The 121,896-nt window shown below is 38.4% G+C and overlaps 1 protein-coding gene across 1 annotated transcript; it reads left to right on the top strand.

Annotated features, from left to right (window-relative positions):
• The first annotated feature begins 1,231 nt into the window (after positions 1–1,231).
• ENTHD1 (ENTH domain containing 1) lies at positions 1,232–109,026 on the top strand. Its single transcript, XM_068561872.1, has 6 exons — positions 1,232–1,580; positions 18,432–18,674; positions 41,906–42,024; positions 60,966–61,089; positions 95,997–96,392; positions 108,422–109,026. The coding sequence occupies exons 1-6, from the start codon at positions 1,232–1,234 to the stop codon at positions 109,024–109,026; spliced, it is 1,836 nt and encodes a 611-aa protein (XP_068417973.1).
• Positions 109,027–121,896: the final 12,870 nt, after the last annotated feature.

Raw genomic sequence — 121,896 nt, 5'->3', positions numbered from 1 at the left:
AAAATTAGAAAATTGTAAAAACACACAAGTTCTCTTTTTCTTCCTAAGGTTGATGATAGTCTCTTTTGGAGAAATCTTAATTAAACAGATAGATTTGCTATCTTGTTTATTTGAGGATGTGTTGGACTTTTACCAAAGAAGATTACTTATCCCCTTCTCTGATTTTTTAAAAAAGAAGTGATAGTTTATTTAGGATGCTTCTGAAAATTTATGTCTTCCTTAAATACGTACACAGAAATTAATCAAGCCTGAGCTAGGAATTGAGAAGGTCAAGGAAGAGAAACAAAACTAAAAATAACAAACACATTTGTTATGGATTTTAACATCTTTCTTTTGTATGTGTGCAGTGTCTCTAGTAAAATCTGATGATAGATTGTTGAGGCTTCAGTGGGTCTGGATGCTCGTCAGGGCATCTTTTTCTAAAGCTGAGTAAAGAAAGTAATTTAACCTTTTCCTTAAACTTACCAGCCTTACGAGGACTGAAATATTGGTTTAGGGTGCCATGAGTTAGCTGTGGAGTCCACTAAGGACAATTAGTTGTCTTAATAGTTGATGACCCTCCCCTCTTTTAGATTAACAAGAAAACAGACCACATTTCGATCTGATTCTAATGACTTGTAGGTTCTAAAAAGGATACAACCATAGGGTCAGCTGATGATTCTAAGACTCAGTTTTCACTTAATTACTCTCAGGACATAACATTTTTATACATGACAACAAATCTTAAGCAAGAGATGTCACAGTGCAAGTTCCATTTTCTTATAGTAACTTGTCCACTGTCCATGTAATGCTTTATAATAATTTTATTTCTGGCCAAAGAGGTTCAGTGATACTTTCAATGGAAACTTTTAGGTCTAGAAAGACCACCTATATTTCTTTAAATAACATAGGCCAATCCCTTGTGGGAGGTTTTCCCATATCAATCCTAGGAACATGTATATGGTACCCTCAATTCTGGCTGATGTAAGTGAGGCACTGATTTGGAAACTAAAGCTAGCTTTTTCAGACTGAATTGATCTTCTATAGACATTTAAAAAAATATTTAACTTGCATATTTTTTGTGCCTTCCTTTGCAGGAAATTGATACCTTGTCAAGGTGGAGATTAATCATTTGTATTTGGGAGCAGCAGACCTGGGGACCAACTACCTCTCAAAGGTTTTATAAACCAATCACATAAACTCCTAGTCCATTGCTCTCAACCCCCATCTTACCTTCAAATTTGTCTTACCTATGGCATTCAGGAGGCAAGTGAAAAACTTTGTGAAAAATTACTCAGATGCAGAAATAAAAGTCAGGGAAGCAACTTCTAATGACCCTTGGGGTCCTTCTACTTCTCTGATGTTAGATATCAGTGACCTGACTTTCAACACAGTTTCTCTCTCAGAGATTATGAGTATGTTATGGCAGAGACTCAACGACCATGGGAAGAACTGGCGCCATGTGTATAAATCCCTTACCCTAATGGATTATCTCATCAAGAATGGATCAAAGAAAGTTATTCAGCATTGCAGAGAGGGGTTCCGTAACCTTCAAACACTAAAAGATTTTCAACACATAGATGAAGCTGGAAAAGATCAAGGTACCAGTTGAAGAAGTTTATACATTGTGCCAGTAAAGATTAAGAGTTTGGGAGGGGATCATTTTAAAGCTGGAGCTGGGGGAAAGTTGTTCTTAAATGTACTAGCTGCCTTTTCTCTGGGACAGTTATGGTTTTCAGTTTAATCCTTTGTGTTGACTCTTGAGTGCCTTAGAGAACAATATTTTCTTTTCCAAAAGGATGTGTGAAACTAACACACTTAGGTATCTGATAAAATGATGTCTCATAGACGATGACCATATAAGAGAGATCGTATGGTATTCGTCTTTCTCTGTCTGACTTATTTCACTTAGCATAATGCCCTCAAGGTCCATCCATGTTGTTGCACAAGGCAAGATTTCATTCTTTTGGACCTTGAGGGCATTATGCAAAGTGAAATAAGTCAGGCAGAGAAAGGCAAATACTGTATGATTTCTCTTATATGTGGAGTTAAAAAAAAAAAAGCTCATAGAACAGATTAGTCGTTGCCACAGGTGGAGGTTTGGGCGGGGAGAAATGGGTGAACTGATTTTGTTTTTGTTTTAGTCTAAATAAATTGAATTTAAAAATAAAGTGAAAAAATAAATAAAACAAATACACCAAAAAAGTTAAAAAGTTGGACTTGAGTTCCTACTTAATTTAAATATGACAAAATAGTAGTGAATAATTTTCCATGAACAAACTTAATGATTGAAGTCAAGGAACTATGTCCTTGGAGTTAATATGTTATTTTGGGGAGCTAATCCAACCTTTTACCCCCAGTACCATTTTGTAAAGATCAGTATATCATACTGAGATATATATCTCTTTTATAAGTTAAAAGCTTCGGAGTCTGTCATCAAATAGTGTTGTCATTCAACCTGGGGTTGAATCCGGACTCTGCTACTGCCTAGCTATGTATCCTCAGGCAATTTACTAGATTACTTGAGGCCTCAGTTTAGCTCTCTGTAAATTGGGATAATAACAGTATCTGTCTCATAGGATGGTTGTGTGGAGTACAAATATGTTTGCCCATTTTTCCCCAAAAGATGTCAGCTCCATGAGGGCAGGGACTTTGTCTACCTTGCCTGTTGCTGGGTCTTGGAAGGAGAGAAGCCATCGACATTTGTTGAGTGAGAGAATAAATGAAAGACAGAGAGTGAATATACAAAGTGGTCCAATTTTGTTTAAAAAATTATGTTTATGTATATAAGAGTTCACCAAGTGGTACTGGTAGGATTAGAGATGATTTTTATTTTGTTTTATATAAATTTGTATATTTTAAAACACATTTTATAATTAGACCAAATAAAACCAACGTGGCAATGTGAAAAAAAAAGAACAAAATGAATAAAATAGGAGGCATGGTAATTTGATATAATAATGTCACTGTAATTATAATTAGACTGGAATTTAGTTATAAATGTAAGAAAGTGTTTCCAAAGACTATGGAATCTTCAAAAACTATGAAGGAAGTAGTTTTATGAATATGGAAATTTAGGTCATAAAGTAATTTTGTCGGGGGTGGAAGAGGAGAAGTAGGGAAAGGCTGTACAGGATACTGAACTGAGATGATTCAGTAGTGCCTGATATTCTGCAATGGTAAAAGAATCAGCACTTCCTCCCCATCTAATGTAAAATTATAATTTGTTAAAGTGAATAGTCTTATGAATCATGAGAAGAGGCTAAAATTCAGTGCAATCTCTGTGTTAAGTATACATTTTAAAAATAGTCTTTTTTAGAGCAGTTTTAGGTTTACAGAAAAATTATGCAGAAAGTACAGAGTTCCTACATACCCTTCCCCACCCACACATGGTTTCTCCTGTTAACATCTTGCATTAGTGTGGTACATTTGTTACAATTAAACCAGTATTGATACATTATTATTAACTAAAGTCCTTAGTTTACACAAAGGGTTCACGCTTTGTGTTCTGCAGGTCTATGGGTCTTGAAAAATGCAGTGTCCTGTGTCTACCATTCCAGTATCATGCAGAACAGTTTCACTGCCTTGAAAGTGCCCTGTGCCCCACCTATCCATCCTTTCTCCCCTGCCCTGAACCCTTGGCAACCACTGATCTTTTTATTGTTTTTATAGTTTCGCCTTTTCCAGACTGTTATATAGTTGGAATCATTCTGTACATAGCTTTTTCAGAACGGTTTCTTTCATTTAGCAATATGCATTTAAGATTCTTTCATAAGATTCGTTTTACAGCTCGAGAGCTCATTTCTTCTTTTTTTTTCCTTCACTTAAAAAAAAAAAAAGCTTTATTGAGATGTAATTCATATATCATACAGTTCACCCATTTAAAGTGCACAATCCTATGGGTTTTGGTGTATTATTAATTTAAAAATTATGATAAAATAAATATAACATAAAATTTGCCATTTTAAGTGTACAGTTCAGTCACATTCATTACATTCACGCTGTGGCACAACCATTACCACTATTTATTTCCAAAACTTTTTCATCACCCCAAACAGGAGCTCTGTAACCATCAAGCAGTAACTCCATGGCTTGATCTAATCTACTTCCTGTCTCTATAAATTTGCCTGTTCTGGGTACCAGATATAAGTGGCATCATGTAGTATTTGTCCTTTTGTATCTGACTTATTTAACTTACCATAAAGTCCTCTAGGTTCAGCCATGTTAGAGGATGTATCAGACCTTCATTCTTTTTATAGCTGAATAACATTCCTTTGTATGTACTTACAGCATTTTATCTATTCATCTGTTGATGGGTTCTTGGGTTGGTTTCACCTTTTGGCTATTGTGAATAATGCTGCAGTGAACATTAGTGTACAAGTATCAGTCTGAGTCCCTGCTTTCAATTTCTTTGGGGGTATACTTAGGAGTGGAATTGCTGGGCCATATGTTAAGTCAATGTTTAGCATTTTGAGGAACCACTAAACTGTTTTCCTTAACAGTTGCACCATTTTACGTTCCCACCAGCAGTGTAGGAGGATCGCTCTTTCTCCACATCCTTGCTAATCCTGTTATTGTCCATCTTTTTTTTTTTATTGTAGCCATTTTACTATATGTGAAGTAGTATCTTATTCTGGTTTTGATTTATGGTTCCCTGCAGACTAATTATGTTGAGCATCTTTTCATGACCTTGTTTGGCCATTTATATGTCTTCTTTGGAGAAATGTCTATTCAAATCCTTTGTCTGTTTTTAACTGTTTTGGTTTATTTTTTTAATTTTAAAGTTCTTTATATATTCTGGATACAAGACCCTTATCAGATAGGTGATTTGCAGTTATCTTCTCCCATTCTATATAGGTTGTCTTTTTACTTTCTTGATTAAATTTTGAAGACGTCCATTTTATCTGTTTTTCCTTTGGTTGCTTGTGCTTTAGGTGTCATATGTAAGAACTCATTGCCTAGTCTAAAGTCACAAGGATTTACACCTAAGTTTTCTTCTAAGAGTTTTGTAGTTTTAGCTATTACATTTATCTTGGGTCCATTTTGAATTAATTTTTACATATGGTGTAAGGTAGAGGTCCAACCTCATTCTTTTGCATGCAGGTATCCAGTTGTTCCCTACTATTTGTTGAAAAATCTGTTCTTTCCCCATTGAATTATATTGGCACCTTTACAGAAATCAACCATAGATATATGGGCTTATTTCTGTACTCTTAATTTGTTCCATTGATGTATATGTCTAGTCTTATGCCTGTGCCACACTATTTTTATTATTGTAGCTTTGTAGTAAGTTTTGAAATAGAGGAAAGTGACTTTATTTGCAACTTCAGCTTTGTTCTTTTTCAATATTGTTTTGGCTGTTCTGGGTGCCTTGCATTTCCGTATCAAGTTTAGCATCAGCTTATCAATTTCTGCAAAAAAGGCAGCTAGAATTTTTTCGAGATTGCATTGAATCTGTAGATCAATCTCAGGAATATTGCCATCTAAATAATATTATTTCCTCAAATCCGTGAACATAAGAAATCTTTCCTTTTATTTAGGTCTTCTTTCATAAGTGTTTTGTAGTATTCACTGTACAAGTTTTATACTTCTTTTGTTAAATTTATTCCTAAGTTTTTTTTCTTTTTTTGGTACTACTATAAATGAAATTGTTTTCTTAATTTCATTTTCATAGTTTTCATTGCTGATGTATAGAAATTCAACTGGTCATCTGATTTTTATATATTGATCTTGTATTCTACTACTTTGCTGTAATATTTTCTGTAATAATTATTAGCCGTAATAGTTTTGTTTGTTTGTTTAGATTCCTTTGGATTTCCTACATACAAGATTATGTCATCTGCAAATAGAGATACTTTTACTTCTTCCTTTCCAATCTGGATGAATATTATTTCTTTCTCTTGCTTAATTGTCCTGGCTAAAACCTCCTGTACAATGTTGAATAGAAGTGGTTAGAACAGACATCCTTGTCTTGTTCCTGATCTTAAGAACCTTCAGTCTTTCACCATTGAGTATAATGTTAGGGATGGGTTTTTCATAGATACCTTTTATCAGGTTCACAAAGTTCTCTCCTATTCCTGGTTTTCTGAGTGCCTTTATCACGATAGGGTGCTGACTTTTTGTCAGATGCCTTTTCTGCATCTGTTGATGTTATGTGTTTTTCCCCATTTATTCTATTACTTGGTGTATTACATTGATCTTCATAGGTGAACCAACCTTTCATTCTTAGCATATATCCCACTTGGCCATGGTGTATATCCTCTCTTTTTTTATGTGTTTATTTTAGGTCAGGTTTGAGGCTTAATGATGAAATTGGAGAATATCTTCTTGGGTTTTGAGCATGCTACGCTTCTTAATCCAGAAATTGTAAAGACACCAACTTCCGTTAGGGTTAAATTTATTATTAAAATTAAAATTAAATACTAATTAAAATTTTCCATGCCCAAGAGTTAGGTTTTAAAAAGGCATAATTTTTTGGATAATAGTGAATGAAGTATAATCATTTTTGTACTTTACAGAACAGGTATTTTATCACTGTACTGAGCAGAGCACTATGATAATTTCTTTTTAAGTAGAAAGAAAGGGTCAGCCCCTGCTTTAAAGAGTTTATGAGCTATTTTGAGCATTAGAATAGATAAGCATGCAATTATAAATATACAGAAAAACCTATTTATTCATTTATACCTTTCATATGTACAGGTATGGTATATATGGGTATGTTTGAATACACTATCATAAAGGTCTTTCAGACTCCCTAATGGTTGAGCTTAGGATTAAAGAAGTACAACTATGCTGTGTTGGACTTTATAAATACTCTTGATGATTTGTTAGCATCAAGAGAGGAAAAAAAAAAAAGCAAGTTAGAACTGAATTGTCAACAGAAGCATAGTACAGTTGACCTTTGAACAATTTCGGGATTAGGGGTACTGACACCGCCCCCTCCCCCACAACGCACAGTGGAAAATCTTCATATAGCTTTACAGTCCACAGCTCCACATCCTTGGAGTCACCCAGGCACAGATTGTGTAGTACCATAGTACATATTTATTGAAAAAATCCACATATAAGTGAACCCGTGCAGTTCAAACCCATGTTGTTCAAGGGTCAACTGTATATTCATTTGTTGATTATGGAAGGTATATTAGTTATTGATTGATAACATTGGTGCACACTGTTAATTTAATAAATATTAATTAACGAAAAATGATTCCATTGGGGAAAATATTACTCATTTTATTTTTATCTTTTATACACTTCTCTTTTTATGTTTGTTCCCTAATGAGTGTAACATATTAGAATAGTAGCTCTTGACATAATTTAATTTATACATAAATAAATGTATATATATATTTGGGGGTGGATGCATGCACAAAAATTTGTTACTGATGGTGTGTGCAGTTGAAATAGTTCAAAACCACTGGTTCTCAGGGCTTCCCTTGTGGCGCAGTGGTTAAGAATCCGCCTGCCAATGCAGGGGGCATGGGTTCAATCCCTGGTTTGGGAAGATCCCACATGTTGCGGAGCAGCTAATCCTGTGTGCCACAACTACTGAGCCTGTGCTCTAGAGCCTGTGCTCCTCAACAAGAGAAGCCACCGCTATGAGAAGCCTGCACAGCACAAAGAGTAGCCCCCGCTCACCGCAACTAGAGAAAGCCCACGCACAGCAATGAAGACCCAAAGCAGCCAAAAAATAAATTAATTAAATTAAATTTTTAAAAATTGTATTAAAAAAAAACCCCATTGGTTCTCGTGATAGAGTCAAGACTCTTAGTGTATTCCCAATCTACCTTTCTACTCTTATTTCCTTAGTCTTCAATCTGGCACATTGCATCACCAAGCATTCTTAATATATTATTTGCTTATACATCTCTGTGCTTGTATTTAAGATGTTTCTTCTTCACTGTAATATTCTTTCCTTGCTATCTGCTTTTTGAACTCCTATTTAGTCTTCAAATCCTAGCTCAGAGGCCTTTTCCTTTGTACCCCCAACTCTCTTCTTTTCTTCACTGGGCAGAATTAATTGCTGCAACACTTTATTCATAATATCAGAGTGGTATTTTTTACAGTGTATCTTATCTACTATATATATCTCTCCTTAGCTAAATTCTGAGGGTATATACCATATGTTAATCATCTTTTTACCATCAGGCCTTGGCACATAATAGATAATCAGTAAATTTTTACTAAATGGAAGTCATAAAAATAATAAGAGACTTGAAGAAAGGAATGTGATCATTGAAAAACTACTCAGTAAGAATGATTTTGTTCAAAGAAGAAAAAAAGCAGAGAGTGAAGTCTGTAATGGGAAATTAATCAAAGAGAAATTGTAGTGATCCAAGTAATCTACAGCTGGATCCTACCCTAGAAACAGGTTATCAAGAAGAGATACAGAAAAGATAAAAGTAGAAAATATTATAGAAAAAGTCTTTTTTCTGCATTGGTCTTTACACTTGCTGTTCCCTTTGCCTGGAGTCCCCAGATACCTGCAGTGCTTTCTGCATCCTCCGGATCTCTGCTCAAAAAGTCATCTTATTAGTGCGGCCTTCTAGATGTACCTTATTTATAAAAAAGCAACCCCACCTGTTCTTTGTACTGATATGCCCTAGCCACCTTCTCTGTTTTCTTTCTCTTCATAGTATTTCTTATCTGACGTAGGGTATGATTTATCTTATTATTTGTTTATTGTCTATCTCCTCCTACCAGAAACTAAGTTTCATGAGGGCAGGAACATTTTATGTCTGCTTCCTCCATGCTCCATCTCCAACATTATAACAGTGCCTATCATATAGAACATGGTCAGTAATTAATAATAGTGATACTACAGGGGAAAAAATTCAGAAAACAAGTCATAGTAGTTGGGAAACAGGAGAAATTTATTTTCAAATAGTACATTAGTTAACATTTTCAAATAATGTTCTCAATATGTTTTTCTTCAACTTCCAGACAACTTTTCAGGTGAAGTAAATTCAAAGCAATGAATCTAATTGTTAATCTCAAAAAATTTACAATAAATACATGATTTTCCCTATGTTTTCAGACTTTTGGGACACTGTATTATACTTATTGTAGTGTTTTTTAAAAATTAATTAATTAATTTATTTATTTATTTATTTATTTATTTATGGCTGTGTTGGGTCTTCGTTTCTGTGCGAGGGCTTTCTCTAGTTGTGGCAAGCGGGGGCCACTCTTCATGGCGGTGCACGGGCCTCTCACTATCGTGGCCAATCTTGTTGCAGAGCACAGGCTCCAGACGCGCAGGCTCAGTAATTGTGGCTCACGGGCCCAGTCGCTCCGCAGCATGTGGGATCTTCCCAGACTAGGGCTCGAACCCGTGTCCCCTGCATTAGCAGGCAGATTCTCAACCACTGTGCCACCAGGGAAGCCCTGTAGTTTTTTTTAAGGTTAACAGTTGGACACATTACTTTATATTTCGAGATATTTCACCTGAAATACTGGAGGTATATTTTGAGGTAAAGTTCTTTCTTTCCTGTATGGTATCTAGTTGTTTGAGCATTTTTAGATTTTAATAATAGAGCATTTCCATGTATGGTATCTCATTTGATCCTTACATCATCTTATGAGGAACGTAGGATATGTCTTATCTTTCTTACAGAGATGATGAGTTAACACTCAGATTAAGTTTTTTAGGTAAGGTTGCACAGCTAATTAATGGCTGAACATGATTAAAACATATATATCCTAATACTGTTTAGTTCTATTCTATTATTATGCTACACAGCCTCTCTTAATTTTTAAGGAGTTCTTAAAAATATCCTAACAAAGTTTCATTGAACTACCAGAATGAAGTTAATTAAAATTGTCTGAAAAATACCTGGTTGAATGTTTCATACTACTAAACAATTTATTTAAACAAATTATAGTATTCTTTTTATAAAACCAATTCAGATTCTCAGAAATGCATATTTATAACTTTATGTACTGTTTTATTCTCAGTTAGGTAAGTCATGAAATTGCGGTTAATTTCACTTAAATGGGCTATTTTACAATTATATAAAGTAAATATATATTATACACATATATTTAAACTAAAGGTAGATTTTTAAAAGGTGCATTTTAAAAAACAAATTTTCAGTGTTAAAAAGTTACGTTAAGCTATTTTACTAGAAGTAGCATGCCTTGATGACATTACTGCCATTTTAGTTTTCTGCTGTCATTATCAGTCATCTAATTTAGGAAATTAGATAGTTCACATTTATGTTGATGGCTGATTTTGTATAGGCTGCTTCTCTATGTGTCTTCCAGGACACGAGGATGAACCCTTACCATTCACCTACCCATTTGCTCACTGAAGTCGTAATGTCTTGGAGTAAGAACGAAGCCTTTTAAGCCATAGTTAAGAAATTAAAATGTGAAACGTAAATTTTCTGTAATATGTAATACATTTGTTTATATTTACACTAGCTTATAAATGATTAAAATCAACTTCTTTTGAGAGGGAGTTTGTTTTTTGAGTTCAGGTACTCTTAGAAGGAGAGAAAAACTCAGGTATTTAGGCTTAAAGAAAGAGGAAGCCTGGGCAAGTAGGAGAAAAAAGGAATGATAGGGATTTTCTTTTCAAGGCGACTGGAATAAATTGAAGAGAGACAAGATACCCGGAAAGAGAAAGTTCAAGAAAAAGAAAACATTTCAATGTAAAAAAATTATTTTAGATCTTGGTTAGCTGTGTTAAGGCTCTAAAAGTCAAAAAACTAAAATTTGGAGGTATTAATTCTCTTACAGAAGGGACTGGATGTGGGGAGTGGGAAGCAACAGTTCCTAAGCAGTGTGATGTAGTGACTGAGCACTGTGGAAAAAGCTCTAGCTTCAAAGGGCACAGACTTAATCTTTTTCTACAGCTGTCAGACAGCAGTAGTCAGAATTCTCTAACCATTGAACTCACCTGCTAGATGTTGGTGGCTTGACTAATTAATGCAATGTAGGTGTACTGATCTATTGAGAGGTGGGTTACTTAACACAATGCTGCTGAGTTCATTTATAGCTTCCGTGAGCAAATGTGATTTCCTATAACAAACATTTTTATAATCATGATGAACAAATGAATTTCATTTAACAACCATACTATAGACTTTGGGGTCATCATAAGCCTGTTCTGTTATTGTTAAAAGTTATATTACTGGGCTTCCCTGGTGGCGCAGTGGTTGAGAGTCTGCCTGCCAATGCAGGGGACACGGGTTCGGGCCCTGGTCTGGGACGATCCCGCATGCCGTGGAGCAACTGGGCCCGTGAGCCACAATTACTGAGCCTGCGCGTCTGGAGCCTGTGCTCTGCAACAAGAGAGGCCACGATAGTGAGAGGCCCGCGCACCACGATGAGGAGTGGCCCCCGCTTGCCACAGCTGGAGAGGGCCTTCGCGCAGAAACAAAGACCCAATACAGCCATAAATAAATTAAAAAAAAAAAAAAAAAGTTATATTACTGTGAGTTTAAACAAAACCTTTATACCTAGTTGAATATTTTGGATCGTCTTTTGCTCCTTTTCAACAAATCCAGTCATACTGATAATCATAGTAGCAAGAAGCAAATCATGAATTTATATAAAGTTAACTGTTCCCATCCAGCCAGTCTTCCCACAGTGCTCTTTGTTTATTGTACTCATATGGACAGCAGACTGTAAACACAGAAGGGCCAGTAACCAGGTTAGGACTTCAGTGCTGTGTCAGCAGAATCATTCTCTTCTCAGGTTCTCATCAAATAAAATAGCTTGCATTTGTATACTAAAGTCAGTCAAAGAAATTAAAGTCTATATTTTGTTATTTTTATAGAGCCAAGCTCTATTTTCTAGTTTATCAACTTTATGACTTTGGGAAAGTTTCTTAGCCACCCTGAACTTTCTTTTCTCATCTGTAAAATGGACTTCATAAACTCTGAGGGTGGTTGTGAGGATTAGAGATAATGTCTGAAAGTCAGGCACGTAGTAAGTCATAAGTCAATGTTAGCTAAAAATATTAGCCATTGACATATTTTTACTTTTATTATTTCCTGCAGCATATATTCACGTTCAAGTAAAGCTTCATGCAAAATGCACCAGAAATGCTTTCCCACTGCCTGAGGAGTTCACCCATCCGTAGCACCTTGTCCACATGTCCGTGGTAGCACGCATGGCTCTGCTGTAATGACTTATTTTACCTCAGTCCCTTCACTGGACTGTGGACATTTGGAGGGCTGAGATTACTTTAGTTGTATCTCTGTTTCTTCACCTAGTTTGTGAAGGTGTCGAATAAATATTTGCTGACTGAGTGGCCAGTGGGCTCTTGTAGGCCCAAAGAAGGGATTGGTAGCTTTGAGTTTCTCTTTATCTTAAATGTTCTTCTGGTTTTCTGCAGTGTTTCTAGGTATAGTTTTATTTTTATTTTTATTTATCGTGCTCGGTGTTTGGAGATCATTTTTGACGTGAGGATTCTATGGCTTTTCTGTAAAATTCCCAGCTCTTTCTGAATATTGCTTTTTTTGTGTGTGTGATTACTGTATTCTTCTTCTTTTGAAACTTCTTCTGAGTGACTATTGGGGTCTTGCAATCTGTCCATTATGACTTTTAGTTAATCTTTTTAATCTTGTTGCCTCTCTGTGCTGTATTTTGGAAAAATTCCTTAGTACTATTCTTTGATTACCAATTCTCTCTTCAACTGTTAGATTTTGGAGTTTACCTTGGATATTGAGGGTTTTTTCTTTTTAATCCCAGTGACTATAGCTTTCATTTCTAGGATTTTAAGTTGGCTCTTTTCATATCTATCTGTTGTTTCATTTCTGCCTATTTTTGTTTTGTTTCATAATTTCATACTTCTTGTGAATGTGATTCCTGTGTTAATCTTTATTTAGTATTTATTTAAGGTCTGTCTTAATACTTATTTAAAATCTTTATTATTAGATTTTTAAATCTTACAATTATATAGAATATTGATTTATAGAAGATCCTATAGAATCCTATAGAACATTGATTTCTTTTGGAGTGAATTTATGTTTTAATTGCTGCATTAATTGGCCATCTTAAGATTTTTAAAAATCTATTTTGGAATTTTAGTTTTCAGGCTTATTTTGGGTGAGAGGTTCTTCCCCAGCTAACCATGTTCACTTTTCCATTTATGCTGATTTTTCAGTTTCCACCTCCAGTACAGTGTTATAAAGGTAGCTCAGGGGTCATGCCCTGTGATGATATGAGGGTGCCACAGATTCAGTTGCTGAGCCAGGGGGTGGCTTAGTTGAGTTCCAGGCCTTAGGGCTGCATTGTGTCCTTCTATTCCCACAGCTACAAATATGTTACAGCCCAGGAAGCAATTAGTGGCTGGTTTTTTTTTTTTTCCCTTTTCCTTTTTCTTGTCTTTCCAGCCTTCTCTCACAAGCATGGATACCCCCTAACATCAAAGAGTGAGACCACCTCTGGTTCCCTAACACCTGAGGGGCTGAACTCCTGGCCGCCAGATCAAGAGCCCAGCAGCCCTGTGGCTTGAGCCCTGTTCAGTGCTTTTTCATTTCTCCGATATTTCTGGTTCTTGGAGGTTTTTATCTTGTTTTTCAGAACTGGTGATGTCTATTATTGCTGTGCATTTGGAACAGAGCAGAAGGGTACTTTGAAGCATGAACTTACTGTGCCAACTTGACTGAAGGTTTTTTATGAAAATAAGTTGATCAGCTATACTGTTTGGGATACTTCTCCTCTTCCTCCGCGCTCCACCCCATCCCCACCCCTGAAGGCACTATGGAGGGTAGATCAGAAAGGAGACTGCAGATAAATAAATGATTTAGAACATCACAGGCCTGAACTAAGGGAAATGGAGAGGAAAGCATGGAATTAGAAGATGGTTAGTAGGTGCAGTCAACAGACATGGATTACTGAGTCTGGGGAGGTGAATGTTCATATTTCTGGCTTAGAATGGAAGTAGTACTCACTGAGAAAGGAATATAGGAAGAAGAGCAGATCTTGGCAGGTCAGTGGGTCAGGAACGGAGAGAGGAGTATTATGATGTTTTATAACAAGAAGCCCAATGTGTGATTTTTGGTTTTAAGTCTGGTATGTGTCTTTCTTGCTGATGCATCTCAGTGCCCAGTATCTTTGAATTTACCATATTTCCAAATCTCGTTACATGACATTCAGTTGTGAATTTATATAGACTCCTCCCCTGCATTTAGGAAATTTTTCCTCAGCATATTATTTAACAAATGTTTCTTAAGTATCTCTTAAGTGAACAAGTACAGTTCTGGCATTTGTGGATGTTATACTCTAATGGAGGAAAAAGACATTTATCACATAGGCAGTTACAAACTGTGGAAGCACTCTGAAAGACAAGTGTAGGTGCTATGAGAGTGTGTGAAAGCAGGGCCTGACCATTGAGGCCCTGATGTACATGTAGGGCGAGGCGGAAGAGGGGTTGTTATCTCTCAGTAGAAGGCTTTCCTGAAGAAGTGGAATCTGGGCTGTACCCTCTGCCAGGTGCTCTCTGCCTGTATGTCTGCACAGCTGGCTTTTTCTTGCTATTTAAGACTCAGCTGATACGTTACTTCCTCAGTAAGACTTTCCTTGACTGCACCCTGAATTGATGTTTGCATGCCCCTCTGCTTTATTTCCTTTAGAGCATTAATTTTTATTTGAAATTATCTTCATTAGGGACCTTGTCTCTTTTTTCCTCACCTGTGCCCCCACTACTTAGAACGCTTCCTGAAACTTAAGTGTTCAGGAAATGATTAAATGACTGCAAAAGTTAACATCCTTGGGAACTGGTCTGTTGCATAGTTGATCTAGTGATTTGTATGTCCTTGTCCTTTCAGTTTGGGAGGATTGCTCAAATTGGCTTTTTCCTCATTCATTTTTCTATCTTGTTGATCCTCCCCTCACTCCATTGTGTCTTTCTAATGGGGGTTGCCAATGGTAGCATCCCACCCTCTGGCCACGGTGATGAGTATATGACTTTCAAGCTGGGCCACTCAGTGTCATTCTCCTGGATGTTTCAGATTTGAATGAATGAAGAGGAAGACTTCTCAGGTGGCAGCGTGTAAGGTGTGAATCTGGAGCTGTCGGTGGTAATATCCACATCCAGATTGAAGAAGTCGGCCTGCGAAAGGAGAAAATAAAGGCATTACACAGGGGCAAGCAGAGGTGGGAGGCGGAGGGTCCTGGTAGTTTTCCAGTCTCTGCTTCACTTGTATCTGAGGCCCAGTTGCAGCCCCTGGTTTTCCCACGGCCAGTTCAAATTGAGTTTCTGTCACTTACAACCAAAACATTCCCAATTAAACAGTATATAGCTTTATTTTTATTTTAACCTTCACCTGAACCAACAAGCTTTTCATCTTGATGTGTTTTACATAGTGTCTTTGGATATTGATCTCTTACATAGTTTAATTTCTTATTTCAGAGAATCTTTCTCCCTCCCTCCCTCTCCTCTCTTTGTCTGTCTCCCTCTCCTTGCCTCCTTTTCTCCCTCTCCCCCTTCCCAGTTCCCTTCCATAGCCCCCCTTTTTTCAAACACAAAGCAGTTGTTGCCTAAGTTTATTCTATTTTCCCTTCCCTAGCCCCCCTTTTTTCAAACACAAAGCAGTTGTTGCCTAAGTTTATTCTATTTTCTAGTATTTAGTACTATTCTCTTTTAGTACTATGTAGTGTTTCTTTTTTGAAACATATTGGTAACAAGTAAGTAGATGCCATCTTATTGCTATTGTTATTATATATGTCATCCTTGTTATTATTTATCTCAAGCAGGTTTATTGGGCTCTTGGATTTTTTTCACTTTCAACTTTGACGCTTTAAAACATCCAGGTTCCCGCTCTGCAGCATCTCGAGGGTGGGGGGAGGTAGCTAGGGCAGTGGGCAGCTTTGAATGGGAAGTTCACTTCTGGGTGATTTCTTCTCTGTTTTCTGTAAACTCCTGTGGCCCCACCGTCCTGATGCTGCAGGGAGGAGCCCTCCATTATTGACTGGCATTCTGCTTGACGTACCTGCTCGTCCCTTTGAACTACTGCAGCTGTCCTCAAATTCCACCAATCCATGCATACTCCAAGTAGAATATTCCACATCTGTCCCATAATTTCTAGTTGTAACCTTTTCTAATTAGGAGTGTTATAAGAAATTATTTCAGGCCAAGCAGCTTTCTCAGGCAGCTAAGTTATAAATTGTCAATTAGTATTTTTCATCTATCTGGCTCCATTTGTATTATGTCAAGGAGAAAACTGAGACTTTTTTGGTCATTTGCTCCTTTATTGATTCATTCACTCAGTAAATGTTTACTGAGCATTTACTATGTGCCAATCACTCTTCTAGACACTAAAGAGTCTCTGTCCTCATGGAGCTGTATTCTAGGCGAGAAAACAATAAGGAAGTAAACAGATAACTATATAAAACAGTGTTAGGTAGTGATCAATGCCAAGTTGAAGAGTAAAACAGGGTAAGGGAATAGAGAGTGATGGGGGTGGGGCTATTTTAGAGAAGATGGGCAGAAGGAAAGCTTCTCTGAGGAGGTGACCTGTGAGTAGACACCTGAATGAATCAGGGGTCTAGTCATGCCAAGAGTCCCTTGCAGAAGCAACGGCCAGCACACAGCTCTAAGGAGGTAAAGAGTGTGGTGAGACTGCAGAATAAGGTGGCCAAGGTGGCTGGAGTAGAGGGAGCGAGGGGGAAAGTGGAAGGAGATGAGTTCATGAAGCGAAGAATGGGAAGGCAAGTCCCCCGACCAAATCAAGCTATGTTAATTATCCGGGAGAAGGTAGTATCTGGTGTGTTGTCCCCAAAGACCGGTAGTCACAGCAGGCTTCTATCGTGCAACAGAGTGGTAACCCAAAACACGTGGGATTTTTTGGTTATTGACTGCAAGCCAATCATAGGAAATTAACAGTGCTGAGAATGGTGTGGTTTAAAGCAGTTATCAAAGAAGTTTGGAAGGAAGAAATGGCTAAGAAGTGAGATTAGATAAAATAATCTTGGAAAACATGGCAACTTGAGCAAAGGTTTTTGACATTGTCCATATCAATCTTAATGAAACGACTGGCGCTTAGAGAACATTGGTGGCCCCTGGCATCTAAATATACCCTGAATTTGACTATTTCTCATTACTTCCACTACTGGTAAATTATAGCTGGAAATATTAACACTTTAATTCATCACACTTGGAGCCCAAAATGAGCATAGTAGTGAATCTTTAGGGACTTTCAGTTTACTTCTGGAAGACATGAGATGTTAATATGAGTTGGTCCCAAGATGTGGAGAGGTGTTTCCTTTATCATTTCTTACAGGAGATGGTTGAGAATAGTACTAGTAATACTATATATTTGAATGAGTATAATTTTATATCTGTGAATTAACCTGAACAGATATGCTTATACAGTTTTCAGATAGGAAACTCAGGCTTAGACAGACCACCTAACTGGCTCAGAGTCACTCCGATGGTTAAGGCCAGCAGCATTGTTGGAATTCTGGTCTTAGACTGTCCTCTGGCACTCTATTAATGGCATCACGTTATTTTGATAGGATGTTATGTCAGAGACAAGCCAATTGCCTTCCCTTCTCTTGTCCTACCCTAATTGTATCCCTAAGTTATACACAATGTTGATTGTGTATGTACACAATGTTGTGGGTACACCTGCCCACCCACCATCCATCCATCCATCCATCCATCATCCATCCATCATCCATCCATCATCCATCCATCATCCATCCATCCATCATCCATCCATCATCCATCCATCCATCATCCATCCATCATCCATCCATCATCCATCCATCATCCATCCATCCATCATCCATCCATCCATCCATCCATCCATCCATCATCCATCCATCCATCCATCATCCATCCATCCATCCATCCATCCATCATCCATCCATCCATCCATCCATCATCCATCCATCATCCATCCATCATCCATCCATCATCCATCCATCCATCCATCCATCATCCATCCATCCATCCATCCATCCATCATCCATCCATCATCCATCCATCATCCATCCATCATCCATCCATCCACCCGTCTCTGTATTTCTCTATCTGCTTCTCTCTTCTATATACATATATAATGGTTTATTTTCCCCTATGCTTTACAAATTTGGGTCATGCTATGCATATTACTGTAAATCTTTAGCCATATGTTGTGGTCATACATCTAGGTCAGTACATCTAGATCTGATTCATTCCTCTGTATGCCTGTATTGTTTGATTTATTGAAGACTATGTATTGCTTTCAAAAGGAAAATCCAATACCATATTTAAGGTGAAAAATGTAATGCCAATGTATGATATGATTTCATCATATGTTTATTTACTTCTTAAAGCATAAGAAAAGGAGTACAGTTATTGACAATTCTAATGAAACTTAAATTTCCCTCTACATTTGCTAGAGGTTTATTTGCTTTGCTTACATTTTCATTTTTTCCTAATTTTCCTTAGAATAAAACTTAATTGTAGCCTTAATTAATATTTTCTTTTCTAACCCAATTAATGTATTTTCCAGGTTATTATATCCGGGAAAAGTCTAAGCAAGTTATAATGTTGCTGACGGATGAACTGTTGCTGCATAGAGAGAGGGAAGTAGCGTGTCGGACTAGACGGCGTACCTCCTACTCTATGACATTTCCTAAGAGGTTACCTGGTACAGGTAACTCACGAACAGCATGTGCTTCTGCTCCCACACCAGAAATTCCTGCTTCAGAGAAGAAGCGTGAGCGTCTTAAGGTTGCAAGACTACATAATAAAAGTGCGTATAATGGACATTGGCCTAAAGTGCAATAGGTATCATTTAAGAACAACTAAAACATATAAAACATTGGGTTTTAGTACTGAAGTATTAATGCTGTATTAGTACTACTATTACTATATTAGACATTATACTATAGAGAACAATGATGAAAGATACTATTCAGTAGAAAATTTTATGACTGTTTTCTGAATGTGGTTATCTGGGATTCAAATAAAATGATTTTGAGCTTTAAAGGTATTAAACTAGTGACTACCCTATTTGGCATCGTGATTCAGTTTTAAGATGTTGATCATAACTGGAGAGTGAAGAACAGTTTTCTGAGACTAGGGGTCTGGGTGTGTGTGCATTTGCACTATTTGATCCTCCAAATGAAGGAACTGACATTTTAAAAAATGTGCCTCAAAATTCTGAAAGTGCTCTAAAACTCTTCTAGGACAATACCCTGTGTTATGTAACCCTTTCCTTTGCCTAAAACTTTAAATCTGGACTACTGAACCTAAAAAAGAAGGCACTTATTTATAATGTTATAATAGAAATCAGCAGGAAAACGCAGTTATCTTTTCTACTGAATTTGCTAAAACATAAAGGAAAGTCATTTTGCTCTAACTTCTCTAGTACAAACCCTGTTATTGTGTGTAAAGAATGGACAGTTTGAGGAAGCAAAAACATTAATGAAATGCGACTTACGTAACTGTCCCTTGAAAGGAACTACACTTTGTGCCGTAAGTGAGGGGCATAGTAGGAGTAACATAGAGTTAAAAGCATTTTCAGAGGCCTGCCTCCCAGCTTTATCATGTAATTCTATTGAGCAAGATCTTGAAAGAGAGATATTCCAAGTGTCGGTTAAATATTGAAATTTAAAAATGTTAATAGTAATTCCCACACAAACCCATCCTGCTAAAAATCATTAAAGTACTACTCTAAGTCAGGAGTTCTCAAATGTTCACTCAATTTGTACTTGTGTGGACTGGGGCAGTCGAAAGATAGTAAAAGAGGTGGGCGTTGTAATTACAATAATAAATACGAACCAAATGCTTCTGAAAGTCGTGGAACCTCTTTCTTTAGGGTACCCAGTCCTTTGAAATAAATCTCAAAAGAGACAGACACATTCTGAAATTTTCTCATAGAAGCCTTAAATTCAAACTGATACTAGAAAAAAGTAACAGAGTAAAATAACCAGTTATGACTCCTCTAGAGTTTCTTCACCCCTTTTCCTACTTCTCTGTTACCTTTCTTGTTCTTCCTTCCTCCATTTCTTTTCCTCTTCTTTTCTTTCATTATAAACATATTTATTAAATTTATAATTTGAAATTTGGATATCTAGCAGAAATTTGGAGCTATAGCAGTGAGTAAAACAAAGTCCCTTTCATCATGGAGCAAATATTCTAGTGACAGAGATGGATATTAAACACACATAAACAAAATAGATATAAAATATTATGTCAGATAGTGTCAAGTCCTATAAAGAAAAGGAAAGCAGTGACAGGACAGAGAGTGACAGAGATGCTTTATTTTAGGTCAGGTAGGGAGGGAAGGCCTTTTGGAGGAGGCAGATATTTAAACAGAGACTTGTATGAAGTGAGGGAACAATCCAGGTATATCTGGGGTGTTCTGGCAGAGGGAACAGCAGGTGCAGACGCTCTGAAACGGGAGCAAGCTTGGCTCACTTCACTGTAAGCTTAGGAAATGAGTCCCTAAATTGCTACAGAAGTAGCTCAACTCTGAGCCATTCTTATGATTCATATAAGAAAATCTAGCTTGTTGCTTTATAGTCACTGCTTTTAAAAAGCCCAAAATGGTATTTCCCAGCTTGATAACAGCTTCTTATTCACTAGGCTGAGCTCTGAATATCTTTTGACTATTTTTTAAAAAAATCAATCTACTTTCAAATGAAGAAGTTTTGCTACAATTAATTTTTTTTCCTACCACAAACATGTACTGAGTACCTACTTACTATATGCCAGACACTGTTCTAGGCCTGGTAAGCAAACTGGGTGTATTTCTGCTCTCACAGAGGTTATATCTAGTGATGGGCTTTCAGTCTGTTTCAAAAACCAGTGTTCAGAAAGAGTTTTGGTGAGTGACAGCATCGTTGAAGTGCATCTGTAGTAAGATTTAAAGTGAGTAGTGAATGTTTGGATATAAAACTGTAGTAAGTTTGTTAAAAATCTGTTACATTATTTTAAAATTTCATTTATCCATTACTGTGTATAGTACACATACATAGTAGACATATAGATGTGCGTGTTTGTGTTCAAAAAAGAGAAATTAGAGTAAGTAAGCTTGGCAGTACCAACCATATCCATGTAGGCATTTGAGTCTGAAACTGTATTTTAAAAGAAGAAAGAAAACTGACAGTTTGGTTGGGTGGGGGGAAAATAAGAAAATTTACTAGGGGGGCATTATTAATGGGTTAGGAGAAGTAGCAAATGAAAATTTGGAGGTGGGTAGATCACTTAAAATTAGGTGCACCCACAAGTGACAGTATTAGGCCACAAAATTGGTAGTGGTGTAAACATAATAGGAATTTCGCTCTTCTAAAATAATCCAGAACTAGGTATTCTAGGATTGATATGGCTCTCCATGATGTTAGGGCTCTTTCTGTCTTGTTGCTCCACCAAACTCAGGATGTAACTTCCACTTTATGATCCAAGATGGCTGCTTGACTCCAGCCATCACATCTGCCTTCTAGCCAATAGGAAGGAGGAGGGGTTGAAAATATGAATGCCCCTTCCCTTTAAGGACATTTTTGGAAGTTGCCCGTGACATTTTGGCTCACATGCTACTGTTTAGCACTTAGTTACACGGACGCTCCTAGCTTTAAGAGAGGCTGAGAAATGTAGTCTTTATACGAACCGACATGTGCCCAGATGAAAGAAAATCTATTGTTAAGGAAGAAGGAGAGAATAAATATAGGAGACAACAAATAGTCCCTATCATAGTGGGAAAGAATACAAGAAATGAATTAATCGTGGTAATACATGGTTGTCAGATTAAAAGGCATAGAGAATATAAATTTTAATATGTAGAAAAATGTGGGCAGATAGTTGAGAGTACTCAGCACAGTTTATAAAGGACATAATGAACAGTATTTGGAAATTTCAATTTGATATGACTTGCAACTAGGATCCATTGTAGGCCTTGGAGAACAGAAGGGATGTTTAGCTTAGTCACAGAACTTAGCTTTCTTATTACTGAAAACAGCTGTTGGTGGGAGATAATTCTTACTGCTTTGTGTAGACATGAAGGAGATACAGATTGGAGGGAAGCTTTATAAGAGACAGTTATTTCAATCCAGGCATCCAGGACCTGATCTAGGGTTATGGAAATGAGGGAAAGGTAATGTTTAAAGACAATATAGAAAGGAAGTGGGTAGGTAGATGATGTATTGGAGAAGAAAGGGAGAAATTGAAAATGACTCTAACATTTGAGTTAGAGAAAATGGAGGCAAGTGATGGTATCATACAGGTAAATTTCCATCAGAAGGAATTTAAAGACTCCTCTAAATAATTTAGTTATAATGAAATGGAAAATTGAATGCATTGCTAGAAATCTGATACCCTGGCTTTAGGATCCAGAGCTGAAACAGCTGTGCCTCACTTCTTTGTGGTGAATTAGCAAGGGAAAAAAAGGTACTTTAGAGAAGGTGTTATACGCACATCACTGCTTCTACTTCTTTTTACCTGTTCCTGGATGTTTCCCCCATGTTAATTAATTCTGGTAGATAGCTTGGGTAGTTTTTGTTTAAATGATTTTGTTGTTCGAAGGAAGAGATGAGCTGAAGGATAATTGCAGCTTGACTGGTAAGGCAGAAAGCTATATAAAGCACAGTGGTAACTCAGCTTCTCTGAGCTGTAAGCATCAGAGTTAGGTCCTTTCCTTAGAGGTAATAATTATAAAAACTATCACCAGAGACATTGCTTACAACTAGACCAGCAAAGCATGACCTCTGTGGATCATCCAATCTTCCATAAAGAGCTCTTTACTGGCATTATTCTTTGCAATGGAACTTTACCTGTACTAGAGAAGGATTACTCTGGCCTATGGTAAATGTAATAACATTCTACATCATGGAACTATTTCCCTAAAAATGGTATATGATTCCTGTTGGACCAAAAGTTAAACTTCAAAGTAGTTGTCATACTTTTTTTAAAATTTTTCACTGATTTTAATATCATATTAGTTGGAAAAGATACCTCACAGAGAGCAACATACACAATAAACACATGGGAGAGGTTCAATAATGATATGAGATAGAAACCTGTATTTCAGTTAGTCTCTTTAATATTACTGATTGAGGGACAGGGCTGACCTCTTTTCATATTCGCTTAGCTTTCCCTTATTTTGAACCCCATGATGTGGCTGATCAACAGCTTCTGCTGTGGCTAGAAGTGTAGACTCTGCCATTTTCTTGTTCACTGGTGTCGCATTTTGGCATTATTTTCAGTCCGGCATCATTTCACTATGTGAATCTCTAAACCACTTGTCCATCGGTGAAGATTATTTCAGCTAAAACTAGATCATATAATCCATAATGTCCTTTAATCAAGCACATGTATATGATCCTCCATCTTAAAACAAAACCTTCTCTTGACCCCATATTCCCCTCCAATTATTACCCCATTTCTCTGTGCCCCTTTACAACTCTGCTGTGCTCAATTTCTCTTCTTCTGTTCTTTCTTGAACCCAGTCAGGCTTGAGTTCTTACCATTCTACCAAAATAACATTTGTCAAGATCACCATCTTACTGGAGAAGTATCACACAGCTGCTAATCAGTTGTCATACTTTTATAAGCAAAACACCAATGTTGATATTACTTCCCACAGTGAACTTTGTACTTAGAGAGTTGATGTAGAGTCATACTTGGTTGCCTTATCACATACAGTCTCAATGGCAGGGCTTATGGTACAAATGGTGGTTGCTACTAAAACATTTACACTGGTGAATGTTCAAGCAGTGATTTTTTTAAATTTAAAAACAAATGTATAAAAAAGAAAATAATAATAACTTATACCCCTACCCACCCTAAACCAACTGCTGTTAACATCTTAGAATATTTGCTTCTAGTCTGCTTATTTTTCTTCTTTTGTTTTTGTTTCAGAAAAATCCCTCTATTCTTATAAAAAAAAATACAGGCCCATTGTAAAGAATTAATCACTTCCAATCCCGTCACTCAGAAATAGCCATAATTAATATCAGATGAACATAAATTCTAGGCATCTTTCTATCCATCCATACATATATGTATAAAGATGAATAACTAGAAAGAAATTGTTTTTATAAAAATGGAATTGTACTAGATGCTAAGTTTCACTAAAATATTTCAGGGCTACTTCTGGCAATAACACTTACTAGGAGCTCCAAGAAACTCATTTATTGCACAACAATCAAAGACTAGAAATGATACACTGAGACATTTCTGGCCTCACCAGAGGTATGGGAAGTCCCTAAGGAGCTCTCCTTCTAAAATTTTAAATTAATTAATTAAATTAAATAAATGAAATAAGAACAGGACATGTGAGCTCAGGTGAAAGTGACTTGGAGCTGGTGCCTGTGGGACACTGCAGGTGACTGTAGAGGTTGAGTTGCTTAAGGGCAGTTATTAGTAGTTAAGAAAATGAATTTTGGGCTTGCCTTTAGCATTGGGAAGGAAAGCATGGGATTACTGTGCTGAACCCAGACCCTCAAGAGGGGGCTGAATTGATTCTAGGTAGTTCTCTCTGCAAGAAGAAAACCTGTTCAATTCACAAGTTAGGTCCATAGGATTCCCACCAATTAAAGTCAGGCAATGAGCTCCCAATCTGTTTCACCAAACACAGGAGAAAGTAATTAGCAAAGAACATATCTAGTCCCCCACAGACTGTAGATATTATAAAGGTTGAATACATACTGTAGAAGAACTATGTATTTAAATATTTAAATAAATAAAGGATGTAATCACAGTGTTGATAATGGGGGAGGCTATGCATGTGTGGAGCAGGAAGTATATGGGAAATCTCTGTACCTCCCTCTCAATTTTATTCTAAACCTAAAAGTGTTCTAAAAAATAAAATCTTTAAAAAAGACATATACAAAAGCACAACTGTCAAAACCAGGCTTGCACTTTTCTAAATTAATCCAGTTATTCAAATGTCAGTTATGTCTCTCACAGCCTGGGTCCTTGGGCTGAACTAAACTCTTAAGAATTAAAACTGTTTTACTTCAAAAAAAAAAAAAGATTATTAGGAATGAATGTATGAATTTGAAAAATGGGTACTTACAGAAATGAGAAATACCATCGAGATAAAAAACTTAATTTAGTGAACTAGAGGATATATCCAATGTAAATAGAAAATATGAAAGCAATGTTTAGACATAGAGGATACATCTACAGAGGAAAGACAATTACCATGCCAGTAAAAGTAAACTCTTCTCATCCGTTACAATGGAGGCCAAATGACAGTGATACAATATATTCACAGTGCAGAGAGAAAATAACAGCCTATATTTGTGTACTCAGCAAAATTGTCATTCAAGGCTGAGGGTGAAATAGTCATTCTCAGATAAGTACAAAAACTGGGAGTTTACCACCATGAGACCTATAATTAAAGGATATACTTCAAGGAGAAGGAAAATTTTTCCAGAAGAATGGTTGGAGATGTAAGGGAGTGTGATTAACAAATAGTCAACATGTATATAAAATAAAATAAACACTTTCTGTGTAAAATAATGTCTAACTTTCGAGTTTAAAAAAAAGACAACTAAAATAGTGGATAACCATGGGAGTGGGTCTACAGAATTATAGTATTCTAAGTTCCTTGTATTTTTTGAGAGATAGATAAGAATATTATTTGACTCTAAACATTTAAAGGTAAATGTGCATGATAAACTTTCAAGGGTAAATGCTAAAAGAAGAGAAGTAGAGTATATAAATTCCAAAGTAGCAAGAAAAAAATGGAATGAAAAATACTTTTTTAATTTTATAAAGGGTAAGAAGCATAGATAAAGTGGGGCAAATGGAAATAAAAAAGTAAAATGGTAGAAATTAGTCCAAATATATTAATAATCACAACAAATATCAGTGGGTTAAATTCATCTGTTAAAAGGCAGAGATTATCAAATTGGGGAAAAATAAACCCAGATATATATATGCTGCAAGCATAAGTTCACATAAAGGTTGAAAGCAAATGGGTGGAAAAAGATAAAACAAGCATTATACTAAGGAAACTAGTATAGCTACATTAATATCAGACAAAGTAGAATTTAAAGCCAAGAACATTATTAACGAGAATGATAAAAGGTTTAATTCCCCAGGAAGACATAACATTTCTAAATGTGAATATAACCAATAAAATAACTTCAAAGTATATAAAGCAAAAATTGGTAGGACTACAGGAAGAAATGGAAACATCTACCATTATAGTAGATGATTTCAAAATCTCTCTCTCAATTATTGATAGGTCAAGTAAAAAAACATTTTTTAAAGTATGGATTTTATAATTGATTATATGTTATAAAGAAAGTCTTAACATTTCAAAGAATCTGTATCACACAGAGCACTTTTTCTAGCAAAAATGCAATTTAGTTTGAGTATTAAAAATGTAAATAAAAAATTTCCATACGTTTGAATGTGGAGGTATTCTATTTAGAATCAGGTAGAAGAAAAAGTTCCCATTCTCCTTCTATTCAGTTTTATACTAGAGGTTCTAGCCATGACAATAAAACAAGTAAGTGAAATTTAAAACATAAGTATTGAAATGGAAGAAATAAATTTATTTGCAGATGAAAAGATTTTCATATAGAAAACTTGAAAAGATCTACAGACATATTAGAAATAATAAGAGAGTTTTAGCAAAATGGCTGGCTGTAAGATCAAAATAAATTGTTTATTGAAATACTCAAAAATATTAAGTATCAGTTGTCTCCAAATTGCATAAATTTAGTGGAGGGTTTCTCAAGCTTGGTACTATTGACATTTTAAGTCAGATAATTCTTTGATGTGGGGACTGTCCTGTGCAGTGTAGGATGTTCAGCATTATCTCTGGCCTCTACCCACTATGCTATTAGCACACATCCCTTCCTTTTGTGAGAACCAGAAGTGTCTGCAGACATTGTCAAATGTCCCCTGGGGGCCAAAATTGCCCCCAGTTGAGAATCACTGATTCAGTGCATTTACAGACGAAGTCCCAAAGGATTTAAAAATTGAATTTGATCAGCTGATTCCAAAAATTTATCTGAAAGGATCAGAAGCTCAAGCATATCCAAAATGTTCCTGAAGAAGAATAAGGTGGAGGGCTTGCCTTTCTAGATAACAAGAATAAAGCAACAGTAATCATGGTAGTGTGGTATTGATGCAGGGATGGGTGCATGGCCAATGCAACAAACTATAGAGCCCTGAAAACAGACCTGGGCAACTATGTTATCTTAGTGTATGACAGAAGTGGCGTTTCACATTGGTGGGGAAAGGATGAACTGCTTAATAAATAATACCAGGGAAATTATTTATCCATATTGAAAAAAATGAAATTAGGTCTCTACCTCATATCATCCACAAAAACAAATCCTGGAGGAATTAAGAACTTAAAAGTGAGAAAACAAAACTTCAAAATGTTAGAAGAAAATATAGGAGAATATCTTTTTCACATTGGGATAGGGAAGAATTTCTTAAACATAACCAAAAACAAGCAAACTATTTTTAAAAAAGTATTTATAACTTTGACTATTGTGGTAGGCAGAATTCTGTGAATAAACCCCAATGACCCTCACCTTTATATAATGCCTTCCCCTTTGAATGTGAGCATAACCTGTGAATTATGATGAATTATCACTCCCATGATTATGTTACATTATATGTCAAAAAGCGGGTATCCGGATGGACTTAATGTAATCACATGAACCCTTTAAAAGCAGAGTTTTCTCTAGCTGGTGTTAGAAGAAGAAGTCAGAGAGATTCCAAGAGTGAGAAGGATTTGATGCACCCTTACTGGCTGGAAGATGTAGTGATAAGGAATGTAAATGGTTTCTAGAAGCTGAGAGTGATCCCTGGTTGCCACCCAGCAAGGAAATGGGAACCTCAGTCCTACAACCATGAGAAACTGAATTCTGCCAACCACCTGAATGCTCCTGGAAGTGTTTTCTTCCCCTGAGTCTCCAGATGAAAGTCCAGCTTAGCTGACACATTGATTTTGGCCTTGTGAGACTCAAAGCAGAGAACCCAGTCAAGCCTGCCTGGGCTTCTGACCTACAGAACTGTGACATAATAAATAGGTGTTGTTTTGAGCCACTAAGTTTGTGGTAATTTTTGGCAGCAATAGAAAACTAATAAAACTATATTAAATTTAAGAATTTTCTCCTCATCAAAAAACACCATATAAAAAAGTGAAAAAGATAGTCACAAACTAGGAGAAAATTTTCTGACACATATAACTGACAAGGATTAATTTCCAGAATATATAAAGAATTCCTATAAAACAAGAACAGCCCATTTGAAAAATAGGAAGGAGATATGGAAACCATTTCCTAAAAGAGAGGAGGAGATATGTAAGGCCAGGAAACATTTTTTTTAATGCTTAACCCTGTGATGTTATATAGTAGCAACAAACAATTATAAAATGAAATATATGAAAACACACAATTTACAATAATTTCAAAAACCATCTAATGCCATATTGTGAGGAATTTCCTTCTGTTCCTTGTGCTATATTTTCTTCTACATTTGGCATCTTTTTTTTTTTTTTTTTGGCATACCATCTCTCGCTCTCTTCCTCCTCGTCTCTTTTCTTTTTTTCTACTGGAATATATTTGTTTAGTTGCCAGGTCATTTCTTTACATCTTGCTGATGCTCAGGCAGCTCTGACTGGACACTGCTTTGAAAGCAATAGAGAATCCTGGTTAAGCACTCAGGTTCTGGAGCCATACTGCCTGTATTGGAATCCAGATTCAGATTGTGTGGATTGTATGACCTTGGACATGCTACTTAAAACCTCATGCTGCAATTTCATCTTCTGTAAAATGGGGATAATACAGCTCCTATTACAGAGTTCTTGTATGAAGTAAATGGGTTAATAGAGGTACTGTATAGCACAATAGACTTTGGTGGTTATTTGCTCAGATGTGATTTCTTGACTCTTTGTACCATATCTGATCCACCAAGTTGCGGTTTGTGAGCTACTTATTTTATCCACTTTTCTGGAGCAAAGAGGAATGGGGGACTTCATTAGGCCATATGCAATCTTCTTTAGAATACAGGACTTCCGAGTCTTTTGTACAAGATCCTGCTCATTCTATCAAGTTGGGAAATATGCCCCATTCCCATCAGGTGGGGAGATACCCTCAGCTTCAGATCCTTCACCCAATTCAATGTGAAACTATGGCTTTCACTTTCATTTAAGTGTCAGCATCTTTATTTATTAACTCTGTTACACCTATTATTTTTTTCTTTGGCTGTTTCCCCCTCTTTTCAGTCATAAAGAGGGAAAATAGCATTGTCCATTCAGTTCCCTTTTTTCCAGATATGAGAATATTGATGAGAAATCTCAGAATCTCGTCAACTCATCGGTATCACCTTTGGGAGAGAGGGGATGTCCTAGACTTGGTTTCTTTTCTTGGCCACCAGTTATTTATTTTTTTCTTTTAAAATTACCTTTAGGTACATCTGTTTCCATGTCAGATTGCTGTTGTAAATTTTTTGGATTAGCTTTTTTTTTTTCTTTTTTCATCTTTATTGGAGTATAATTTCTTTACAATGTTTACAGTTCAACAAAGTGAATCAGTTATATGTATACATATATCCCAATATCCCCTCCCTCCCACCCTCCCTATCCCACTGAGGGTAGTTGTACATGAAGACTCTTAAAAAGAGGGCAAAATCCCTTGATAAAGCAGTTTTGATGGTTTCTAATATATTTTTTTAATAGATCTTTATTGGAGTATAATTGCTTCACAATACTGTGTTAGTTTCTGTTGCACAACAAAGCAAATCAGCCATATGCATACACATGTCCCTATGTCCCCTCCCTCTTGAGCCTCCCTCTCATCCTCCCTATCCCACCCCTCTAGGTCATCTCAAAGCACCAAGCTGATCTCCCTGTGCTATGCAGCTGATTCCTCCAACTCCATTTTTCTCTCTCAACATTGCTTTGGCTATTCAGGGTCTTTTGTGTTTCCATACGAATTGTAAAATTTTTTGTTCTAATTCTGTGAAGAATGCCATTGGTAGCTTGATAGGGATTGCACTGAATCTGTAGATTGCTTTGGGTAGTATAGTCATTTTCACAATATTAATTCTTCCAGCCCAAGAACATGGTATATTTCTCCATCTGTTTATGTCATTTTTTATTTCTTTCATCAGTGTTTTATAGTTTTCTGAGTACAAGTCTTTCACCTCCTTAGGCAGGTTTATTCCTAGGTATTTTATTCTTTTTGTTGCAATGGTAAATGGGAGTGTTTCCTTAATTTCTCTTTCTGATTTTTTGTTGTTGGTGTATAGGAATGCCAGAGATTTCTGTGCATTAATTTTGTATCCTGCAACCTTACCAAATTCATTGATTAGTTCTAGTAGTTTTCTGGTGGCATCTTTAGGATTTTCTATGTATAGTATCATGTCATTGGCAAACAGTGACAGTTTTACTTCTTTTCCAATTTGTAGTCCTTTTATTTCTTTTCCTTCTCTGATTGCTGTGGCTAGGACTTCCAAACTATGTTGAATAAGAGTGGCGAGAGTGGACATCGTTGTATTGTTTCTGATCTTAGTGGAAATGCTTTCAGTTTTTCACCATTGAGTATGATGCTTGCTGTGGGTTTGTCATATATGGCCTTTATTATGTTGAGGTAGGTTCCCTCTATGCCCATTTTCTGGAGAGTTTTTATCATAAATGGGTGTTGAATTTTGTCAAAAGCTTTTTCTGCATCTATTGAGATGATCATATGGTTTTTATTCCTTAATATGTTAATGTGGTGTATCACATTGATTGATTTGCATATATTGAAGAATCCATGCATCCCTGGGATAAATCTCACTTGATCATGGTGTGTGATCCTTTTAATGTGCTGTTGGATTCTGTTTGCTAGTATTTTGTTCAGGATTTTTGCATCTGTGTTCATCAGTAACATCGGCCTATAGTTTTCTTTTTTTGTGATATCTTTTTCTGGTTTTGGTATCAGGGTGATGGTGGCTTCGTAGAATGAATTTGCGAGTGTTTCTCCCTCTGCAATTTTTTGGAGGAGTTTGAGAAGGATCAGTGTTAGCTTTTCTCTAAATGTTTGATAGGATTTGTCTGTGAAGCCATCTGGTCCTGGACTTTAGTTTGGTGGAAGATTTTTAATTACGGTTTCAATTTCATTACTTGTGATATGTCTGTTTATATTTTCTAATTCTTCCTGGTTCAGTCTTGGAAAATTGTACCTTTCCAAGAATTTGTCCATTTCTTCGTGGTTGTCTGTTTTATTGGCATATAGTTGTTTGTAGTAGTCTGTTATAATCCTTTGTATTTCTGCAGTGTCAGTTGTGGTTTCTCCTTTTTCATTTCTAATTTTATTGATTTGTGTCCTCTCCCTTTTTTTCTTGATGAGTCTGGCTAAGGGTTTATCAATTTTGTTTATCTTCTCAAAGAACCAGCTTTTAGTTGTATTGATCTTTGCTATTGTTTTCTTCATTTCTATTTCGTTTATTTCTGCTCTGATCTTTATGATTTCTTTCCTTCTACTGACTTTGCGTTTTCTTTGTTCTTCTTTCTCCAGTTGCTTTAAGTGTAGGGTTAGATTGTTTATTTGAGATTTTTCTTGTTTCTTGAGGTGAGATTGAATTGCTATAAAGTCCTCACTTAGAACTGCTTTTGCTGCACCCCATAGGTTTTGGGTCATCGTGTTTTTATTGTCATGTGTTTCTAGGTATTTTTAAATTTCTTCTTTGATTTCTTCAGTGATCTCTTGGTTATTTAGTAGCGCACTGTTTAGCCTCCATGTATTTGTGTTTTTTACAGTTTTTTTCCTGTAACCGATTTCCAATCTCATAGCACTGTGGTCAGAAAAGATGCTTGATACGATTTCAATTTTCTTAAATTTTCCGAGGCTTGATTTGTGACCCAAGATGTGATCTATCCTGGAGAATGTTCTGTGTGTACTTGAGAAGAAAGTGTATTCTGCCAGTTTGGGGTGGAATGTTCTGTAAATATCAATTAAATCTATCTGGTCTATTGTGTCATTTAAAGCTTGTGTTTCCTTATTTATTTTCTGTTTGGATGATCTGTCCATTGGTGTAAGTGGGGTGTTAAAGTCCCCTACTATTATTGTGTTACTGTTGATTTCTCCTTTCATGGTTGTTAGCATTTGCCTTATGTATTGAGGTGCTCCTGTATTGGGTACATAAACATTTATAATTGTTATATCTTCTTCTTGGATCGATCATTTGATCGTTATGTAGTGTCCCTCCTTATCTCTCATAACAGTCTTTATTTTAAAGTCTATTTTATCCGATACGAGTATTGCTACTCCAGCTTTCTTTTGATTTCCATTTGCATGCAATATCTTTTTCCATCCCTTCACTTTTAGTCTGTATGTGTCCCTAGGTCTGAAATGGGTGTCTTGTAGACAGCATATATATGGGTCTTATTTTTGTATCCATTCAGTAAGTCTGTGTCTTTTGGTTGAGGCATTTAATCCATTTATATTCAAGGTTATTATCGATATGTATGTTCCTATTACCATTTTCTTAATTGTTTTGGGTTTGTTTTTGTGGGTCTTTTTCTCTTGTGTTTCCTGCCTAGAGAAGTTTCTTTAGCATTTGTTGTAAAGCTGGTTTGGTGGTGCTGAATTCTCTTAGCTTCTGCTTGTGTCAAAAGCTTTTGACTTCTCCATCGAATCTGAATGAGATCCTTGCTAGGTAGAGTAATCTTGGTTGTAGGTTTTTCTCTTTCATCACATTAAGTATATCCTGCCACTCCCTTCTGGCCTGCAGAGTTTCCACTGAAAAATCAGCTGATAACCTTACGGGGACTACTTTATATGTTATTTTTGGGTTTTCCCTTGATGCTTTTAATATTTTTTCTTTGAATTTAATTTTTGTTAGTTTGATTAACATGTGTCTTGGTGTGTTTTTCCTAGGGTTTATCCTGTATGGGACTCTCTGTGCTTCCTGGACTTGGGTGACTATTTCCTTTCCCATGTTAAGGAAGTTTTCGACTGTGATCTCTTCAAATATTTTCTCAGACCCTTTCTTTTTCTCTTCTTCTTCTGGGACCCCTGTAATTCGAATGTTGGTGCATTTAGTGTTGTCCCAGAGGTCTCTGAGATTGTCTTCAATTCTTTTCATTCTTTATTCTGCTCCTTGGCAGTTACTTCCACCATTTTGTCTTCCAGCTCACTTATTCGTTCTTCTGCCTCCGTTATTCTATTATTCATTCCTTCTAGTGTATTTTTCATTTCAGTTATTGTGTTGTTCATCTCTGTTTGTTCTTTAGTTCTTCTAGATCTTTGTTAAACATTTCTTGTATTTTCTCAATCTGTGCCTCCATTCTATTTCTGAGATTCTGGGTCATCTTTACTATCATTACTCTGAATTCTTTTTCAGATAGATTGCCTATTTCCTCTTCATTTATTTGGTCTTATAGGTTTTTAGCTTGCTTCTTCATCTGTGACATATTTTTTTGCCATCTCATTTTTTTTTTTTTTTTATGAGTGGGATTGTGTTCCTGTCTTACTGGTTGTTTGGCTCAAGGCTTCTAACACTGGAGTTTGTAGGCTATTGGGTAGAGCTGGGTCTTGGTGCTGAGATGAGGAACTTTGTGAGACCTCACTCCAATGAATATTCCCTGGGGTCTGAAGTTCTCTGTTAGTCCAGTGGTTCAGATTCAGAGCTCCCACCGCAGCAGCTTTGGCCCAACCCCCAGCTCATGAACCAAGATCCCGCAAGTCGTGTGGGGTGGCAAAAAAAAAAAAAAAAAAAAAAAGAATAATAACAAAGTAAAAAATAAAATTAGACTAGGAAACTAACAGATAAGTTAGAAAGAATATAAAAATAAAAATATAGATGAATCAACAACCGGAAGGTACATCAGTACCACAACAGTAAAAAAGAGGAGGAGGGAAAAGAAAAAAAAGGGGGGGGAGGCCTTGGCTGTGGAGGGCGGGGCCTCAGCAAGGGTGAGATTTGGGCGGTGGGTGGGGCCTATGCTTAGGACCCACAGTGCTGGAAAAGGCCCTGAGGGCTGTGGGAGATGGGGCTTAGGCTCAAGGAACAGAAGGGGCCCAGGCGTGCCCCTCACCCCTGGTCTCAGAGGGCAGGGGACCTCACCTGGGAGCCCAGCAGGCTTCCTGGACTCGAGTTGGCAGGGCAATCGCCCTCCACTTCTCTCCTGTTCCTCCCTGAGGGCCCTCCCGCCTGCCTCTCCTGATCTCCCCGGCCTCCCTCCTATGCCCCCAGGACCCACGTGGCCTGGAGGGGGCGAACCGGCTTGGGAGCTCAGCAGGCTCCCCGGCCCAAGTGGGCCAGGTGACTGCTCTACGCTCCTCTCCCACTCTTCCCAGAGAGTCCCTCCCGCCTCCCTCTCCTGATCTCCCCGGCCTCAGGGGTGCCGACCCTGTCTGGCCTCCACTTCTCCTCCCCCCCCCAGTCCCCCCACGTCCTGCCGGTTCACTGTGGGGTTCCTCCCGTCTCCTTGGGCGTCAGAGTTCCCCACCAGTGGCCGCAGTCACCCTAGTTGTGGGGAGGTGCTAACTCTGCGTCTTCCCACGCTGCCATCTTGACTCTGCCTCTGGATTAGTTTTGACTTTTAAGAAAAACATCTCATTAAGTATTCAGTATTTTGTGATGGAAACTCTGTATTATAGCTTTACTCTGTTACCTTAACCCAAGAGTCAGCTACTGAATATTTAGACTTGCTTTTGTAGGGACTGTTTGTTTCTTCTTGTCCCTGTAGCTGAGTATATAATACAGTTTTGGGTTTTCCTGTTTACCATTATTATTAAGAACTACTGGCAGTGTCTCAAATTTTGTATGCTATTGTTAGCAAAATGCTGAAATAAAATTGCCTCAACTCCCTTTTTAAGATTTCCTGAAACAAAAGTTTGTCCTTTCTCATTATTTACTAGCTACCTATTTCCAATTTAATTTTTAAAAATCTGCTTAAACATCTCTGCTTTCTTATTCTTTATCCTTCCTCTGTTTTCATTCTTTTAAAAAAACATGCTTTTCCCTACTAATCTCAAAATTCACCTTTCAAAAAAGGTTTACCAGGCTTCCCTGGTGGCGCAGTGGTTGAGAATCTGCCTGCCAATGCAGGGGACACGGGTTCGAGCCCTGGTCTGGGAAGATCCCACATGCCGCGGAGCAACTGGGCCCGTGAGCCACAACTACTGAGCCTGCGCGTCTGGAGCCTGTGCTCCGCAACAAGAGAGGCCGCGATAGTGAGAGGCCCGCGCACCGTGATGAAGAATGGCCCCCGCTTGCCGCAACTAGAGAAAGCCCTTGCACAGAAACAAAGACCCAACACAGCCATAAATAAATAAAAATAAAATAAATTTAAAGCTGCAGTCTCTATTAAAAAAAAAAATTAAAAAAAAAAAGATTTACCATACTCACATTCTATCTCCTGTGCCTCTGAAGTATTTGTCATGAGTAAATAGGAGCAGAGTAATAAAGTGGAATAATAGAGGTGCTGTATGTAGTGGATGCTGTGGTGTTTCCCATATTCCCGCTTCAAGATCAAGGCACTTATTCCCTCTGCAGCTGGGAGACTTGGTGCCCGAGGGGTCTCAGCTGAGTTCTTCTCTTCAAATTCCCAACAGCTAAAGAAAGCCTCTTTACCTAAGATCATGCCCCCTCCCTGAGAGAACCTACTTTCAGTGACTTATGGAAGTGGGCCGTCCCCTTTGCTTCAAGGCAGGACAACTGTGAAGAGCCATTCCAGCCCCAGAGCTCCTAGTAGCATTGGCTGAGGCCTCTGCTGCAAACGCATCACAGTTTAATTTCTCCCTTGGCCCAGTCCTGCCTCCCTCGCTACTCCCAGATGTGGTTTCTGAGAGTACTCCCTAATGAATCCCCTCGTACAAATCTGGGTCTGGGAGTCTGTTTCCTGGGGAATCCAACCTACAACAATGGCTTTGCCTCAAGATTTACGATATAGGACAAAGATACGTACATAAATGAGGAAAGAATTATAAAGCAAATGGGACAAAATGTTAACAGTTGGTGGATCTGGATGAGAATTCTTTGTGCTATTCTTGCATCTTTTCTGTAAGTTTGCTCCAAGATAGTGAAGTTGTTAAGGTTCCAAACTCATGGTTCTGCAAAAGTTAAATATAAACTTAATCACTATGAGACTTTGAAATCTTATTAGTTCTTCATTAGCCCACTGAATATTTTCTGTGGTAGATATACTTGTTCATTTTTAAAAGTTAATTTTGTTAGGTAAATGACTTAGTTTACTTCAATTACACCTAAAAGGACGCTGTCAATACATAGCAACAATGTCTATTAGATGCTAAATAATACATAGAACAGTTTGGGTATTGATGAAGGGTTTCAACGCCAAAATGTGCTGTCAGGTTGTTAACGTCTGATAGTTTGAACGTCAGTTTGATATCTCATCTAAGAAATATCAAAGGGTTCACCAGTTCTGCTTTGTGGTATTATCTCGTGATACAGGCTCAGTGAGATCTATAGCTTCTCTCCAGATAGCTTCTGCCAAGTACCTACAGCCGTGGTATCTAAGCACTCATCTTTGAATGACTCAATAGCATCGCTTCCTGAAGCATCTGTGCTTTTTCCTTTGAGGTTTCTCATTCACATGCTGGTCCTCCTTGACTGTGACTTCACAGTCTTGATTGATAAATAGCTTGTGATATACAAGGTACTTCATTTCCATTAAGGAACTAAATGTGTGAAGTGTGTTCTCCCCCTCCACTTGCTTGTGAAAACCCAGAAAGCAATGTTGTGTAATCACCTAATTTAATTAAGCACACCTCACTTCCAGTGTTGTGCTGATGCTAAAAAAAAATTTCTAAATGAATTTCTGTAGACTCACTATATTCTAACTGCCTTCCTTCTTGCTCCATAAGATAATTTATTATAGGCTTATAACGTTTTAGCTATTCTAGGCTAAAATGCATCTCCAAATATGCGAGATATTTTTTTCTTTCACAATCCTTACTATTCTTCAGTCTTCCTCACACTTTACTTCACGATTGACTTCCTGAAATTTTTATTAATCTACTTCTGTGATGTGTAAAACTTAAGTCCATATCATTTCAAGGATAATTTGTTGCTGAATGCTCAAAGAGTGATAATAAAGATAGTTCCTCATTAAATCACTTGAAAGTACATAGATGATCTAAGCCTCAAACTACTGCTGTTTGCCAGTATTACTTATAAAATCTCCAAGTCCAGAATAAGCTCATTTTAATTATTCATTTTCATGTGAAGTTACAAGAAAATGAAAAGTTAGAGCCATAAATGCAAAGTTCTTATTCTTCAGCATCTTTGTCTTATATCATACTTGCTCCTTTTGCCCATGTAGTTCCTTCTGCTTGGAATAATTTCTCCCTCTGTATTTATCAGGATCCTAGCCATCCTTCAAAGCCTTCTTCACATTTTACTTCCTGTTTGAGGCTCTTTCTGATTACTCTGGTACACATTGATTTTTTTTCCTCAGAATTTCTATTCCTAAAGTCAGTTATTTTAAGAAAGTTTGGCCTGTAATTGTTTTCCTCTAATTTTTTCCTACAAGTCTGTATGTTAGACTTATCTCACTAGTCAGGCTATAAACTTTTTGAAGGCAAGGACCAGGCTATTTTTCTTATATAATTCCTCAAATGACTTTGAAAAATTATATGCCTCCTGACACATTTTTAACTGACATGTGAAATTTTGTCTTAACTATAGTAAATGCAAAGGATATAATTCAAAATATTGACATTAAAGACAAAAGCAAAGAAAACAAGCAAAACTGTTTCATGAGTCTTTTAAGAGCATCCAAAGGAATATAAATACTATTGTGATTCATATCTGTAGTCATTCATTTGAAACAATACATGGTCTTCTTTAATTATTGGACATTGTACATCATTCCCTTTTCTCCTTGAAGTCATATTTCTATTCCACATCCCTCACAGAATTTTATCCTGATAGAAAGTATGTTTATGCTTGAAAGTTGTCTCTACATAAAATATGTATATAAATTGAAATTATTTTTCTAAATTGTCTGTGACCAGAGGCTTTAAGTGGTAAAGTAGTTCTTCTAGATTGACTTAACCGTTACAGTTATTTTTAGTACACAGTCGATCAAAACCACATAAATGGGGGCTTCCCTTGTGGCGCAGTGGTTAAGAATCCGCCTGCCAATGCAGGGTATACGGGTTCGAGCCCTGGTCCGGGAAGATCCCACATGCCACGGAGCAACTAAGCCCACGTGCCACAACTACTGAGCCTGCGCTCTAGAGCCCACGTGCCACAACTACTGAGCCCACGTGCCACAACTATTGAAGCCTGTGCGCCTAGAGCCCGTGCTCTGCAACAAGAGAAGCCACCTCAATGAGATGCCCGTGCACTGCAACAAAGAGTAGCCCCCGCTTGACGCAACTAGAGAAAGCCCATGCGCAGCAACAAAGACCCAATGCAGCCAAAAATAAATAAATAAATAAATTTTAAAAGAAGAAACAACCACATAAATGTGGTTAAGTACTTATTGAACATAAAGAATACAATTTTATTGGAAAGACATATTTTTTATGAGCTACATGGAACTGTTCATTTACCCATATATGAATATTACTTATTGCTTGAAATAAACAGGGTTTGTAAATTCTGTTTCTGTTTTACATTTTTAGAGATGTAAATGCTGAGAAGATTTGTTCACCTAAAATTGGGTGGGAATAGAAGGTGTTTCATTATAGCAATGTCAATCAATTTTATGAACTCTTTCCAAATAATATGCCAAAAATTATATAGTGATTTATTATAAAAATGTTTTTCATCTCTTGTCAACTGTTAACTTGATTAGATCTTTCTTTAATGTTGTTGAAAGCAAAGGATTGGAAACACCCCACTTAGAAAAAGATTTGTTAAACAGTCATTGGGAGCAATTTACGTTCTCGATTTCTGGAAATAATACCAAAAACCTTTTGCTAAAATTTATCAAATGACTATTAATTATTCTGGTTATATATTTTTTTTAAACATCTTTATTGAAGTATAATTGCCTTACAATGGTGTGTTAGCTTCTGCTTTATAACAAAGTGAATCAGTTATACATATACAATATGTTCCCATTTCTCTTCCCTCTTGCATCTCCCTCCCTCCCACCCTCCGCATCCCACCCCTCTAGGTGGTCACAAAGCACCGAGCTGATCTCCCTGTGCTATGCGGCTGCTTCCCACTAGTTATCTATTTTACATTTGGTAGTGTATATATGTCCATGACACTCTCTCACCCTGTCACATCTCACCCCACCCCCTCCCCATATCCTCAAGTCCATTCTCTAGTAGGTCTGTGTCTTTATTCCCGTCTTGCCACTAGGTTCTTCATGGCCTTTTTTTTTTTTTTTTTTCCTTAGATTCCGTATATATGTGTTAGCATACTGTATTTGTTTTTCTCTTTCTGACTTACTTCACTCTGTATGACAGACTCTAACTCCATCCACCTCATTACAAATACCTCCATTTCATTTCTTTTTATGGCTGAGTAATATTCCATTGTATATATGTGCCACATCTTCTTTATCCATTCATCTGTCGATGGACATTTAGGTTGCTTCCATGTCCTGGCTATTGTAAATAGAGCTGCAATGAACATTTTGGTACATGACTCTTTTTGACCTATGGTTTTCTCAGGGTATATGCCCAGTAGTGGGATTGCTGGGTCGTATGGTAGTTCTATTTGTAGTTTTTTAAGGAACCTCCATACTGTTCTCCATAGTGGCTGTATCAATTTACATTCCCACCAACAGTGCAAGAGTGTTCCTTTTCCTCCACACCCTCTCCAGCATTTATTGTTTCTAGATTTTTTGATGATGGCCATTCTGACTGGTGTGAGATGATATCTCATTGTAGTTTTGATTTGCATTTCTCTAATGATTAATGATGTTGAGCATTCTTTCATGTGTCTGTAGGCCATCTGTATATCTTCTTTGGAGAAATGTCTATTTAGGTCTTCTGCCCATTTTTGGATTGGGTTGTTGGTTTTTTGGTTATTGAGCTGCATGAGCTGCTTGTAAATCTTGGAGATTAATCCTTTGTCAGTTGCTTCATTTGCAAATATTTTCTCCCATTCTGAGGGTTGTCTTTTGGTCTTGTTTATGGTTTCCTTTGCTGTGCAAAAGCTTTTAAGTTTCATTAGGTCCCATTTGTTTATTTGTGTTCTTATTTCCATTTCTCTGGGAGCTGGGTCAAAAAGAATCTTGCTGTGATGTATGTCATAGAGTGTTCCGCCTATTCTGGTTACATTTAAATTTAACCCAATATACTCAGAATGTGTGGGAAAAATAAAATGTGTGGAAAAAATAAAAACTCTAATTGCAGTGTACCCGTCAATACAAAAGTTTTTGAGAAAATGATTTTATTGTGTCATATGCTTTAAATGAATTTTCATCAGGTCTTCAGAACTGCAGATTTGTTTCATTCAATTATTGGAGAATATTTACCATATTTACCTAGTTGTCAAAGTCGGCCCTCATTGTGAAAACAAGCAGTAGAATCAGATTTAAAGTTTCTTTCAGAAAACATCTAACTTTATTTAAATAAACTTGTAACCAGACATCACTCTGGTTGTATTTCACACTCCTCAGTTTTCTTAAGATAAATAGCTAAGGCATGAAGCCTTGCCCTAAGTACGTTGCGTTGGTGAAATAAGGTGCCCCTGCCTCTGGTGCTTTCTCTGCTCTTCTCTCATGGGACTCTTCCTCAGGAATGATGCATTCTTCGACAGTACTGGGGGATGGAAAGCACAAGGACATTAGATGAAACTTATCAACTGTCCTGCTCCTCCACACTGTGATATATCTGAATACCACACATCCTGGTGTGGACCAAAAGAACTGCTGCTTGTGCCATGCTTTGCGATGAAAAGAAATAGGTGTAAGACAGGACAAACTTTGAAGCTCTACTTTCGATTTTTCGTGCCTTGATTAAAGGAAGCTTCCCTATACTGGTCTTTTTTACTAGTGTTTGGTGCCTTCGAGACAATTATGCTTGTATCTTAAGGGAAGATGCAGCATAATATGATGGGTAAAGAAAATGTCTTTCAAAAAAAAAAAAAAAAGAAAATGTCTTTGAAAAAAAAAAAAAGAAAATGTCTTTCAAAAAAAAAAAAAAAAGAAAATGTCTTTGAAAAAAAAAAAAAAAGAAAATGTCTTTCTTTGTAAAGTGGGAGAAAGTTGATTATGAAAGGGAAAGGGGAAAGAACCAGCCAGATGCTTCTGCACAGTTGCATTCTCAGGCAGATCAGTGTTTGGTAAGAATATATACAGAACTTGGGCATCTGGAAATTGAGTCCTTTAAAGCTATCTATGCCCATAAAGCTATCTATGTACTTAGACTTGGGAAGTCTTCAAGTACCCCCAGAGGTGTGCATATACCAGTTTGAAGATAGATTTCTTATGCTTTTTGTTGTCCCCAATAATATGCTGAAATATAGTTGCTGCTCATACTTTTGTTTACATAGTAATTAACATAGGAAGGAAAGTGATATGAAGACTACAAAAACATTAAATTCAGCAAAAACATATAAACAGATATATCAGCTTATCTTCACTGGCATTTCTTTTCTGTTTAAATTTTTAAGTTTTGTTTAAAAGTTTCTTTTTATAAAATAATCTACACATTTCTGACTAATTTTGCCTAGAACACATGAAATTCACACTGCAGTAATAAAGTTCTTTTAAATATTATTAGAATAATTATAATTGTCATTCCTGCTTTGCTAAAATTTCATTTGAGTAACTTTCACTTTCAAACTCTATTTTCTACACTATATTATACTTTATTTTAAAAAATGTTTCAAATAATAAAACTTAAAATTGAATCATTGATGGGAGAAAGGGCTAGAATTGAATTTGTATTTTTAAAATTTGTCTGAACTTGTCAATTATGATAAAGGGATATATTAAATGATTAATATTCATAGGTAACCATTGGCACATGATGTATATTTTGTAGACAAAGTGGATCTTCAGAAGTGATTAACTTAAAAATTGTGAGCTAACGTGAAAACATTACTCTTTTCTGTCAAAGTAAAATCTTAGCTTTATGTTGTTGACAGAAAACACTTCCAAGGCAGGATTGAAACAAGAGCAGTGTCAAGACATTCAGCTGCCTAGCAGAACTGTGTTGTCCCAGGAAACACTACCCGTCAAGATTAATGCTTGGAAATCAACAGAGGTAAGTCATTATAGTAGTTTCCTATTGCTGCTCTAACAAATTACCACAAACTTTGTGCCTTAAATCAACACAAATGTAGTATTTTAGAGTTCTATGTGTTAGAAGTCTGACCCAGGTCTCACTGTCCCAGAATCAAGGTGTCTGCAGGGCTGTATTCCTTTCTGGAGGCCCTATGGGAGAATTTGTTTTCTTGCTTTTTCCAGCTTCGTGTGTTCTAAGAGAAACTGTGCTTGTCTTTTAACTTTGTTTTTGATGTCTTCTGTTATACAGAAATTTAAATAAGAATAAGGTTAAATTAAAGTTTTCCTTTATAGTTCGTGCTTTTTTTTTTTTTTTAAAGTATTTATTTATTTATTTATGGCTGTGTTGGGTCTTCGTTTCTGTGCGAGGGCTTTCTCTAGTTGTGGCAAGCGGGGGCCACTCTTCATCGCGGTGCGCGGGCCTCTCACTGTCGCGCCCTCTCTTGTTGCGGAGCACAGCCTACAGACGCGCAGCCTCAGCGGTTGTGGCTCATGGGCCCAGTTGCTCCGCGGCATGTGGGATCTTCCCAGACCAGGGCTCGAACCCACGTCCCCTGCATTGCCAGGCAGATTCTCAACCACTGCGCCACCAGGGAAGCCCTATAGTTCGTGCTTTTTAAAATCTTATTTAAGAAATTCTTTTTTTGGGACTTCCCTGGTGGCGCAGTGGTTAAGACTCACGCTCCCAATGCAGGGGGCCCTGGTTCAATCCCTGGCCAGGGAACTAGATCCCACGTGCATGCTGCAACTAAGAGTTCACATGCCACAGCTAAGGAGCCGGCTAGCTGCAACTAAGGAGCCTGCCTGCCTCAACTAAAGACCTGGCGCTACCATAAAAAAAAAAAAGAGTAAAAATTGAACTACTGTGGGTAAATAAAAATTGCATATGTTTAAAAAAAAAAAAGAAATTCTTTTTTTAATCCTAATATAATAAAGGTGTCTTATTTTTTCTTCCAATGTTCAAATTTTATGCCCTCTAGAATTTTACTATATAGTGTAAGATAGGGGTCTTATTTTATTTGTCCCCCTGTGGATAAGCTATATTTAATTTTTTGAACAGTCCATCTTTCTCTATGCATTAAAAAAAGTTTTTATTGCAAGATAATTATAGACTTATAGGATGTTGCAGAAACAGTACAGAGTCCCATGTACCCTTCACCCAGCTTTCCCCTGTGTTGACTTCTATATAGCTGTAGTACAATATCAAAATCAGGAAATAAACGTTGGCATGTTATGCTAACTAGACTACAGACCTTATTCAGTTTTCAAATTTTCAATTCAGTATTCATTTTTTTAACCTGCATCGTGTGTGTATGTGTGTGGGTTCTATGTAATTTCATCCTAAGTATAGATTCCTATAACCAGCACCAAAATCAAGATACAGAACTGTTCTATCACCACAAAAGAAGTTCCTCATGCTATTCACCCCGTCCCACTCCTCCCAACCCCGTATATGGGCAACCACTAATCTTTTCTCCATCTCTATTGTTTTGTTATTTCTAGAATGTTGTGTAAATGGACTCAGACTGTACATAACTTTTTGAGATAGATTTTTTTTTTCACTCAGCATAATGCTCTTGAGATCCACTCAGGTTGTTGCATGAATCAATAATTCATGCCTTTTTATGATTAAGTAGCATCCCATAGTATAGATGTACCAGAGTTTATTCAACCATTCACCCACTGAAGGATAGTTGAGTGTTTCCAGTTTGGGGCTGTTTATGAATAAAGCTGCTGTGAACATTTGTGTACAGGTTTTTGTATGTGAAGTTTTCATATATCTGTGATAAATGTCCAAGAGTGCGCTTGCTGGATTGCATGGTAAGTGCATACTAAGTTTTTTAAGAAACTGTCAAACGGTTTTCCAGTGTGGCTGTACCGTCTTACATCCACCAGCAGTGTATGAGAGATCCAGTTTCTCTGCATTCTCACCAACTTTTGGTATTACCACTATTTTTATTTTAGTTATTCTACTCGGTTTCTTGTGAGATCTCATTGTGGTTTTAATTCGTGTGTCCCAAATGGCTAATGATATTGAACATCTTTTTATGTGCTTATTTGTACCATCATAACTTCTCTTTGGTTAAATATATATATTCATATTTTTTGCCCATTTTCTAATTAGGTTGTTTTTTACCATTGAGTTTTGAGAATTCTTCATTTATTCTGGATTCAAGTCCTTTGTCAGAGAGGTGACCTGCATATATTTTCTTCCAGTCTGTGGCTTGTCTTTTCTTTTTAACAATATCTTAACAGAGCAACAGTTTTAAATTTTGGTGAAGTCCAATTTATCAATTTTTTATTTTGTGGATCGTGCTTTTGGTGTCATATCTAAGAACTCTTTGTCTAACCCAAGGTTGTGTAGATTTTCTCCTAAAAGCTTTATAGTTTCATGCTTTACATTTAGGTCTGTGATCTATTTTGATTTAATTTTTGTATAAGGTGTGAAGTATAGGTTGAGGTTTAAAAAAAAAAATTTCTTTTCCCTACAGATATCCAATTGTTTCAACACCATTGTTGAAAAGACTTAAATTTTACTCTAATATGCTTAAGTGTGATTTTCTTTCTCTCTCTTCTTTGTCACCCAATGAGACTTTCCAGTGGGAGGTCTTTCATCTTTATTTAATTCTGAGACAGTTATCTCTGGTTCAAATATTTCTTACTGTTTATTTTCATTTTCTCTCTTTCTTATCTGGGCTCTTCTTATCTGGATATTAGTAATTCTCTTTCTATCTTCATATCTCTTAACTTTTCTTTACAGTTCCTATTTATTGTTTTCTTTTTTCTTCTTCTAGAGTTTCTCAATCTGATCTTCCAGTTTAATAATTTGTTCTCAGCTATGTTCATTCCACTGTTTATTCCATCTGTGTTCTCTATTTCAACATTCTGTTTTTACATTTGATATTTAATATTTCTATTTCATTCTTTTTATTGTGTTTTTTCCTGTTTCATATTGCTTATCCCTTTCCTTATTTATTTTAGTATGTGTATTAAGTTTATTTTAACTTCTTGGTCCATCTTTTCTAATATCTGCGCTTCTGAAGAAACGTGTAATTCAGTTTTTTTTAAAAAGTTTTGATCCTCAAATGACTGGTTACCCCTCGGGGTTACGGCTGCTCTGTCTAGGATTGCTAGAGGTCGGACCTTAGTCTGTGTCAGCCCTATCAGCTTAAGTGGAATGTAGGGGAAGTGGACTCTAGGGTGGAGAGCACCTCTCTCCCCTCCCCGCTCCCTCCAAGAATACCAGAGTTAATCATTCATCACTCTGAGGATCAATGCCTCAAATTAGATCTTTATCCTTAGCACCCCAAGAAGAAGCAGCTTTAGAGGGAGGCACTCCTTAAATTGTAAACCATCTGCCCTGGGGGATTGGAAAAGGAAGTGTGAAGAAACATCTTCTCAAGCCTACCTAGTCAGTCCCCACTGAGTGTTCTTACCTCCTCGGGGCTTCTGCACTCACCGGAAGCACTACCTCCCGAGTTTAGCTCTCTGACTCACAGCAGGTGCGCAGGCAGGTTCCAAGGCAGTGAGTGGGCAGTAATTCCGCCAACTCCTTCCTTATTTTATTCAACCATTGCACAGGCCACCTTCTGCCCCAGGCTGAAGCCAACTAGACACCCTCACCCCCCTCACACACAAACATACCAGTTCAGAATAGCCACGCCATCTCCCCTGCAGCCCCTCATGGTTTTCTTCTCATTTTTAAAAAAATTTTTATTGGGGTATAGTTGATTTACAATGTTGTATTAGTTTCAGGTGTACAGCAAAGTGAATCTGTTATACATACACATGTATCCAACTATTTTTTGGACTCTTTTCCCATATAGGCCATTACAGAGTATTGAGTAGAGCTCCCTGTGCCATACAGTAGGTCCTTATTCATCATCTATTTTATATATAGTAGTGTGTGTGTGTGTCAATCCCAGTCTTCCAATTTACCCTTCTCCCCCTTACCGCCCAGTTAACCATAAGTTTATTTTCTACATCTGTAACTCTATTTCTGTTTTGTAGATCAGTTCATTTGTAGCCTTTTTTTTAGATTCCACATATAAGCAATATCATATGATATTTGCCTTCCTCTGTCTGACTTCACTCAGTATGACAATCTTTAGGTCCATCCATGTTGCTGCAAATGGCATTATTTTGTTCTTTTTTATGGCTGAGTAATATTCCATTGTACTGTATATACATACCACATCTTCTTTATCCATTCCTCTGTTGATGGATATTTAGGTTGCTTCCATGTCCTGGCTATTGTAAATAGTGCTGCAATGAACATTGGGGTACATGTTTCTTTTCAAATTATGGTTTTCTCTGGATAAATGCACAGGAGTGGGATTGTAGGATCATATGGTTTTAGTTTCAGTTTTTTAAGGAAACTCCATACTGTTCTCCCTAGTGACTGTACCAGTGTAGGAGTAGTACACTGTAGTATAGGAGGGTTCCCTTTTCTCCACACCCTCTCCAGCATTTATTGTTTGTAGATTTTTTTGATGATTGTCATTCTGACCAGTGTGAGGTGATACCTCATTGTAGTTTTGATTTGCATTTCTCTAATAATTAGTGATGTTGAGCATCTTTTCATGTGCTTTTTAACCATCTGTATGTCTTCTTTGGAGAAATGTCTATTTAGATCTTCATCCCATATACCTAGGAATAAACCTACCTAAGGAGGCAAAAGACCTATACTCAGAAAACTATAAGATACTGATGAAAGAAATAAAAGATGACACAAACAGATGGAGAGATATACCATGTTCTTGGATTGGAAGAATCAATATTGTTAAAATGACTATACTACCCAAAGCAATTTACAGATTCAATGCAATCCTTATCAAATTACCAATGGCATTTTTCACAGAATTAGAACAAAAAATTCTTCTCATTTTGATGTCGTCCCTTTATAGTATCTCCAAGCTTGATCCTGAGGGAGGGGGCCACTGAATCAGAACTGGAACCTGCTCTGTTCTTCAGTGTTCTCTGACCTTCCCAGGCATGTACCTACTTACTTCTATTTGTACTTTCACATAAGAACACACATCTTTAATTCTGGCATATATAGCTCCTCAAATAATATTTTTTTCTCTATTTCCTTGAAAATTTTTTTTTCTGCTTAATTTCTTTTAGGTATATATTGGGCCACTTAATGTCTCATTTTCTATGTCTTTCAACTGCTTTATTTTATTAAAATTTTTATTGAAATATAGTTGATGTGCAATATTATGTTAGTTTCAGGTATACTACCTAGTGATTTGACATTTGCATACATTATGAAATAATTACCATGTTAAGTCTAGTAACCATCTGTCCCCAACAACTGCTTTTAAAAGTAGTTTTTTGTAAAAAAAAAAAAAAAAAAAAGGTCATGAAGAACCTAGGGGCAGGACGGGAATAAAGATGCAGACCTACTAGAGAATGGACTTGAGGACAGAGGGAGGGGGAAGGGTAAGCTGGGACAAAGTGAGAGAGTGGCATGTACATATATACACTACCAAATGTAAAACCGATAGCTAGTGGGAAGCAGCCGCAGAGCACAGGGAGATCAGCTCGGTGCTTTGTGACCACCTAGAGGGGTGGGATAGGGAGGGTGGGAGGGAGGGAGATGCAAGAGGGAAGAGATATGGGGATACATGTATATGTATAGCTGATTCACTTTGTTATAAAGCAGAAACTAACACACCATTGTAAAGCAATTATATTCCAATAAAGATGTTAAAAAAAAAAAACTTTAAAAAAAAAAAGTAGTTTTTTGTTTCATTATGTCTCCATGCTGCATTTTAGGTAATTAATCAGAACGATCTTCCAGTTCATTTTCTTCTCCTTTCACCTCTGTCCACTCTAGAATTTTCCCGGTCCATTAAGTGTTTTATTTTGATAGCTATTGCATTGCTTTTTTACAGGATATTCATTTGTACTTATTTCATCTCTGCCTGTCTTGGCCTCTTGTTTTTTTTATTCCTTTAAATTAATGCTATCCTTTCCATTTTCTTTTTGAGAACTAAATATACTTAGTTTTATATGCTTTTTAGATTTCTTAGTTTCATTTTGTCAGGAGTGGGTTCAGTTTCTTTCTGTGTTTTGGAATACTGGTTTGTAAGCTCTCCTTGAGTGGCTCAAGTTTTTTATCTTTCTTTTTCTCTGAGTGTCCTTAACCTTTCCTGCCTAACAGTTTTTCATTTGCCTCCTCCTGACACCTGGGACTACGTAGCACATTCAGAACCTACCCGGGCAGCTTGGGGCTCCTTTCTTTTGCTCGTGTCAGAGATATTGCAGATCTGGCCCCCAGACCAAAGGATGCTGTGGCTCAGTTGCTAGTGAAGTTTAGTCTGTGTCTTCTCGCCTGCTTGTGTACTACTTCCAGAAGCCATAGTCCCGGGCTGTGACTGATGCCAGGTTATTTCAGCTTCCTTTGTAAGTAGTGGAGCCCAATGCCTGGCATAGTTTCAAGCAGTGAGCCCATATTTAGCACTCCTATCTTGGATGGTCACTTTAAATCTGTGTTTACCGCTCTGGAATTAAGCTCCTGGTTTTCTCTGCCTTTTTCTGGACCCAAAATCCCAAAGGTCCACAGCTTCAACCTCCTTACCATCATGTGTTTTGTGTTCGTGCTCTCATCCATGAAGATGTTCATCTTGTATTTTAGCATGACTGTACCTTTAATTCTCACCTTTGTATTTTCTCTTTCATTACTATGTGTTTGGAGAACACATATCCCTGAAATATGAACACATAGAACCATCTTGACTGGAAGCCTGTTCCACTCAAGACTGTATGAAATTATCTCATTGATTCATTTTTCTGTTTTATGTGTGTTTCTCCTACTAAAAGGAAAGCTCCTTTTCAGGCGCTTTAGAGACCTTTCTAGTCTTATTCATTATTGAATCTTCAGTTGCCAGATTCTTGTTAATGAAAAGTGAAATGAATGGATGAGTAGACACTCAGTGTTAGCTCCCTTCCCCTCTTTTCCTGTGATAGAGGCTTGTTTGGCCTCCTGCTCAGAGTGCTTTGTTTAGTGTTCTGCCACAGTTCCTATGAGGGAGGGTTGAAATTATTTCTTGGCCTTCTGTTCCCAGCCCTTTTCCCCAACCAACTAAGTATTGGATTTACAAGATTTTCTAGCAGCTCAGAAAAGTACATAAAATTAAAATTTCACTGTTTCTTAATTGCATAATAGTCCACAGATTGAAAATACATAGGTTATTTTCAAAGGTATGACATTAAGGCAAAATGATTTTAAAATCTGAGATCAGTTTATTTGCTCCTGATAGCTTTTAAAGAAGAGAATAGACTTGAATAATCTTATATGCTTTAGAGGGTAACAAAGACATAAAATATCACCTAGTGGGTTTTCTTTTTAAATCAGTCTTTAAATTCTCATTATTATTGTTTTTTCTTACTTTAGAAGAACCCACCGTAATTGATTTACATCATTTCACATCTTATATCTGTGAGCAGAAAATGATACCCTTATCTCAAAAGACGTTTAAAGCTAGATTTTCCTTTTTCAAAGCATTACTATATCAGGACACTATTCCATCGTCCTACTGACAAGCATTACTGTTATTACTGTCATGAACATTTGATGCAATCCAATATGTCCTCTTCAGTAATCTGCTTTTGTAGTGGAAGACAAAACCTACCACGCTGAATAGTAAATCTAATTGTTGTTGCCAAATGTACTGCATCTACATTAAAATTCTCATGTTTTTAATACAGAGTGAGAAAGAAATGATATCGTTGATTGCTTAGGCAAAATGAGGAGTGCTTAAAAAAATCTTTTAAAAACTTTAAATGGAAACTTCTTTAACTATTCTCTTTCTACAAATGTGAAAATGATCTAAAAGCAGTAAATAAAATTCTTAACAGAATAGGGCTTTCAAAAGCAGAATAGTACTTGCCTCTGATACAGTCAAAACTAAGGAAAACCTTTAAATTTATGACACTTGGATGAGTTTTCTCTCTGTGTACTGTCCAGAATTTTTATTATTAAATTTGCTAATTAATAAGACTATTTGTAGCTTTTCACCAGCTCAAAAGACCTTCCTCTTTTCTTGCTTGAGGAGATTCAACAATGAGGTTATGATTTTTTTGGTCTCAGTTGTTTCCATAGCAACAGTTAGGGATGCTGTAAATTGGTTCACACAAGAGTAAATCTGACCAAAGCCTTCAGTGTAGTTGTGCGTTACTAAATCGCTAGTGACAGAAGATAACTGTTTACTTCTTACTGCCTCTGTTTATTGTTTGTTAGGTGAAGAGTAAACAGTTTTTATCCTTGGATCTATTAGCATATCATTTATTATATTTGCAAAAATTTGAACTCATCAAAGCTGTTAGAGAAATGGAAATTATACTTATTCTAATTATGTTAATTCACCATCCTTTTGCCTCTTTTCTGCATCATTGCTTTGTGCTTAAAAGTCCTTTATTTTCATGTTTGGGCTTTTATTCTTTTTAAGTTAGAAAATACTTGTTGAAAAAAGTTTAAACAATATAAAAGGGTAAAGAGTGAAAAACAAAGTTTCTTCTTACTTCTCTATACTCTTTCAGTTCCCTTCCTCAGAGGCAATTATTACAAAGTTTTTATGAATTTTGGGGGAGAAATTTTCTGTGTCCATACATTTTTTACCTAAATGGATTCATTCAAGATATACTGCTCATTCATTCAAGATATACATGCTTTTAACTAAATAATATATCTTCATCTTTCTATATAATAAATGCAATCATTTGATGTAAATTGTTCCAAAATACGCTTTTTTCACTAAACTATATATTATGGACATATTTCTATATTAGTACATATAGATGTGCTGTATTCTTTTTTCATTATCACCATTATTATTAATTTTTCAAAAAAGATCTAAACACAAGGAGAGAAAGAACAGGGGACTAATTCACACACTTAATAGAAGTATCAATAATCAACCTCTGTTCACAAATATTACAACTTTCCTAAGGTAGCTACTATACACATGTGACTATTTAAATTTAAATTAATAAAATGAAATGAAAACTTTAGTTTCTCAGGCACACTAGCCACATTTCAAATGCTCAACAGTCACGTGTGGCTGGAGGCTACCATGTTGGATGGTGCAGACTAGAACATTTCTAGTATTGAAGAAAAGTCTGTTGGACAGTGAGGGTACCACCCTTGCTGCTTTAAAGCCTGGAGGTAGAGAACTTAAAGAGACAGAGGCCAAGAGTCAAGGGTATGTGGTTTTCCTTTAAAATTGTAAGGGATTTCCAATGCTGCATTGAAAAATGGACATTTAAAAAAAATCTCTTTATCAGCAGTAAACATAAAAATTAGTTCTTATCACAACTTCAAATAGAATGCACAGCTGCCAAGAATTTTTCTTTTTGTTTTCTTTTTTTTTTTTACATCATGAATTGATTACCACAATTAAGTTTAGTAAACTTCCATCATTTCATATAGATACAAAATAAAAGAAAAAGAAAAAATTGTTTTTCCTTGTGATGAGAATTCTTAGGATTTACTTTCTTAACAACTTTCATATATAATAGACAGCAGTGTTAATTATATTTATCATGTTATACATTACATCCCTAGTACTTATTTATCTTGTGCTGTATTCTTGATGTATAAATGAATCTTAATTTATTTAACCAATCCCTGTTGGTAATCATCTTGGGATTTTTTATGTTTTTGTCTCTTAAAAGCAATGTTGCAATAACAACCTTATACATACGTTTTTATGATGCTGTCCCAGAAGTGGAATTGCTGAAAGGTCATGTTTATTTTTAGTTTTGAAAAGTACTGCCAAATTGTCCTCCCAAAAGTTGTACCAATTTATATTCACCAAATGTGTATCCCCTCATCTTTGCAAATACTGAGTATTATCAAATTTTTACCTATTTGTCAGTCTGAGGTAGAAAAATTTTGTTTTAATTTGTTTTATCTTAATTGTATATAAGATTGAACTACTTTTCATGTGTTTATTGGGCATTTGGGTTTCTTTTTATTTATTAACTCTATTTGTGTCCTTTGTTCATTTTTCTGTTTGGTTTCTCACCTTTTTCTTTATCAGTTTCTAGAGCTATTTGTTAAATATTTAGCCTATTATCTGGTCCTTTATCTATTCATTTTTAGTTTTTCGTTTGATTTTTCACTTTATTTATGGGCTTTTTTTTTTTTTTTTTTGCCTTTGTAAAGGAAAAACACATTATTCCTCCTGTGTTTCTTCTTTACTGTCATACTGCTACCACATTTCACTTCTAACACCAGAGACATGGGTTTTCCACACCTCAAGCAATTTTCTGACACCAGCTGGGTGTCCTACAATTTAATTTGTTTCTGACACTGTCTACCTGGAGACAGTGTCAGATCCCACAGGTTAAGGCCTCAGTCCACAAGACTTCCCTCTCCCTGCCTGTTTCAGATACCAATTGCAAGTCCCAGGTTGTCACCTGTACTTCTGGCTGACCACTGTAAATCGGTGTTCCAATGACCCCTTCCTTAGGTTCGATCATTTGCTAGAACAGCTTACAGTGCTCAGGGAAACATTTACATTTACTGGTTTATTATATAATAAAGGATACGATAAAGGACACAGATGAACAGCCAGATGAAGAAATACATAGGGTGAGATCCAAAAATGCATCCAAAATGGTTTTGAGTGCAGGAGCTTCTGTGCCCGTGGAGTTGAGGTGTACCAACCTCCTGGCATGTAGATGTGTTCACCAACCCAGAAGTTCTTTGTACCCTGTAGTCTGGGGATTTTTTATGGAGGCTTCATCATGTAGGCATGATTGATCATTAACTCAATCTCTAACCCCTCTCCCTTCTTGGAGGGTGAGGGTTAGGGGCTGAAAGTTTCAAGTTTCTAATCATGGCTTGATCTTTCTTGTGACCAGTCCCCGTCTTGAAGCTATCCAGGAGCCCGCCAAGAGTCACCTCATTAGAACAAAAGACATTCCTATCACCCAGGAAATTCCAAGGGATTTAGGAGCTCTGTGTCAGGAACCAGGGTCAAAGACCAAATGTTAGAACAAAAGATGCTCCTAGTACTCTTACCATTTAGGAAAGTATGAGCATTTTAGGAGTTCTGTGCCAGGAACCACGGACAAAGACCAAATATATATTTCTTACTGTGATCACAGTATCACAGCCTTATAGAAATCTAATTTTAGTGTAGTCAAATGTGCCTGTTTTTTTTTAACAGCTTCTAGATATTAAGTCATTTCTAAAAAGACTTTCTCTAGTCTAAGACTTTATAAAATGTCACCTTGGCTTTTTATTTTAACAGACTATTATTTAGATCAGTTTTAGGTTCAGCAAAATTGAGAAGAAGGTACAGAGATTTACCTATATACCCCCATCCCCACCCCACACCCCACTATCAGTATCCCTCATCAGAGTGGTACATTTGTTATCATCAATGAACCTAAATTAACACTTCAATATCACCCAAAGGCCATAGTTTACATTAGGGTTCACTCCTGGTGTTGTATATTCTAAAGATTTTGACAAATGTATAATGTTATGAATCTGCCATTATAATATAGAGGATAGTTTCATTGCACTAAAAATCCTCTGTGCTCCACCTATTCATTCCTTCCTCACCACTAACCCCTGGCAACCAATTATTCTTTTACACTCTCCATAATTTTATCTTTTCCAGGAAGTCATATACTTGGAATTATACAGTGTGAAGTCTTTTCAGGTTGACTTCTTTTACTTAGTAATATGCATTTAAGATTCCTCCATGTCTTTTCATGACTTGATAGCTCATTTCTTTTTAGTGCTGAATAATATGCCATTGTTTCGATATACCACAGTTTATTAATCCATTCACCTACTGAAGGACATCTTGCTTGCTTCCGACCTTTGGCAGTTATGAATAAAGCTACTATAAACAATGATGTGTAGGTTTTTGTGTGGACATAAATTTTCAACTCCTTTGGGTATATACCAAGGAGCGCAATTGCTGAGCTGTGTGGTAATAGTATGTTTATTTTTGTAAGAAACTATCCCAGTATTTTTATGCTTTAATTTTAAAAAATGTATTTAAATGATATCTATCAAGAATTTGTTTTGATAAATGGAGAGTGTTAGAGATCCACTTTAAAAAAAAAAAAATTTTATTCATTTGGTTGTTCCAGGTCTTAGTTGAGGCATGCGGGCTCCTTACGTGTGGCATGTGAACTCTTAGTTGTGGCATGCCTGTGGGATCTAGTTCCCTGACCAGGGATCGAACCCAGGCCCCCTGCATTGGGAGCACGGAGCCTTATCCACTGTGCCACCAGGGAAGTCCCTAGAGATCCACTTTTAAATTTTTATTTTTACAAATGGTAATCAGTTGTCTCAACATCGTTTGTTGAATAATCTATCTTTTCCCCATTGATTTGAACTGTGACTTCAATCACATAATAAATTCCCATTTATATTTGGCCCCATTCCTGGATTTTCCATTTGTTTATATTAAAGAAGTAACATGTAAAGATAAACCATAACATTAAAAAAGAAAGAAATACAGAAAAAGAAGGAAAAAAGAAAAGAAGGAAAGAAGGTAGGTTGCTCATAAGGGGACAGAGAGAATAAGGTGGAGAGGGGAAATAGAAGCTAGATTTCTTTGATTATACCTTGTTCTTAGATTTGTCACTGGAACCCTGGAAATATTTTGCATAATTATAAGACAAAAGTGAACTAAAGAAAATAATCCCTAAAAATGTAAAATAAAATTTACCTTTCATTCAGTTGGTGTTTTTATTCTGAGATGTTGGTATTTTTTATCTGAGATTATGTGAGTATAATGTGGTGTGAATCAAATAATAATCATGTGGTACTTTATTTTCTTCGTCTTTGGTGTCCTTGAGACCTGGGATTCTGAGTGTCAGAGAAAGAAGATAGGGATGTAAGCAAGAAGAGTTGCCGGAACCCAATAGATCAGAATTGAATTGTGTGAATTTCACCTTAAAATTTTTTTGGTAATTAAAAAACTTCTAAATTATCCATAGGTCAAAGAGGAAGCTCAGAAGAAATTTTAAAATACATAGAGCTAAATGAGAAGGCAACACAACATATCAAAATATATGAGACACAGCTAAAGTAGAGGTGAGAAGGAAGTTTATAGCCCTAAATGCTTAAATTAGAAAAGAGGAATATAATTTTAAAAAAAGAGAGAAAAGGTCTAAAATCAATAATCTAAGTTCCTTCTTCAAAAAATCTAAGAAAAGCAAAATAAACCTATAGGAAACAGAAGAAAGGAAATAGTAAAGAGCAGAAATCAATGAAATTGAGAACAGGAAAGCTGTTAACAGAGAAAATGAATGATACAAAAAGCCAGTTCTTTGAAAAATATGTAATTGATGAACCTGTAGTAACACTGACAAAGATAAAGAGAAAAGATACAAATCACCAGTATCAGGATGGAATGGGATATCACTGTAGTTCCTGTAGCCATAAAAGGACAATAAAGTATTACTACCAATTTTATGCTCATAAAGTTGACAACTTAGAAGAAATAGAACAATTTCTAAGAAAGTACAAACTACTAAAACTCAAACAAGATGAACTACAACCTGCAACTGTTACAAAAATTGAATTTATAGTATAAGTGTCCTGAAAAAAAAAATCTCTGGACCCAGATGGTTTTACTGGAGAATTATACCAAACCTTTTTTTTTTTTTTTTTTTTTTGGCCACACTGCGAGGCTTGCAGGATCTTAGTTCCCTGACCAGGGATTGAACCCATGCCCCCTGGAGTGGAAGCTCAGAGTCCTAACCACTGGACTGCCAGGGAATTCCCTACCAAACTTTTAAAGAAGGATTAGCATGAGTTTTACACAGTGTCTTCCAGAAAATAGGAGGGAACACTTCCCAATTCATTTTAGGAGGCGAGTATTACCCTGATACCAACACCAGACAAAAACAATATGAAAAAAGAAAATACAGACTATTATCTCTCATGAAATTATACAGAAATCCTCAAAAAGACTTATCCAGTTGAATCCAACAATGTATAAAAAGAATTATATACCATGACCAAGTGGGATTTGATCTAGGTATGGAAGGCTGGTTCAACATTTGAAAATCAGTCAGTGTAATTCATCATACCTACAGATTAAAGAAGAAAAAATCATAGGATTATGTCAAGTGATGCAGAAAAGCATTTGACATAATTCAATACCCATTTAAGATAAAAACTCTTAGCAAATTATAAATAGAAGGGAATTTCCTTAAATTGATAAAGATCATCTATACAAAACCTACAGCTAGTATAATGGAGCAGGACCCTATGGTCTATGTCCCCCATGTCCTCAGCCTGCCTTTTGCCTGTGGGAAAGCTTTAGCCAAAGAATAAGTTTAATCAGAGAAGTGAGAAAATGCAGAAACAAAGGAAAACAGTCAAAGAAGACCAAATAATAATAGTTTAGTCATTGAGCATAGTCAAGGACCTTTAGCTCCTTCTCAAGGGCTATAGATAATATTCTGAGCCATATCCTGTGACGTGTCTTATAGATACTGAAACCCCCACCAGGTGGAAGAAGTTAACTACATGATGACCAGACTGTAGCCATGACATAAGCTGGTACAACTCCGAGAATTGGCCCCAAGGAAATGGGAACAAACTGATCCTGGAACTGAAGATTAGCTGTACTTCAAACAATCAAGATGACACTGATCAGACAACCAATGACCAATTTCAAGATGACTGTCAGAGTTGACTGTGCTGTTTCTGCACGTACCCCCTTCCCTCAGCCTATAAAAGCTCCTGCTCACAGATTGTCAGTGGGGGGGAGTCGGCCTTTGGACAGACGTCCGCCCTCCCCTCCCCAGTTGCTGGCATCTGAAATAAAGCAAACTTTCCTTTCCACCAGTCTGGCCTCTTTATTGGCTTTTGAGCGGCGAGCAGCCGGACCCCACTTTTGGTTACACTGGCATCATAAATAAGGGTGAATGCTTTCCCTCTAAGATAAGAAACAAGGCAAGGACTCTTATTCAACATAGTATAGGAAGTTCTAGCCACTGTAATAAGGCAAGAAAAAGAAAGGAAAAGCATGCAAAATTTAAAGGAAGAAATAAAACTGTCCTTATTTACAGGTGACATGATTGTTTGCATAGAAAATCTCAAGGAAATGATACAACAAACCTCATAGAACCAGTAAGTGAATTCAACAAGGTTGTAGGGTATAAGATCAACATACATAAATCAACTGCATTTTTATTTACTAACAGTGAACATGTGGTAACTGAAATTAAGACATATGCCATTTATAATCACTTCCCTGGAATGAAATCCTTAGGTATAATTATAGCAAAACCTGTACAGGATCAGTATACTGAAAATTATAAAATACTGATGAAAGAAATTAAAACCACCCAATTAAACACCTACCATATTCATGGATTGGAAGACTCCACATAGTAAAGATGTCATAGTAAAAATGCCCCTAATTACTCTATAGGTTTGATGCACTTCCTATTAAAATTTCAGCAAAGTTTTTGTAGACATAGATAATAAGCTTATTCTAAAATTTATATGGAGGGACTTCCCTGGCGGTCCAGCGGTTAAGACTGTGCTTCCAATGCAGGGGACATGGGTTTGGTCCCTGGTTGGGAACTAAGATCCCACATGCTGCGCAGCATGGCCAAAAGGTTTTTAAAAATAAATAAATAAATAAAATTTATATGTAAAGGCACAGGCCCTAGAATAGCTTAAACCGTCTTGGAAAAAAAAAAAAAGAATAAAGTGGGAGTAATCACTCTGCCTGATATTAAAGCCTACTGCATAGCTACTGTAATCAAGGGAGTGTGGTATTGATAGAGAGACACTTAGGTCAGCGGAACAGAATGGAGAACCAAGAAATAGACCCACACAAATATAGCCAACTGATTTTTGACAAAGTGCAAAAGAAATTCAAAGGAGAAGGATAACTTTTTCATCAAATGATATTGGAGCAGCTGGACATTCATAGGCAAAACCATGAACCTCAACTTAAACCTTATACAGAAATTCATTCCAAATGGATCACAGATTTAAATGTAAAATGAAAAGCTATAAAACTTTAAGAAAAATATTTGAGAAAAGTCTTGGGGTCTAGGGCTGGCCAAAAGCACGATCCGTAAAAGAAAACAAAAATGATGTCAGACCTCATCACAATCTGAAAACTTTTGCTCTGTGAAAGACCCTGTTAAGAGGATGTAAAGGCAAAGCACAAACTGGGAGAAAACATTTGCAAACCACATAACCAGCAAAGAACTAATATCTGGAGTATATAAAGAAATCTCTAGACCCAACAGTTAAAAACCAAACAATCCAATTAGAAAATGGGCAAATGATATAAACAGTCATTTCAGCAAATACAGGTAACAGATAAACAGATGAAAAGATCAACATCATTAGCCTTTAGGAATATATAATTTTGAAATATGAAATATCAAAATAGCTAAAATAAAAAACAATGACAACACCAAATGCTGGTGATCATGCAGAGATACTGGATCACTCATGTATCACTGGTGGGAATGTAAAATTGTACAGCTACTCTGGAAAACGATTTGACAGTTTCTTATAAAACTAAATATGTAGCTACCATATGACCCAGCAGTTTCACTGTTAGGCATTTATCTCAGAGATACGAAAACTTATTTTCATACACTGTACACTGTGTTCACAGCAGCTTTATCATAGCACAATTCTGGAAACAATCTAGATGGCCTATAACAGGTTAAACAAACTGTGATACATCTATACCGTGGATACTACTTGACAATAAAAAGGAACAAGTTACTGATACATGCAACAACTTGGATGAATCTCCGGGAATTATGCCAGGTGAAAAAATCCAATTCCAAAAGGTTACATCCTGTATGATTCCATTTATGTAGCATTCTTCAAATGTCGAAATTACAGAAATGAAGAATAAATTAGTAGTTGTGGGGAGCAGAGCATGGTAATAAAAAGGCATCAGGAAGGAGCCTTATGGTGATAGAAATGTTCTGTATTTCGATCATGTCAATGTCAATATCCTAGATATGATATTGTACTATAATTTTGCAAGATGTTGCCTTTAGGGGAAACTGGATAAAGGATACACAGGATCTCTCTGTATTATTTCTTACAACTGGATATGAATCTACAATGACTTCAGAATAAAAGCTGAATTATGAAAAGTGGCAAATCACTTGGAAAGTGGTTTGACAGTTTCTAATGAAGTTAAAAATAAACCTATCCTATGACCTAGCCATCCTACTCCTATGTAAATATCCAGGAGTAATGAGTGCATTTGTCCACAAAAAGATTTGTGCAAGAATATTCGTAGTAGCTTTATTCATAATAGCTGAAATATGGAAACACCCCAAATGTCCATATGCAGGAGAATGGATAAACAAATTGAGATATTTTTCATGCAATGGAATACTTCTTGTAGAAAAACAAACAAACTACCGAAACACACAAAATATGGATGAATCTCACAAATATTATGTTAAGCAGTGGGAATAAGATACAAAAGAATAAATAGGGTATGATTACATTTATATGAAGTTCAAAAACAGGCAAACTTATTGATGGTGATAGAAGGTAGAATACTGTTTACTGGTGGCGGGAGTATTGTATCAACTGGAAAGGAGCTTGAGGGAACTTTCTGGCGTCAAGGAAATGTAGTTATGTAAGTATACACATAATGCTAAAAGTTACTGAGCTTTACACTTAAGGTTTTGCATTTTATTATATGTTAATTATACCTCAATAAAGTACGGCAAAAAAAATTATCCCCCATTCATGGGGGAAGAAAGACAGGTCAACCAATCCCACTGTGTAGACTTTGTTTGGATCCTTTTCCAGACTAGCTGTAGAAAAACCTATTTATGATACTTATGTTAAATTGAAAATCTGAACAGTTTATAATTGATGACATTAAGGAATTATTGTAAAGTTTACAGGTTTAAAATAATTATTATTGTTAAAGATTTCTTATCATTTAGAGATACATGTTGAAATAAGTGATATATCTAAGATTTGCTTCAAAATAAAACACATGAGGAGTGGTAAAGATACAAATAAAACAAGACTGGCTGTGAGTTGATTGTTGTTTAACCTATATGATTGGATTATTGTCTACTTTATACTCCATGATAAAAAGTTTAAAATTTTAAATATGGATAAAAGATACACACAGGTAGCTTTGTTATTACCAATAAAACAGAATAATTGGCCTCTGAGATAGTATGTTCTAAGGATGCTCAAGGAGTGGTAGGGAAAGTTAATGCCCCAAACAAAATCATTGCTTGTCTGCACTAGGTGTCTTTAGCAAGGAGTGAGGATCTTTTTTTATAGTTGGAAGTTATAGTTTTTTATTATTTATTTATTTATTTTAATTGAAGTATATAGTTGATTTACAATATTATGTTAATTTCAGGTGTTCGGCATAGTGATTCAGTATTTTTACAGATACACTCCATTAAAAGTTATTACAAGATAATGACTATAATTCCCTGTCCTTGTTGTTTATCCTTGTTGTTTATCCATTTTATACATGGTGGTTTGTATCTCTTAATCCCATACCCCTAATTTGCCCCTCCCCCTTGCCTCTCCCCTTTGGTAACCACTAGTTTGTTTTCTATATATATGTCTGTTTCTGTTTTGAATATACGTTCATTTGCATTATTTTTTAGATTCCATATAGAAGTGATTTCACTAAGCATAATATTGTCTAGGTCCATCCACGTTGCTGCAAAGGGAGTGGGGATTCTTAAGGGCAGAATACCACCCAACACTAAGTGGACACCCACGTGTAGATAACTTACGTGCAAGTTCTTTCAGTCAAAATGTATTTATGATGATGTTAGCACATAGAGGCACATTGTATCTCCATAAATTGTCCATTCGTTGTAGCATATTGAAGCAGTGAGATTAAGTTTTTTTCTACTTTCACGTGCTCTCTTGTTTTCCATAAGGACCTGATGTTATTTTATGAGGATGATCCAAAGCCAGTTTTGCCGACAATTCCTACTTCCATTATCTCGTCAACTACATGGTTGTCAGAAGGGCAAACAGATGTCTGTAACCTCTGGGATGCAGGTAAATTAGGTAAAGAATAAAATTTTTACTCAGAAACATGAATAAGAAACACTGGACAGGAATTGTTTTTCATCAGATTTTATTTTGTGAAATATAGCAACAGTGGCTTTAATTTAACTTTGGTCATTAGGGACAGGGTTAGCATGGATAAATTCAACCCACACAGGATCCTGTAACCTTATTTTACCATTTGTTTCAATGTTTTTTTCTCTTTCATTGTTTTATTGAAAAGATTATTAACTACAAGCCTTAAATCTTTTATAAATTTTTTTAAAGCAGAAAAATTCATTTTAGTTCCTTCTCTTGTTTGTATTAATCTTCTCTTTGGTGAAGAGTTTAAATTATGATATTTTTCAGAAGCAAGCATTAGATGAAAATATGAAAAAGCATGATGCGTGGTCTACCACAAATTGGTTAATCATCTCTTGAGTAATTAACAGTAGAGAGTGGCACAGTATAAAATTATCCAAAACTGGCCTCCAATAAATTACTCTATCAAATTCCAACTGGGCTCTACTGCTGCTCAAGATCTGATTGATCCACTGTCGAGCCACTCCATCCCGTCTATTCTCCATGAACTCTCAGTTTTCAATACATTCTTCCTCTTGATTTTCTCAGAAAATAGGATGAAAGATCTGCCAAGATGAGAACAAAATGTTCTCAGTAGCTTTTATTCCCTTGTATATCTTTGCTTTTATATTCATCCAGGCATCCTTTTCCTGTTCACAGAGTTGGCTCCTTATGTTCTGAGTTACATCTTCTCCCTCATCTTTGGACCATGCACCTCAATTTTCCCCTTATATAGCACCCTGATATCCAAAATATTAAAACTTAAGTTTATTAGTATAGGTTTATATTACAAGTTCATATGTATATAGTTTTCTTATAAAGCCAGTTGTGAGAATGATGAGGATATTTTAATAGACCCAAAAACAAGAAATTGTGGGTTATGGTGATATCTGTAGTACAAGGTTGGCATTATTCACATGAATAATTGGTTATAAGTGGTTACAATTTTTTAGACAGCTTGCTTTGTATTCTTAGAATACACTTTATGTAAACTGATCCAGATCCAGAAGTTTGAAAGAAGAACAGTAAGGAAAATGTTTTTGTATTTTAATATCTCCTAACATTTCCACCCCCTAATTTTTTTTTTTTTTTAATCTTGCAGATACATTGGTTCCTACTCTTTTTTTTTTTTTTAATTTATTTATTTATGGCTGTGTTGGGTCTTCGTTTCTGTGCAAGGGCTTTCTCTAGTTGTGGCAAGCTCTTCATCGCGGTGCGCGGGCCTCTCACTATCGCGGCCTCTCTTGTTGCGGAGCACAGGCTCCAGATGCGCAGGCTCAGCAATTGTGGCTCACGGGCCCAGTTGCTCCGCGGCATGTGGGATCTTCCCAGACCAGGGCTCGAACCCGTGTCCCCTGCATGGGCAGGCAGACTCTCAACCACTGCGCCACCAGGGAAGCCCCCACCCCCTAATATTTTTGAACAGACTTTATTTTTTAGAGCAGTTTTAGGTTCACAGCAAAATTGAAGGAAGGTACCAAGATTTCCCCATATAACCCTTGTCCCCAAACGAGCACAGCTTCCCCACTCTCAGCATCCCACACCAGAGTGGTACGTTTGATGCAATCAGTGAACCTACTTTAACACTATTTTTAATCACGCAAAGACCATACTTTTCACTGTGGTTCATTCTCAGTGGTGTACATTTTATGGGTTTTGACAAATGTATAAGACATGTATCCACCATTATAGTATTGTACAGAGTATTTCTCTGCCCTAAAAATCCTCTGTGTTCTGACTATTCATTCCTCCCTCCCCTCTAACCCCTGGAAACCACTGATATTTTAACTGTCTTCATAGTTTTGCCTTTTCCAGAAAGTCATATAGTTAGAATCATGCAGTATGTAACCTTTTCAGATTGGCTTCTTTCACTTAGTAGTGTGCATTTAAGGTACCTCCTTGTCTTTTCATGGCTTAATAGCTCATTTCTTTTTAGTGCTGAGTAAGATATACTAGAGTATTTATCTATTCACCTACTGAAGAACATCTTGGTTGTGTCCACGTTTTGGCAATTATAAATAAAGCTGCTGTAAATATCCTTGTGCAGGTTTTTGTGTTACATGTTTCTCTCTGCCAGCATTTTAATACAAGTGAATTTGAGTATAAATGAGCATCAGAGGCAACTCTTAAGAGGAAGAAGGTCACAAAACATGTCACTTGAGGGATGATTCCACCATTTTACTTGTTTAGGACTCATCTTAACTGGAGGAGGTTTTCCTATTTTTGAGTCTTTCTTTTTTCCAGTCTTTCCTTCACACTGATCTCAGAGATATCTTGCAAACGTAGATCTTAGCATTTCATTTTCCAGCTAAAAAACTGTCAACAATTCTCCACTGCCCATAAGTCTAATTTTTTTTTACTGTCATATAAGACTTTTCATAGTCTGGTCCCAGCCCGCCTTTTTTGGCCTCATCACCCAATACTGCCAGTATTCACAATACTTTATGACATTCTGTTACTTTCTCTTTAGAATGTCTTTGTTCCAGTTACTTCAGCTGTGTAACACATTGCTCTAAAGCTTTTATGGCGCAAAATAACCATTTATTCTGCTCATGGATTCTCTGGGTCAAGAATTAGGACAGGGCACAGTGGGGATGACTTGTCTCTGTTCCGTGACGTTATTTTATGTCTGGGCTTCAGCCTGAGAACACAGATGCTGGGGACAGGAATCATCTGAAGCCTCATTCACTTATGTGTCTGGTAGTTGATGCTTGCTATGTCAGCTGGCGGCCTCAGTTTCTCTCCACATGAACCTCTTTATGTACTCTCTCCACATGGGTTAGTTTGGGCTTCCTCATAGCATGGTGGCTGGGTTCCAAGGTTGAACATCCTGTGAAAGAAAGGACCAGGCAGAAGCTGAATAATCTCAAAGTCATGCTGTGAACTTCCTCCCCATTCAGTTTATCAAGGCAATAGAAAAGACTTGCCAAAGTTCAAAGGGAGGGTACGTAGATGCCTACCTCTCCATGGACAACTGTCAATGGCATATTGAAAGAAAAGCATATGGGATGGGATGTGTATTAGCACAGTCATCTTTGGAATGTACAGTCTGCCACAGTTCTCCATCAAATAATGAATGCTTAACAAAATCCTATTCAAACAGCAAGGCCCAGCTCAAATGTCACTATTGCTATAAAATCTTTTTGCACACTAAACTAGTTTCTCCTTTCAATGTGTTCCTGCAGGACTTTGCCCATACCCCAAAAATAGAATTTCTAGTTTTGTATCATAATGATTTAATAAGTTTTATTTATTTTTAAATTATGTAAATAAGTGAATATATTCTGACTTTTAACATCCAAATTCTGTAGATGGAACTAAAATCCCTCTTGACTGTCCCTTACCCCAACACACTCCCCTGTCCAGAGTTAACTGTTGTTTTCAATTGGTTGGTTACTCTCCAGACCTTTCTTTGTGTGTTTACATACATACATGTACCTTTAGAAGTATGTAGAATTGACTTTATTTTGTTTTGGAACATTGTTCTGTATTTTTTGGAAACTTTTTCTAAGCAGTATCACTTGTCAATCCTTCAGTGTATGTCAATATTTAGAGATTTACTATGTGTTTCTTAAACTCTTGCAATGCCTGGATTTTATAGTTTATTTCCATGCTGATAGACATTTTGGTGTTTTATATTTTTCACTATTGCAAATAATGTTTCAGTCAATAGCTTCCTGCACATATGTGAGTGTTTCTTGAGGGCAAATTCCTGGGAATGGAATCCCTGGGTCATAATGTATGCCCATTTTCATTTTAGTTAATAGTGCCAAATTAGCCCTCAAAATATCAATACCAGTTTACACTGGCTTGCAGTATACAAGAGTACCTATTCACTCACACCCTCACCAGCACTTGATATTTTTCAAGTCTTATATTTTTATCACTTGGATAAAGGTTGCATTGCATAGTAGGTATAATCTGCACATTTCCACGTATTAGTTGTATATTTCTATTTCCTCTTCTATTGGATAAGCAGGATTACCTGCTTATATCCTTAACCTATTTTTCTTTTGGATTGTATGTTGTTGTTAATATAAATTGATTTTGTCGGGACTTCCCTGGCAGTCCAGTAGTTGAGACTTCGCCTTCCAATGCAGAGGGTGCGGGTTCAATCCCTGGTCGGGGAGCTGGGATCCCACATGCCTCACAGCCAAAAAACCAAAACATAAAACAGAAGCAGTATTGTAACAAATTCAATGAAGACTTTAAAAATGGTCCACATCAAAAAAAAAATCTTTAAAAAAAAATTGATTTTGTAGCATTTTTACATAGATGTTACTAATCCTTTCTATTACATATGTTGCAAATATCACCTTCCAGGCTGTGAATTGTCTCTAAACTTTCTTTATAGAAGTTTTTTGTTTTGTTGGTGTCTTTATGGAAGTTTTGTATTTCGTGTAGTAATTTATTACTCTTTTCCTTCAGAGCTTTTGTTTTTTGTGTTTTTAAGAAGACTTTTCCTACACCAAGTTCATAGTATGTATTTACCCATATTTTATTTTAATTGTTTTGGTTCTTTAATCCTTTGGGATTTAAAGTCTTTGTGAATGGTTTTAGATAGTGTCAGTGGGCAGCCGGTCGTCTCAGTTCATTTTTCTGTACTGTTTTGAAATGACTCTTTAACCTGTACTTAACAGTACCTGTTTTACGACTCTATTCTGTTTCACTGATCCATTTTAAAATTTCCTTTTTTTTGGAACTTTTATAATAATTTGCCATAGTGTGAATGTATCTTATTTTATTTAACCAGTATTATGTTAATGGTCACTTAAGTTATTTCCATATTTTTACTGTTAAAAATAATGATGAAATGACATTATTCTCCTCTCTCAAAAAAGTAGGCTTTTTATTGATATTTTTCCTCAATTTGAAGCAGATTCTAAAGTGCATTATTCTGAATTTCTGTTGGTAAATTCTGTCCAGTTCACAAACTTATCCCATCAACAGATGGTTCTAATTTCCATGTTATGATTTTGGCACCTTCAGCCCAAGGCAAAAGTGAAGTGGGAAAGTGATTCTGGCACAGCATCCTCAGTTCTTCTTTTCTTCCTTGCCCTTCCTCTCCTGAGGCGCACAGTGATGGGCTGTTTACACTCTGGCCTGCAGTGGATGGGAGCACTCACCACACCCTCACCAACACTCTGTCTCTGCCTCACTGGCCTCATCCCTTTCCTTCACTCTCGGAGGGACCATTCTTGAATTTTGTGCTCATCATTTCTTGCTTTTCTTTTGAGTTTTACTACCTATGTTTATACTCTAAACAATATATTATTTAGTTTTCACAGGCTTTTAAGCTTTATCTAAATGGAGTCATTCAGAATTTATTTTTCTGTGACTTCCTCTGTCACTCAATAGTATGTTCTTAGGATTCATCTATGTGTGTATATTGTTGTCATTTATTTTCACTGCTGTATAGTGTTTCACTGTATGCATATATTAGGATGTATTTATTCCATTCTAGAATACTATCATCAGTACTGTGTGTCAGGTTTTTTGTATTGCAAACAATGCTGTTTATGAACATACTTTTACAAGATTCCTGGTTCTCATGGACAAGTTTCTCTAGGGCATATATTTGGGAGTGCAATTGCTGATGGCTCAATATGAGCGTCTTCAGATTTACTAGATAAAGCCAAACTGTATTCCAAAGTTCACGTTGCTCCGTGTCCTCACCAACACTTGACATTGTCATTTTTGAAAAAAATTGCCAATCAGTTGGACGAGAATTGGCATCTCGTTGTTCTAAAGTGTATTTTTTTTAGTAATGAAATTGAGCCTATTTTCATATGTGTATGGTTCATTCATATTTCCTCAGCTGTGAAATGTCCATTCATGCTGCTGCAAATGGCATTATTCCACTCTTTTTTATGGCTGAGTAATATTCCATTATATATATATATATAAATATATATATACCACATCTTCTTTATCCATTTTTCTGTCGGTGGATGTTTAGGTTGCTTGCATGTCTTGGCTGTTGTAAATAGTGCTGCTATGAACATTGGGCTGCATGTACCTTTTCGAACTATAGTTTTCTCTGAATATATACACAGGAGTGGGATTGCAGGATCGTATGGTAAAACTATTTTTAGTTTTTTAAGGAATCTCCGTACTGTTCTCCATAGTGGCTGCAGCAATTTACATTCCCACCAACAGTGCAGGAGGGTTCCGTTTTCTCCACACCCTCTCCAGCATTTATTATTTGTAGACTTTTTAATGGTGGCCAGTCTAACTGGTGTGAGGTGATATTCATTACAGTTTTGATTAGCATTTCTCTAATAATTAACAATGTTGAGCATCTTTTCATGTGCCTGTTGGCCATCTGTATGTCTTCTTTGGAGAAATGTCTGTTTAGGTCTTCTGCCCATTTTTTGAGTGGGTTGTTTGTGGTTTTTTTGATATTAAGCTATATGAGCTGTTTATATATTTTGGAAATTAATCCCTTATCAGTAGCATTGTTTGCAAATATTTTCTCCCAATCCATAGGTTGTCTTTTCATTTTGTTTATGGTTTCCTTTGCTGTGCAAAAGCTTTTAAGATTAATTAGGTCCCATTTGTTTATCTTTGTTTTTATTTCCATTACTACAGGAGACAGATCCAAAAAAATATTGCTGCGATTTATGTCAAAGAGTGTCGCCTATGTTTTCCTCTAGGAGTTTTATAGTATCCAGTCTTACATGTAGGCCTTTAATCCATTTTGAGTTTATTTTTGTATATGGTGTTAGAGAATGTTCTAATTTCATTCTTTTACGTGTAGCTGTCCAGTTTTCCCAGCACCACTTATTGAAGAGACTGACTTTTCTCCATTGTATATTCTTGCTTCCTTTGTCATAGATTAATTGACCATAAGTGCATGGGTTTATTTCTGGGCTTTCTCTCCTGTTCCATTGATCTATATGCCTGTTTGGGGGCCAGTGCCATACTGTTTTGATTACTGTAGCTTTGTAGTATAGTCTGAAGTCAGAGAGTGTGATTCCTCTAGCTCCCTCCTTCTTTCTCAAGATTGTTTTGGCTATTCGGCATCTTTTGTGTCTTCAAACAAATTTTAAAATATTTTGTTCTAGTTCTGTGAAAAATGCCATCAGTAATTTGATAGGGATTGCATTGAATCTGTAGATTGCCTTGGGTAGTATGGTCATTTTAACAATATTGATTCTTCCAATCCAAGAACACAGTATATCTTTCCATTTGTTTGTGTCATCTTCAGTTTCTTTCATCAGTGTCTTATAGTTTTCGGAGTACAGGTCTTTTGCCTCCTTAGGTAGGTTTATGTATCTTGTGATTTTTAAAAATTCTTTCTTATCTCAAGATCATAAGATATTTATATGTAGGCTAAAATTTTTATAGTTTTGCTTTCCACAACTCTTAATGCAGCTGGAGTTGGGTTTTGTGTATGATTGAAGCAGGAGTTCATTTTTACTTCCAGATGGATCACCAGCTGTCCCAGCATCATTTATTGAAAAGTCTGCCCTTTCCCCTGATGAACTGAAATATACCATCTATAGCCTAAAGCAAGTTTACACATATGCATGGATTTGCTTCTGGGCCCTCTATTCTGTTCCATAAGTTATTTGGTTATCCCTGCACCAACAGATAGTTTTAATTACTCTACCTTTGTAGTAATTCTTGATGACTTTTCACTTATTAGTGTTTTGTCTTTTTTTGACCCTTTGCTTTCCCACAAAAAACTTGTCAAGTTCCTCGCAAAAAACCTGTTAGAGTTTTTATTGGCGCTACCAATCTTTAAATCAATTTGGAGAAGTGACCTCTTTATGATATCAAATTATTCTGTTGATTTAAGTCTTCTTCAATGTATTATATTTTATAGTTTTTTTCCCATACAACTCTTATATAGCTTTTGTTAAATTTAGCCCTCGGTACTTTATATATTTTTTGTTGCTACTGTAAAAGACATAATTTTATAAACTGTATTTTCTAGCAGTTTGCTGATTGTGAAAATGAGTGGAACTAATTTTTGTATATTGATTTTATAACCAGTAACCTTGCTTAACTAACTCTTATCAATTTTCCTAATTTATTTGTAGATTCTTCTAGATTTCTTATGTGGAAAATCATATCATCTGTGAATGATGGCAGATTTGTTTCACATTTGTAAACCATACTTTGTATTTCGTTTTCTTACCTTGCCATGCCAGGCAGCACCACTCAGGCAGTGCTGAACAGAAAGTGTGATCGTGGCCTTCCTAGATTTGGTCTGAATTTTAAAGAGAATGATTTCAACATTTGCCATTAAGACAGGTTTACTGTATGTTTTTTGCAGATCTCAATTCCTAATTTGTTAACAGTCTTATCATGAATACATCAATATGTTGAATTTTATCCATTTTTAATATCTATATTGATGGTTATAGGTTTTTCTCCCTTAAGCTGTTAATTTTGTAAGTTAGTTGATTTCCAAATATTAAAACAACCTTGAATTTCTGGAATAAACTCAATTTGGTGATGATATATTATCTTTTATATATATTGCTGGGTTTGATTTGCTAATGTTATATTTAGGAGTTTTGCATCTGTATCTACGAGTGAAATTAACCACAACTGACTTTTCTCATATTTTCTTTGTTACGTTTTGATACTGAGATGTTGCCAAGACTCATAAAAAGATTTGGAAAGTGTTTGCTCTTTTTTTATACTCTGGAATAGTTTGTGTAGGGTTGTTTGTGAGATGATGTGAAAATAGATAAGGTATTCTGTATGTTCACTAATGGTGCTGGCAGAAGGGCTGCAGGCAGGGAAGACAAATCTGCACCTAGAATATGTGTGTCTCCTTATGAAGACAAAGTACTACTCCCTTTATAATGGAGGGGTCCAATATAATCAACCTGATACCAGGTAATTAATTTGCTGTTTTCCCTGGAAAATGGTGCCATGCTAGGGATGTAGCATTAACCTCTACTTTTAGCAGGTTGGGCATTTCAGAAGTTGTGGTAGCCAGGTCACCTTGGTGAGAGAAAGCTCATGTTGTTGAGCCCCTGCATAGTCTCCACCCCTGCCACACTGCGAAAGCCCATTGTATAACCACTAGAGTGACTAAGGAAAGAGGATGGTTGACATGCATTAAACAGAGCATCTTGCCCATCTGATTTTTGAGAACCTCCTCTGCAGTGAAATGTTTTCTGGCAAGCATTTATATGGGACGTGAACATCTTCACACAGTGTGTACATACATCCTGAAGGTTCATCCACGTATTTCTTTGTCACCAGTGTTCCAATCTTATTCTTTCCAAGTCCCTGATAGCACCATTACTATACATCCCTGAAAGTAAAAAAAAGCAAACAAACAGACAAACAAAAAACTGATGTCATTGCATCCCTGTGTCTACTATGGTTGTTGTGCCTAGCTTGTCTCTACGAGTTAAGTGGTAGCATCTGGCTATTACCACTCCGGGATGCCATTATTCCCACTGAGATCAGAGAACCCAATCCCACTGCATCATCCCTATGGTCGTCTCTAGCCCACAGATGACAAACACTACAGGCTCTTCAATAATGCATGTGCCCCATCACAATACATTTTTTAGTGCATTGGTGAAGAGAGTATATTCCAAGGCAATTAGAAGGTATCTGAGCATGTTGTACATAATAATATTTCGTTCCAATGGTCCCATCTCCTGGTCCCATCTCCTTTAAGCTTCCTTTTACAGCATGCCAAGGAAGTGCCTTTTTTCTGAAGGCCACTCCTGAGTCCCACACACATGGTGTTCTCTCACTCACTCTCTGGTTCTCCCTGTCACTCTTTTCAGGTCCTGCTGAAATGTTACAGCCTAGGGAGGCTTTCCTGAACACAGTATTAAAAATTGACACTTCACCACCTCCACTGGCGCTCCCTCTCTCTCTTCCTTGCTTTATTTTCCCTGTAACACTTATCATCTGATGTGCTATATTACTTATGTGTCTATTTGATTTAGTAAGAGGATCGTTTGATCCGGGGGTTCTGCAGACCACCCACAGGTATCATAGTGACTCTGCCGTTACCTTAGCTCTGACTTTGAGCTCTGCTCTTTGCCACTTCTAGGTGTGTATGATGCTGTTCAAGCAGTTGCTCATGAGTTGGGTGCATTACATTAACGGCTTCCATTTTGAGGGCAGTTGCTATATGCTTTCACATTTCCCTGAAAGTATCTTTCTGTCAATCATCAGAGCATTGCAAAGCATGCTTTTAATTAGAGAACTGACTACAGAAATTTGAGAGGTTATCAGCATAGTAACTGTGTATTATATGGTTGGTGAAGAAATCCAATTAAAACCTTTTCTAAAATTTAATTGTTCCCACTTTTTTACTTCAAAAATATGGAAAACATGATTTGTGCATGAAAAACAGACATAAATGAAACTGTTAAATGGGTTTTCCTTGAAATGAATAGGGCAAAGCCACAATCATTTGCAGAAGTCAATTAAATAATTGAAAGACTAGAAGGATGGTAACTACATTTAAAGATGCCACCTTTTTTTTTTTTTTTTTTTAAATTCTTTATTTTATTTATTTATTTTTGGCTGTGTTGGGTCTTTGTTTCTGTGCGAGGGCTTTCTCCAGTTGCGGCAAGCGGGGGCCACTCATCATCGCGGTGCGCGGGCCTCTTCACCATCGCGGCCTCTCTTGTTGCGGAGCACAGGCTCCAGACGCGCAGGCTCAGTAGTTGTGGCTCACGGGCCTAGTTGCTCCGCGGCATGTGGGATCTTCCCAGACCAGGGCTCGAACCCGTGTCCCCTGCATTGGCAGGCAGACTCCCAACCACTGCGCCACCAGGGAAGCCCTAAAGATGCCACCTTTTATTTGCCATGCAGTAGCCACCTTTTTTCATCATTTTGATGATTAAAAGAGACACTGACTTTTGAATTATTTATGCGTTTTAGGTCAAGAAGCCATCCCACCTAAATCTTTTTCTATATTACTAATGAGTGTGTGTATTATAAAAGATATCGTATAACCCTTAGACATTTCAAATTAGGAGAATCAAGCTTAATGTAAACTAAGGTGACAAGTTCTTCATCAAATGACTGTGACATCTCAGGTGTATAAGTCCCAATTTGACTTTATTTGAGTGAAACAAATGGCTATATATCTATTTCCAAGAGTGAGCAAATTATGCATCCTACAGCTATTTACTGAATACCTACTATGTGCCAGGCACTGTGCTAACTGCTGGATATCCAATGATGACAAGATCCCTGCCTTTATGTAGGATGGGGTAAGAGGAAGCTGGGCAGGTTTAAAGAACTGAAATAAATTTAGTAGGGCCTTAGGATTAAGTGGATGGTAGGAGAGGTACCAGACGAAACCAGAGAGGTAAGCAGAGTCTTATCAATAAAGGTGACCATATAATTTTTTTGTCCAAACCAGGATACTGTTGAGAGTGGAAAGAGGCACAACTAATAATTATGCCAGAATAATAGATGTAAATCCAGAGCTTCCTGGGCAAGGTGGCATTGCTATGGTCTGAATGTTTGTGTCCATCCCCAGTTCATATGTTGAAAACCTAATATCCAAGTTGATGGTATTAGGAGTGTTAACCTAAAGCAGTAAAACAGCTGGTTATTTTATGGGCAAAGCAAGTTTATTCAAGAAAGCAAAGAATTGCAATTTGGACATGCAACTATGGCAATCCATATGCAAGTCTAGTAAAGCAAAGCAGGGGAGACTCTTTTGTAGAGGAGAAGGGGAAGTTGGGAGGGACTGTTATAAACAAAAAGTCCATTGGAGGAAACTGGAAGTTCAAAGTGTAGTGGCTTTTCATTGGCTGAGTTGTGACAGTCTCTCACTGGCTGAGCTGCTGCCAGGCAAGGAGAAATTCTTTCTTCCTCCCACTGGCTCTAGTAAAATAGTGTCACTTCCTACGGAAGATTCAAGGTGTGTTTCTTCCTGTTGGGATCTGTGTTGATGTTGAGTGGTATGTGCCTGAGGGCTCTTCCTTCTGGTCTCCCGACTTTATTTTAGTCATTTCCTCTAAAACGACTTTGGCCTTTGGGAGGTAATTATGTCATGAGGATGGAGCCCTCGTGAATGGAATTGGTGATCTTATACAATACAAGAGACCTCACAGAGCTCCCCAGCCCCTTCCACCAGCTGAGTACACAGTGAGAAGTCAGCAGCCTGTTACCAGGAAGAGCACCTTCACCAGAACCCAACTATGCTGGCACCTTGATCTCAGACTTCAGCCTCCAGAACAGTGAGAAAGAAATTTCTGTTGTTTATAATCTCCCCAGTCTGTGGTACTTTGTTACAGCAGCCCTAACAGACTAAGACAGCCATGTGTGCCCGGTCTCCTTATAAGCCATGCTGAGGAGTTTCAGTTGTGTCTGGAGAACGATGGGAAGCCTTTGAAGTGTTTTAAGCAAGGACATGATATAACCAGATCCTTGCTTTAGGAAGACAACTGCGGGTGCGGTGTAAAGAAAGGATTGGAGGAGGGCAAGTTAGGAAGAGCAGTCAGGAGTCAAAACAGAACTAGAGACTAGGAACATTTCTAAAATGCAACTCTGATCCGGTCAGAATGCTGAGGAGCTCCCCTTAGGATGAAGTCTAACACCTTAGCCTGGCAGATAAGCTCCTTCTGGCATTGGCCTCTGCTTTCCTCTCCAGTCTACCTTTCACCTCCTTCCTCATCCATCACACACAAGGGTCTAGCTATAGATGCTGAACCACTTGCCGTAAAGGCCGTGTTCTCTCACACTTTGCATATGCTCATTCCTCTGTTCTCCATTCCTATTCATTTGAATCCTTAGGGTTCAGCTAAGATGTGGCTTCTCCCAGGAGGCCTTTCCTGACATGCTGGAGGCAGGGCTGTTGCTCCTCCTCCGGGATCTCATGACACTCTGTGTGGGCTCCAGATCCGTGCCGATTCTGCTGTACTGTCATTACCCATTATTTCCTCTGTCATCAAAACAACTAGACTATGATTTTTTTTTTTTTTTTGCGAGAAGGTCTGTGTCTTGTTCATCATTGTGTTCTCTGCCTCTAATCCAGTGCTTAGTCCATAGTAAGTGCTCCACTAAATAATTGTTGGCTAAAAAGTATCGTTTGAAATGCCCCTAAATTGAGTATAGTCGTCCTCTTGCTCTTTCTGTATTTTCTGCATATACTTTTAAAAGTGTCTTCAGAGAAGATTCATCACAGTTTTTTTTTTTAAACATCTTTATCGGAGTATAATTGCTTTACAATAGTGTGTTAGTTTCTGCTGTATAACAAAATGAATCAGCTATACATATATATATATCCCCATATCTCCTCCCTCTTGCGTCTCCCTCCCACCCTCCCTATCCCACCCCTCTAGGTGGTCACAGAGCACCGAGCTGATCTCCCTGCATCACAGTTTTTTAAAAGAAGAGCAGCATAACGGGTGTACTCCAAGTTCACCCATGAGGTTCACTACCAGCAGAGTTACCTTCTGAAATTTTGTGGGATTTTCCTCATCCCTAATTGACACTTGATTGTTATATTAGCTTTAAAAAAGTCTATTTAAAAGGAGGAAACACATACAATTTAAAATAATGTTCACAGACTTAGAGAGGGAATGCATGTGGGCACTGGTGTTGGTCCAGCTATTATTTATGTAGCTTTTCCTTTCATATCATTTCAAATCTGGTCTGAAACCAGGATCTGTCTCTGGTGTGGCAGGAACCCAGAGACACAGCATGGATGATCCTCCTCCCCCGGTTTCTAGATGTTGTTACTCAAGTTAGTGAGTTTTAGAGGGAGGAAGGTCTGGAGGGCAGAGAGAGAGCTGAGGGGCTATCTTAGTGGTGAAGAAAGACAAGGGGCTGTCAGAGAGATGGAAGAGCCCTCAAAGGCAGAGGTGGCGTCTTAGCTCGTGCTTGAGTCGCCGGCATATTTTCAAGCCATGACCTCAAGTGTGCCAAAAAGAGTAGCTGTATTTTTAAAATTTTTTTTTGTAATTCAAGATAATCTTAAATTTCCCGATGGCAGAGAATATAACCTCTTTCACGTAGTGGGAGATTCTGAGTGGCTGACTCAGATGCCCTCTTCCCAGACCCCCTACTTGCATTTCTCTTCTTCTGCTTCCATCCTCTTCTGCTGGTGTGAGGTGAAGAGGGGTGGGCATTCCAAAATGTTGCTTACTTTTCCAGGCTCCACCTGGGAAACAAGAAGAAATCCTCTTCACCCTCAGAGTGAAAGCAGCATGAGGGAAAGAATTTTTCTCTGTTTTGTTCATTGCTGAATGCTCAGTTCCAAAAAGAGCTAGCTAATGGTAGGTGCTTGTTGGATAGATGGATGACTGGCCCTTCCTTGGTTTCCCCAACTCCCAAGACTCGGCCCTGGACAGGCTCAGGATACAAGAGCTCCCTCTCCAGTACCTAACTCTTGCTTCCTCTGTTTATCTCCCCTCTCAGAAGATCTTTAATCTCAGGTAGATGCTTGGGGGGAGGGGGGAAAACAAGCTAAACCAATATTCTCCCCAGATTCCCTCTGTTACAAGTTAATCTGGCTTTTGTTTGTTTTCAATTCAAGCCTTTCATCTCCAGACCCACCATGAAACTTCCTGCTGGGCAATGGCAGCTTCATATTTAGGTGACTGTGCTTGGGGAAAGGGCCTTGGGGACTCAGTATGTGTGGGACTTGTGGGGAGGGAGACTATGTCTGTTAACACTTCACTCATCATCCTTTCACCCTTGTAACCCCAGTTTCTAGCACAATGCCCAGCACATAGTAAGCTCTCAATTAATCTTTATTGAATTGAATAATGGATGAGTCAGAATTGGTAAGATATTGAAGAGAAAAGAGCAGAAGCTTGGGGATGTGCTCAGGGTAAATGTGGAATGAAATAGATATAGAGGGAGGAATACTCAGTATTGTTGATTCTTTATTGAAACAGAATTCTATTCAATAGAGCCACATATTTTGTTAATTTTGATACTAATAAGGAGTGTTGCTGTTATTTTTATTGTTTGTAATGGTATGGGCTCTCTAGACCCCAACTTAGTAAACTAATTCTCTAAATTAGAGTCAAAACTCAGAGACTGTCCAACTTTTCATAAGCATAAACTGAAATAACTATTAACGAGTAGATACTAATTGCTAAGTAATAGTAAAATTCTAGAAGGGAGGCTTAAGAAATTTGGTTTAAATCCAACAGGTACTTACTGGGTTTCCACTGTGTGTCAGGCGCTGTGGTAGGCATGGAGATTTGGCAGTGAGCCAGGCAGGCCCTGTCTGCCCTCAGAGAGCTTCTTTTCTGGTGAAGGTGATCGGCAGTGAACAAATAAGATAATTCTAGAGTGTAAAACACGCTGTGAAGGAAATAAACAGGCAGCTTCAGTAAAGTGAATGAGAGTCTTAACTTTAGTTAGGGTCATCGGAGAAAGCCTCTATGAAGAGATGATAGGATGTAAGATGAGGATGAAAAAGCCTAGAAAGTAACCTTCCAAGCAGAGGGAATAGCAATTTCAAAGGCCCAGTGTCGGGAAAAACTGGTTAGCTTGCTCCTAGAATTGTGAGGAGGCCAGTGAGGCTAGGAGGAGCAAATGAGGGGAGGTTGGTATGAAAGGAAGTCAGAGAAAGGTGGGCAGGAGCCACGTCACGCAGGACTGCGTAAGTCACGGGGAGTTTTGGATTGAATTCTGAGTACAAAGGGAACATTTGAAGCAGAAGAATGGTATCATCTGATTTATAGTTACTTAAATATAAACGGGGGGGGAAATGCATTATGGGAGGAAGCAGAAGCAGAAAGACCGGTGATGAGACTTTGTAGACTGTCCAGGTGACCATGGCTGAGGGTGGAGGTAGTGGCTGTGGAGAAAAGTGGGCAAGTTTGGCACGTATTTTAGAGTTCGGCCCTCAGGATCTCCTGACGGTTGGTTGTCAGCATGAGGAAAAGGATGGAAACGAAGATGATTCCTAGTTTTCTGCCTTTGGGAAGTGAATATGTGATGGTGCCATTTACTGAGAAGGGCAGGACGGGAGAGAACAGGTTTGAGGATATATTAAGAGTTGCATTTTGGATATGTTACACTTGAGGTGCCTATGAGACATCCATTGAAAGTTCTGTATTTGTTCTGGAAATGTTGGATATCAGTGCGCTAAAATAACTGAATTCGAACTTAGACGATTATTTTTCCTGTTTCTTTAATCAGTCTCTCTTTCCTTGAGACACCTAATTAAAGATTCTAACTGTGCTTTCTGGATGGTGGTTATGTCTGCCGTGCATTTCAGAGATCTGAGAATTTTATTACTATTTCAAAAAAGCACAACAAACCTTGAATGTAGGTCATCGTCAAACATGCCTGATCCCTTAGTAAAACTCAGAGAGAAATCTAGTGGTTCATCTTTTTGCCATTCTAGTTGATCACAGTCCAGCGTGTCCAGCATGGTCGAGCTACAGTTTCGTTTCCCTGAAGTTAGCAGTTTTAACAAAACGGAAATAGTGGTGCTTGATTTTCCCTCTTCATGTTACTACCTTCTGTAAACAGGGTATGGACACTTTAGAGGACTGGATGAAGTAGATAGTGAATGACCTCGTGTGTAATATGATAGCACTAGTGTACTGCAAAGGTACTCTGAAAGTGCCTTAGAGTTCTGTAGCAGGCGTTTCTTTTGGACCAGCATGCAGTGTGGCCTTGAGACAAGATAAGCAAAGGGCTACAGCAGTTACAAATCTTGATAGCTCAGTTGTGGCTCATGCCAAGGTCAAATGTTTTGAATAAATATGGATTTTAAAAGGTGTTTTGCTTCCTGGAGGTATTTGACTCAATTAATTTAGAAAAGAAAAACCCAGAAAGGAGCACTTAATACTTTGATACTAATAGTTACCAATCCTTTGCTACCCATAAACTTGGGAAAAGATTGATTATTCAGAAATATTCAATCACTAAATTGCGTCAGTTCTATGATAATCTTAGGAAAACTTGGGAAAAGATTGATTATTCAGAAATATTCAATCACTAAATTGTGACAGTTCTATGATAATCATATTTTAACTGTTATCTCTGCCCCTACTGTGTGGGCTCTTGTCATCTGTTACCTGCACTGTTAGAACACCTTTGTCAGTGGTCTCTTTGCCTATATCTCACTCCTGTCTATCTTCCACGTAGTCTCCACAGCCATCTGTATAACACACAAATCCTCAAAACAGCCTTTAATGGCTTTTCATTACCTACAGGGTAAAAACTATACTCCTGACTTACTTCATTTTCAGCAATGTGGTGGACTAGACACTCTGAAGGTCCTCTTGCAACAAACAAACAAACAAAACCTCTAGATTCTGGAGTAAAAGATACTTTTTAATGCACTGTTGGGTTCATGGGAGCTAAAGGAAATCTCTAAGGGCAAAACAGAACAAAAATGCAAAAACCAAATAAACCTGAGAACTGAAACCTGATTAGAGTGGGGAGCTGAGAGTTTAAAGGAATCAAAGGCAGTTTTCCCTGAAGGCAAATGCTGATATCAGCATCCACAATCAGAAAACTAAGGATTGACTGAGTCTGTGGCAAGGGAGGAAGCGGAGCAGAACCTCAGACTTCTGCATTAGCTGGGGGGCTAAAGTGCTTGAGGTCTGTTGTCCCGGCTCCCGACAAAAACACAGATCCTTTCTGGAGGAAAGCAGACCCAGTTTAGACCCCACTCTTACAGATTAACCTTGGCCAAACATGATGTCATCATCAGTGACCACCAAAACACAAGGAATAAGCCTGCATGACTGAGAGTCAGCAAAGTCACAAACAGCAGATTTAGCTTCCAAGGATTTCAGACATGAGCTGAGTATGAAATGTTTAAGAAAAAAAATGAAATCAGTAAGGGACAGATGACTAGACAGATTTGGGAAATAACCAAATAAAACTTTCAGAAAGGAAAAATAAAATTATTTCAGAGTAAAAACCCAGTGGATGTGGATAGATTAAACAATAGAGCAGATAAAACTGACATGAGAATTACTGAATTGGAGTGTGTATTAGAAGATATTCCCTGGAATGCTGCAAGGAGGCAAAGAAGATGGAAAATATTAAAGAAAACTTGAGACACAAATTATAAATGAAATTTAATATATCCAATTACAGTCCCAGAGGGAGAGAATATATATGTAGAAAGAGAGACAAAGTTTGATAAGATCATGGGAGATAATTTTTCCAGAACTGATGAAAGACATGAATCCAAAGATACAGGAAGCATAATATATACCAAATAGGATAAATAATTTTAAAAATTTTCAAACTTTCATATCATAGTGAACCTGTGGAACACCAAAGAAAGAAAGAAAGACAAATTATTTATGGAAGAATAACAAAGTAGACTTTTCAACAGCAACATTAGAAGCCAGAAGACAGGGAATAATACTGTCTCTATTCTCTGAGAAAATATCTGTCAACCTAAAGTGTGTAATCATTTAAGAACAAGAGTGAAATAAAGTCCTTTTCCAAAAAAAAAAAAAAGACACTTCAAATAAACAAAAACTGAGTTTACCACCACAGACCCTCAGTAAAGGAACTTATAAACATATATTTCAGGAAGAAGGAAATGATTCCAAAAGGAAAGTCTGAGGTTTAAGAAGGAATGATGAACAAAGACATTGGTAAACATATAGGTCAATCTAAACAAGTATCGTTTTTAAAAAATAATTATAACATTTAATTTGTGGTGTTAGAAGAAGAACTGAAATGCTAGTTGTAACAACAGCATATAACTGAGGAGGGGGGCAAGTTAGAGTTACAGGGTTCTAAAGTCTCTGAATAATGATTCAGAAGGTGGGTTAATATATTAACTTTGGACTCTGCCAGGCTACGTATGTGTATTCGGATGTTAAAATGGACTCTTTCTGACTCTCTTTTGCCTTAGGAGCTAATAATAAAATAGATATCATATACCAAATCCATATGTGGAAGTATTTATTTATTGATTTTTGGCTGCGTTGGGTCTTCATTGCTGTGCGTGGGCTTTCTCTAGTTGCGGTGAGCCGGGGCTACTCTTCGTTGCGGTGCACGGGCTTCTCATTGTAGTGGCTTCTCTTGTTGTGGAGCACAGGCTCTAGGCACATGGGCTTCAGTAGTTGTGGCTCACGGGCTCTAGAGCGCAGGCTCAGTAGTTGTGGCACATGGGCTTAGTTGCTCCGCAGCATGTGGGGTCTTCCCGGACCAGGGCTCGAAACCGTGTCCCCTGCATTGGCAGGCAGATTCTTAACCACTGCACCACCAGGGAAGTCCATATGTGGAAATTTTTTAAAGGAAATGGAGGAAAACCTACTCTGTGACTCTTGAGCCCCACCCTCGCCACACACACACACACACACACACACACACACACACACACACACACACACACACACACACAGACACACACAGAGTTTGGAATGTTATAAGGGGACAGTGTGGTGGAAGAGTCTGGTGAAGAAATGTCTTGGGAGGGAGCTATTGCCATATGCCATGAGTCTCCATGCAACCCCCTTTTGGGGGAGCAGTGAAGAGACTGCTACTTGCTAACCCCAACCCCAGTGAGAGAGGCTCTGAAATACGTCCTCTGGAATTGGAGAACCAGTGCCTGGCTCATACCTGGCATTATAGTCAGGATCTGACTCTGGCCTGGAGAGAGAGATGCTGACCAGTAGCGTTGGTAGTAAAGCCACTGAGGCCTGGTGAATTGGTTTTGGCCTGTGCCCCGTAGCTGATCAGAACAAGGGCTTCCCAGATGTGGGTTTTGCAGGACAGAGAGCCGTCGTGGTCATCTTGGGCCCTGTCCGGTAGCGGTGCCTGGAGGGCAGAAAGACCTCAGCGGAAAGAGGCTGGAAGTCTGTGAGGAGCCTCCCGAACGGCAGCTGGAATAGAGATGCATCCAACCCAGGCCTTAGAGTCATGCCTGGCTTATTTCTTCCTCTCATATCCGCTCTACCTTCAAAATATATCCAGCATCAGGTCACCTCCGTGGCTTGTCCTGGTCCTGCCCGTTATTGCTAACGTGGTTTATTGCAGGAGTCTCCTAATTTGTGGCCCTGCTCCTCTCCTTGCCCCCACAGCCTTTCTTCACAAAAAAAGCCAAAGTGATTTTATAAAAAAGAAGTCATAGCATATCATTCCTTTGCTTCAGAACCCTCCAGGGACTTCTCATCTCCTCCAAGGACACTTCTGATTGCCTTCCTCTCCCGCCCTTTCCCCGTTGCTCGCTCTGCACCGCCGCCTGAGATCCCTTGGTGTTCCTGGGGCCTGTCAAGCAGCCTCCTGCCTCTGGGTCTCTACAGGGATGCTTCCCTCCGACTGGAACACTCTGCCCTCCACTAGTCCACGTGCTTTTCTCTCTCACCTCCTTCAGCTTTCTGCTCAAATATCACCTTAACAGTGAGGCCTGTCCCCCCTCCCTCTGCCCACTGGCCTGCTCATTCCTGGCTTTCCCTGTACCCCTTAACCGCTTCATTGTCTGCTGCAGAACTTACCACCATCTGACTTACTATATATAAGTACTTAATTGTTCATTTCTTCTTCCCTCACTATAATGTGAGCTCCAAGAGGACAAAGACTTGGTATTTTTGTTCACTGTTGTATTTTTAGTACCTAGAATAGTGTGTGACACATTGCCTAATAAATATCTTCGGAATGAATGAAGGTGTGAAATGAAGGACGCAGAGGGAGGAGAGACTAATCAATCTTAAATGCCACAGAGAAGTCGTGTGATGTAAGGACTGAAAAATGTCCATTGGATTCAGCAATTAAGAGGCCAGCGCTAGCCTCTCAGAGGGCCGCTTCGGGGTGAGAGAGGGGTAGAAATGGAAGCCAGAGTATAGCGTTTTGAGGAACAAAGTGAACAGGAAAGAAGGAAGTGAATTCACTGGGGGGGAAAAGGAATCGTTTTTCAGTGTGTTTGGGTGAGGGGAGCAGGAGAAAGATTCAACAACCAGAGGAGCTCAGAGAAGAAGTATGTACAGTAGAAGAGACTGGGCTCCTCTGAGCTGAGAGGAGACAGCTAATAAAAAAGAAGTTTCAACTAGAAAGAGAGGAAGTGACTTGCGTGGGTGTCTCAGGGACACGGATGGCAGAACAGGCCAAGTGGGCATGGGAGGGAAGGGCTGAGGGAAGGTGTAGGACTGGTGGTGGCCGCAGGTCAGCAGGTGAGCAGGAGGGTGAGAGGCTGAAGTGGATCAGCTTAAAGTCTCTCTTTTGTTGATGAGTAAGGGAGAAGCTCATCTTCTAAAGTGAGAGAGAGAAGGTCAAGTTGACAGGAGTGCTTGAGGAGAGCAGTGACGGTTTGGAATTGTCTTTGAGGGAAGCAGGAGCGCTGAGGACAAGCACAAGGGTCTGTGGGCACTCCTGAGGACCCAGGCGGCTTGGAGAGCATAGGTTTACAGTGTGACTTTTCTCTCCATCGCCTGGGAGAGGAGAGGAGGAGAGGATTCTAACGCATGTCAGACCTGAGGTGCTAGATTGAAAGTCTGTGGGGTTGCAGGGGGGAGCAGCAGGGACGTGGTTGGAATAAGCCGAACCAGACCTGGATGGCCCACATTCGGGAGTGGGAGCCCCCCAGGGTACACTCATACCCCACAGGAGAGCCAGCGTTGGGGTACCTGCCATACAGAGGGCGCGGATGACCATCCTAGCCAGAGAAACAACAACCACCAACAGATATGTGACCACAACGGGGGCCAGATGAGGAAGAGAGACACTTGTCCCTTACCCCCTGCCTCTGTTCCGACACCTGTGAGAAGCTGAGCTCAGAGGCGGGAGCTGTGTTCCTTAAGTCGACCTCCAGAAGACGGAAGGGAAAGAAAAGTAAAAAAGCAGCCAGAGCAAAAGCACAGAGGTGGGACAGCACCTGGTGTGCTGGGGAGTCTTTCACGTACTTAAGAATGACTGGCACAGAATGGGGCAGGTGACTGGAGACTGGAAGGAGAGTTGAAATTCTGGTTAGATGGGGTGTAGACCCTTTCACTCCTCACATCCATATTGTCTTTCTCTCTGATCTCTGTGCTGTATTTTTGAATGATTTCTTTGTACCTGTCTTCCAGTTCCCAATTTTCTCTTCAACTGGAGTTAATCTGCTGCTTAAATCAACCAATTATTTTTTAAATTTCAGTTATTTTATTTTTCATTTTTAGAAGTCTACTTGGATCTTTGTCAGATCTACTTGGTTTTATTTTTATAATCTCTCCTTTCTTGCTCATCTTTTCAAGCTTTTATTTCTTTAAACAAATTAAATATATCTGTGGTTATTTTATCTTCTGTGTTCTGTAATTCCAATGAATTAACAATGTCTAAAGGCTTTGCTGGTCTAATTCTGCTGGCTTTTGTATTTTCAGGCACAGTGCATAGTACATGATCCATCCTCAATATATTTGTTACATAAATGAATGAATGAAAATATATGGAAGGTGCTGGAATAAAAAGAGCAAATGAAACATTAATAGATAAATTACAATATGGCGCTGTAAGTCATATTATTAAAATATAAGCTACGGGTGAAATAGGTGAAGGTGATTAAGAGGTACAAACCTCTAGTTATAAAATAAATAAGCTATGGGGAGGTAATATACAGCATAAGGAATATGTCAATAATATTGTAATAACATCTAGACAGATGATTACTAGACTTGTCATGGTGATCATTTCATAATGTATGCAAATGTCAAATCACTATGTAGTACACTTGAAACTCACATAATGTTGTACATCAATTATATTTCAATTATATATATATATATATATACAGAGAGCTATAAGAACAAGGACCATCCCCCTTTGCTGGGGGAAGAGAAAAGGTACCTGCCATCAGGTATTCAGTAAGGTGTTTTCCAAAGGGACATAGATTATAATAATACTTGAAGTTTTAATAGGTCAGGATTTTGTGTGTATGCTTATTTTGAGTAATACAGCATTCATGCTTCATGAGAAATAGCACTTCATTTGAATTCACAATTTAAATGATATTTAAAGGTTTGTTGCAGTATTGCAGACTTAGACATGATTTTTACTCAGTACTGAGGTAAAAAAGTTTATTATTGGTCTGTACATCTAATGGGGAAAATGTTTGAGAACTGTAGTTCCTCATCTCATCGTCATCTTTCCACGGCACCCCAGGTCTCTTGGTCTCAAATACCAAGAACCAGTGGGTACAAAGAGCATGCATCATGCTTGGGGTCTGTGAATACAGAAGTTTCTGGGGAGAAGGGAGAGTACTGGCATGTTCAGGTTCCAGTCTGCTTCCAGGAAGGTCCATGGTGGGGACTCCCTCGTAATGCCACCTCTTTAGACTGTCCCAAAATACAGTACATGTTTATTTGTTTACTGTGGGCCGGGTACCATTTCAAACATCTCGTATATTTAATTCATGTCAGAATTAAACCTCTGACCCAATTTAGCTTAATATTTTACTCTCCTGGAGTCACCTGTAGGATTTTGTTGTCATTACAAGATTTGGTTGGATGGTCACAAACACTTGTGCCTTCAGGCACCTGCCCATCTCGGTCAGCCTGGAGTATGCCCTGTAACACGTGGAGACCTTAGCACGCCAGAGACCAGATCCACTTAACTCTCGCCTAAAAAACAGGAAAACGGACATAGGGAATGATCACCAGCTTCCCGAAGACATTTCCAGCTTCAGTTTTGATAACGATAATCTGTTGAGGGAAATTATAGTTTTTATTATTGTTGGAACCATAACTATGGTGTAAAATTTAATAATGAGCATCCTGTATCTACCTATTTTATAATCCATTCATTGTGATCCATTTTCATGGCCTGAAAGTCTTCAGCCATCCCACTTGAAGATTTTTAAAGAAAAGCACCTTAATTTTAAATGTGTCCATATCTCTGTTTTTCTGTGAGACGCTAAACCATTATCTCAAATTTATATCGAAAGAAGTACTAAATATACTTGGCATATTTCATAGAGCTGTATTTTCCAAATATGTTTTCTTATGTTAATACTTGGATATAATATATACTACAGTTAAATATAATGATATACGATAAAAAATTCTCAGAACCTACAACTGTGTGTATATACACCCACACGTACACATATGCATACACACACTTACCATAGATCATATGGAGAGTATAGCTATTCTAACTTATTATGATTATTTGGGGCTTTATGTATATATTGTAAGGTAAATATATTAAGATTTTCATATCAAACATGTTATTTAACTTTCACGTTAAATATCCATTTTAAATTAATGGTCTGTCTACTTTAACCCAATATATTAATGAGCAATTCAAATCATCCCTCCATGTTAATAATTTATAACTCTGGCCTCTTAGCAAAATGGCCTTATTATCTTTTTTTTTTTTTTAACATCTTTATTGGAGTATAATTGCTTTACAATGGTGTGTTAGTTTCTGCTTTATAACAAAGTGAATCAGCTATACATATACATATATCCCCATATCTCCTCCCTCTTGTGTCTCCCTCCCACCCTCCCTATCCCACCCCTCTAGGTGGTCACAAAGCACCAGCTGATCTCCCTGTGCTATGCGGCTGCTTCCCACTAGTTATCTGTTTTACATTTGGTAGTGTATATGTGTCCATGCCACTCTCTCACTTTGTCCCAGCTTACCCTTCCCCCTCCCCGTGTCCTCAAGTCCGTTCTCTACATCTGCGTCTTTATTCCTGTCCTGCCCCTAGGTTCTTCAGAACCATTTTTTCTTTCTTTTTTTTTTAGATTCCATATATATGTGTTAGCATACGGTATTTGTTTTTCTCTTTCTGACTTACTTCACTCTGTATAACAGACTCTAGGTCCATCCACCTCACTACAAATAACTCAATTTTGTTTCTTTTTATGGCTGAGTAATATTCCATTGTATATATGCCTTATTATCTTCAGGTCCTGTTTCCTTTGATTAACATAATTACTAAAGTAGAAGCTCCTTCAGTTACACAGTTTTAAACTACAGAAAGACATATTTTGGCATCCATCTTTTGTCATGCATGCCAGCTCTCTGCTTTGTAGCTGTAATTGGATACTATGTATCAGACTAACAGGAGAACTGATCACAGCAATAGCTCTGTTGGAATATAACACCCATTATTAGAGTCACAATATAATAGAATATAAAATAATTTGCAGTGATTATAGTACCTGAAACAAGGCAGTGGAATTATTGAAAAATGAAAAAGTGTTACCAGTATGGGAATGTTCCTATCTGTAGGCAAAGTCTCTCAACTCAGAATTAAATCTGATGTTCTCTTTTAAAAATGATTTCATCATCGTCTCCAAACTAGCAAAAACATTTTCAGTACCTTCGACAGCATAGCTATTTCTCTTTTGTCCTTAGGCTCAAAGCGTGGAGGTGTGTTGTTGGTGTTTTTTTTTTCCTTGCTTCAGGCATTTTGGTGATAGTCTGCATTTAAATATGCTGTCTGATGTCTTAACTAGGGAATAAGCTTCTTCCGAAAGATAACTGTCAAGAATATCCAAACCAGCTTTAATATGACTGACATTTCAAGGTCCTATTTTGCATTAATCAAGTATATTAGCAGGTGTAAATCACTGTACAATGAAGAGACTGGGTACAGTCTCATAATTTAATACTGGGCTTCCCATCCAGGAGTCTGCTGGATATATACTTGAGAATAAAGCTTTTTGACATTCAGGTTTAAATTGAAAGAAAATGAGAAACCAGATAAAGCAAGCCAACCAAATTAATTCACTCTGTACTCCTCTCTGCCTTTTCAGTGGAATCCAGAGAAATTCTCTCCCAGAGAAAGTTGGGAAGCCCTCACGAAACAAACCCTTTAGTGTTTACAGAGTATCCATTTATGTGCTTTGTGTTCAAACATAAAAAGACAAACCTTTTGCTGTTCTCCATCAAATCCCCGCAGGTTCTCCTGGGCTTCAGAAAATTTTCCATAAATGCTCTTCATTCTTTATATGAATCCAAGAAAAAATCTACCCCACACCCCTTCCTGGGAGAAGACAAACAGGCACAGATACACAGGCCAGCTTAACTCTGTCCCCCACTACAAGGCCCCGCATCCCTAAAGGCAGCCCCAGGGACAAATGGCCTGAACCCAGTCACTTCACAGTTATGCACCATTACAACGACTGTGGTAAAAAAGTACTTGGTTCTACCACAGCTGGTAGCTGGTTCTACCACACTCTTTAGTCCTTCTTTTACTCCCCTAAAAAGAGCATTGGTTTAGAATTCAGGAATCTGGAGTTCTAGTCCTACTTCTGCCCTTTAATCATTATGTGATCCTGGCAAGTCACCTAATCTCTCAAAGTCTCAGGTTCTCCTGTATATCACGAAGGGACTGAATTAGAATGTCCTCTAAGACTTCTCCTGTCCTATAGTCAAGTTTCTTTGAATGACTAGATCATCCAGATAATGATTCCTTGAACAAACACTTATCAAGTGACTGTTTGGGTACTCCACCGGTCAGTTACAGGTTGTACAAGTTGAACAGGATGTGTGCCCTGAGCGGGTGTTCAGCCTCCAGGGGTGCCAGAGCTGTCAACAAGCTCTAACAGGTTGTCAACCACAGATTTGTTTATTGCTGATACCAGAGCTTAGTGCCTGCCACATACTAATATGTAATAAATATTTGTCAAATGAATGAATAATATTTGAAATAATAAGTGAAAATAAGAATATTCACATTGTATTATGCAAAAGCAAAGAAAAGAGGGATTCATTTTAACTTTGAGGATATAGAAAAGACTTTACAAAAGGAGGTAGTATTTGAATTGAGTTTAGAAGAGTGAAATAGTTTTTGATAGAGAAGGGTAAGGATGAGGATATTCTAGACTGAGGGAAGAACATGAGCAAAACCAGAGAGACATGAAAGTGTATGTCCGCCTAATGGCCATCACCCTGGAAGCTGGAATCAGGTATAAAGAGGGAGAAGAGCATTTCAGGCAGGAGGAACAGTGTGGGTGAAGACTTGGTGCCTGGCAGGAGCATGGTAAATGTGAAGAACTGGGAGAAGTTAAGCTTAGCAGAATCATACGGTTTTAGGAAAAGTAGTACAAAACGAGACAAGAGAAGTAAATGGGGACTGATTTATGAAGAGCCTTGTAAACCATAATAAGTAGTTTGAAGAAGTATTGGAAAGAAAATGATCAGATGTTCAGTTTGGAAAGGTCACTCTGGCTGTGCTATGCAGATTGAACTGAGGCGACAGGGCGGGGAGACCTTTTAGAGGCTGTGGGAGCAGCTATGCTCCAAAATAACCTGCATGACTGGGAGGTTCATGGTCATATTAATAGAGGTAGAACAAACACCCAAGGATGAGGAGGCTGGAGGGTAGTGAGACTGCCCTGTGCAGAGGGATGAGTAGGTATTTAGGGCTAAAACTCAGCAGAAGTCAGAGCTGAGAATTAAAATGTGCGAATTACTTGCTTACAGGTGATAGATCTCATCCTCCTTTAAGTATGGTAATAGGTGACGTCGCCCTGGGGTATTGCAGAGGCAGAAAAGAAAGGGGCCAAGGATAGACTGTCTACATTTTAGAGGAAACAGAGCCAGGGAAGAACATTGAAAAGATTGCTTAGTGAGATGGAGGAGCGCCAGCAGAGTTCAGCTGAAGCAACCACAGAGGAATGAGTTTCAAGGAGTGTCTTGAGATTTCCATTTCCTTCTTCCTCATCACTCCTGCCTGTCAGTCATGAGGTCCCCTGGCCCTGGCTCCTTCCTTTCTCTGCAGATTTCACTCCACCCCTCTGCCACACACTTTGCTCTAGGACCACCGAATGGTTTATATCTGCCCTGCTTTCCCCCGCCCCACGCTGTCTGTAACCTTCATTGCTTTGCTGAGGTTGTCCCACCTACTTGGACACCCTTCCCATCTTTCTCATCTTGGTTGACTTCTCCTCCTTTCAGCTCGGCTCAAACACTACCTCTTTCAGAAGACTTCCTTGAACCTCTTTGACATCTTTGTACCTCTAAACCTCACACAGTGCCTGAATGTGTAGTTTCTTGGTACTTGTTTTGGTATTAAATTAACCTTAGAATCTGAATTTCTCTGGTCTCCTGGTTGCTTTTCCTTATTTCTATTCTCTCCCAGCCCTAGAGCATTTAATTTAAAGATATAGCAATAATTTACCTAAAGTACTGTATCAGCCAGAATCCAGTAAAGAGACAAAACAGTGTACCAGTTATGGTTCTGGCAGCTTTATTGAGGTATAATGATCATACAATCAATGTAAATATTTAAAGTGTATAACTTGATAAGTTTTGACATATGTATATACCCGTGAAATGACAACCACAATCAAGATAATACTCATCATCCCCCAAGGTTTCCTTGTGCCCTTGGTAATCCTTACACCTGCCCTTCCCTGCCTTGCCCCTTCCCTGTTCCTATGTAACCACTAATCTACTTCCTGTCATTATAGATTTTATGAATTTTCTAGAATTTATATAAATGGATTCATACAGTAGGTGCTTTTTTGTCTGGCTTATTTCACTGTCTGGCCTAATTATTTTGAAGTTGTGTGCATCAATAGTTCACTCATTTTTTTTTTTTATTGGAGTATAATTGCTTTACAATGGTGTGTTAGTTTCTGCCTTATAACAAAGTGAATCAGTTATAATATACATATGTTCCCATATCTCTTCCCTCTTGTATCTCCCTCCCTCCCACCCTCCCTATCCCACCCCTCTAGGTGGTCACAAAACACAGAGCTGATCTCCCTGTGCTATGTGGTTGCTTCCCATTAGCTATCCATTTTACGTTTGGTAGTGTATATATGTCCATGCCACTCTCTCACTTTGTCACATCTTACCCTTCCCCCTCCCCATATCCTCAAGTCCATTCTCTAGTAGGTCTGTGTCTTTATTCCCGTCTTGCCATTAGGTTCTTTTCATTGTATGGGTATACCATAATTTGTTTATCCGCTCACCTATTGAGGGACATTTGGGTTGTTTTCAGATTTTGTCTGTCACAAATAAATCTGCTATAAACATTCATGAAGAAGTCTTGGGAATTCCCTGGTGGTCCAGTGGTTAAGAATCCACGCTTCCAGTGCAGAGGGTGCGGGTTTGATCCCTGGTCGGGGAACTAAGATCCCACGTGCCGCGCGGCTCAGCCAAAAAATTTTTTTAAAAACAACAGAAAACCAACCAAACAAACAAAAAGACATTCATGAAGAAGTCTTTGTGAGGACTTAAATTTTGTTTTCTATTGGCAGATACCTAGGAGTGGAATGCTGTGTCAGCCAAACTGTTTCCCAAAGTAATTGCACCCTCTTACATTCCCACCAACAATGTGTGTTACTCTAACCAGCGTCCTGTGAATGATGAGGTCTCCCACTGGCTAGTGGATGCATGAACTCCCCACCCGTGTGAGCTCTGAAGATCACACCTACTGTTCCTTTCGGGAGGTGCATGCCCCGGCTTCGGGTAGTTTCCTCACCTGCCTACACTGATCAGCAGATCTCCAGAGGTTTCTCTGGTACCCTGCCCTACACACTCCTATCATCTTGGCCTCCGCAGATGCCCAGCTCCATCTCCTCAACTCGGATACTACTGCACTCCCCCTGGGTTCCCACTTCCTTCTCTGTGGCCTGGAAACTCTCTCCAGGCAGTACACTGGGAAAATCCTTAGGGCTCACCTTCTTTGTTTCCTTCTTTCAGGATTCACTGTCCTGTATTGCCTGAAGTTCACAGTCTGGAAACACTGTTTCATTAATTTTGTCCAGTTTCTCAGTTGTTTTAAGCAGTAGGTTAAATCCAGTCTCTGTTCCATCTTAGCCAGAAGAGGAAGTCTAATCAGCACCAGTTATTTTAACAGAGTTTCTTCTTTGACCTATGGGCATTTGAATTGTGTTTTTATTTATTTATTTATTTTGGCTGTGCCGCACGGCTTGTGGGATCTTAGTTCCTTGACCAGGGATTGAACTCGCACCCTTGGCAGTGAAAGCGCGGAGTCCTAACCACTGGACCACCAGGGAATTCCCTGAAGTGTGTTTTTAAATCTCCAAATATTGGGGAGTTTTTTCTGGATATATTATTATTTATTTCTAATTCAATTCCACTGGCCAGAGAAGTTAATATAAGATTTCAAGCTTTTAAACTCTATTGAGGTTTGTTTCATGGCTCAGCATATAGTTTATCTTGGTAAACATACCATGTATACTTGCAAATTTACCAAAAAATGTGTATTCCGCAGTGGTTAGGTGTGGTGCTTTATAGATGTTGATTAAGTCATGATAGTTGATAGTGTTATTTATGTCTTCTGTATCCTGGTATTTTGTGTATTCTGTCACTTGCTGAGAGAGGGGTATCAAAATTGCCAACTGTGATTTGGTTGGATTTGTCTAATTCTCTCTTTAATTTTATCAGTTTTTGCTTCATTTAGTTTGAAACTCTGTTATACATCTACATACACATATTATGTTTATATCTTCCAGATGATTGACTCTTTTGTCATTATTGAACTGTCCCTTTTATTCTCTAATAATACCCTTTGTCTTGAAGCCTATTTTATCTGATCTTAATATAGCCACTCAGCTTTTTAATGCTTATTGTTGCATGGTATGTCTTTTAAAATCCTTTTACTTTCAATTTATTTGTGACTTTGTTTTTAAACTGTGTCTCTTGTATACGGCATATAATTGGATCTTGTTTTTTATCCAGTCTGGAAAATGTGACTGAAAAAAACACTGATATGGTTGGATTTAGGTCTACTATTTTATTTTCTGCTTGTCCCATCTGTGTTTTGTTCCTCTGTTCTTTCCTTACTGCCTTCTTTTGGGCTAATTCAATATTTTTTAGAATTCCATTTTAATTTATCAATTGGATTTTTAGTTATACCTCTTTGTATTAATTTTAGTGGTTTCTCTAGGGATTAATTTATATATCCTGAACTTTGTGCAGTCCCATTGCATGACTACTTTGCATAAAATGTAAGAATCTTGCAGCAGTATAGGTCTAATTTACTACCCCATCATTTATGCCGTAATTGTAGTATAAATTATATTTACATTTGTTGTAATACCTCACACACGGTGTTATAATTTTTTAAACAGTCACATATATTTTAAAGAAATTAAGAGAAAAAATAATATTCTATATTTACCTTAATATTTCCCATTTCTAGCACTCCTTATCCTTCCCAAAGATCCAACTTCCCATCTGGTATAATAATTTTTCTTCAACCTGAAGTACTTTCTTTAGCATTTCTTGTTATAAAGGCCTGCTAGCAATTAATTCTCTTAGTTTTTGTTCATCTGAATATGTTTTTATTTTGCCTTCAATTTTAAAGGACATTATTGCAGAATATAGAATTCTGCATGACAGTCTTCTTTTCCTTTCAGCACAATATATATGTGTGCATGTGTATATATATATATATACATATTATAATCTGGTAGTTAATACAGTTTATTGGCTTTTGCCCCTTTTTTGTTTTACCTTTCCTACTCCCTCACTCATGCTCTTGAGATCACCAGGCAAATCAACTACCTGCATCTAAGTCTTTATTTCAGAGTCTGCTTTTGGGGGAACCCAAACTGAATCATGTTCAGTTTACGTTATATAAATCTGTATACGAATATACAAATACTTTCTTTTTTTCCCATGAAAAAGACCATTTGCTAAACAAATGTATTCTTTATATTCACTCATTTATTGAGAAGCTGCAGTCTCCTATACATTGTGAAATTGAACTGGTAACTTGTATTATTAGTTATTTTTATGTCTTTGGCACTTTGTGTGTATATACATGCCAAGTATGTATATATATTCTTTCCTTCTACCTATCTACTTATCTATCTCAATAAAATACACACTTGCTCTTAAGTTCATTGACAATTAGAACTCTGACTTCCTCTTAAGTATGTCTCTAAAATCTAATACAGTTCAGTGCAAACAGTAGGTGCTCAACAAGCGTTTCTTGATTGATCATTGATTGATCATTCTTATTTTTAGGCTTCACATACACTATACATTGTTATACACAAAGTCAACATATAAAATTGATATTAGATAATTTACAAATTAAGGAATTATTAAATTTAACAAATATTTGCACACCTCCTATAGGCAAAAGCATGGTGGAGGCTATGAAGTCAGAATGCAGGAACATAATATGGTGTGTGATAGGCTCTATACAGCAAATAATTCAGTGAAAACATGAGTTTACAGAAATAAATACTATTTCATAGAAGGGAAGGATTAGGATTGAGCGATAGACATGACTGGAAATAGCTTCCAGAAGTAGTAATTATTTGAGAAGGGCCTTGAGGAATTGGTAGGATTTAAACAGACAGAGAACGGGGAGGGGGCTCCAGTGTTGGAGTGCAGGGTGAGAAATCAATGGTAATAAAGCTAAAGAAAGATGGAATAACACGGAGAATGAGGGTAAAGGGACCTGAATGAACATGGGGTGTGTGAGTAACCAAGAGAATGGCCTGACTGAGGGTTAGTTTCCTATTGAGTAACGATAGAAAATAAGCAATGAAGGGCCTTTAAACCCAAGGCATGTAGACTTTGTCACTGAAACAAGAGGGAATTTTTGCAGGATTTTTTTTAACGTGAACTATAAATAACTAAAGTAGAGATTGAATTGAAGAGGATCAGTTTGGCATGTTGCACAGAAAGAGCAGGGATGAAACACGGCTGACGGCATAGAAACCCAGTACAACTTGCTGTCTAGAATCTTCAGGCCTCTTTAGCTTTCCGTTTAAGTGAAGATTTTTCTCTTTTAGGTAATCTGTGCATTTAAAATCATTATTTTCGATTTGTCATCGTGCTTTCTCTTTTAGATCATAGTACTTTATTCATTTTAAAAGGTTATCAGTTTTTTAAAAAGTCTAAGCAACGAGAAGATTGCATTCTGTTCTTTCTGGACTATTGAGAAAGAGGGCTGATAGAAACATAATGACTCCAGTCTGGTTTTTTTCGTTGAATTTTAAGATTTTTTTTTTTTTGTTCTTTTGTAATTTTAAACTTTTGTACTAAACTTTAAAATTATGGTTATACAGATGACTTTATACATCCCAATTCTGAAATTTAGATGGAGTGTTATTATGAGTATTGTCATCAGAAAGTCACTGTCACTCTGAATTATCTTAGTTTACATATTGCTAAATTTCAAGATGATTTCATTACTTACAGAAAGACTTTCCTCCTAAGAAAAATGAAAGTCAATGGAAAAATATTTAACTAAAATTCACTTTTTAGGAATGCTTTTATGTCAATCTGGTGATGTACACATGCACTTTGGGATACCATTGATCTCGTATTCTACTAAGAATATATTAATTTTTTAAAGAACCTTTATCAGCTAGGTATAACTTGATCATATGCACATCAGGAATGTTTTAGAAGTTATTTTCATCTACCAATTTTCCATTTCCTTTAATCATTATTAAGTAGTTAAACTATATTCAGTTTAAAAAACAAAGGCATTACCTTTTTTTATTCTTGTGCTTCAGTTTGGCTTTTCACTCAACAAGCACTTATCAATCACATCCTATGGGAATGGCACTGTTGTGTGCTGCGGTATAAAGAAAACTCCTAGTAAGGTCTCCTCAAGGAGCCTGTTTTCAGGTAGGCAGCCAGACTTGTAGTTAACAAGATGAAGTGTTTCAACTGCTCACAGGGCTCCAAACAGGATACGGCAAGATAAACAATAATAGGATAAAGCGAGGGAAAAAAATCAGGGCAAGCTTTATAGAGAAGGTGAGAGTTGAATTGAGTTTTAAAAGATGAAAAAGTTTGGAGATGAGAGGGCTGGGGAAAAATGGAATTCCTGGTAGAGGTAATGATTTAGGTTTCTTGAACTGTCTGATTCTGTGGTAAACCAGCAGCACTTTTGCCCAGGTTAGCCTCCAACTGTGGATGAAAATGGAAAGGAAGGTTAGAGTCAAAGAAAATTTGTTTTTCTTTATAATAACTCAGAGCCTGCAAGTGATGATAATAAGCATCTCAGTGCACACTATGAGGTATGTTGTGATGCACATTGTGATATGTAAACACTTGATAGCAACTTATGTAATTCCTGAAGCCTCCTCTCTTTTGGGAGCTCAAATGAGACAGTCTTCCTCTTGCCCTGTCTCAGTTTTCTTTCTTTCCACATCCAACTTCAGATGAAACTATTTGAGAGCAAGTCCCTAGCACTGACAGTGTTGATAACAATTTGCATCTAGAAACTTGGACCAGGCTCATAATTCATATTCAATAATATTTCCATATCAGACCCACCCTAAATTTCAGATCCTCTCCATTCTTTCAATTCCTTCAATTTGTAATAAATACTATTTGTCTGTTGTATTCCAGGTACTTTGCCTGTTATATTCTAGGTACTTTGGTAATATTAATGAATAAAAGGGACAAAGATCCCTGACCTGATGGAACTTACATTTTAGTAATCATCACAACTGCTCTGGAAAATTGCTTTTTTTCTCCCACAGAGATTTATTATTAAAATTAGGTTGCTATCTAAGAGAGTGATTTTCTTTTACGGGCTTTGTATAGACACTGGGGTGGGAAGACATTTTTTATTTCTGGGGAAAAAGGCTTTTTTGTAGCTGGGGGTTCTGTAAGGCTAGACCAGTATGATGTGGCATATTTTCTCTAGTTTATCTTGTAAGAGATGAAAGTTTGAAGGCACTAAAAATATAGTGGTTTCAGAGACAGATAAGTGGGTGAAGGGAGAAATATTTAAAGACAAGTTATTTGAAGCTTTCCTTGCCTTGGCTTCAGTGAGGCGAGAGAGAGAGAAGACAGCCACCAAATGACTAGGGCATCAATTATAGCTTGGGTATACTTTATATAGACAGAAGAGAAACATAGTAAGAAAGTAGAAACGACTAAATAGGAGAGAAGTCTGTTATGGCATAAAAAAAATCCAATTATTAAAAATGCAGTAAATTTGAAATAGAGTATTTTCAGTTTTATTTTTTTGTTTACAGCTCTTATTTGTTACTTCACAGATGCTGTGCCTGTTCCCTCAGAAAAAAGCCCATCTCTGCAGACAAATGTGAGTTTCGACAAGAAATCAGACAGTACCATTACAAATACTGTAATAGAAAACCCTTTGCAAACGTCTCTAGAAAAGCAGCCAGCTGCAAAAAGTTTTGAAACATTGACAACTTTACCAGCATTTTGGCCATCTAGTAAAGAAGAGTTCATCAACCCTAATTTAAGGATATCAAAGTCGGATTCTACTTTCTATAACCAGAGCTCTGTGGAGACACTCTATGTTTCTCCCTCATTCAAAACATTTGACCCAGTGAAAGAGACTGTAATCAGTAAGGACCATCAGAAACCAACAGAATCTGGCCTGGTTCAGATGGAGGGTGAAAACCTCAAGACCTTAACCACATGGGGTGAGTCTACAAAAAACAAGCAGAAAACCTCTTTTGAAGTACTCTTCTTTTACTTTTCTCTGCTTTCTGCCTCCTGTTTTTGTTCCCTCCTTTTACTCTCCATCCATTGGTATTAAGAGAGGTACTTGAGCTGGGAAAGTCCCTGTTTATTAAAGGGCTAATAGCAGTTCATCTTTGTGGGTTACAAGTGCTTGATTGAAGCACACGTTCTGAACAGTTTTGATGCAGAACAAATTAGAAAGAACTAGCATTAAAGAAGAGCTTCCTGTTAAACATTTAGGCTAATTATTAAAAAACTATATGAAAAAAATTGGTTAGTATGCATATCGGAATGTATACACACACACACACCCCCATATATATATATATATGGGAACATATATATATATATATGGGAACACATGAATATGTGTGTGTGTGTTTTCCCTTTTTTAAAAGAGCTGTGTACTGATTCCAAAAACAGGTGGAGAATCTCTTCCCTTTTCTGTCTTACAAAAAATTAAGAGGGTTGCAGTATTCTTTAGACTGGATGATAAAGGATAAAGCCAGTTGAGATTCCAGGTCGTTGGCCATCAGATATTAAATCCTACATTTTTATAATTACACTTTCTTCTGTAAAGTTAATTAGTAAAAGAATAACTTGTTTGCTGGTGCATTTTTCAAAGACTAAGTAGTTTATTGATTCTTATATATGATAATGCTAATTAACTCATATAAATATAAAGTTTTTAATATAAATCTTTTAAACTGTCTCAAATTCAGGTCAGAAGTACAATATAAATACAAACAATGGAAGCCAAAATGTTGAGGTTAAAGAAATTTATCTTGGTGCTACTAAGGCCAGTGAATAACAAAAGACTCTTCTTACTGCTCTTTCCAGAATTGTTTTGAATTGAGTAGCCTAAAAATAAGACTAATTCTTAGTTTTGTCACCAGATCAACTTTTCTGCTGAGACTGCTGATGGAGAACCCAATTAGTACTGGTTATGACGGCCATGTTAGTTTATGTGCATGGCTGTCCCCTAGGAAGTTGTTATTTTGATTCATTTCTTTCACAAATACCACAAAAAGAAAATTGAAAATAAATTTTGGTCACTGCTTGTGTACCAAGTACATTTAATTATAAAAATTAGCAAGAAGTTCCTCTAAAACCAGTTAACAAGGAAGACTTCTTCTCCTACTTAAAATGAAGTAGATAGCATTAGTCTAATCCTCCACCAAAAATACTGGTTAAAGCTGGAAAACTATTAGAAGTCATCGTAAAACAACCAAGGTAGAAAACACATGATGGGTCAGGATCCTAGGAAAAAGGATTGTGATATTGTGATATAATAAGAAATATATATTTGGTCTTCATCAGTGATTCCTGGCACAGAGCTCCTGAAACCCTTGTAATTTCCTGAGTGATAGGAGAGAGAGGAGCATCTTTTGTTATTCATAATAAGCCCTTTCAAGCCCACCCCTGACCTGTGGGGAGAGGAGACGGGGTGGATGCTGAGTTAATCATCAAGGGCCAATGATTTGGTCAATCATGGCTACGTATTGGAACCTCTGTAAAAACCCTAAACAACGGGGTTTAGAGTGCTTCCTGGTTGGGGAACACATAAAGGTTCTGGGAGGATGGCACACCTGGAGAAGTCATGGCAGCTCTGTGCCCCTATCCCATACCTTGCCCTATGCATTTCTTCCATTTGGCTGTTCCTTTATAAACCAGTAATAGTAAGTAAAGCATGTTCCTGAGTTTTGCGAGCTATTCTAGCAAATTATCAAACCCAAGGAGGGGACCATGGGATCCTTCAATTTATAGTCAACAGATCAGAAACAGAGGAGGCCTGAACTTGCAATTGGCATCTGAAATGGGGGGCAGTCTTGAGGGTTTAAACCCTTCATCTCTGGGGTCTGCACTAACTCTGGGTAGTGTCAGAATTGAATTAAATTGTAGGACACCCAATTGGGTGTCCACAGAGCACAGGAGAAATCCTTCGTGTGGAAACCCCACACGTTTGGTGTCAGAAGTGATGTGAGAAGAGTAGGAAACTAGTTCATATTTAGTTGGTCCCACATTCACCTCAGTTTTCCCCGCTTGCATCGTCTGCTTATTAGCAGAGCAGGATGATAGAAGCTGAGGGAAAATTAGAGGCCTGGGCTTTCCACAGTCTCACTGAGCTTGGGAGGTAGGGTTGGAGTTTGGGACTTCCAAGGTGTCAGGGACTCAAGGGGCCAATATTCCAGAGGGAAGGGAATCACAGAGAAAAAGTCCATAAGTCTTTGTATAATTTCTTACTGTTACATTTGCCTGCTGCTAAACTCATGTTCTGGATAAGATGCCGAGAATCGAAATGGGAAGCAGCCAACCGGTTTAGCCATCCTAAATGGGAAGAGGCTGACGAGCTAATCAGAGATTCTCATAATCTTGTGGCACTAAGAGACAGAGGTTGGAGTTCAGGATATGCCAAATTGTAGGGGCTCCGGTAAATACTCTGTGCTTTCAGCTGGGCTCTCTAACAGGCTACACCCTAAGCATCAGAAGTACACTCTAGGAGTAAGGACAAGCCAGAAATAGAACAGCCCTCCCAAATGCTGAAACCGAACTTCAACTAGAACAAAGTGTCTGGAAGACAATGAAATTCTTTCTTGAGAGCTGCTACAATTTTTCATGCACAATGTTTGGCATTCAACAAAAAATTACCAAGCATACCAGGAAATGAACAAATGACCAGAAATACAGGAGAAAACAGACAACAGAAAGAGGCTCACAAATAATCGAGATACTGAAGTTTTAAGGTAGGTACTTTAAAATAATTATGATTAATATAATCGAGAAAACAGAAGAAAAGATGGGGAATTTCATCAGAATAGAATACTACTATCTATAAAAAAAGAATCAAGTGAATTCATGAATTCCAAAGCTGAAAAATATAGTAACTGAAATTAATACCTTGAGGGTACTGTTCACTTCACATGGCCTGAGATGTCAAAAGAGAGAGTTCAGCACTGGCAGAGAAGCTGAAAATTTATGAGGGAAACCCTGAAAGGGAGGGAGACTCAGATGGAGTCTCAGATTCCATTTATAAACTCTGCCCAAATCCTTGACTGACTGCTGAACTGTATGTGTAAGGGAAGACCCCAGTGACTCGTGGAAAAATAAAAGAACACTGGAAATTATAAATATGTGGGTAAATATAAAATACTATATATTTTATTTTTAATTCTAATTTGAAAAGTAACATACAACTGTTTAAAGCAAAAAATTTTAATACTGTATTTTGGGTTTTAAAATTTGTGTAAATGTAATTACATCACAACATAGCACAAAGAATGGCTGAATTGCATAGTTGTTAATGGCACAGGTTCTGGAGTCAGACTGCCTGGGTTCATAATCTCAGCTCAACCACTAATTGTGTGACCTTAGGCAAGGCCCTTGACCTCTCTGCATGTCAGTATCTCCATCTATAGGACAGAAGTCATGATGGCACTGCCACATGGAACACAGAGGCCGTCATAGGAAAGGATTCGACGTGAGAGAAAGGAGACAAGAGCCGGTGGGTGAGGTAGGGGGAGAGATCCCAAGATGAAGCATGATGTGGGGAAGGCAGACTAGAATCCAGACCAGAAAGAGAGTCACCTCATGCTGCGGGCCCGTAAGGAAAGAGGAGAAAGGCTGTACCAGATGTGAGGGAAGGGTTCTGTTGTTTTTAATAATTTAAATGCGTTGAGCCTTCGTGGGCCACACTCTGTGTCATAACCTCAGTATCTTATTGTCTGAGGTCACCTACCAAGCCTGAGGGTTTGGAGTGGTAAAAGGGCTGTGAAGAGACTGGAGATTTAGAACAGCCAATCTAGAGAATGGAAGAGGGAGCTGATAAGACACTGAGAAGACGGAGGAGTAGTAATTTGTAATCCAGATTTGCAGCCGCCTGTGCTTTTCTCCTGTAGCGCTGAGCATCCCAGGGATAGGAATGAAAAGGGTAGATATTTAAACTGAAATAGGATTAGGACAGGGATTGGGGAACTGCGGCCTCTTGGTCCACAGCCTGTTTTTGTAAATAAAGTTTTATTGGAAAACAGCCACACTACTCAGCTCGCATATTGTCTTTGGCTGCTTTTGTGCTACATCAGCAGAGCTGAGTAGTTCAAACAGAGACTGTATGTACCACAAAGCCTAAAAGATTTACTCTCTGGTCCTTTATGTAAAAGGTTTGCTGACTCCTGAATTAGGAATTAGTAGCAGGTAAGGCAGAAGACGTGTTGGCAAGGGGGTAGCTAGAAAATGGCTGAAGTGATGGATCCTGGGATTCTAGACTGGACAAGAAAGGAGCCAGAACCAGGAGGCACTGACAGAGAGAAAATAGAAGGATCATTGCATCTATTGTCTCAATGAGGCCAAAGTGTAGGTGTATTAAAAGGAATGTAAAAGGAATCTAAAAGGCTGGAAGTAATTGAGAAGAAAAGTAATCTTGGAAAACAAGATTTCAGAGTAGGGCAGTTGTGAGTGATGACATATTCTAGGGAACACTCAGAGGAATGGCTGAAGGTCATTGTGGTTGAGGAATTAAAGAAATGATGAGGCCAGGATGGATGGCTAGTCTCAGATGACGGAGGATAAAGAAGATAGTACCTATTTCCTGGTTTTCTTTTAAGAAATATTTGTTTACAGGAAGGCTCCAGGTCTGATGTTATAAACTCTGTGGAGATAATGAGCTGGGCAAATTAAAAAATACTTGCACACTCATATTTTAGCAGTTCGCAAATATCAGGGAGGCTGTCTGAGGCGGCCACCTAATACACTTTAGTATCTTTACTGAATGAGAGGGATGGATTTGCTGCAGCGACCTCCTTTGACCCTTTGATGATAAATAGCTCTGTTCCTAGAACAGCCCATTCCTTCTGCTTCTCTGTTTATTTAGAGCTCAAACTATTGTTTTAGGTCGTTAGTCGTTAGTTTATCATGCATGCTAAAAAGGAAGAAGGAGCTAGTAAGTACTTAGAAGCCAGATCTGGTGGCAGGCAGCTTTCGTTATAGTCTCATAAGCCACAGTTAGGGTAAGTGTGTTAGACGCACTGGATTTTACTTTCTAATTTGGGGGAGGAAAAAAAAATCTATACATTCTCATGTTGCGATAGTTGTGAGCATTCTCACTGGCTTCGTCCTTTCTTTCTGTCTCATCGGTTCCATTTTCTTACTCTGAATTTCAGCAGTAGTTGTTCTTTGTAGCTGTTTTTCAGTTCACCTTTGCTGGGGAAAGAAACCAAACATGACACACACACAAAGGACTCATTAACCATACCTTTTTCTTTTGGGCTATAAAAGCCTTCAGAGCTAGAACAATTAACAATTTCCCTAAGAAATGGGGAAAATGATAGAAAACAGTTCTGCAGACCATCTCAGCTAACTCTGAGCTACTGGTCAGGCTGATTCAGAAGCACCGCGCAGAGCAGAGCATTGAAGGGAGAGGGGAGTCTTATCACCTGCAGGGGAAGTCACAGCACAGGTGCTCCCTGTCCCCCAGACACGGCCCCGACAGCTCTTCCAGCTGCACAGCCCCTGCCTGCTTTTGTACAGACAAAAAGATACACTGATATGATTTTTTAAATTTAGTGAACCAAACTTATACTTCATAGGTAAGTGAGTAAACTCATCTTTAATCCAGTAATCCAATTTTCCTAGTACAAATGTAGCATAAGTGATTTATAATCACTTATAATGAGGCAGACTTATTAGCATTTCTCTGTGTTACTCCTAAATCAGGTTCTTTTGTGTAGCTTATTTATAATAATGGCATTAAAAGTAAAATTTCAAATATTACATTAAAAAAATTGAGATCTAATTCATGTACCATAAAATGCACCGTTTTAAAATGGACAATTTAGTGGTTTTTAGTATATTCTTAGAGTTGTACAGCCATCACTACTGATTCCAGAACGTTTCCATGACCCTCAAAAGTCCTGTACAGGGACTTCCCTGGTGGCGCAGTGGTTAAGAATCACCTGCCAAGGCAGGGCACACGGGTTTGAGCCCTGGTCCGGGAATATTCCACATGCCACAGAGCAACTAAGCCCATGTGCCACAACTCCTGAGCCTGTGCTCTAGAGCCTGCGAGCCACATCTACTGAGCCCTCATGCCACAACTACTGAAGCCCATGCACCACGAGCCCGTGCTCCACAACAAGAGAAGCCACTGTGATGAGAAACCTGCACACCGCAACAAAGAGTAGCCCCCGCTTGCTGCAACTAGAGAAAGCCTGCGAGCAGCAACGAAGACCCAACACAGCCAAAAAATCAATCAATCAATCAATTAATTAATTAATTTTAAAAAGTCCTGTACACATGAGCAGTCACTCCCAGTCCCCCTCACCCCAGCCCCTGGCAACCACTATCTACTTTCTGTCTCTCTGGATTTGTCTATTCTGGACATTTCATATGATGGAGTCATGCAATATGTGGCCTTCTGTGACTGATTTCTTTCACTGAGCATCATGTTTTCAAGGTTTATCCATGTTGTAACATAAATCAGTACTTCATTCCTTTTTATGGCTGAATAATATTCCAATGTATAGATAAACACATTTTATTTATCCCTTCATCAGTTGATGGACATTTGAGTTGTTTCCACTTTTTGGCTGTTATGAATAATTCTGTTATAAAGATTTTTGTAAATGTCTCATTTTTTTAACCATAGAACAAAATCACAGTAGTTTAATTCATGTGTGTAGGTAACTTGACAGCCATTATATATCAGTGAGGAAGACTGAAAGAGGTGAATTGGAGAATGAAAAAAAAAATCCCTCTGTTGTACAGTGAACTGTTTAGTTGACCAAAGACCTGCTGCTAGCAGAAAAATTTCCATTTCCTGCTAAAGAGAGTTTTTAAATATTTCCAGAAGTGTATTTGTCATCTTATTTTTGCAGCCCAGTACTTCCAAATGCTTTTTAAGTTTAAAATTGTAATATGATAATTAACAGACCCAATGTTATTCGTGAGTATAAAAAGTTAGAGATAACACATCAGCATTTGGAATAATTTTGTCAGTGCTATTTTCAAGTGAGTGCAACATTCATTAGCATGCATGTATCACACAGTGAGATTTTTACAACCAGCCATTTACTGCGGCTTATTTGCAATATTCTCTGCATTTCAGCTCTGGGGGGTGGACTGTATGAGGAGGATGCTTGTTAACAAATAAACTCCTTAATGAGCCAGAGAAGGGTCACTAAACAGGCAGGGAGATGCACCCTGAAGTGCAGTGTGCAGCGTCTGGCACAGCTGCAGCGTGTTTGGAAACAAAAGTAAATTGGCCTGCAGCAATTAGAGATGAAGTGGCTTTTTATGAGCAAAAGCATCCTGTAGCCTCTGAATCAAAGCTGCAGAACTGTAAATAGTGAGAAGCTATTTACTCAGCAGTTGTAGCTACAAAGCAGAAGGAGGGTGGGCATACAGTAAAAAGCAGTGATTCTCAAACCTGAGCATGCAACAGAAACGCAGGTTTGTTAAAAATCCGTTTCCTGAGCCCAACCCATCCCCGCAAGTGTCTGATTCAGTTGGTCCGGGGTGGGGCCCAAGAAGTTCATCTCTAACAAATAACCAGGTGCTGCTGCTGCTGGTTCAGGAACCACACCCTGAGAAACACTACACATGAAGTGGAATACCAGATATTCATCCTGTCACACGTGTGTGACTGTCATAACTGTGTTATCTTTACATGGATAACATGATATTAATATTTGACTCAAATATTATTTTCCTCCCGGCCTTCTTAAATGTTCCTTATGAAATCATTCTTCCTGACCAGAGTGAATTATTTCTAGAATAGTTTCTTAGTACTCTTAACATATGTGTTTTGGGTCCTAGAATCTTAGAATCTCACCAAGGATATATAGTTCTGTCACATGATGCGTTGATCTGGCCTGAAACATTCCTGCCAAACGGTCATTCAGGCTGTGCATGAGCTCCATGAATATCAAGAATCTCACCACTTCCCAAAGCAGCTCATTTCATGTGTGGAAAACCATGACTATTAGAAAGTTTTCTTTTTTAAATTGGGCTGAAATCTCTTTTCCTATTACTTTCACCTGTTAACCCCAGTTCCAACTTGTGCACGATATGAGAAAAGGGAGATAAATATTACTAAGATTTTGTGACTATTTTCCAATAACCAAATATAGCCTCTTACCCTTTGTCTTCCTATCCCTTTTTGAGTAAAGATTTGCATATCCATCAACCATTCCTTATATATCTTTATGTAAGGAATGGTTGTCATATTCCCTCACCATCCTGGTTGCCTGCCTTCTCAATTTTATATCCAGAATTTAACATAATTCTTTAATACTGTAAAAATAATTATAATATAGTAGAATGGTGTGGACTTAGAGCTTAGTGGGTTAGATTATATGGTTTAACATCAGAGACTAGAATTTGAGTCTCATCTCTGCCCCTTTTTAGTCCTGTGATCTTGGGAAAGTTTCTTTGCCTCTTTGAGATTCCTTTGCCTCATGTTTTAAATGGGGTTATAGGGACTTCGCTGGTGGTGCAGTGGTTAAACATCCGCCTGCCAATGCAGGGGACACAGGTTTGAGCCCTGGTCCGGGAAGATCCCACGTGCCACGGAGCAGCTGAGCCCGTGTGCCACAACTGCCGAGCCTGTGCTCTGGAGTCCGAGAGCCACTACTACTGAGCCCACGTGCCACAACTCCTGAAGCCTGCACGCCTGGAGCCCATGCTCCGCAACAAGAGAAGCCACCGCAATGAGAAGCCCGCGCACCGCGGCGAGGCGTGGCCCCCGCTCACCGCAACTAGAGAAAGCCCGCGTGCAGCGTGCAGCAACGAAGACTCAACACGCCAAAAATAGATTAAAAATAAATAAATAAATTTATTTAAAAATAAAATAAAATAAATGGGGTTATAAAGCCTACTCCACATGTTGTTATTGGAGTGTGGTGCTAAATAAAGAGAATTAGAAAATAGCTATTTGAAAAGCAATTTAAATCCTTAGACTTTTCCTCCTTGCCAAATAGATAAACAATTGCCCTGAATATTCACCCACTCTTACAACCTCTGGCAGAAGTCTGGAGATTTGTTTTCTGGAGAAGGTAGGTGGAGGGTCTCTGAAATGAGAGATGCTAGGTAGAGTTGAGTGTGCAGGTCGTATAACAAACACTACAGGATTAAGTGACCATATGCAAACCAAATGCTGAATGCTGAGAACCCTGTCCCCTTTCCCTGCTAGACTCCCAGCACACCGGGAGCCAGATCTTTACCTTCTAGGCAGGAGAGAGAAACTGTTCTCACAAGAACCTATAACCCTCAGAGGAAAGAACCAAAGATACCGACATTAGTGGTTCCCCAACAGATGACCCACTCAGATGACTATACACTGAAGCTCAGTGTTGACAAGTCTCACACTTACACTCAGAGCTTCCAATCAACTTTGTAATTTTTCATTCTTAATCATAAGCAGACAGCAAGGTGTTCCAGACATCTGAAAGAAACTTCTAATGTGGAACATTGAGACAAGGGATAAGAGAATATGTTGCACCCATGAAACAAAAACAGGGTGTTACAAAAAGAATTTCTGAGAACCCCCAAAAAATAGCTCTTGGAAGTTAAAAATATAAGAGCAGAAATTAGCAACTCAGTGGTAGGATTGAAAGCTAAAGTTGACAAAACTCTCTGAGGAAGTAGAGCACAAAGACAAAGGTAGGGAAGATGGGAGAGAAAATGAAGATTAGAGGACTATTCCAGGAGGTCTAACACCTGGACTAGTTAGAGGTTCGGAAAAAGAATACAGAGAAAACAGAGAGGAGAAAATAAATTATTAAAGCGGTAAAGAAAATTTTCTAAAGCTGAAGGAAATGAGTTCCTGATTAAAAGTCAGTTGACTTTCAGTTGACCTCAATGAATAAAAAAAAGTCACCCTTGGGGCACACAGAGAAGCCTCCAAACACGGCAGACCAAGAGGAAATTCTATGAAACTTCAGAGATAAAACCGTTACATACAGTTATATACAATGAATGGAATGGCTCCCACTCCAGAGCAGCAATACTGGAAGCAAGAAGACAGTGGAATTTTGCCTTCACAAGTCTGAAAGAAAGGATTTCTGACCCAGAATTCTTTACCTAACCAAATATCATTAAGCCTAAAAGTAGAACATGGACATTTTCAGACATGCGAGTTCTCAAAATTTTACTTTTCGTGCATCCTTTTTCAGTGAACTACTGGAGAACGTGCTGCTCCAGCACGAGGGTAGACCAAGAAAGAGAAAGACCTGGGATACAGAAAACAGGAGGATGGCAGAAGGACATGTCAGATGACAGCTGTGAGTGGAGCTCAGAGTGTCGCTGTGTGACTCAGAACACAAATATGCTGAGGCTTTCGTCATTGGCATGCCCATTACCACGTACCCTCTTTTTAATCCAAGGATAGACTATCTGGATAGGGCTGACCTAGATTCTTAAGTGTGCTTGTCCTGTCTTGACCGTGTGTTAATGAAGTTCCTACTTTCCTTTTTGTGTCCTGCTGCTGCATCAGCTGAGAATACTCATTTCACCCCCCAAAAGTTTTGTGATTGGAATTCTTTCCTGAGAACTGGAGATAGGCCTCAGAGAGCTTTGAAGCAGAAAATAGAAGCTGCCTGCCCTGGCCACATTTTTTTACAGGAGGTCCAATTTAGTTTAGAAGGACATGAATATGTAAAATAAATAAAATTAATATAGAAAGATAAGTGCTAAATGGTAAGCATTAATTCCCCTCTTCTATGACTTATAGTCAATAAGTTTGTTTTGTTTTGTTTTGTTTTTTTAAGTAACAAGCCCAGAGTTAGTTACAAAGACCTTAGCACTGGAATTTGCCAATTTTTACCACCTAAGACATAAGTGAATGTAAACAGACATTCCAAGGAGACAAGAAAAAGTTCTGTGCCCAAGAAAGTTTGGAAAACACTTGAATAAATTACAGGTGGCCCTTGAACAACATGGGTTTGAACTGCATGGGTCTACTTATACATGATTTTTTTCAATAAACACGTAGTACAGTACTACAGGATCGGAGGTTGATTGAATCTGCTGATTCAGAACCTCGGATATGGAGGGCCAACTGTAAGATTATACAGGGATTTTCAAATGTGCAGAGGGCCAGCGCCCCTAACCCCCTTGTTCAAGGGTCAGCTGTACTGTCGATTTCTCAGAACCTTAAATCTGCTAACGGACATGGTTAATCTCCTAATGGGAGGCACCGTATGTATGCAATTGGCTAGTCTTGACTTTGAAGCCCTGTTCTCACAAAACATCTTTTTACATCTTAAGGAACACAGTGTTCCCCAGAACAGTTCGGGAAATAATGATTTAGAATGAAGTGTGAAAGAAGAGATTTAATATGATTTTGCCTGAAGGGAAGTTTAAAACGTTATCAAATTTTTAATTTTGTGGAAAATAAGCTTAGAATGCTTTTTATTTTACTTACAGTTTCTTGGTGGAAAAAAAAAAATTATATACATGTGCTGAAGTGTCCTGGATCTCAGATGGCTTGGACTCAGTCTTGACTATATTTGACCATTAAGAGAAAAAGACTAGTTTTATAACTGTGGGGTACTTGTAGTTGGTTGTTCATTTTGCCATAATATTTTCTGTCAAAAAAAAAAAAAATGAAGGAATCTAAGTTACAGGCTTCTCACACTTTCTACTTTAAATGTCAACTTAAAATGCTGGCAGTGAGTAGAATAGCATGTAATACTTTTCTGCTCTCTCTGGTAAGTGTAGTGTAAAAATATATTGGGCAAGGTTTGAGAGTCAAGATGAATATTGATATTTCTATTTTAGTTTCATTTCCATGGTATTATTGATATATAACACATCTTTAGATTTTCTCTATTTCCTGCTTTGGGTTTATTTGGGCTTATTATGACGAGTTAACATATAAAATTCTAAGTAATTTATTTAAGCTGAGACCAGATAGGATTTTACACTGTAAAATGATTTTAGCTATTACTGTCATTTGTATGTTGCCTAATCTTTGTCTGTCATTTATACATTTTAGTTTCAACTGCCTCTGAGGGAGCCTCCTTCTTTTCTACTTTATCCGTGTCATCTCCTGATTCAGCCTCTCCAGAGAAGTCTGTTCATCTCTCACCCCCAGTTTTGGCCGGACCTTCCTTCTGGACTTTGTCCCATCAACAATCTTCTTCTGCCTCTGTTAAAGATAAAGATAAGACAGCCAGGGTTCATCACCCTTTTGCTCTTAGGGGCCCACTGTCCTCTGATGAAGAGGAAAATGACCACCTCAACCTACTGGAAATTCTTCCAGACAACTCTGATTCTGCCAAAAAGAAGACAAGTCCTATTTCTAGCAGTAATTGGGTAGCATTTTCCACCCAAAATGTAGACCATTTCACCTCTATGTCCTGTTCTAGTTTTCAGGCAACCAAAGACCTGCCTAGGGAGCCTGAAACAAACGATTCCACTAACGTTCTTCTAGGGGAGGTGAAAAACGCAATAGTTAAATTACATGAAGATCTGAGCATGGTGATACAAGAACTTAATGTCATCAATAGCCATCTGGTAAGCATGAGTGGGAATAGTCCACAAATAAACAAGTCTCTGCAGTTTCCCCAGTATTCTGAGGGGGGCTCACATCGAGTCTAACAATCTCAATAGCCATTTTTTTATAGAACTCATGTGGTGTCACTTCCCAAGGACTAAGAAGTTAACCTTTTATAGATTCTCATTACTATGGCAAAAATAGGGTTGTTGGTTTGATTTTTCCTTGTCAGGTTTATTAAACAAGTATATTTCAAACCAATAAATTCATTTGGGTGGTTTATTCTTTACAGAAACAAAGAATCACCTTTGATAATATTTTCAGGTTTAGATATTAGTTCATTTGAAACTGAAGAGAATTTCATTCTTCCATGCTCTGTACTTTACCTCAAAATACATTGAGCACTAGTGAAAGTTGTGGTCAGACTTCAAACTGCAAATAACTATTCTAGAACTTTTGGATAAATTGGTAGTAAGAAGCCCTTCATCTTCCATCTGTTTGGAGATTCATTGTTAACAAACCTTTGCCTTGATTTAGGAGAACTGAGTCTGGAGTATACATTTCACATGTTCTCATGTCAAGTTTCAGGTTCTGCAAACCAAGGGCCAGAAATCTTTCCCTTCTTACGAATGCCACCGTTGGTTGAGAGTTAAGTTGAGACAAGTAGGACATGGAACAGGTGGTTTGTTGTTGTTTTTGTTAATGTATATTGCAAAGTGAATTTAAATGTGTACTCTTTTTCTTGTATTTTGGAAAATAAATTTGGTGTTTTTCATCTTACATGTATCTTTTTAATTCTTTAAGACTGCCTTTCAAGTAGAAATGTCTCAATTATTTATAGGGAAAATGCTCTGGTTTTGGGATTACAGACCATTGTTTTTCAATCCTGCTGCAGATTAGAGTCACCAGAGGACTTCCCTGGCAGTCCGGTGGTTAAGACTGCATGCTTCCACTGCAGGGGAAGTGGCCAGGGAACTAAGATTCCTCATGCCAAGCAGTGCAGCCAAAAAAAAAAAAAAAAGGTGGTAGAGTCACCAGAGAAACTTTTGTTTTATTTCATATTTATTTGAAAGAATAGTGTAAAGGGCTCCATGTACCTGTCACTCAGTTTCAACAATTACTAACCAAAGGATAAAATAATATCTGATAATTTTGAAGAAGTATGAGACATTTAAAAAGTATTCTAATGCCCTGGGTGCCACTCCCAAATCAAAACTGATTTTCGTCATGCAAACTCGGTTAAGAACTAGAGGGGACTGTTAGTGCAGGGACATGGGATGAGACAGGTAAGCCAATCAGAAGGCTGTTGAAGTTAGCCAGGTAAGAGTTGATGTGGCTCAAACCAGGGTGAGCATAGTAAAGGAAAGTGAGAAGTGATTCGTTTAGGGATTTGCTGATGGGTTGGATAAAATATATGAGAGAAAGAGAGGAGTCAAAGATGAACCCAAGGTATTGGACTAAGCAACTAAAATTCAGGATGAAGTTACCATCAACTGAGATGAGGAAAGTTGAAGACAGAAAAAAAATTGAGGCATCCATTTTGTTAAATATCAGATGTCTATCAGATAACCAATTAAAGATATCAAGTAAACAGTTGGAGATGAGAGTGAATTTGAGAGACAGGTCTAGATTGGAATGGAGGCTGAGAGTTAGTAGTTGATTTTTATTTAGAGCTATGAGACTGTATGAAATCACCAAAGGAGTCAGTGTGATAGTGGAAAAGGGTTGAAGGCCTGAGCCCTGGGGCATTCTAACATGAGATCAGGAAGAAGTTGGGGAACCAATGAAGGAGCTGAGAAAGAGCCACCACTGAGGTAGGAACAAAAAAAATACAGTGTGTAGTGTTTGGAATCCAAGAGGGTTTTTCTATTCTTGGCCCTTTTGTCTTCCATATGCATTACAGAATCATCTTGTCAAGTTCTTTCCAAAGCCCTATTAGATTTTGAACAAAGTTGCATTAAGTCTATTAATCAATTTGGGGGAATTTTTAAAAATTTAATCTTCTAATCCATGAACATGGTATATCTCTATCTATATCCATATAAATGTTCTCCTAATGTTTTTCAATAGGCTCATTATTTCTCCCACAGAGGGCTTCTATTTCTTTTTTAAAGACCTAATTCTTTGTTCTTGATATTTTTATGCTATTGTAAGTGCTACCATTTTGCTAATTTACCATTTTTAAATTTTAGAATAGAATAGTTTATAAAAATGTTCAGTGTACGGTTATACATTGCACATCCATATAGCCTTTATTCAGATTCACCAATTTTTAACATGTTGCCATGTTTGCTTTATCTCCCTCTGTTGCTAAACACATGTATGTCTGTATACACATTATGTAGGTAGACACACACAAAAACATGTTTTGCTGAGCCCTTTGAAAGTAAGTTTCAGATATCATGACACTTCACAACAGAATACTTCAGCATACCTGTTGCATGAATCAGGGTAATTATTTCCCAACCTACCTTCCAGTTAACTAATTGTCTCTTTAGCTATGTCTAATCTGTTGTTAAATCTCCCCATAGGGTTTTTAATTGAGTTATTGTATTTTTCATTTCTAGAATTCTACTTGGTTCTTTTAAAATCTGCTTTATTGCTTTTCATAGGTCTATGTTTCTTGCAGATATTTTCAAGCATATCTTTGTTACTAGGAATGGCAAGCAAACTAGTATAGAATTCTTACTAATAAGAACAGTAAGTAAACTAGAAAGTATTCTTGATAGGAACTTTTAAGAATGGCTTAATACATGCATTTAAGGCTATAAATTTTCCTTTACATAGCTGCAATCCACAATTTTTTAAAATTGAGATATAATTCACATACCATAAAATTTACCCTTTTAAAGTGTACAATTTAGTGGTTTTAGTTTATTCACAAGGTTCCACTATCCTATTCTAGAACATTTTTATTACCACAAAAAAAAACATCCATACCTGTTAGTAGCCACTCCTCATTGCCCCCTCCTCCAAGCCCCTGGCAACTACTAATCTACTTTCTGTCTCCATGAATTTGCCTATTCTGAATATCCCATATAAATGGAATTGTATAATACTTGGCTTTTTGTGTCTGGCTTCTTTCATTTAGCATAATGTTTTTTAGGTTCATCCATGTTGTAACATATATCAGTACTTCATTCCTTTTTATGGCTGAATAATACTGCTTTATATGGATATATACCACATTTTGTTTATCAATTCATCATGGACATTTGGGTTGTTTGCACTTTTTGCCTATTATGAATTTGTGTGAACATGTGTTTTCATTTCTCTTGGTCATATACGTAGGAGTTGAATTGCTGGGTCATATGGTAATTCTTATGTTTAACTTTTTGAGGAATTGACAAACTATTTTCTGAAGTGGCTTCAGCATTGAACCACAAGTTTTGATAGGTATTGATAATATTTTCATTGTCTTTTGGCTCAAAATATATTCTAATTCCTATCATGAAGAAATGTAGAAGTATATTTCTTAATTTCCCAGCTTATTGTGCTCTCTGGTAATTCTAGAACCTAAGGTTTTTGCAGGTCTGTTTTTGTTATCTATTGCCCTGCTGATTTGTGCTCACGATGTTATGTTTCTTGTGTACCTGGTTTTTTTTAAATTTATTTATTTATTTATTTATTTTTGGCTGCATTGGGTCTTCGTTGCCACACACAGGCTTTCTCTAGTTGCAGAGAAAGGGGGCTACTCTTTGTTGTGGTGTGCAGGCTTCTCATTGTGGTGGCTTCTCTTGTTGTGGAGCACGGACTCTCGGCACGCAGGCTCAGTAGTTGTGGCTCGTGGGCTCTAGAGCACAGGCTCGGTAGTTGTGGCACACAGGCTTAGTTGCTCCGTGGCATGTGGGATCCTTCCGGACCAGGGCTCGAACCCATGTTCCCTGCATTGGCAGGTGGATTCTTAACCACTGTGCCACCAGGGAAGTCCCAACGTACCTGATTATTTTTGACTATGTGCTGGTCATGACAATTGAAAATTTATTTGTACAATTAACACAGGAATTTGTTTTTTGCTTCTGCCAAGTGCCAGGTGCTATTGCACCACCATACTGGTTAGGTAAATCAAGGTCATGGCTTGAAATTTTCTAGAATACCCAGGTTAATCTCAGACTTAAATTTCTCATAAGAGATGATTCATTTCTAATTCATTCTCAATGCATAGCCATTGGGTTCCACTTTGCTGTAAGGAGTATCTCTTGTTAGATGCCCCACCTTGTGTGCAGTAATTTCTGTTCCTATCACCTTTCAAGGCCATCAAAATGAAAGTTGGAATTTGTTGAACTCAACAAGTGCTCTTAGGGAAAAGTGGCTTATTTGATCATTTGCCTGTCAGGTTTCTGTCTTTTTCAGTGCCTATTATTTATAAGACCCTGTACCAGGCCCTGGGGATACAGTGCTGAGCAAAATCAGATATAGCTCCTGTCCTCACACAGCTTGAGTTCTAGAATTCTGGAGAAATTTGATAGATTAATCAAATTGGTTTTTAAAATGTGAGAGGCTAATAGTTCTGGGAAATAATATATAGGATTTGACCTGGTGAAAGAATTCTTTAAGGAAATAACTTTTGAGCTGAAATATGAATTCCAGTATTATTGAAATAAATGCCACTAATGACATGTTGGGCAAATAAACTTCTTTATGAAATAAAGCAGAGCATAAAATAAGTATGAAATCTTAAGACATCTTCTGTTGGCTTTCTTCATGCATCTGGGAAATCCACCAATGGATTCTTAAGGGGTAGTAGGATACAATATCTCTTTTTTGTAGTGGCTATAGAATTTCTTAGTTGTACATTGCCAACAGTTGAGAAGAAAAAGTTTCCAGAGATAAAGCATTCTTCACTCCCCACCCCCCCATCACCAAAAAGTGCTACGTCAGACATCTTGAAATTTACTCGTTTAGAGAAACCCCACAAATAATTGAGGCAACAAAAACTATCCCTTTGAGAAACTACTTTACTTACTATGTGCTTGTTGCATGCACATAGTAACTTCAGATCTTAACTAGGTTTTACATAGCTCATATATTTTAATTCAACCATTTGTTAATTAGCATAATTAACAAGCACTTATTTGAGTTTCTATTTAGCCAACTCCATTAAGCAAATAGAGCAATCTTGGCTTAAATTAGGAGTGGGTATATTCTGATTGACTTTGTAATTATCTCAGATTAAAAATACTTCATTAGATGTTATTCTCTTAAGCATTTTACTTGGAACTTGAGGATCTTATTATAAGGCATTTATAAAAATATTTTACAGTTTACTTACTGTCAATTACTCATGTGTTCATTCTTTAAACATTTATTAAGCACCCTTTATGAGTAGGCAGTTTGCTAGACATTGGGGATACAATGGTGAACAAGATGGATGCGGTCCTGTCTTCAGAGGCACGGTTTAGTGGAGACAGACAGATAACTGGGCAGTTAGAGTGTAACGTGTAAGTCCTGTGAATTCAGGAAGCACAGGACGGTGTGGGAGAGCCTGGTAGAAAGCCACAGCCAGCTCTGATCTGGGGGTCAGGGACTGCCTCCCGGGGGAAATGAAGTCCAAACTGAATTCTGAAGGATAAGAAGGATTTAGTAAAGCAAAGAATGTTAGGGTAGAGAGAGAATTTTCTAGGCAGAGAGAACAGCACGTACAAAAGCTGGGAGCCAGAACTAGGAGAATTTGAGGATAGGATTGCAAACTGGTGGGTCAGAAATGTGAGCACTTTAGTTTCCCTTTATGTGTCGACACAGTAGGTGATGGGTAGGTAGTATTTATAGACTAAATAACAGAAAAGGACCGAGTGACAAGGAAATGGATCGTATTGAAAATGAAGTGTCATAGAAACGTGGGGGTTAAAGGGTTTCCAAAATCCATTCACAAACGGGTAAAAATAGCCTTTAAAAGGGGGTTTTGGAGACCTTGGTGACTCATCTCCTCACCAAATGAGTTTGTGGTGACAGTGGTTTGCTCCTGGCTGCCCAAGGAGTCCCTTCTTTCGTGCGCCTTCATTTGACAGAGAAAGGAAGCAGAGGACAACTTGGCAAATCAGTTACGTACTCAGTATACTGGGGACTGTTGTTGTAGGTTTCACTTTAATAGAGTGGATTCTGAGATGTGATAAAAAAGGGTTTAGTATGTGGAACTGAGAGATTTTTATTTCTTGCAGAACACCAAGTAATTTGGGGAGGCCAACCATGTTATCGTTATGCCGGAATATATGTGCCACCTTTTATCAGCAGGCAGGCTTAGAAAAGAGTCAATTGGCTCAGAAGAAACTAGGTGTTTGGTAATTTCAAATTCTGTCTTCTCACTGATGGTTCAGAAAGTTCTCAAAGATGTGGTAATTATCGTAGAATTATGGCTTCGGGCATTCGTAGCTATTCAAACAGTAAAATTCCATTATAAAAGATGACAGTCTGTGTGTTCAGTTGTGCTGCAGTTGAGAACTTGTCCCCTATAGTGTTACTGCATCGTTCTTACGCCATAGAACAACGAAGCAAAATGCAAAAAGCAGTAGTTCTAGGACTTGGTGATTGATTAAAACTGGAGGATGCGAAATAGGAATGAATCAAGGATGAGCTCCAGAATTCTGGTGTGTGTGTGTGTGTGTGTGTGTGTGTGTGTGTGTGTATCAACAACAACAATAAGAATGGTTGACATTCATTGACTGCTAACAATGTTCTAAGCACTTTTTAATTCTCTCCACAACTGTACCAGGAAGCGATTGCCACGTTGCTTATGAGAAAACAGAGGCTGAGAAAAGCTAAGGAAGTTGCTTGTTCAGGGTCACACAGGTAGTTGTAAGGGTCAGAGCCAGACCTGGAACCCTAGTCTGTCTGGGTGTAGAGCTTGTGCTTGCACTGCTGGCTGCACTGCCTCGCAATTCGGGGTGAGGGTAGCCAGGTGGGCGGTGGTGCCATTGGCTGGGATGGGAAAGTGAGGGAGATGGGTGGACCTAGCCTGTCTGTCCCCTGCTTGGGGAGGAGCTGGAGCTCCTGCCATGCACAGCTGCCCTCCCCATCCACACCCTGCTGTCCAGCCGGTTGCCCCCAGTCTCTAGAACCGCTCAGCTCAAGTGGCCGCCCCGGACCTTCTGGGTCTTGTGCTGTTGGTTCCTGTTGCTGAGGAGCTTTCTGCTTCCACACACGCTCCCCAGCCCTTCCCTGCCCTCTTTCATGTCTAGACCCGAATTAGCAGAGCCTGGAGAAAGCTAGAACATAGTAAGAGCTGGTTTGGAGGTGGAGAGACTGCCCCAATTTCTTTTTCCCACATAATTAAACCTGGGAAATGCCATGTAGCCTCACACACACGATTTTTTTTTTTTTTAATATTTACTTATTTATTTATTTATGGCTGTGTTGGGTCTTCGTTTCTGTGCGAGGGCTTTCTCTAGCTGCGGCAAGCGGGGCCACTCTTCATCGTGGTACGCGGGCCTCTCACTGTCGCGGCCTCTCTTGTTGCGGAGCACAGGCTCCAGACGCGCAGGCTCAGTAGTTGTGGCTTACGGGCCTAGTTGCTCCGCGGCATGTGGGATCTTCTCAGACCAGGGCTCGAACCTGTGTCCCCTGCATTGGCAGGCAGACTCTCAACCACTGCGCCACCAGGGAAGCCCACACACACGATTTTAATTGGGGATTGCGTTCACTGGTTCACCCCAGCAGTGGAGAATTTTCATTTCTATGATGGGTCTCTGCCTCTGGAGTATATAATATGCACTTGAAAACCACAGAGCGCAACCCAGAAACAGCTGACAGAAACTAAAGAAAAAATTAGTTTTGATTCAGTTACATATGACAGTAATATGCTCATACTTCAGTTTTTAAAAAGTGATGGGGGGACTTCCCTGGTGGCGCAGTTCATAGGACTCCACGCTCCCAATGCAGGGGGCCCAGGTTTTATCCCTGGTCAGGGAACTAGATCCCACATGCTGCAGCTAAGAGTTCACATGCTGCAACTAAGAGTTCACATGCCGCAACTAAGGAGCTTGCCTGCTGCAACTAAGACCTGGTGCAACCAAATAAATAAATAAATATTAAAAAAAAGAAAAAGTGATGGGGAGCTCTTTCTCCATAGTGACTCTTGGTGGTTAGTTTCATTATCTCTGGGCTAGTGGTGTGATATTTGCTTTACGTCCACACTCTCTGTGTGAGAGGGTCCCGGGGGGTCCCCGGAGGAGCTGCTTCTATTAACCCTCAACCTGTCTGTTCCACCTGTATTCCCTCCACCCCCAAAAAACCAAAAACAGGGAAAGGAGTGAACCAGAAACAGTAACACACAAGATTAAGCCGAAGGTGAGAATAAATACACAGCGTGAAAAGTACAAATTCCAAAGATAAAGAGAACTAGCAAGAGGGAGGAAAACAAATGCCACACCGGGAATGCGGGGGCACAGAAGGCACAGCAGCCTGTCCCCTTCACAGGGCAGATGGCGGTCAGTACAGACCCACTGTGGACCATGTCAACTGGCGATTGCAAAGCCTTTGGACAAGGAGCCGGAAGGGACATAACTGAGAAGTTGGTCTGATGCTGAAAGAGGCGGTCGTAGGGGAGGGAAGTCAGTCTGCGATGGGAGGCTGGGAGGCAGGGCCCAGCCTCAGTGGGAGCACAGCAGGACCCGAGGCAGTGCCGGCAGGCATACCTCCCCTCGTGGGGACCGTGAAAGAGGACACAGGAAACACGAAGCCAAAACTTCCTACATTCCTGAGACAAGGTGCCCTTAACAGAAGATGCCACTGCGCCTCGAGATCTACGTATGTGCCCCTGAATAAACAGGAGCCCCTGGAGGCCCTGAGAGCCCATGGGGAGGACGGGCTTTCCCTGCCTTCTCCCCCAAAGCTGCGGTGGGGACCGGACTGGCGGTCCTCGGGGAGTGGGCTCCTTTGCAAGCACAGCCGTCTTGTCTGTGGCTGGACAGATCCCAGACCAGCTTACTGGGTTGCTGGGAACCACTGCCGAGTGTGGCCCTGCCACCTTGGCCACTAAATCGTCAAGGCTCTACTGAGGGGAGGTGCCCTTCGCCAGCTGTGGTCCCCAGTGGGGACAGTAATGGCAAGCAACTTAGGAACCAAAGGTCCAGAGGCTCTTCTACCGGCCGTGTAGGTGGGAGCTGGCCGACAAGCCTCATCCCGAAGCCTGTAGATTTCCTCTTTTAGGGCATCTTAGGAAGCTACAGGAGGAAAATCTCAACACATGGGTTCGTTGTGCTTAACGGTTATTCATCTCAGAAGGTTTTCACTGCTCAGTCTGTTCAAATCCCCTTGGCCTTGTGCTTCCTAACGTTTGTGGGACACCTTACAGGTGGCAAAGCACTTGAATACATCTCTCTTTAGTCTCATGGCTCTTCAGAGAGCGAGGCAGATGAGGGATTGGAGCCTCAGAGAGGTTGAGTCAATGGCTCAAGGTCACACAGCTCTGAGCCGCGGGCGGGACGCCTCCCCCGGGTTTCTGATGCAGGAGGCATCTAGCTGTGCCCCCTCCAGCCGCTCTCCTGGCACAGGGAAGCATCAGCATTCTAATCAGTTGCCAAAAACTCAATATGGAGTCTCTGCCCTTAAAATTGTCTTTTACATTCTTAATCTTGTAGATTAGCTTTGTTTAAGCCATTAACATATTTCATCATCTCTAATATATGGAAATTAGTGTTTTCATGTAGCTCATTAATCTCCGCTCCTTCCGCTAAAAGCCAGAGCTGTTGGAAACAACATTACACAAAGACCAGAATACCTCACATCCTTGAGATGAGCTGGAAGGGGGCAGCAGTGATTATCCACCCTGAGGCTGCCTGGACGCCTAGGTGACAATCTTTAAAAGGGTGAATTTCAATGACTAATCTGCGGAGGTTTGCAGCCACGCTCTGCTGTTTAACATGAGAACATAAGCAGTATTCGACAGCTTCTCAGCCCATCACCATCACGGAATGGAAGAATACAGTAAATAGAGATGCTTGATATTCACAAGCAATTGATTATTAAAATTCTGAATTTTAAAGAATTTTAAAATAATCTAGGGGGCGGGACAGCGTTGGGAGTGAGCGTGTGCCTTTCTGTGATTTCTCTCTTCTGTGTCTGCAGCTGGCCCCTGCAGATCCGCCGGGACCGCGTCCAACTCCCTGGTCTATATGGGAAACGTGATAGGGTGAGAGGCGAGTCTTCACCGCAGCTCCCTTGGGATGGGGGCGGGGACTTCCAACGGGCGTACTGGTGTAACCTGAGCCGTCCAACGTGGGTCGAGCTGGCTTCGCTGAGTCAGTGGCCTGTCCAAGCTGAGGGCCAGAGCTGAGGGCTCCCACAAGAGAGGGGAAGCTGAGCCACCACCGTCATCCCTGTATTAGTGTCCTAGGGCTCCTTGGCCACAAGCTTGGTGGCTTAAAATAACAGTAATTTATCATCTCACCGTTCTGGAAGCCAGGAGTCTGAGATCAAGGTGTGATCTGAGGGTCACTAGGGGAAAGTCTGTTCCAGGCCTCCCTCCCTCCCACCTACTGGTGGCGGCTGGCAAGCGTCATGTTCGTCGGGGTTCCTTCGCGTGGAGACACCTCCCTCCAGCTCCCACCTTTACGTGGCGAACTCCCTGCGTCTCTTCACGTGTCTGCCCTGTGCACATGTGTCTGTGTCCAAATTTCCCCTTTTTATCAGGACACCATCATGTTGGATTAGGACACATCCTAATGACCTCATGTCAATCTGATGACCTCTGTAAAAAAGACATTCTGAGGGATTTCCCTGGTGGTGCAGTGGTTGGGAATCCGCCTGCCAATGCAGGGTACACGGGTTGGAGCCCTGGTCTGGGAGGATGCCGCGGAGCAACTAAGCTCATGTGCCACAACTACTGAGCCTGCGCTCTGGAGCCCGCGAGCCACAACTACTGAGCTCAAGTGCCACAACTACTGAAGCTCGCATGCCTGGAGCCTGTGCCCCACAGCAAGAGAAGCCACCACAATGAGAAGCCTGCGCACCACAACGAAGAGTGGCCCCCGCTCGCCGCAACTAGAGAAAGCCTGTGAGCAGCAACGAAGACCCAACGCAGCCATAAATAAATAAATAAATTTATTTATTAATTAATTTTTTAAAAAAGACATTCTGAGATACTGGGGGTTAAAACCCCAACATGTAATTTTTTAGGGGACACAATTCTGCCCGTCACAGTCCCCCTTTCCCACACGCAGCCTCTCCTCTACTCACATGTGAACAAACATTTCAATAAAAGCAACCCCCTCCCCAGACTCCCACCTAGCTCAATCCAGCCCTGCTCCCGAGAGAGTGCAGTGTGACCCGAGGCCAGCCCTCCTCATGTTCCCTTTCAACCATTCGGAGGCTGTGCAGGCTCACAGGAGGCGGCAGGGTGAGAATCGCACTCTGGGGACCGGACAGTGGGGACCTGAGTCCAGGCTCTGCCCATTCTGGGCTCTGCAGCCCTAGGCCTACTACTCAGCCTTCCCAAGCCTCTGTTCCTTCACCTGCATCGTGAGTTAATAGCACCCACCTTGCCTGGTTATTGTGAGAATTACGTGAAAACATGTCTACAAGGTGCCTTGCACATAGTAGATGCTCAATAAATGTTAGCTCTCTCTTCCCATCTCCATGTTTCCCACACACCTCACACAGTCCTAGGATTTGGGGCTGACCTGACATTATTATATAGGCAGTTCTGCAACAAATATGTGCTTTTCGAGCTGCATTTGTGGCTCAATTAGTTGGCAAGGAGAAGCATTTTTCAGTGCCTGGGTTTTCAGAATCCACCGAGGGGTACCAAGCCAACTGGTAGGCTGCCTTCTTTGAAAAAGACGCAGGGCCAACGCCGTGCCTGGCAAAGATTGACTGTCGCAGTGTCTCTCCAAGTCCCATGTTGCGTGGGCCTTTGTGTCTGCTGTACAGAAATCAATTGCCCTGTTCCCGGGAGCCTGCATCCCGAGGAGTAGTATTCAGAAGAGAGCAGCTGCCCCGGAGCACGCGTCTCTCTGCTCAGGGGCCCCGGCTGACACAGGCTCCTCCGTCCTTGCCTCGGGCAGGTGAGGCTGTAACTGCTGCAAAATGACCCTCATGGGACTGCTGCCCCTTGCCGAGGTCACCGCCGTCTCGATTTTGCAGGTTCAGAAATGCTTGCTTTATTAGCTTTTCCAGAAGTGCTCAAGCCAGAGGAGACTGATTTGTAATAACCCAAATCAAAAGAGACTCTTTTATAAGCCGTATCATTCTTTGGCACCAGACTTCAAGTGTTTATTCATTCATTTGTTTATTCATTCACTCATTCAACAAACTTCTAAGGAGGGCCAGGCACTTTCCCGTGTTGACTCATTTAATTCTTAAAATAATCTCAAGAGGTCTCATTATCCTTCCCCTTAAAGATGGGGAAACTGAGGTTTGGAAAGATGAAGTCATTTCCCCAGATGCCTGCTCTTGTGGTGAACTCAGGGTAGAGACAGGAAAGAATATGGGGGGGCCAAAGAGAAAAGCAGTGAGGAGACGAGGCTGGAGAGGCAGGTTGGGGCCTGATTATAAACCTGGGGGAGGGGGTGTCCATTGAAGAAACAATACACCAGCATCCTGGTGACTGTCAACCCAGAGAGGAGAAAGCGTGTGTGGCCAGAACGCTTGCATGGGCGCATGTGGGTTGCCCAGCATCCTCCCATCTCTTCATTAGGGTGTCTCCAGGTAACCACAGCTGTGCCTCCCCCAGAAAGCGTTCCCTGATCAACATTCTTATAGCCAGTATACGAATCAGCTCTTGCTAAGTTATGCTGTGGTCACAAACACCCCAGATTCTCGGTGGCTTATGACCACCACAGCTTATTTCTCTCTCAGGTTAAACCTCAGCTGCTGGTCAGCCGAGGCTCTGACCCACAACATCTTCTTTTTGAGATCCAGGCTGAAGGAGCAGCCCCTCCCTGGGATGTGCTCTCACGGCAGAAGGGAAAGAACAATGGTGGAACCGCACGATGACTTTTAAAACTTCTGGCAAAAGTTACCAAGTAAGCCGCCTGGCC

This window comes from Eschrichtius robustus, chromosome 13, assembly GCF_028021215.1.
Source record: "Eschrichtius robustus isolate mEscRob2 chromosome 13, mEscRob2.pri, whole genome shotgun sequence".
Classification (NCBI taxonomy): domain Eukaryota; kingdom Metazoa; phylum Chordata; class Mammalia; order Artiodactyla; family Eschrichtiidae; genus Eschrichtius; species Eschrichtius robustus.
This window is presented reverse-complemented; position numbering and strand designations above follow the sequence as displayed.

Bases quoted from the DNA above. Each gene is read 5' to 3' on its own strand.
- ENTHD1 (XM_068561872.1), top strand. From the start codon at position 1,232: ATGGCATTCAGGAGGCAAGTGAAAAACTTTGTGAAAAATTACTCAGAT. The intron at 1,581-18,431 runs GTACCAGTTGAA...TGTATTTTCCAG, and splicing joins TGAAGCTGGAAAAGATCAAG to GTTATTATATCCGGGAAAAG. The intron at 61,090-95,996 runs GTAAATTAGGTA...GTTACTTCACAG, and splicing joins CTGTAACCTCTGGGATGCAG to ATGCTGTGCCTGTTCCCTCA.